This window comes from Triturus cristatus, chromosome 5_1 (assembly GCF_964204655.1).
Source record: "Triturus cristatus chromosome 5_1, aTriCri1.1, whole genome shotgun sequence".
In the NCBI taxonomy this organism is placed as follows: domain Eukaryota; kingdom Metazoa; phylum Chordata; class Amphibia; order Caudata; family Salamandridae; genus Triturus; species Triturus cristatus.
Genome location: NC_140587.1, coordinates 410,741,458 through 410,885,636, shown reverse-complemented (window position 1 = coordinate 410,885,636; position 144,179 = coordinate 410,741,458).

The following is a 144,179-nucleotide window of genomic DNA, read 5'->3' as shown; positions in this document are numbered from 1 at the left end:
TCCGCCCACCCATCACGGGGGGGCGTGTGAAGCATGTGGACTGGAGGTCCACGGATGGGAGGGGGGGACCCTCCCAACATTTGGTGTACACCAATTGGCGTTGCCATGGTGACTCTAGGCTTATCAGACGGGCAGGCGGCATGGGGCTGGCCTGCCCTGGGATCGCCCGTAAGATAACCCACCGTGTTTGCATATTTATTATGCTAATAAACCTGCAGCAATATTTCTCCACTTACATTCAGTGTCGTGCGTTTTATTTATGTACTTATGTGGGTTGTGATAACTGTTGCTGATATTGGCACTATGTAAGGCTGCCCGGGGGGGGGGTTGCGCAGCGGCCCGCCCCTTTGAGGGCGGCCGCCTTAGTGCCACAGGAAGGCACAGGGGTGGGAGGTCGTGTCCCTGGGTTTGACCAAGGGAGACCCCAGACAGGTAGCTGCTTCCGGCGGGGAGGAGCAAAGGGGGGGTACATATTCTGTCCCCGCCCCCTCCTCGCCCTCTTGTCCGCTCGTTCGCCTTGCCCGCCCATCCGCTTACCCGGCATCCGGAGGGACAAAGGGGGGGGCAGGTTTTTCTAACAATTTTCACTTTGTGTTGCAGGAGGAGTTACAGGGCGATCCAGGGTCTGCACATACCAAGGGGTATAGCATGCAGCAGCACCGTGTGGTGCTAAGCCAGGATACCCAGGGATCTTTAGCGTGTCCACTGGAAGACCTACGGCGCCCCGCTAACCGACAGGCGGTTGTGGGTCTGAGCAACCGGGGGCTGCCATGTATGCTCCGCCCACCCATCACGGGGGGGCGTGTGAAGCATGTGGACTGGAGGTCCACGGATGGGAGGGGGGGACCCTCCCAACATTTGGTGTACACCAATTGGCGTTGCCATGGTGACTCTAGGCTTATCAGACGGGCAGGCGGCATGGGGCTGGACTGCCCTGGGATCGCCCGTAAGACAACCCACCGTGTTTGCATATTTATTATGCTAATAAACCTGCAGCAATATTTCTCCACTTACATTCAGTGTCGTGCGTTTTATTTATGTACTTATGTGGGTTGTGATAACTGTTGCCGATATTGGCACTATGCGACCAACCATGGCTTAGGATCCTGGATGTTTTTTTATGTTATAAGTTAAAAACAGAAGGATGCATGAATACGGCGTTAAACATTCCGCTGTGCTACGCAGAGCAGGGTGGAGTGTGTGGAGAATCGTGAAAGTCAGACTCAGAGCCCAGTGAACTTTTTCAACTTTTTCCCCACCCATTCAGCAGTCACAACACTGGGATGCCCCAACAAACAGCATCGGTGCCCAGGGCTCAGCTGTCAGGGGTCTATGCTCCGAGTACTCGACCCCTGCATGCTGAGTCTCAGAAGCTTCTCTCACTTCTTAGCGCTGGGATGCCTACGGGTAGCCATGCGCTTTATAAATGTTACCTCATTCATGCTGAGGCGCATCACCAGGGCCGGACTGCCCAAGTATGCATGCGTGGATATGGTATTTCTTTGGCGCAAACCTATCCGAAATGCTGTCCATTGGGCATCTCCCCTGGGGGCTGGGCCAATGGGAGGCCCCGCTGTCACTTTCTCCTGCTCCCCAAGGTTCACTGCAACAGAGGGTAGGGGTCCTTCAGGAGAGAGAGAGAGACTTGTGCATTTTTTGTTGTGGATAATTAGCCAAGCTCACCACCAGTTGTGCTCTCTTGGGGAATCGCTGTGAGAGGGAAACTTCCGGCATCAACGGCACAGCCCAGGGCCTCTGCATTAGGAGCACAGCCTACGATACGTACATGACACACAGCAGCAGGAATAGTGGGAGGCCAAAGAGATACAAAACTGTACCAGTGGAAATGCAGGATTGTAGGCAGCTTTTTGGCGAACTTCTATAATGTAACTATGGAAATGTTAGAGCGCGAAGGTGAGAGTCCACAAATAACGGAAGAACCCAGGCTGCAGTGATATTCAATCGAGTGCCTGACAAGAGCTACTAAGTGTTGCCAGATGAGAGGCGCTCAGACGCTGCACTCAATCAATCTGTACAGAGCCCCCTGCTGGTGAAGTGGGGTGAGTGCAGCATCTCACGCTGCTCCGGCAGATGCCATCAGCTGGGAAGGAAGTCTCGTTTGGAATAATGTCCGTGACAACTCCTGCAGGAAAGGACACAAAAAGCACGCTCCGTTCTTTTTAAATGCATACAGTATTACATACTTGTCCTTGACAGCACAAGGTAGTCTGTTGGCTTTGCGAATGCGAGCTGACTTGGGCTGCATTATTTATTATGCATCGCATATGCAGCATACAAGCACATAGCAGTGCCAGAATCAAAGGCTTCTGCAATCCATACATTAATACAATTTATTATGTATGCGTTCTGCGTGGGCACCCACTTCCATCCACTTAGTCTGTGTAGAATGAAGCCATGTATGACAATCAGTGAGGGGAAGCCTTTGATAAATCCACGGCGCTGTATTTCTTTTGAGGCGCTGCTATCTTATGTAAACAGTAATGCAAATATCTTAAGCAAATTGACTCAAGGGGGCTATTTACTGCTGCCTTCCCGCCGCCATCACTGCAAGGGTCTGCTGTGTTCCTGGCTTTGATGTGATTTTATCAAATCTTCACAGTAAACTAATCGAGAAACGAATTCTGGGGGGCCAAAGAGACCGGTCACTGACTATTGTTTCTAAAAAGAAAAAACACGTATAGACCATTGGCTCATTATTGACATCTATAAAAACATTGTCATCAAGTATAATTTGACATTCTATGAGCCGTTTAAAAAAAAAATATTTTTCAAAGCTACAGGCCGTTTTGTTGGCAGAAAACACGAAGCTGACCTGCACTCCTACATAAATTACACATCACTTTAAAAAAAAAAATTAGGTGTGCTACTAGTGCACACAATAAAATGAAAAAAGGGGGAGCGAAACATTCAATCCACACACGGTAACTGCTCAACTTCGGGGATACCACCGGAGAAATTAGGGTGAACTGAGGTAAGTTGAGCGTCTACCCAATACATGCCCCGGCTGGAGAGGAAGTTGGTAACGATATCCAATGGGAAACAACTACTATTAAATACCGGGGGTGGAGGTGGCCTGGGGGCACATTTTACGAACAGAAGACACGCTATTAGAGCGAAATGTGGTGGTGGCCTTGAGCTCGCTGCGACACTTGAGCGAACCTTGCATAGTCCTTTGCCTCCCCATCATAAAGGGTGTTGAGGCAATAGATCAAAAACAGACTGGGTATCCATTTATACAGAGAGGGTATAATACCGAACCTCCCCATGAGGCGGGCAATACTGCTGGTTGATTCCGGAGCGAGAGCAGGGTGCACAGCCGCGGACTCCGGAACCTGGGTTCCTCTTCCTGTACCTACCACAGGTGACCCTCCTTTCATTTGTGCTTTTGTAATTGATAGATCACCCATGAATAAACTCTGCAGACGTCCACTCAATATTAGATACTCATAGGTATCTTGTGTTTTATCATGAAGATTGGATTGACCTGTACTAACATACCTGTAATTACTGACATGACTGCACCCACATAGAAAATCAACATATGTAACCAACCACAATATCAACGTTGTGGTACTATGATTAATACCCAAAAGTGTGTCGGACTCAAATGATTCAACCTGATCACATTGCAAGCAGGGATCTCTTCTGTACAAATGTCCCCTCTGAAGTTTGGCGCTTCCGTTGGCTCCATAGTATCTTTATCTGACCAATGGACCGGATGTTTAACACAGGTGTGCTCCTGTAACTTGCAATTCACTATTCCCTGCCCCACCTCGCAGATCACACGCTCCTCCTGTGGTGCGTCACGTGGCTATGAGGTATCACTTTATTTCTGAATACCTTGCTTGGCCATTTGATCTCTTAATCAATGTATGTCCTTTCCGAGTGCAGAACTCGGTTGACCACACCCAGCTCCAGATGGAAATGTTCACCACAACATAACTCAGCAAGCCGAATTACCTGATAGCTTGCAGTTTTCTTCTGGATGAGTGCTAATCGCTTAAAACTCTATGCTCAAGAATTGATTACTGTCTTAAATCACATATTTTTTTCATTCTGACCAACTTCTTAACTTGTTTTCTCATTCTGTCTCATTAACTGATTCCGCAGAGTCTCAGCTGCCCGTAGCTGCATTAAAAAGGCTAATATACAATAGTGGCCATATCAGCAGTATAGGTGTTAGGGATGAAGTGTTCTTAATCCCTCGTCAGAGGTCACTACATCCTCTTCCTGCGAGAGGTCCTGGGAATAAGAATCTCCCCCTCTTTCATGCTTTCCATTCCTATGATGGAGCTCAGTTGGGGCTGCGTTACGGAGAGTGTCCCAGGGCGCAACGGGCCTGTGTGCCTGCTTTGTTATTACATAAGGGACTGCAGACCCTGGAGTGGCTCCTTCTGTAATGCTGATGGCGCTGGCACAAATGTAGTGCCGGTGCTATCATGAGAGATCATTCCCTCGTTTGCATGGGGGCATGGTCCCATGCAAATGAGGGAATCAATTTGCCTCTGTGCCCGTGCCGTATTACATATGTGTATCTGAAACAAGGGGTACCCTTCTCACAAGGAACCAGGGTATCAATATTATAATAAGAAACAGCGCTTCCCGTGGCCTTATGTATTGGATACTTAATAGATAGGACGCCCAATGGCAAATATATTTTATTATTATATATTATATATTTTATATCCAATACATAGGCCACGGGAACCGCTGTTCCTTGTTATAGTATTACATATTTCTCTGAATGCACTGTCCCCAGGGCAGTGTGAGTTCATGGTTGCTGTGGGGGCAGTACATGAATTGTAATAGGGTGCACTGCCCCTGTTTGCATGTGGTGCACCTGTTTAAAGTTGTGCCATGGTGCAGACAAAGACAGCACGCCCTATTAATAATCGGGCCCGGAAGCTGAGGACAGGGAGTGATCGAAATCAATACTCATAGTTAGACAAGTGTAGGCAGGGGGGTTCCGGAATGCGCCCCCTTCTGCCAGGGACGCCGATGCTGGATGGCAGGAGTTTGATGCCCGAGACTTCAAGCAGGTAAGACCTGCAGATGAAGGATAGCTCGGCTGACCGGAAATACCTCAGAATGCCATCTGGAAGGCAGTTGTGGTGGCTGCAAAAAACGAAATTAACAATGCCGCAGGCAGATTTAAAATGTACAGTTCCTACCCTGAAAAAAGATTAGCTTTTTTGTGACCTAGAATAATCATTTGCACGAGGCTTAAACTCCATCAGGAAAAATATTTCTGCTTTCGCGGTCGGTTTTCTCACTCTATCAAAAGGTAACAAAGCTGAAAATATGTTTACGTTTCGATCTGTTTCTTATCAACAATTCAGTACATATCTAACATCAATGACTGAATAGGCACAACCCTGCCCCACTGAGCCCACCACAGTGTAAGAGTAGAAGCCTTTCGCTTTGCAGTCAGTTCTAATCCCCATCTCCACTGACCAGCCCTGCCTCCCACGGGTCGGGTAACTGCCCATCAGACGCACCAAGACTGGACCATCAAGGTCATGGGAGCCCAGCTACCCTTCTTAGCCACCTTCCCCCATTTAATCCTTTTTGAAAGCTCTTTACCGCCTCCCTCTATGAGACGAGGGGGCATATCATCAACGAGGCGATAAAAAATTATCACCATTTTTGCGTCGGCGATAATTTTAGCGCCCTATTAGCAAGGACACACTAACGTGTGAATCCATTCTTCTTCGCCCTTTCCCTTAACGCCCAGCTTTGCATCTCTAATGAGATGCAAAGTGGGCATTCCTCCCCAGGATAACGCGCTAAGCGACATTTCTCCTATTATCAAGCCTCACGCTAAGAAGCATAGCGGCAAGAAAAGTAGCAATAACCTCTGTTATCGCTACTTTCCTTACGCCTGCTTTGAAACTGACTTAGCCATAATATTCTATGGGAGGTGGATATCATGGCTAAGTATGCCTTGCCCTATCAGCAAGCTATCCCCAAACCCTGTGCGATTATCGCAGTATTTCCAGCGATAATCGCTCAGTTGGCAGCTTGCGGTCTGAATTTGATCGCTTTGGAGATAAGCGTTGCTGATAGCATGCTATCGCGGCGATAAAATTCAGAGTTGGCCAGCGATAATTATCCATGCGCTAAGAGCGCTGAGAGATAATTATCGCCTGGCCTTGATAATATGCCCCCACGTACTTCTCCTCACGAAGGCGGGAATCCTTCAAGGACTCTACATCTTGGCATTCAACTCTGTTTTACTTTTTAGGACTCGGCTAGCGAAGGCTGCACTTGCGAGATTTAATGACTTGGAGAAGAGGGGCTTGAACCCGCCCCTCTTCTCTCCTCTTCTCCATTGGCTGGCCTCTTAAATGCTGGCCTGCCATTGGAGAAGAGGCTTGTCTCGCAAAAGAAGCCCCATCCTTTTCGGATTTGGGGGCGTGTTTTTTCGTTACTTTTCACTGGGCGTGTTTTTCTCTCCTCCAGCCAATGGCAAGAGGAGAGAAAAAGAAAAACACGCCCCCGAATCCGAAAACGCCACTGCGTTTCTCCGAGGCATTTCTGCTTCACCTCGGAGAAAGGCGGTGGTGTTCAGGGCGATTCTGGTTTATTCGGATTCACTCTCCAGCCGTCCCCACAGTCTCAATCTCCTGTGTCTTCCCTTCTATCATCCCCGTACCTGGGTTTAGGATTTCACCTTTATGCTGCACACCAGACACCGCAGTCTTCATAGGCCCAACTCTCAGTTGTTTTCTAGGTCGCGCGGTGGCGCTAGTCGGCTCTCCGGCCCGGGCCGCGCTCAATCGTCTAGCCGATATTGCCCGGTGTGAGCCTGCAGCTTACTCGCTCTCTCCACCACCTGGGCCCCGAGCAATCATCACTTATTATGTCCCCCTTCACCCGGCACAGATGCGTGGGTCAGTCCTTGCTTCCCCGCTCCCGTCTCAGTGTGTCAGCCAGCCCTTCCTTTCTCGCGGAGCGGATCTGTCTTCCACTCCTAGTCATCACCCAAGGTCAGTCTCTTGTCCGCCTGGTCTGCGTTAGTCCACCGCTGTGGCCGCTGACGGTCCGATGCTGCCGGACCGCATGTAGAGCGTCGCTGACCGAGGGCTCTAGGGCCCTCCGCCCCAGTTCGATGTTCTTGCTGCCAGGCAGCAACTGCTCAATTTTTCCGGCCCGGGGAGTTACTAGGGGGGAAGCAGATGAGTTGGGCTGGTTGGTTTCAGCTCTCAGTTGCGGATATTGTTGCGGATGGTTACGATGCCGGGCGTGGGAGCCAGAGCCGCGTTGGAGTGTGGCCATCCATCTTCCTCGGCAGTTGGCCACGCCCCTGATTCTTGCACCTTATTGCTTATTACCCTACAGCACTTTCCAAATACTAATGTGTACTATTACTGCTGCTTTTGTGTGATTGTATATGGTTACACTCCCTCTAATGTGTGTCTCTCATTGAGAGGTTTTTTATTAGTAGTAATAGTGCACAGTATGTGTGATTTATGTCTGGCACATTTTGCACTATACAGTGGTAACCCTAAGGGTTATCCTGTTACTATGTATCGTACTATTGAGTTTTATTCTGTGGGTCATTATGCTGTCCTTATCATAGGGCTTTGATGTGTGTTGTGTTTCTTTTATTTGTTATTAGAGTTTATTGTAGGTACTTGTCTTTTGATGTTTTTTATGCAGTTTTTAAGGATCTCTGAATCCCAAATAAACTGATTTGACTGACTGACATGATTTTAGCTGACACGTTTTAAATCAGGTCCTAACTGCATAGGCCAAGCCTCTTAAAAATAATTCCTAGTTAGTCTTCATTGACCAAATCCGTTTTTAGAAAACTCCCACCTTTTGTATCCCACCTAAAGCACTGGATGCAAATGTTCTACTTCAACGTCCATTTTAAAATACGATAAGCGCTTCCAAACCAAAGGAGTCGTCCACTTGACCTACTTATAAAAAAAAAAATCCAAATTAAAATTGCACCTAGTGCAGTACTTTAGTGCAGCTAAAGAATCATTACTCGCAGTTATCCCAAAGGTGTGGAGAGGCGGTAGAGGAATGCATGTGCTTTTTTTGTACGGCTAACGTTTTCTACAGTGCTAGCAGGTTTTGGTATTTTTATTCTTTTTCCCATATTCATTGGGCGCACGCTATCAATGAAATTGACTCCGTTTCAGTCAGAATATTAAAGTACCCTAGGACCAAGTAACTGTGTGGGTGGCTTTGTGTGTGTGGCTCTGTGTGTGGGTGCAAATGCAATAGGTCTCGCATTTGAGAGAGATTAAGCTACTGACATTGTAAATAACAATGCCGTTTCTTTACATGTTTTAAAAACAAAAACATAAACAAAAATAATGTCATGAGCAATGCCAATAGCTCTAACTTTAACAATGCCGAGACCATTGCATTGTAAATGCTTGTTTTGTTTATTGCCAGGGAGCGGAAGCATGTGTCTTGGAAGGAGAGGTGGTGACTCCCCTCAGATGTGAGTGCTTTATTGTGCATTGTCTCTGGTAGAATCTCCCGTTAAGTCTCAGCCGAGTGTAAGTTCACCGTTAAAGCTTCGCCCACATTGGTCGTCTCCTACTGATGTTTCGCGGGCACCCTAGAGACTTTACTTATCAAGTGGGCGTCTTCTTCCTCCCCGGGCCCTAGCAACTACTTCATTACCTTCTTTATCTCTGCCATAGTTTAAGATGGCCGCCCCAGCAGTAGGCGCTGAGTATTCCTCTCAGCCATAGTTCAAGATGGACGCCCTAGCAGTCTGCTTGGGTAGTTCTCTCTGCTTGAGTTCAAGATGGACGCCCTAGCAGTCTGCCTGGGTATTCCTCTCTGCTTGAGTTCAAGATGGACGCCCTAGCAGTCTGCTTGGGTATTCCTCTCGGCTTGAGTTCAAGATGGATGCCCCAGCAGTCTGCGCTGGGTATTCCTCTCGGCCATAGTTCAAGATGGACACCCCAGCAGTCTGCGCTGGGTATCCTCTGAATGGTGTCCAGGGATCCGCCCATCCGCTTGGGATTACTATTTATTGTGTATTTTAAAAATACTTTAAGTCATGTAGTGCTGTCCTAGTCTCTCTGGGCTTTCTTTCCAAGTGTTGCACTTTATTGACAAGGTAAGTATATATAGAGATGCGTAGAATTGCTATTCTAGCACCAGATCAGTTTACTTTGGCGATACAGTGCAAGTAAAAATTGTGGAGTTGATATTTCTGGGGGTCGATATTAAAAACTTTGGGGCAGATTTACGTTTCCTGGCGCATCCCTGCAAATTAGGAAGGGATGCGCCCGGAAAGATGTGTGACGCAAGTTTACTCTTGCGCCACCACAGATGTGCCGCATTTACAATGCGGCGCATCATGGCGCAAGGATAAACAGATGCGTGTCGCATCGGCCGGCGTTAGGTTGGCGCAGTGCTGGAGTTGTGTCACGGGTGATACGCAACTCCAGCCCTGTGCCAACCCGGCCTATCTTCCACATGGTGCGTCACACCTTATGCCTGCTTCAAGCAGGTGCAAGGTTTTGACGCAGCGGGGTCGGAAAAGTGACTGAGTGAAATCTTGTAGATTTCACTCAGGCACTTTTCCGAGGCGTTCCTGCGCCGGAACGTTCACCCTGCGCCGGTACGCCCACATGAAACCTGACGCAGGTTTCATGTGGCACAGGGCTTTACAATCTGACACATCTTCCTAGATGCATCACGTTGTAAATCCCCTGCAGCATGGCGCTAGCTTTACGCCGCCCCTGCGTCACAGAGGTGATGCAACGGCATCGCAAAAGTGGCGCACGGGGCTTGTAAATCTGACCCTTTATATTGTGACTCCCCTTCAAGTGCGTAAGATACAGTCCTAGTTGTTCGATTTCAGTCCCAGGGTCCAGTGATAACTATTACGTTGTCTCCCTCTTTCTCATGTGGGTGTGTCTGGTGTGCACAAACCAACTGTGGCTTCTCGTATGAGGCTCCTAGTCCTTACACCTGTAAAATGGTTGATCATTCACTTACTGGCCTCTCTTATGAAAATTCTCTTTCCACTGACCTTTAAGTCCTATTATTCAGTTCAGCTTGCACACAATGTCGTTAACAATATTGGGAAGACAGACATTCCAGGGGTGAAAATGTAGTTTGTTTCTCAAAACAAAAGATTGTGTAAGGTACGGCTTGCTGCAGGCTGGAGGCTGGAACCAGAGCAACTAAGAATGTCGGAATCCTGCCTCGGGCGATGGGACTGTCACTCTGTGTGTAGGCTCCACCGAGTCTGAGAATTGTTATTGTGGTTTTGTTGAATGTATTATTGTTCTGGAAGCCTATGTTTTGTAATCATGGTTTGTTTGTGTGCATTGAGGCTACCTAGGTGTTTGACCTGAACTCTCCTCACGCCATTTCCAAGGTCGGAAACCGAGTACCATTGGAGGGGGTAATAGAAATGTAATTTACCGAGGATAGACAATTGCTGATGTTATGCTGCCACACACCACTAAATACCGGTGTTTCCCTTGCAGCCCTTATATACTGCGTCTGCTACAGACTGCCGCTGTGGTCCAAGCACTAGCCGACCAGTCAGGAAGGGGGCCTGATGGTGATGTTACTGGAAATGACATCATATCACCTTCGCCTCTGTTTTGTAATCTCCAGTCAAGGTTGAAATCTAGCGCTGGAGTTTAATCTGTCAGTTGATGAAGTAACACAACCAGTGGCGTAGCTAGGGGGATGCGGGTGTGTGTGTGTGTGGGGGGGGGGGGGGGGCAGTCCTCCCCGGGCAGCACGAGTTTTGGAGGTGGCGCTATCACCTGCAGTCTCAGGGCGGCAACAGTAATTCGTCGCCCCCGCACTCCCACCTCTCAATGCGTTTGCCGCGTGGGGCGGCAAACGGAGAAAATACACGCCAGCACCCCCGCTCATTACTGGCGGCGAACGCAGAGGCCACCACATGCGCCCATAGGGCTAGCTGCACCACTGAATACAACAGTTCAGGGCGGCCGTTGATAAACTGAAATCACAATTTCGGGGGTCCCTGCCACTCATGGGACTCACCGGAAACTACTGCTGAGCAATGGCGGCAAATAGGGGCTTATTTACAAGCCTCTTGCGCCACCTGTGTGTCACTTTTAATATAGTTCTTCAGGTCTGCGAGCAGAAAAGCGTAAATGGACTCGCATCAGCAACACCACTGCTCAGCCCTGCTTGTCCTGGTGCTTTTCCTGTGTTTGCAGTACCCAAGCACATACACGCCCTCAACCTTACCAAACCATTAAACATGTGAGTCAAATGTACAGATGGGAGAGATGTGCGATTTTAGGTAAATCTTCCTTTAGCTTCCACATTCGTTGGTACACCTTACAGAAGCTGCAATGTGTGTGTATATGTAATCAATGATGTTATTTGAGATGTCATCAGTGCTGCCATCACTGAGGTCATTAAAAATATCATGAGCGATGTAATATGAAAGGATCATAAGCAGTTCATGGGAGGGGCACAGGTTATAGTTAGCTTGGTAAGCTATATCTAGTGAATTTTAGTGGGTTTTTTAGTATTAAATTGCATTTTTTTAATTGACATTTTCATCTAACTTTAATGCCACTTGAACATTTGTATATATATATATATAGGCTTTGTAAGCAGTTGGTACCGAGTAAATATAAGATGAAGTTTTGCCAAGATCTACATTGAAGAAATTAAGAACTATATACACGAGAGAGGCATTCTGGGGATTGCAGTCATAACTTTTAGGGGCATAAGGATGAAAGCATTGAAATTGCACATATGAATCTTTTAATTAAGCCATCTCCCGAGAGACTTGTTATGAATGAAAAACAAGCAAAGTATTTTCCATATGTTTTGCAAAAATCGAAAATATAAATATGAGCTGCCTCTTTAAACAAACAAGTGGACACTGGTCCTTCTTCAATGTCTCAGTCACGTTTTAAATAAGCTAACGAACCCTCCCCTGCAATGTTGCATATGATTAAGAGGTTTGTTACCTCGAAACGCGTTATGCTGTCTCTGCCAGAAATAAAGGAATCTTAACAGCGCGATGGAGTGGCCTGTTTCATGCAGCTGAAGGGTGCGTGTGTTCTTTGCAATATATATATATATATATATATATATATTTAACAAGATTCGTCTCCAACTTCCACGTCTCCTCGGAAAGACGAACACAGACCCAAAATCAGTGCAGAAGTTTTTATTTCGTATCACCCAGCACTGCCGCCATTACGCGTTTCGGCCTGCAAAGAGGCCTTGATCATATATATATATCCTTTAGCACAGCGTCCAAGTGACAGTGGGAGCACCTTAGCCAGCTGGTGCCCGCGTCGAGACCAGGACAGGGTCTCGCAAAAATCTTGCTCAAAGATAAAGTACACGGCACACCTCTTGATGATTTAGAGTTGTTTATTCAGTTCGTAACTGTCTCCAGTTACGAACTGAATAAACAACTCTAAATCATCAAGAGGTGTGCCGTGTACTTTATCTTTGAGAAAGATATATATATATATATATATATATATATGGCTTATCATGTGATCAAGGCCTCTGCGAGGCTGAAACACGTAATGGCGGTGGTGCAGGGCGTTTGAAAATAAAATTCTAATTGGAACCGATATCTGGGTCTGTCTTTGTCCTTCCAGAGGATCGTGGTGGCGAAGTATTGTGGATATATATATGCATATATATATATACACATATATTTTTTTTATATATATATATATATACATTATATATATATATATATATACACACACATATATGTATATATTATCTACTGGCGGTCGCCAGTAGATAGTTATAGTTAGGACCTATTTTCCATAGGAAATCCGCAACATTCTATTGGGAATATCTTTGGCGCCGATTGACGAATCTTCGCGAAATTCTCCAAACTTTTGGCCAGCTCCGCTCCGCTCCTACCCTGAAAGTTTTGCGGTGATCCGTGAAGCGGGGGCCGAGAAAAAAGGGGGGTCCCAAAACACGTTTTCCCCATGCAATTTCCCATAGGATCTGTTGTTGCAGCTACAGCCCGAACCGCTGAACGGAATGACACCAAATTTGGCAAAGAGGTAGTCCTCAGTTTGGACTCGTGCCTTTCGCATATTTGGTGTGAATCTGTTCAGTAGTAGTTCCTGAGAAAATTAGGGTAAAAAAGTTAGTGATATCTATGGCCGCGGAGGATCCGCAGACCGTACCCGCACCGTAAGCGCACCCTCCCCGACCGGAGCACGCACCCTCCCGATTGCGCGCTGAATGCTAATTGGCTGTCGAGCGTCTCTCTACATTCGAAACCAGGAACTGTTGGCGGCCATTTTCTGCCTCGGTAGAAGCGAGGCTGAAGATGGAAGGGGAATAAGTGTGTAAAAGATATAAAGGGGGCAGAGTGGAAATACTCTGACCCTCTAGATCTGCTTAGGGGGTCCCAGAAGGACCCCCTGTGGCCCCCCTTTTTAAAAAAAATAAAAGCGGCGAAATGCGCGCACGGTGCGCGCATCCTATCGCATTGGATGCACGGATTCTCTCGCGGTGTGTGCGCGGATCCACGGCAACGTTTTTTGAAAAATGACAAGAAATCATTGGTTGTATAACAACTTTCTACACTGAAAGGTAGGGTGTATATTTTTGTTTTTTAAAGGTATGATTGTTATTGGTTAACAAAAACAGATTGTAAGGAACATTATATATGATAAGCTGATATGTTGAAAAGTCAAACACACTTCCTGTCTTGTGTAGGAACATTGTGTGCTGAACTTGTGACCTGTGAGCTCAGTGCAGTGTTCCATGACCTGTTTCTATGGTAACAGGCAGAAGGCAGATTGGGGGAAGGGTTGAAATATATTTCAGTTGGAAAGGGTTGAAATGTTTAACCAATAGAAATGTGTGTTTGCTTTTGAGTTTATGTGCGAAGGCTTGTGATTTGATGTTTACATGTATATGTGTGGAAAATGAAAGGGAAACTTTTTCATTCTTTGCTTTTGCTGAGAGGTGCACAGTGCTGAGATTCTGTAAAAGAAAATATGGTGAGTGATTGATATACTCCTTAATCTACAAAAGAACTTGAAAGATGAGTTATTTAATTGTGAGGGGATGTATGTAGACTATTTTGATTTTAATCAGACTAATGTATTTTTCCTGCTAAAGTGTAGGGAGTACTTTTTTTCTCTACAATGTGTGTGCATGTAGAAACCATTCTGTGATTGGCATTTGTGTTTTTCATGTGTTTGTAGACAGATAACTGTGCAGTTTTTATATTTTGGTAGAATTAGAAACCAGTCATTGTTTATGAATTTGTGAAATGAGTTATGTTATGTTTCTATACTAAAATGTAGTACTACTTCTAGATGAAGAAATGTGTTTTGATATAGTGCAAGGGATAATGTTGTTTGTCTAGAATCACACAGTGAGTCTGTGTGCATTTGGGAACCACTGTGAGAGAAGCATTTGGTAACATCGTGTATTTGCTGACAGATAACTGTTTTAAAACCAGTCAGGTTGTCAAGTTTTAGTAGCATTAGAAGACAGTTATGGCTTATGCTTTCATTAAATGAGTCAGGCATTGACAGTAAATTGCAGTCGTGAAATATGTAGATTGTGTGCAGTTCCCTTACCACTTGCACTGTAGTGAATGAGTTTTGGTAAACTCATAGGGATAGTGGTGCTTGTCTAGAATCACACTGTGAGTTAGTGTGTATTTGGGATCAGTGTGAGAGAATCATTTGGTAACATCATGTATTTGCTGACAGATAACTGTTTTAAAATATGTCATGTTGTGAAGTTTTAGTAGCATTAGAATCCAGTCTTTGCTTATATGTTGATTAAATGAGTCATGCTTTGACACTGATGTGCTGTACTTAAATATGTAGATTGTGTGCAGTTCCCTTACCCCTTCCACAGTAGTGAATGAGTTTTGGTAAAGTCCTAGGATAGTGTTGATTGTCTAAAATCACACTGTGAGTCTGTGTGCATTTGGGTAAGGATTGTGAGAGAAGCATTTGGTAACATCATGTATTTACTGACAGATAACTGTTTTAAAACCTGTCATGTTGTCAAGTTTTAGTAGCATTAGAAGCCAGTCTTTGCTTATGCGTTGATTAAATTAGTCAGGCATTGACATTAAAGTGTAGTCGTGAAATATGTAGATTGTGTGCAGTTCCTTTACCACTTCCACTGTAGTGAATGAGTTTTGGTAAACTCCTAGGGATAGTGTTGTTTGTCTAGAATCACACTGTGAGTCTGTGTGCATTTGGGAACCACTGTGAGAGAAGTGTTTGGTAACATTGTGTATTTGCTGACAGATAAGTGTTTTAAAACATGTCATGTTGTCAAGTTTTAGTAGCATTAGAAGACAGTTATGGCTTATGCTTTCATTATATGAGTCAGGCATTGACAGTAAATTGCAGTTGTGAAATATGTAGATTGTGTGCAGTTTCCTTACCACTTGCACTGTAGTGAATGAGTTTTGGTAAACTCATAGGGATAGTGGTGCTTGTCTAGAATCACACTGTGAGTTAGTGTGTATTTGGGATCACTGTGAGAGAAGCATTTGGTAACATCATGTATTTGCTGACAGATAACTGTTTTAAAACCTGTCATGTTGTGAAGTTTTAGTAGGATTAAAATCCAGTCTTTGCTTATGCGTTGATTAAATGAGTCATGCTTTGACACTGATGTGGTGTACTTAAATATGTAGATTGTGTGCAGTACCATTAACTCTTCCAGAGTAGTGAATGAGTTTTGGTAAACTCCTAGGATAGTGTTGCTTGTCTAAAATCACACTGTGAGTCTGTGTACATTTGGGTAAGGATTGTGAGAGAAGCATTTGGCAACAGCGTGTATTTGCTGACATATACCTGTTTTAAAACCGGTCATGTTGTGAAGTTTTAGTAGCATTAGAAGCCAGTCTTTGCTTATGCTTTGATTAAATGAGTCAGGCTTTGACACAAAAGTGCAGTCCTGAAATATGAAGATTGTATGCAGTTTGCTTACCACTTCCACAGTAGTGAATGATTTTTGGTAAACTCCTAGGTATAGTGGTTGTTGTCTAGAATTACATTGTGAGCCTGTGTGCATTTGAGAACCACTGTGAGAGAAGCATTTGGTAACATCGTGTATTTGCTGACAGATAACTAATTTAAAACCTCTCCTGTTGTCAAGTTTTAGTAGCATTAGAAGCTAGTCTTTGCTTATACATTGATAAAATGAGTCAGGGTTTGACACTAAGGTACAGTACCATGTACTATTCTGTTCACTGTGGCAGAACTGAAAATTTAAAAGTTTTACCTAAGCACTGTCCTAGAAGTAGTCTGATTATTTAGTCAGTTTCTAAGTACCAAATAGACTGCTTCAAATGTCTATGCAGTATGGATGTAGCGTTCTAACATACTATAGACTTGTCTTTTACACCTTCAATTCCCTAGTCAGTATCCATACACTTCCAGGAAACATCCTGTCACTTCCTTTGCAGTCCTCTAGAGACCCATTCAACAGTATGTACTAATCCATTCACTGTGCCAAAACCCAAACACTTATAAATTCAACAAGACACTCTCTTTCCAGTACTCTTATGATTCAGTCACTGCATAAGTATTCGTGCACTGAGCCAGGTCTTAGCACATGGACTTCTTCAAACCCCTATCCACTATGCATGCAGTCCTCTAAGCACCTACACACTTGCCTTTTACACCTTTAATTCCCCAGTCAGTATCCGTTCACTTCCAGCAAACACCCTGTCACTCCATCTGCACTCCTCTAGTGACCCATTCAGCATCATGTACTAATCCATTCACTGCGCCAAACCCTAATAAATTCACCCAGGCACTCTCCTTGCAGTACTCTAATCATTCAGTCAGTACACAAGTACTCATCCAGTGACCCAGGCCTTAGTATATGGACTGTTTCAAACCCTTATCCACTATGCATGAAGTCCTCTAACCACCAACACAATTGTCTTTCTCACCTGCAATTCCCTAGTCAGTATCCATACACTTCCAGGAAATACCCTGTCACTCCCTTTGCAGTCCTCTAGTGACCCATTCAGCACCATGTACTAATCCATTCACTGTGCTAAAACCCAAACACTTATAAATTCACCAAGATACTATCTTTGCAGTACTCTAATCATTCAGTCAGTGCCTAAGTGTTCATACACTGAGCCAGGCCTTAGCACATGGACTGCTTCAAACCCCTATGCACTATGCATGCAGTCTTCTAACCACCTAGACACTTGTCTTTCACACTTTCAATTTCCTAGTCAGTATCCATACAGTCCAGCACTTGTGACTGCCTTTGCACTCCTCTAGTGACCCATTCAGTACCAAGTACTAATCCATTCCCTGTGCGAAAAGCCTAGCACTTATAAATTCACCTCGACACTCTCCTTGATGTACTCTAATCATTCAGTCAGTACCCAAGTAGTCATGCAGTGAGCCAGGCCTTAGCACATGGACTGCTTTAAATGCCTATGCAGTATGGATGCAGTCCTCTAATCACCTACACAGTTGTGTTTCACACCTTCAATTCCCTAGTTAGTATTCATACTCTTCTAGCAAACACCCTGTCACTCACCCAGTGTGTCTCCTTATAGTACTGTAATCATTTAGTCAGTTAGCAAGTAGTCTTTTAGTGAGGTAGGCTTTAGGGCATGAACTGCTTCAAAGTAGTATGCACTATGCATGTAGTGTTTTAACGATCGTCACACTTGTGGTTCAGGGCTATAGTTTCTTAGTCAGTTTTTATATAAAATGTGTTTGTACAGTAATGGAATAGTATACATTTGAAAGTTATTTATATACATTTATTTGTGATTCTTTTTTACAGATACAGAACAGGAGTGTTTCTCATCTGTTTGCACTCTTCTCGTGCAAGATTGTTTGGATGAAGGGTTCTTAGGTGTTTCATCATACTTGCTGTGCCGCACAAGTATTTTTTGTTAGGATCCCCTCGTAACAGAACTCTTCGGCAAATCTTGCGAATGAAGAAGGTGGCATTGGTCTTTGTTTGCCCCTTGGAAAAAGTTAAAAATTTCTTCACCACTGAAGAAAAACGTTGTGGGCGTGGTGCCTTCTGCAAACATTTTTCCTCAGATTCGGTAAATATTTTAAAGCGGCAACATTTACAGTTTTTGTAAGTTAAACTTATAAAATTTTGTTAGCTGTATACATTTTATATATCTGTTATTTTTTTTCTTGTGGTATTTTGTTGAGAATACCATGTTGTTTTTTTTTTAACAATCTTTCTGATTTTCCAGGTCTGTCGTCGACATCCGTGGTTCCCACAGGAGTGTTCCGCCTTTTCGTTTTGTATTATTGTTGTTACATTTTGTTTATTAGTTTATTGTTTATATTTATGTTAATAAAAAAATAAAGTTTGAAAATAGTTTATCGTTTATATATTTATTATTATAAAAATTAAAGTTTGAAAAAAAAATTAATAATGTTTTTGGTTGTTCTCTTAACTGCTGTGTGACTCTTTCTTGTTCTTATTACTGTTATTTGATGGAGTCCACCATGGTGTTAAATTTTGGGGCACTTATCGCTGGAATACTGGTGATATCTGCAGTTTGCACCAACTTCTGAATAGTGTGTTAGATTTATCTCAACTTTACTTCAGTTAAAGTGCTGATAATGAAATGGAGAGTAGCCGTTCCCGTGCAAAAAGACACAAGGTGCACCTTTGCAATTTATTCTAAATACTAAAATCCTGTATTGTATTGCACTGAGGTATTGGCTGCACTTACAGTGTACACACAAAATCTATTAAGAAATCTCATTGTATTTATATTGATTGGGAATAATGTGTCAGGTGCTGGATCTTGACGAGATACACTGCTCAGTTCGTATATTGTTGTGCACACGAAAAAAATCACATCACAACTTTCACACCAATTGCAATGCGAAAAAAATTCCGGCGATAAGACACGTTAGCACCAGGGATTTTACACCTGCTTTCTGCTGGTGTTAAGCAGGACAACTACCTGCACCATGAAAGGGAACACAGCCAAGAGCCAACCCAGAACACCCACAGGTGCCATAGAGTCAATGAGCATGATACAGGGATACCCATGAGGGCCAGAAGACTCATCTCAAGAACTGCAGGACCGCCAATGCCCCTCAAACCCACATCTTAGTAAGTGTGTCCCTGTGGTCCTTGTCTTAGCATGATAGGCACGAGCCCTGCAAAATCACAGTGTGCTGTCACCTCAGCATTGGCAGTGAGCCTGGATGTGTAGCTACGTACGCATCCTCCTGCATGCACAACTGGCGTGTGCTGGTCAGTGCAGGGGTGTGCCTATCCGGCAAGGGGAACGGGGTGTCTCGGACATGTCCGTGTACAGGAAGTGCGGTAAGTGTGTCTCTGTGTTCTGGTGTGGCCTGTTACAAGAGCCGCAGCAGTCGATGTTGTAAAGTGGCATGCACCACCTCCAAACGGCACTGTGATGTTGTAGTTGGAATGTAGCAGGAGATGCACAAATAGGCATTACAATGGCGTGCCGTACGAGTGCACGAAATACAACAGCTCACCGTACAAAAGTGTGGGGGCTTGGGGGAGGGAGGAGCAGCCGTTTGGCAACATAACACACAGTGAACTCGACCATGTGCCACATGCTGGGCATCTCATCCATGATGACCACGGTCGCAGACATCCCACAACACCAACGACTGGCCTTTGTACACATCCTCTATGAATGCAGCGTGGTTTTCACTTCTATGCTCGTTCAGTGGTGTGATGTTGGCAGGTTGTGTGACTTGTGCTCCTTGTTGGTGTGTTTCATTTTGGCCATTGTTAGTCTATATGTGTGTTGTACTTAATTGTGCATGTGTGCCATTCTGCCCATCTCCCCTCCTCCCCCCACTCCCTGCTTCTTCCTTTTCATAGTGCTGTTGTGTCTATAATTTTGTTGCTGCACACATAAATACATGTAAAAAATAAATTAGAATAGTTCCTTGATTCTTTTAGGTTTCAAAACTTCTCTATTGGTTTCTTTTTAATTTTTCATATGAACCGTTTTTTAAAATATTCAACAACACACAGAAGTCAGAAGTGCAACGTATTCTATCAACACACTTTCTAGAACATTCTACAATACGTGCAGGTTAAAAGTTCATCAATTTTTTAAAACTTTACGATATTTTTTTGTAACATTTTCTTGAACATTTAACGACATGTGCAGGTTAAAAGTTGACGATTGTTTTAAGTTCGAACAGTGCCTTCCAAATGCAAGTAGCAGGTGTGGTTGAGCTGAGCAAATTTTATCCTATGATATGTACTCCACGTTGAAACTGCTTTTTCTTAACCAATCACAAAGATGCTTTTCCACAAAACTAATGTGCACCCTACTTTTAAAAAAGAATGCTTTTCATGATATCTTCAGAGATAAGTTATAGATAGGTATTAGCATTTAAAAAACCTTTGAAATTCACTGAAAAAAACATAGGTTTCATGCACGTTATAGTTAGGAATTGGCATTTAAAAAATCTTTGAAATTCACTGAAAAAACCAAAGGTTTCAGAGGCGTTATAGTTAGGAATTGGCATTTAAAAAACCTTAAAAATTCACTGAAAAAACCATAGGTTTCAGGGGCATTATAGCTAGCTGGACATTTCCCTCGTACAAAACCCTAGAAATTCCCCTGTTATAGTTAGTTTAGCTAACTATAACTCGCGCCCCCGCAATGCACTGCTGATGACGTCACATATTACATCACTCATGATATGGTCAGTGACATCACTGATGACATCACTGATGACATCTCAAATGACATCACTGATGACATCACTGATGACGTCATCCATTGAGTATGTGTTTCTGAACAGTTTTAATATGTTTAATATATATAGGGAAAGGCCTGTTGAAGAATAAGTGGGTGTAAAAGTGTGTGAATGGGTGATTTTCTAGGTGCGTAACTGACTCTATAAGTGAGTCATTAAATGTATCTTACTGCAGACTAGTGACTAAACTGTGTGAATGTCTGTATCTGTCTATCTGTTGGTGTATAAACGGCTGCATGGTTTTGTGAATAGCAATATGAGTGTCTCTATGGGTTATTGATTGGTTGTCTGAGTATCTGTATGGGTGCCAGAGTGTATGTGTGGGTGGGGTGTGTGTGACTCTGTGCATAGATGTGTGAGTGGGTGATTCTATGGGTGCATGGTTTTAAGAGTGCAACTGTGATGGACTGTATGGTTGGGTGAGTGTATGTAAGGGTGTGTTGGTGATTGAATGTATATCTCAGTTGTACATGTGACAGTAACTACATATGTGAAACACAGTGCATATGTGTATAAGAGTAAATAACTATCTATATGTGAGAGTGTGTGATTGCGGGACTGAGTGTATGGATGAGTGTGTGCTTGTACTAGTAATTGAATAAGAGTGTCAATTTCTTTTAGTGTTTTTATGAGTAAGTGAACTTGAGTGTGTTTAACTGTATAGGTGAGTCAATTGGACTGTGTTTAATTATTTGCACAACTGACTAGGTGTGTCAGTACCTCAATGGATGATTGGCAGTGTGTGAGTGTCTATATATCTGTATAAATGCATATGATAGTCTTGTATGGAGCGACTGTTAGTATGAGTGACTGTACAGGTGAGTGAGTGGAGGTGCATGTAGACCTAAGAGTCAATGAGTGGGTATGTAGTTATTGGTATTGGAGTATCTATGGTTTTCAAAATGCCCGTCTGAAATTTTGAGTTGGTGTATCAAAAGTTATATTAGGGTGTGAGAAGGTGTACTAATTTATCACATAGATGATGTCATCAGTGATGTCATCAGTGATGTCATTTGAGATGTCATCAGTGATGTCATCAGTGATGTCACTGACCATGTCATGAGTGATGTAATATGTGACGTCATCAGCAGTGCATTGCGGGGGCGCGAGTTATAGTTATCTGAACTAACTATAACAGGGGAATTTCTAGGGTTTTGTACGAGGGAAATGTCCAGCTAACTATAATGCCCCTGAAACCTATGGTTTTTTCAGTGAATTTCTAAGGTTTTTTAAATGCCAATTCCTAACTATAACGCCCCTGAAACCTTTGGTTTTTTCAGTGAATATATATATATATATATATATGCACACCCACATATCTATATATTGCAGTACACTGTTGCATAATAACGAACGATTTATCAATGACAGATTCTAAAACATTGTTAAACTTTTAGACAGTGTGTACAGATAATTTGGAGGAATGGGTTTGCTTGTCCTTGGCACACTTTAGATTTTTGTGTGGAAGTGAGGAGCACTCTTGTGGAAGGCTGTTACCAGAATTGTCTAAGGCAGGGGGGAAAGTAAAGCAGCACAGTGCACCCAACTCCAATGTAAGCAGTCAGTACACTTGACATCTGCTGGAACTTCATCTTGACATCCTCTCATTGACAGAGGAGGTAAGAAGTTGCAGGTGCTTAACTCACCAAAGAAACACGGGTTGGAAGATTGCCCCTTTATCAGGCCTTATTTAAGAACACAAGAGGCCTGATTCACACCTGAGAGCTCTAGGTCAGTTTTAAGCCAGGCTGGAAGGAGCACCAGGGACCCTGTTACAGTAAGGGATTATTGTCACTCTTTCTGCCACGGTGCACCTTTAGGTAGGTATACAGCCCAGAGACAGTGTATCCATTACTGATAAGGCACTGTACTGATGGCAGCCATGAACTCGCGTTGCCCTGGGAGCAGCGCATTAGTGACAAACGTACTAGCTGTTTAAAGCAGCTGCTCCTCTTTCCAGGCTGTAGCCAGAAGTATATTATTAGCGGACCATGGATCTCAGTTATGACCAAACATTAAAGCTGTGATCTGTAGGTGCATTCTCTCCCAAATACTGGTTGTTCTACTAAATAACAACCCCCAGAGTATCGTGTTACAAGAATATTGAGCGCAACATATTGAAAGGTAAGTGCATATAGGGAGGTACAGATTTACTATTCGTAATTTCACATACGCATAACTTGAAGATACATATATTGCGTAGGTGCCTATATGTGGGGTGAGGTATAGAAAAACAATACTTACTTTCCTGTCGATATTTTGGATCCGATATTCTGTCCTCATTATTCTGTGCAATCTATATTCTGGTTTCAATATCCAGGTGCACATCGCGTGTTGCTTTGTGAAGGAAAATATGGAGTTTTTAAAGTAAATATTAAAGCACACTCAATCAACTTTTCACAATCCATCTGTATATCCCATCAATTAGATTGGATTTATAGTAGAAGGGTGTAAAGTAGTAAAAGAGGCTGACTCACAACTTTGTGTATTTTCGAAACTGTTCAAGCTTTGTGCAATGCAAAGTTTATCAAGTTCTTTAAAAACATTTTTTTTAAAACTGGCCTCAGCTCAGAACCCTTTCTCCCACACCTTGTACCTCAGATGTTGGATGTCCAACCTCAACACTCGAAATGTATTTGCTGGAGGAATTACTATCTAGGATATTTTGCATCAGGAAATCATCAGTCTTGGAAGGCCGGAAAGGATAAGTCTTTCCTCACGTAAATTTAGGAAACTTCATCTGCTTCATTAAGTGTGGAGCTTCCAAATTTCGACAAACTTTGGAAGGGAAATTCTAATTTAACTCACCAGTAATTTAAAATAACTTTACAGAGAGATTGGAGCATCTCCAAAAAGAACATTTTGGGAAATTAGTGGCAATCAGTGTGTTTTAAACATTTTAGGGATGCTAAAATTGTGAAAACTAAATAGAATGTAAACATAATTTTACAGGGGAAGTTGGAAAGACCCCACAGTGAATTTCACTATAAAATGGTGACAAAAAATGATAGTTCAATTACCTTTCATTAAATGCACCAGTCAAATCTGCAGGCTTGACATTGGCATACACCCCATATAGTTACAGGCAGATTGTGTGAAAGTTATTGTACAAAAGGCGACCTTCGTTAGACATGAACCAGGAAGACAGGTAGGCATGGTAAAGTATAGGAGATTGAGTGAGCCCGGGATGGGTGCTTTGAGGCCCGTGGTCTGGAAAAGGACAGTAGTTACATCTCCAACTTGAAGTCATGGATGGGCAGGCCTCTAATTCTCTGAGTGGTGGTTTCACAGTTTGCATCTAGGATACTGCTCTGTGATAACATCCAACAAGCTGTAGAGCAGATACATCATCTCACCATGCTGTATTTAACAACAGGCCAGTGTTGTCTGGAGCAATGTCAGCCAACTGTATGTCGTACCTGACAGCACAATAGGCTAATCACAGCCCCATGTAATTTTGGAATCTGGAGTTTCTTGATTAGAAATTGTTTCTGAATCACTGGTAGGTTTAGGTAGTGACATCAACTTATGCATCAGGAATAGGGAATGTCATGAAAGTTGTTGGCTTAAGAACAACATGCTAAAATGTCCTGTGCAGATGTGCAATCTCTTCCCACAGCAGATTCTTGTCTGACATAAAATATGTGAAAGATGAGAAGGGAGTTCAGCTAATGCCCATTTAATTCTTGGCCTCTCAGCTGTGATAAAGAAATAGCGTCAAAGCCACCTTTCATATCAGCTTCCCGCACACACACAGTGGCATCCCACTGGGGTCCAGCATATCCCCTCTACTATTCAACAGCTACTTAACCTCTTTACCAAACATGATTAAATCATTCATCCTCACCTGTTACAACTATGTAGATGAGACATAGGTAATGCCCAGATCATTTAAAAAAAAAAATGGATGGTCTGGAAGACTTCTACAATTTAAAACTTATTGACTGCCTTTGGGCCATAAACACATAGATGATGCATAACAATCTAAAGCGAAATACCGCAAATACAGAGCTTATGGCCTGCGACATTGACAAAAACACCAGTCTACTGCAATATGGTTTAAAAAAACATGAGGCTCTATCCAACAAAATCAAGAAAAGTGAGAAACCTAGGGGCAACCAAGGATTCACAACTATATTTAATGCCAAATGTTAACAATGTAAAACAGAGTGCCTTCGAAACATACTATATTGCATTCTCCCATACCTCAGATACCAACAAAAACTGCAAGCCATCCTCACAGCCGTAATCTCCAAGCTTGACCATGCCAACAGCCTGTACCTTGGTGCTCCTGCATTCATCATACACAAAATACAGCTCATTCAAAATGCTGCTGCAAGACTTAACTCTGCCTTCACCCAAGAGAACATGACTCCAGTCTTGTAATCGGTCAACTGGCTACCTTCATCAAGAAGGGCAATGTTCAAGGCACTTTGCAGTCTTCACAGAACCTCCAAGAAAAGTACCTTTATACCTGCAAGCTAATTTTAAGCAATACAACCAGAATCAGGACACTGCACTCCAGGCTTGCTCCACTTATCATACCATTATCATGCCACCTTACCATCAGTGGTGGCTGCCTCTGAAAAGGGGTGGTGAGGCGGGGGGGTTTAAAAAAAAACCTACCTTCTCTGCCGTCGCAGCATGCACCTCCTCGTCCTCGCTCTTCTTCACCCAGGCTTCTGGACTCCGCCAACCAATTGTCGTGATTGGTCTGAGCGTCCTGTTTGGTCGCTCATGTAGTGCCTGGGGAGGCTGGGCATGTTCTCCAAGGGGGTGTGCAACACAGCCCAATGGAGAACATGACAAGTGAGCATGACGGTTTGGCCGACCCTAGAGGGCCGGTCTAAGCAGCATTGAGCACCTAGGACTGGGCAAACCACTCCTGCTCCATCTGATGCAGGGAGCCCAGCCCCGCCCCGCCTGACCTGGCTGGAGTTTAAAGAAAAATGAAATGCCAATAACTGCTTGTTATTATCATTTTATTTTTCTTTTGCACTGCTCAAACGAGCAGTGGGGCGACGCTCCTCCGCCTTAGCGGAGGTGCCGCCACTGCTTGCCATAAAAAATTCGTAGGAGGCACTTCTTTTGCAGTACAAACCGCAAAGCTCTTCAAAACACTCGAACACCAGCATTTGAAGCATCCAGGAGCATATACATTTCAGAAGACAGTTGAAAACATGACTATTTCAAGACAACTACACCCCTGCACATTTCAGCAACAGAACCTGAAAAAACAGTGGCACCCTCAAGTTCAGTCCTCAGCTTACAATCCGTAGATTGTAAACAACCCAACCAGCAAACGACTTTCGATAAGCACGTAAGTTAGAGAGATATGACCTATGATTTCCCAGGCTAATATATAGTTCTGTAAGTTCATACATAACATTTCTGGTCCACACTAATTCTAAAACCATAACACTCAGCGGTTGGCAGCCAACTGTAACTTACACCTCTTGCATCTAATTATGGCATATGTGCTACAAGCATTGTCCACTGGCAGCATTGTGAGCCAGTAAACGAGCCATCACTAAATGAAGAGGCATGCAATAACTGAAGAGATCTGTCAAACACAGCAAGTCAATAGAAGGACTTTCATCTAGTCCATGACTGTACGTCCCAAATATCTATGCACTATGGCTGCTTCTTTACATCTCACAATGGCTTTCAGATATGAGATGATAGTACCAATGCCCATCCCAGTAAATCTCTCCACTTCTCACTCCCTCCTACAATGCCAGCTCTGGCCCAGAACTATATACTTGAGTGCATATTTAGTAAGAGTTTGCATCAGGGTTGAGCACTTTTGTGATGCATCTCTGGAGCAATATAATTTTTGGTATTAAAAAAGCCATGAAAAGCCACTTTGTGTGGCTTTGTGTAGTTTGGTAAATACAAGTAACATTCAGCAGCACTTCTCACTGCCTTGTGTTACTTTGCATTGGGAAGGCGTTCCATAGGTGGGGCATGGGCGTTCCCATGCATCCATCCATGGATTTTGGCATATTCCTAGATTTACTGAAGCTAGTAAACTGGGAATGTGTCAAAATGCTACACCTTCCCCATTGAGGCGTAACAAGAAGAAATATATTTATTTCTCCTTATTACTTCCTCATTCTATGTGTGCAGAATTCTGCAGCACAGAGAAAGAGGAATATGCCTCTAAGGGTTCTTTTTGTGCATGAAGGTGTCCCTTCCAGTCCAAAAACAATCCTGCCTGTAACACAGGCACCCCTGCACCATGGGCTAGGCAGCACGCAGTGGGCCAGGCTATAAGACAGTAGAAATGCAATAAATCTTCATAAACATAGCGTATTTCTGCTGTGTGCCTTTCATGCAAAGCAGCGCAAGTTGCCTTGTTATGTTGAACAACCCAGTGTAAAATAACCAACTAAGCAGAAAATAATCATAAGAAATACCATTAAAGGACCTGCAGATCTGGCCAAAGCTGCCAGAGTACTGAACAAAACATAAATTGCACGTCTGTGTCTCTCACACCTTGTCATTCACCATACTGATGTGTGCTGTGTCTCATAACATGATAACCACACCTCAGTGGTCATCATACACATCATGGAAACACTTCCCACAAAGGATCACAAAACAAAGACAACCCTTCCAACCACACACCACCCTATATGATATAGCTTGCTGCCATGTAGGTAAGAGATTCAGTGCCACACATAGGGGTAGTAAGCACCATACAAATGTGCAGCAAAATACAATAATTATCATTTGCGCCTCACAAAGATTTGTTTTGATCCTGTTAAAATCTTTGTTTCCATCGCACGTTAGAATTATAAAACAAAATGTGCTTCATTTGTGCTTTAATTACTGCTGCTACATGTTGAAATATTTGTCCAGTTCATTTACAGGCATTTCATTTTTTTGTGAATAAGAAACAAATTGACATTCTACAGTATTTCTCTTTATATTCCCTGACTATACAAAAGAGACTTGATCACAGAATGAACTTTACAAAATCCTCTCACTTTGCAGTCAAAGAAAAAAAAAACTTCTCCAACTGACAACAGCTAACAGAATAGGCCTGCAAAGTGCAAGGCATATTAGAAACTTTTAGATAACTGCTCACCTGCATAAATGTTTACCATGCACAATGGGAGGAGAGATGACAGACCATCGGAAGACCCATTTTCATTGGACAAGCTGTGATGAATTTTGCAAATGTTTTATATTTTCATATATACATGTTCCTAGTTAGAGAGACTGTGGCATTCTTCCTTTCCATGCCACCTTACCCTAGATGATTTATGGATTATTTTCCCAGATTGCTGTGCGCTACTGCTAACAGCAATTTCCTTTTACCCTGATCTTTTTACGAGGAGACGTTCTCCTACAGTTGATCATAGCTACTGCTGTGATTAATTTTCCTTGATTTAAGTAACAGTTGCTACTGCAACTTGTTGAGGAACTCTGCTGAATTTCTGAAACTGCTCTTTATGGAGAGTTCATTCTTTCACTAACTAAAAGCTCCATAATCTTGCTCTTATTCGAAGAGAACTCTTTATTGGTTCGTTTTTAGGTTAGGTCTCTTAGACTAAGATAGGTACTATTTCCTTTATGGAAAACGCTGTCTATATTATGCTGACTCTAATGAAACCTTTTCTGGATATTTCTGTAACTTGACTAATCTGAATAAAAACATCGAAAACAATATTAACCTCTTAAAGAGAATTTAAACTTTAAAACTATTCCTGACCTCTCAACATTGACTGAACATTTAGTTTCTAAAAAGTTGATGATTATAATAGAAATGCAATTTATTACAGGTCCATTCTGCCATGGCGGCCAAGATCCATTGGCCAGAAAAAGGAGACACACCAAAAATAGGAGACCATTGTTGTAAGTGCTTTGGGTTTGCACTGGTCATCAAATTGCCCTCCCAAACTTTTCCTACCCTGGAAACTGTAGACCAAGGATTGGCATAAATCGGTCTCTAGGATGGAAAGAGAATGTATCACCCCCCACATTGGCTGGAGATGTAGAGGAAGGGCTTTCTCAAGGGAGAGAATAATGCCCTTAAAAAAAATCTATTTAGGGAGCAAGGGATCTCAATGGGCTCTTACATGACTTTCCCAGACATATGGAACCTTCACCTGGTACAGCTTCTCAAGCATACTTCTGTAAAAGTTTGCAAATTTCAGAACGTGGAATAATTATGTCTAGGCAGAAATCTTTGCCTGTAATGTCCCACTTTCTTTGTGAATCAGGGCTCATAATCTGATGATGTTTGCCCCAAATTCTCCATGACATGTCTGATCAGCTTCACAGGGGTAGAGGGTTTAGAATGGAGCCATAAGCAACATGGCCTCACCTGCCTTAGTTTCTCAGCCCTGTGCTGTATGTACATAAAATACATTCACACAGAAAAGGTGGAAAACGTTCTGGAACACATTCATAGTAGTTTGGGTGTCTCTTAAAGTATTCCATTTGAAGATAAAGCGGTTTTCTTTTTACAATGTGATAGACCTTCACATCTGTAATGCCTCTCCATTTTTATAATTAGAGACTTGATCTAGAGACAATGGAATGATCTGAAATATATTACTGTTCTACAATTTTTACAAAGATTTTCTTTTCTTGAGATGCTGGAGATAAATTGACACACTCATCGAAGATTGATGCTATGTTAGCAATGTTGAATGGACATACATCAGTGAATCTAGAAGGGTGCGCCTCCAAAAGATCCTGTAAATAAAATAACTGAGAAGTCTGTGTAAGAGTCATATAAAAGAAATAATATGGCATTGAGGGCAGGTACTTATATGCAGGGTCGGATTGATAAGGCAGGCACTCGGGCAATGGACGATGGGCCGGTATCGGAGTTGAAGCTGTAGGCCATGTTTTTGGGCAGCGTGGTGGCGGATTTGGGCTTTGTCTGTGCTGTTATAGATGCTTCCAGCAGCCCATTGGGGGCCTGAACAACCTTTCCAGAGTCAGAAGGGCATCTGTGACCTCCCTTTTACCAGCAAAGTGGAGGTGTCATTCCCAGTCTCTCGCTGGGCCGGCCCATTAATGTATGCAGATAGAGCAGGGGCAGGGGGCCTGAGCAGAAGTGGCCTCACTTATATTTAGCTGTGGCTCACCATTGTGAACTAATCCGTGCCTGGCAACATTTGCATTTTTTTAATGTCAGTGAGTTAAGAAAGCACACCACTTTTAGAGAAACTCCCATTCCATCTTTTAATAATACTTAAAACACCGAGGCAGCTTTTTGCGAAAATACACTATTTGCAAATATAGGCCTCTCCTTTTAGAGTGCCCGGGCCTATTTTTGATCTCAATCCAACACGGTTTATATGTCTTACACTACCCTATTAGTCAAAAATGTTTTTGAAAATTTGGCAGCGGCCATGTAGGCGGGAAATGATTGTTCAGACCTGTTGGTTAACAAGGAACAACAAGGCAGATTTCTTTCTGACATCTCTAGTAAATCATCTGTGTTTTCCACAGAAGCATCTATGTTGACAAAAAGACACCCATGTGTAAGAGATTGGAAGGCTAGCTCATCTGGAAAGGTAGTGTCGTTGAAGATTTCTGTTCAAGATTGAACATTAAATCCTTCAAAGGCAGAAAGCATGCACTTTATAATAAGGGGAACTCTTCCTTCTGGTTTGATAGTGTAGAATCCACTCTTTTATTTATGGGTACTGTTTATTTAATGTTTTCTCTCATAATTAAATTGTTTTCTCAATCTTAGTATCATCTGAGTATGCCCACTGAGTAAGGGCATTTTTTCCTGCTGCAGGGATCTGGAAAGTTTTGCAAATGGATTTTAACAGAGGCATACACCACAAAGAACTGTGGTGCCTTGTCTATTGCTCATAGGTGCTGGAAGTAGCAATGCAGGGTGCTGCAGCACTCCTAAAAAACACACATGCTGTAGCTCCAACATTGATAGAGATTAAAGATGACTTTAAAATGTGTTTTATCTTGTCACATTTACTGTACGTTCATAGAGAGAGGTCAAATGTCAGTCTTTTCTTGTGAAAAATTTCTGATTATTTTATTAACATAGAGGCTGGTTTTCACTTTTCTTTCCCTTACTAAAAAGTGTGAGGATTTTGTAAAGTGAACTATGTGACAATCTAGCTGGTGCGAAACGAAAGGCTGTAACATTTTGTTTTCTTCTAACACACAACAACATGTAAATACCTGTAAATGAACTGTGCACATATTTCAAAATAAGTAAACAGAGAAGAAAGCACAAATAAAGTGCTTTTTTCTAATTCTGAAGTGTGATGGAAGCCAAGAATTTAATAGGATCAAAACACATCAAGATGTTGTACTTGGTGATGCGTACATGACAAATATTCGCTGAAATTGTGTTGCTCTTGCACCATGCAACGTGGTGCAAGAGTAATGCAACTCAAAAATGAGATTTATGAAGCCACGCAAGGCCACCTTGCATGGCCCTGAGTGGCTTCATAAATCTCGAGTGAAGCAATGCAGTGCAAATTGCTGCACTGTCTTACTCTGCGCAAGGGAGGCATACCATGGGCTTTGTGTGGGTGTTCCCATGCAATTCCCATGGTTTTTGATGAATTCCCAGATTTACCAGAACTGGTAAACCTGGGAATGCGCCAGAAAGATACGCCTACCCAGGAGATGTCTAACAAGGAGAAATATCTTTATTTATCCCCATTATTTCCTCTTTCTATGTGTGCTGGATTGTGCAGCACACATAGATAAAGAAATATGCCTCCCAGGAATATTCTTGTGCAGGAAGGTGCCCCTACCTGCACAAAAACAATCCTACATGCAACACAGGCATCCTTCCACCATGGTGCAAGGGTGCCTGCGTTGGTGCTAGGCAGCCAAAACGGCACTGTGAAAAAAGCAGCAATGCACTGTATTCTTTTAAGTACGGTGCGTTCTTGCCCTTTCCCTGTCACGCAGCGCAGCCCAGCAAGGTGACTTGCTGCGCTATACTCTATGCCAAATCTCATAAATATGCCCCTCAATTTCCAAACATTATCTTTTGTGAGCTATATGGTTTTAGAAGTAAAACTACATGTCTCCAGTGATGCAACTACATGTACTCCATACTATATCTGTGCGACCCATTTAACCAAACCTATAGCCATTAACCCATTTAACCTGAGGCCACCCAGGTCCCCCGACCACTCCTTAATCAGTCCGAATATGACCCATCCCCTAGCTTAAATTAATACTCAGCCAGGCCTCTGACAAAACTGCCCCGATTTACAAGAACCCCAGACTCCCATCAATTGCCTCTCCATTTAACCAGGTTTCTCTTATATGGTCTCACCCCTCACATGGATCCCTATAGTGACTGCCCATTACACTTGGAACATGCCTTCCAGCCTACAGCGAAAACTTGTGCACACAACTATTGGGAGACGCGGTTTAACAAGATCTCTCATAGCTTGCACCATCCCAAGTAAGCTCCACATAGTCTCACATCCATCACTTCTGAGCTATGGCTCACTCATAGACCCAATAGTACCGCAATGACTTGGACCAACCCCCAAACTGATACGTCACTGTAGCACGTCACCCACACTCCCAATCTTTTTCTGAAAACTATACCTTTCCCCAACGCTGCCTCCCGACCTATGAGGTTGAACAAAGATCTATCTGACATGGATATATACAACCTCCTCCTCACCTACCCCACCAAGAAATATACCAACAAGGCCAATCTGGATCAAATCCAAACCATCCAGGCTAACTTTTTCCGAGAACCTAGCTACAAACAGAGAAAGGTAAACAAGCATAACCTCAAGTGCATCAACTTACTGCGGGAAGCCTCGCCACATACAAATAACTAACTGAAACGTTTGCTCCTCAATTGCAGATCAGCAAAGAAACATGCGGCCGATATTTACGATCTCATCCTTACACATACACACACTTGACATTGCTATCCTCACAGAAACTTGGTTAAACAGTTCTTCTCACCCTATCATAGACCTACTAGTCCCCCCTAGTCATGAGATCAATCGACTAGATAGACCTTAGAAATCTGGTGGGGGAATAGCTTGCATATGCTGCAACACTCTTGCAGTTTCTCAGGCAGAAACAATCATCCTGCCTGAATGTGAGTATCTGGGCATCAACATCACTAGCAATAATAAGCTCATTTGTAAGCTACACACCTTCTACCACCCTCCCGGTGATAATTTTCCATTCATCGAACAAATCATGAAGATCATCACAACCAATGATAACTCTCAAGTTTTCTAGATTTTCCTCGGAGACTTTAATCTGCACTGGAATGACCCAAAGGACCAGGCAGCGAACAGCTTGAAGTGTTTTATATCAGACCATGAGTTGACCTAAATCTGTGACAGCCCGACTCACATTAAAGGGCGAGACTCTGGATCTTATAATGTCAAAGACAGATAACATCACATTGGAATCCATTAGCCCCAGTGATTGGACCGACCATTACCGAATCCCTTTCCTGATCAATTTAAGGGTGACCCCAAAGAGAGCACAACCGAAGAAAATACAACAATGGAAAAGTAATCTATGAGACATACACCTTAATGACTTATCCAACCACTGTAACATCACCTTGATCCCTAAGGCTGACATGGATGATATCTATGACCTCACAGACTTCTACCACACTACTATAGTGGAAGCTCTTGACTCGTTTGCCCCCCTTCAAAAAAAGAATATATCCACTAAATTCTCCAAGCCCTGGTTCAATGACAACTTGAACTCAGAAAGACGCATTCTAAGATCAACTGAACGAGCTTGGAGATCCTCTCCCTCCTTGGAGCTACTAAACGCTTTCAAATCAGCAAGGAACACACACAACAGAAGGATAAGAAAAGCAAAAGTGAACTTTTTAAAAACTCAACTTGATCAAGCAAAAAACCGACCCAAAAAACTATTTGAAATCATCAAACAACAACCACACAATATATGAAATCCGCTTAACACGGGAGCCATCCCTCTCCCAAATTGTGAAGATATGGCTGCCTTCTTCCTGGAGAAAACTACAAATATCGAGAATGAACTTCAATCAGTAAAGGTACGACTCCCGGCAACACCATTCATCTTTCCACACTCCATCCAACCTGGTGAACGGAGTGATCCTCCCAGGTAGGTCCCCAAACACAAGGCCTCCTGGCACACTTTCACATCAATCAATGATAATGATATCTTCAACATCCTTTCATCCTTAAATCCATCTAATTACTTCATTGACCCTCTACCTCCGACTATCTTCAAAAAGATTAAAGCCATGATCCTCCCACTATGGTACAAGATTGTAAACGCTTCCCTACTTTAAGGCACCATACCTGACTGTTTAAAAGTAGGTCAGGTAATCCCCACCTTAAAATACCTAACGCTGATTGCTCAGACCCTAACAACTACCGTCCTATCTCCAACATCCCCACTCAGGCGAAACCCCTGGAAAAATGTGTACAGATCCAACTCTGTAACCACATAGACAGTTTCCAACTTCTCGACCAACACCAGTCAGACTTCTGTCATGGTCAGAGCACTGATTCCGCACTCACTCATGTAGTGGATGACAAACTAAAAATGTTGGATTCAAATGCCTTCTGATACTACTTGACCTATGATCTGCCTTTGACACTGTTAAACATGAGAGTTTATTGTTGCTACTTGAAAGAAGGATGCGCATATCAGGGGTCGTATTGCAATGGTTTGCCTCATTCCTTCACAACAGAACCCAAAGAGTCAAGATGAACCAATCACTACGGAAACCTTACGCAGTCACACTGAATGTTCCACAGGGATCTTCCCTCTCACCTATTCTCTTCAATTTATTCTAGGAATCACTAGTAGATTCCTTAAAATCTGCTAACATTCATTATCACATGTATGCTGATGATACGCAATTGTATCTCAAAATCTCTTCACCTGTTTCATTATATCCCTCAACTCTATTCTACAAAATACTCATCTTTGGCTCACTGACAATCATCTCATGCTCAATGCCGCCAAAACCGAATACCTACTCATATCTCCTCCAAATAACATTCCCAAAATTGATCCCTGGATAAAACATCTTACTGCACTCAACTGCTCTCCACACATCATAGATTCTGCTAGATCCTTGGGAATTACATTAGACAAACACTTGAATAAGCAGGATCACATCAGTACGGTCACCAAAGGAGCGAATTATCAGATGAGTATGCTATGGAAACTCAAACATTTCCTCCCACAGGAGGACTTCAAGCATGCAGTTCAAGCTCCTGTGTTGCCCAGATTGGACTACCGTAGTGCCACTCTATGTGTCTTACCTAGATACGAACTGGCCCCTCTAAGAGCCTCCCTCAAGGCGCCCACTAGATTTGTCTCCGGTACAAAACAAAACAAAACAAAACAAAACAAACACATCTCCCCCGCCCTAAAATCCCTGAACTGGCTCCTTTATGAGGGAAGAATTCAACTAAAGATAGCATGCATGACACACAAAGCCCTACATTTCAAAACCCCCCATATATTTGGCCCAAAAACTAGAATAGGGGTGTTGCAGACAATCGCGAAGTGCAAGATCCCTGCTACTGAAACCACAGCGGTTCCATAAAAAGAAAACTGGATACAGAGCTTTCTCGGATGTAGCACCAAAAATATGGAACTCTGCCAGCGGATGTTCGCCTAATTTCATCCACTGCATCATTAAAAAACGAAGTCAAATCATTTCTGATGAACACGTTTTTACCCTAAGCTATCTCTTTTACGTATAATGATTGTATCCATGCCTGTGACTCTTTTATGATTCCTGGCCTTTTCTTGATGACTATCTTTGAGAACAAGCGTAGTAAGTTATGTATGCGCATGGCTGTTTACTTCCATTTATATAGGTGGTCATGTTAGATGCTCAATTATACTCATGTAAAGCGCTCTGATGCCCAATAGGGTCACGTTCGCACTATACAAAACATTATGAATAAAAAATAAATAAATGTTTGTGCAAATTTAGTGGTCATTTCAATGGAAAATGTGCTGCCTGAAAATTAGTGTGCTACCACACCATGCTTTAGTAATATATTTGTGACAATTTGTTCCTAAATGCTACATCAGCTACATACTACACCATTACAAATCTGCTGCTGACACTTGTTATATGTGTGATGCTTGGATTTTTCAGAATCCCTATTTCAGTGATGTATATTGATGGCAGCACCCAAGGTCTTACTATAGTTCCAGCACCACATGCCTTTTGAAAGATCTGATTCAGCTGTTTGGGGTTCAAGAGGTCTCAGCTCGGACAACAAGATCTGCAATGCAAGGTTTCTGTAAAAGTTTGGGGGTGATGCAAAAAAGTTGCTGTACCTATCATCCACAAGCAAAGGTGGAGTGGAAAGTAGGAAGGATTTGGAATCACTATTGCTCTAACTTCATTGTCAGATACCGAAGGCCATTCTTGATTCACAAGAGATATCTTGCACCTTGAAGATCAAGTGTAGGTGAAGGCCCACACCAGACACCATTGCCTTCAACTTTGTTGAAGGGCCCATTCCAGTAACTCATAACAACTGACAATACAGTAAAGGGTGCCAGACCGAGTTCATCAGTGCATGGTTCCCAATTAACAAAGAAATTCAACTAGAGCAGCAGCAGAGCATTGTCTGCTCTAAGTAAGATCTACCTGCAACTTTCACTACAACAACAGGCTGTAGTGTAAGGTTGAGGACACCTACATGTTTGCAACTAACGGCCAAGTGAGACCACAAATAAGTGCACATGAAGTACTAATGACCTCTCAGTGTATAACAACTGCGGCCCCTGGACGATCACTAAAGAAGTAGCCTTGTTTCCAGGACCTGGGTTGTACCTTGTAGCGGCTATATTAGTGACTGTGTTGCTCATCGTTTTCAAGGAAAACACCACGGAGATTCAAGGAACGAAAGGAACTGTAATGATTAAAAGTGTATGACTGATGTCACTGCTACCATGACTACAGCAAAGGGATGGGCTAAATTAGAACATATATACAAAGGGTATTATTATGTTGCACAGTTGGAGAGATTTGTCTCAGTTCTAAATATATCAAGTTGTCATGTTTTCACATGTCTACCCGCCAGCACACAAGATAATATGCCTTTTTCAAAGGAAATGCTTTATGAGGTAGGATATTATAACATACAATTCCATGATTAAGGCGGGAATACCAAGAAGAAACAGTACACCTTCTTTATAGTCAGAGGCCTAAGGCAGGAAACATTGACTCCAACCACTCAGTATGATAGAGTTCCCATGAAAGGACTTAAGAACTATAGCTGACTGTAGTCAAAAGATGGCCAAGAGCTCCCCAGTTTGACAATAGAACAGCAAATTGGGGAATCATTATGCATAAGAGCGGTCCCGTTCACTGTGCATTTTCCTTGCTCATCAGTATGAACTATACCTTCCATACAATGGCATGCCATTTACATATATATACATGGGCGGGACTCCATATTGAATAAAATTAGTTGTTCTTACTCCTGGTGCCTGCCTCCATATTGCCAGTGATCAAGGGCTCGCAGGAGCTTGAAACGCGTTTGGCGCTTGGACTGCATGCGCTCTGTTAACCTCACTGCAACCTGCTGAGTGGTGTGCAGTAACCCCGCTGTGTGTGGCTTCTCTCCGGGGGCAACCTACTTTTTCTACATATATATATATATATATATATAGGGCTTTATACTTTTGGTATATGATGATAATGAGATGCCTCATCGAGAATGAATTGATGAATTGTTAAACATGCAATTTAAAGCTAAAGAATTGAATGAATTACGAGTTTAATTTGATTATAAGGAACGTGCAACATGAATGAAATGTAATTTTGCATGTTTAAAGATGGCGACCAAAGTTACATTGAATTGGTCCCTCGTTTATGTTTACAGAATAAGATATAAATCAATTTCCGTTTTTGAACGCGAGCCGACACTGACGAAAGCTACGGCTGAAACGCGTCTGTTTGCACCAATAAATCCGAATTGGGATTAAAATCTAACCGGAGTGCTGGTCCTTTGTTCATTTTGTGGAACTTGGAGCGTTATGTATTAACGGTTCGCCGCCGTTGGACCGGGCACCCGCCGAGACAGAGTGCGGGCTAATCGGGCGAAACAAACAGGAGCGGTGACAATTTGAGACAAGCCTGCACCGCCGCGAGAAACCGTTGTTCTCTCCGAAACGTGAAGCGACAAGCGACAGGTTCCGCTGCAGACAGCGAGCAGACTTCACGAAGCTCGAAGGTAGGAGACAACGACATTGCTAAGATTGCGGCATCGGCGAGTTAGAGGTGCCATAATAATTTGAAAAACACTGAAATGTTTAGTGAATCGGTTCGCCGGGAGGCGGCGATTGAGATGTTTAGAACCCGCTCTGCGGGGGATACGCAAAGTTCAACTCGAGCACAGGACACAGTGCAAAGTAATATCCGAGTGCAGTATCAACAATTTGAAAGGCTGCACGAAAGAGAGATAAGAAAATGGTGGGAGGCAACTTCGTTGCAACACTATGTCGATGCCAGAAGAGTTCCGCGAGGTCTTCGTATATACACGATACCATCCTATGAGAATCCGGACCCGGATTTATTGACTGAGTGGGCGGAATTCACAGCCCACACATCAGAAGGCATGTTGAAAATGTTAATAAAATATGCATGGAAGGACCGTGAGAAAGCATTGAGGGATATCGAGTCCTTGGAGAAAATAATCCTGGAGTCAACGGAACAAGTAAAACATGATGAAGAGAAGGAGCAGATGAAAAAAAGACTAGCCACCTATGAGAAAAAGATACAACTAAGGAAACAACAAAAATTTGACCGGGATGCCCAAGATTATGAAAAAGGAAGGATTTTAACCTTCGCCAGGAGGTTTGATGTACCCCGTCGAAACCTGAGAGCACAGGCGGGCAAACCGATCGAGGCCACAGTCACTTCGGAATCGGAGGTGACCAGCGCGGAACAATCGGAGGAAGAAGGCTCCGGTACCGCACCTCGACAAACCCAGCAACCTTCTTTTCACGAGGAGTTCGATCTCATCAGGCAATCCTGGCTAAGAGGGGGGAAAGGTCGTCCCCCGGAACAATCTGCAAACACAACCGCATCCAAAGGAGGGGCGGAAGAAAACACAAGGGCTGGAGCAAGAGGCGCCAGGAATCGAAGGGGACGATACAATCGGAAATAGAAGACAGTCTGAACATTATTAATCTTTCACCTAGGACCTTGAGTACGGAAGAAGAAAAGGTACTCAAACTTGGTTTAACTTTTTGTCCCACCAGCTGCTATGAGTTTACCCAAACGCGAATAGACTTATTCAAATTTGTACAAAAATTAAAACTAATGAAATTTTTCAAACAAAGAAATCCTGCGCAACAAAGCGAAACGATCCAAAAAGGGAGACGGCTTGTAATAACAGAGCCATGTGAAATGAGTGTTCGCGATTTGGAAACATTGGCAATTTTGGAGGAGCTGGGTGAAGAAAGCGGCTCCCAGTTACCACAAACAAAGGACAACCGACAACGTGCAACTGATATGGGAATAATCCAAGTTGGGGAAAAAACCCCCTTCAGACCACCTTCACGTTTCCTTCCACAACTACCTACGGATGCCATTGATATATTCTCAGAATCAGTAATTCAGGACCTCAAAGAACTCCGAAACAGAGAGGGAAGTTGCAAAAGCAAAAATCAACGACAATGGAACTTATCCTTGAACCAAAGAAAGGCAATACAGAATTTACAACAGGATGCTTCTATAATCATAAAACCTTCAGACAAGGGCGGTAATGTTGTCATACAGACTTACACAGGTTATTGTAAAGAAGCTCTCCGTCAATTACAGGATGAAGCTAACTATGCCCTAACAACTGAAAAAGAGTATAAGATCAGCATTCAGAACTATGCCAATTTGATTCAAAAGTGGTTCGAAAGAGGAACGTTGTCCAGGGAAGAATTATTGTTTTTACAAAACAAAAATCCAAAGATGCCTACATTTTATCACTTACCGAAGGTGCACAAAGACACTGTGAATCCAACTGGAAGGCCAATAGTGTCCTCTATTGGAGGTTTGACTGAGAACATGTCCAAATTTATCGATCATTTCTTAGCACCTTTGGTGGTTCAGACAAGTTCTTACACGAAGGACACTAAGGACTTTCTGAAACAGATGCAGGGCATTACATGGGAAAATGATTTTCTGATGATAACTATGGATGTTTGTAATTTATATACGAGCATAAAACATCAGGATGGCCTGATGGCTGTAAAATTCTTCTTAGGGCAACGACCAGCGAGGTTTCTAGATCACAATGAAATGTTACTGGAGTTTATTGATTTTTGCTTGAACAATAACATCTTTGTTTTCCAAGATCAGAGGTATCGACAGACAATGGGTACTGCAATGGGCACCTGCTTCGCCCCCAGCTATGCGAATCTTTTCGTAGGCTGGTGGGAGAAGCAGGTAGCCTGGGCAGATGACAATAGCAATTGGGTGGACCAAGTTGTCTGCTGGCGTCGTTACATTGACGACCTCTTCGTTATTTGGAAGGGGTCCAAACAATCAGCAGAAGAATATATTACTGCTCTCAATGTAAACAACCTTAACCTGCGATTCACCCATGAAATGAGTGATAAGGAAATACACTTTCTAGACATAAAAGTCTTTGTAAAAGCAGGTATGATTCAGACATCACTGTATAGAAAGACCACAGCAGGCAACTCTATTTTGCATGGCGGGAGTAGCCATCCGAGAAACCTGATAAGTAGCATTCCGTATGGCGAATTGCTACGAATAAAAAGGAATTGCTCAATGGATGAGGATTTTGACCAAGCAGCTAATGACAGCGTTAGACGCTTTAAAGCTAGAGGATATTCACAAAAGGTATTGAATGAAGCACAATTGAAAGTCAAGGAAGTGACAAGACTAACCTTGTTAAAAGACAGTCCCAAGAAGAAAGATGAGGCAGGAAGCCTTAGGTTAATTACCACTTATTCTTCATCAGCCATGAGGATAAGGTCGATATTACGAAGGCATTGGAGGATTCTCAAAACGGACACTACTATAGGTAGTTCTCTGACTAATTATCCTCAGATTACTTTTAGGAAATCAAGATCCCTAAAAGATCTACTAGTACAAAGTCACCTAAAAAAACCATCTGTTTCCACCTTGGGACTGAGGGACCTTCAAGGTTCATTTCCCTGTGGGAAATGTAAGGCGTGCCAGGCAAGTAGAAAGACCATCATGTACACTATTCCGGGATGTAAAATTCCAAAAAAGATTACTAAGTTCATAACTTGCACTACACCTTTTGTGGTATATTGCCTCGAATGCCCCTGCAACTACCGTTATATAGGTAGTACGGTAAATGCGGTTAAGATGCGCATCCTAGAACATCAAAGGGCAATTGCAAATAGAGATGTCAATTACCCTGTTGCACGACACTTTGCCTCTCACCACAATAGTGATAGAACTCTCCTCAGTTTTTTCAGTCTGGATTGCATACCTAAAGATATCAGAGGTGGAGAAAGGGAAAAAGCTCTGAGGCGCCTGGAATCCAGGTATATCATTGAACTCCAAACAAAAACACCTGAGGGACTGAATTCAGGGGAGGAACTAATTACCCATTTATGAGAAACTATCTTGTCACTGTGTTCCTACATTTGAGCTGAATAGAAATTAAGGAAAAACTGTAAAACTTATATAAATGTGATTAATGAAGTAATGAGATGTCTCGTTTAAAAGTGCACTAATGATATTGTGAACATACAATTTTGGGGTATGCCCATCCAGGGCTTTATACTTTTGGTATATGATGATAATGAGATGCCTCATCGAGAATGAATTGATGAATTGTTAAACATGCAATTTAAAGCTAAAGAATTGAATGAATTACGAGTTTAATTTGATTATAAGGAACGTGCAACATGAATGAAATGTAATTTTGCATGTTTAAAGATGGCGACCAAAGTTACATTGAATTGGTCCCTCGTTTATGTTTACAGAATAAGATATAAATCAATTTCCGTTTTTGAACGCGAGCCGACACTGACAAAAGCTACGGCTGAAACGCGTCTGTTTGCACCAATAAATCCGAATTGGGATTAAAATCTAACCGGAGTGCTGGTCCTTTGTTCATTTTGTGGAACTTGGAGCGTTATATATATATATATATATATATATATATATACAGCTGGGCCCTTCACTATTTGGGTGGGAGGAGCTCTTTGAACATTCAAAGGGGTTTCTTTTCAATGGACTGAGGCATTTGATAAAGGCTGTGCGCCGAAACCGGTCATGCCGAATTCTTGTGAATAAAGAGTCCAGACGAGCCCCGCTGTGTCCCTTTCTTCTTTCGTGCTTGGAGGAAGTTTTGGTGATATTTTGCGCACAGCCTGTGGTGCGCTTAAAGGGACCCTTCCTTGATGTGGTCATGGAATACACTGGCAAGTGGAAACTACGAGTGGAAGCTGAAGTTGTGTCCGAGGTATCGGAAAATCCATGACCCCCTACTCACCTGGTGTTACCGAATTGCTGCCACTGAATTGTGGTTCAACACTGTGTGGAGAGGCACATTCATGACAGTTGTGTCTCCAGCTGAGGTGCCGCTTGATGAGAAAGGCGGGAAGTAGGGGTTCCAAGGACTTTTATTCTCCCAGTATATCCGTTAAAGAACTCTGCTGCAGCTCGAAAGACTTCTATCAGGTGCATGATGGGACTGGTGGTTCGTGGCACGGGACTACAGAAAATCAGCACAACGAGTTACAGCTGGGCCCTTCACTATTTGGGTGGGAGGAGCTCTTTGAACATTCAAAGGGGTTTCTTTTCAATGGACTGAGGCATTTGATAAAGGCTGTGCGCCGAAACCGGTCATGCCGAATTCTTGTGAATAAAGAGTCCAGACGAGCCCCGCTGTGTCCCTTTCTTCTTTCGTGCTTGGAGGAAGTTTTGGTGATATTTTGCGCACAGCCTGTGGTGCGCTTAAAGGGACCCTTCCTTGATGTGGTCATGGAATACACTGGCAAGTGGAAACTACGAGTGGAAGCTGAAGTTGTGTCCGAGGTATCGGAAAATCCATGACCCCCTACTCACCTGGTGTTACCGAATTGCTGCCACTGAATTGTGGTTCAACACTGTGTGGAGAGGCACATTCATGACAGTTGTGTCTCCAGCTGAGGTGCCGCTTGATGAGAAAGGCGGGAAGTAGGGGTTCCAAGGAGTTTTATTCTCCCAGTATATCCGTTAAAGAACTCTGCTGCAGCTCGAAAGACTTCTATCAGGTGCATGATGGGACTGGTGGTTCGTGGCACGGGACTACAGAAAATCAGCACAACGAGTTACAGCTGGGCCCTTCACTATTTGGGTGGGAGGAGCTCTTTGAATATTCAAAGGGGGTTCTTTTCAATGGACTGAGGCAATTGATAAAGGCTGTGCGCCGAAACCGGTCATGCCGAATTCTTGTGAATAAAGAGTCCAGACGAGCCCCGCTGTGTCCCTTTCTTCTTTCGTGCTTGGAGGAAGTTTTGGTGATATTTTGCGCACAGCCTGTGGTGCGCTTAAAGGGACCCTTCCTTGATGTGGTCATGGAATACACTAGCAAGTGGAAACTACGAGCGGAAGCTGAAGTTGTGTCCGAGGTATCGGAAAATCCATGACCCCCTACTCACCTGGTGTTACCGAATTGCTGCCACTGAATTGTGGTTCAACACTGTGTGGAGAGGCACATTCATGACAGTTGTGTCTCCAGCTGAGGTGCCGCTTGATGAGAAAGGCGGGAAGTAGGGGTTCCAAGGACTTTTATTCTCCCAGTATATCCGTTAAAGAACTCTGCTGCAGCTCGAAAGACTTCTATCAGGTGCATGATGGGACTGGTGGTTCGTGGCACGGGACTACAGAAAATCAGCACAACGAGTTACAGCTGGGCCCTTCACTATTTGGGTGGGAGGAGCTCTTTGAACATTCAAAGGGGTTTCTTTTCAATGGACTGAGGCATTTGATAAAGGCTGTGCGCCGAAACCGGTCATGCCGAATTCTTGTGAATAAAGAGTCCAGACGAGCCCAGCTGTGTCCCTTTCTTCTTTCGTGCTTGGAGGAAGTTTTGGTGATATATATATATATATTCAATGAAAAAGCCAAAGGTTTCACACATGTTATAGTTAGCTGGACATTTCACTCGTAAAAAACCAATGAAATTCCCCCGTTATAGTTAGTTCAGCTAACTATAACTCGCGCGCCCGCAATGCACTACTGATGATGTCACATATTACATCACTCATGACATGGTCAGTGACATCACTCATGACATCACTGATGACATCTCAAATGACATCACTGATGACATCATCCAGTGAATGTGTGATTTTCTGAAAATTAAATATGTTTTATATATGTTTTTCTCAAGGTTGATGGAAGAATAAATGAGTATATAAGTGTCTAAATTTATGATTTGTTTCTGAAAAATTGATTGTATAACTGACTGATTAAGTGTATCTTTTTGAATACATGGCTTAGTGAGTAATGTTTAAATGTGTAAATACCTGTATCAGTCTCTCACTTTGTATATAAGTGGCTGCATGGGTTGGTGAGTAGCTACATGAGTGTCTATATAGGTTAATAGTTGGTTTTTTGAGTATCAGTATGAGTGTCTGAGTGTCTTCATGGTGCGGTGGGGGGTATTACGTAGTGCATAGATGCATGAATGAGTGACTCACTGTTTGTATGTGTTGAAGACAGCATGTGTGCAGGACTGTATGGGTGGATGAGTGTGTGCATGGGTGTGTTAGTGAGTGAATGACTGTCTCAATAGTGTCTTCATAAGTAACTACATATGTTTTAAACTAGTATATGTGACTATTGTTGTTTATAAGTGAGTATATGTGAGAGTGAGAGATTGGAAGAGTTCCTGTATGAATAAGTATGTGTTTCTATAAGTGATTGTTAAAAAGACTAAGTATGTGTAAGTTTCTGTTAAAGTAAGTGTGCTGGTGTGTGTATAACTGTATATGCAAGTAAATGGATGTTTGTTTCTTTATTAGCATGAGTGACTATGTGTGTGAGTAACTCTATGGATGAGTGGGATTGTGTTACAGGATGTTTAGGTGTATGAGTACATATGATGTGTGAGTACATGTATGAGTGACTGTATAGGATTGTTGGTGGATGAGTGGATGTGTATGTGGATCTTAGAATTACTGAATAGGTTGTTGTAACTGTTATTGGTATGTCCATTGTTTTGAAAATTTTAGTGTCTATTTTTGAATGTTTGTATCAAAGGTTATATTAGGGTGAGAGGAGGTCTACCACTCTGTCACAAGGATAATGTCATCAGTGATGTCATTTGCGATGTCATCAGTGATGTCATGAGTGATGTCACTGACCATGTCATGAGTGATGTAATATGTGACGTCATCAGTAGTGCATTGCGGGCGCGCGAGTTATAGTTAGCTGAACTAACTATAACGGGGGAATTTCATTGGTTTTTTACGAGTGAAATGTCCAGCTAACTATAACATGTGTGAAACCTTTGGTTTTTTCATTGAATTTCTAAGGTTTTTTAAATGCTAATTCCTAACTATAACGTGTGTGAAACCCATGGTTTTTTCAGTGAATTTGCAAGGTTTTTTAAATGCTAATTCCTAACTATAACGTGTGTGAAACCCACGGTTTTTTCAGTGAATTTGCAAGGTTTTTTAAATGCTAATTTTTTTTTTTCTTCTATTTTTTTTTACATATTTTTATTTTAATTTTCTATCCTTTTTTAAAGACTATGGTTAAATTTTTAAAATTCTATAATATGTTTTTTTTAATTTATTTTATAAAATAAACATGTAAAATTTATTAGCAATACATTTTTTCCTTTTTTTTTTATTTTTTTTTTAGTACTCGTACCGTAAGCTTACGGTAAGCGTACGGTTTACGCAATGTCCGTAATTTATCTACGCTGTTTGCGTATAGTTACGCAATTTGCGTAGCCGCGCGTACTCCGCGTGGGACGCGTACGCGTGTACGCTACACGCGCACGTTACGCGGAAGTGTCGGGGAGTGACTGTTATGTGCATGCGCGCAAGCGCGTGTCTTTTTTACGCGCATGCGTACTTTTGCCGTAAGCGTACCGTAAGCGTACGGTAGGTCATGTGATCATGAAACACAACTTTTGATTGGTTGAAACTACTTTCAGTTCTAGAACTCTCCTACACCACACCCATTCCCCTCATTTCTGCTTGTGATCCCTTAGGAGAAGGAGCTGGGTTGTCTTTGTGATACGATGGCAGAACAGCAGAGCTCTTCTGAGAGTGAGGCTAGCAGCACTACCTTGAGGCAGAGAGCGAGGAAACAAAAGACCTCTTACGTATGGGATTATTTTACTTTTCCAGAAGGCCAGCAAAAGGTAAATGCACCCTTAGTGACTTGCAAGCTGTGTAAGCGTGTACTTTCAAGAGGTAATCCTGACAGGAAGTATTCCTTTGGGAATCACACCATGATGAGACATTAAGGATGTACACAGAAGGACACATGCTCGACTTACTGAAGGTAACCCTTCAGTAAATCAACCAAGCACATCCACAGCAGCTCAGCCTGGACCATCATCTGCAGAGCCGAGTCCTTCTTCTGCAGGTCAGGTGAGCCCTTCATCTGTGGGGGGAGCATCTCCTTTTTCTGGTCCTCTGGAAATTAACCCTCGGTTTGCGAGGGTTGAAGTACGGTGCGCCCATTGTCACGATCTAATTACTTATAGGGAGACCAGTGTTTCCCTAGTGAACAGTAAAATAGATCAGCACACTTGTCGTACCGTCTAATATTCCCAATCTTTCTTTCCTCTGTCCCTGCATGAACACAACGGCTCTTTTAAGAGCCAACCTTACCTTTCATCTATTTTTTATATATTTTTTAAAAAACTTTTTTTTTTTTTTTTTACCGTACGCGTACGGTACGCGTAATTTTTTTTTTTTTTTTTAAAAACACTAAAAATCAATTATCACATTACAAGGTCCTTGAGAGACTACAATTAAAAACTGCAAATGTGATTGTAGAGAAGTGGAAAAAAGGGACCATGACATTATTGACTTACCATACCCACTCAAAAAAAGATTTATTCATTTAATTTATTTTTAATTGCTTTTTAAATGGTTATAGTTTTCGAAAATTTTCTATCTCAATCTGAAAAAAAAGAAAAAAGTATTAATATTTAATAAAACATTTAATAATACAGTACACATATTTACATATTTTTCAAAAAATATTTTTGCCTTTTTTTTGCTGTTTTCAGAAAATATTGCATTTCACTATAAATTGTGAAAGCAATTGCATTCATCATTTAACAGCAGGCAAAAAAAAATTAACAATCTCAAAGATTGTTTTTAAAAAAGCCCAGAATCTCTTTTTTCATAAACATAACTTTAAAGAAATGCATAATATTCTAAAAAAATATCATCTAATATCTATACTTATTTCTTTAAAATACCGTCTGATATTTTTGTTTCAGAAGTATAATCACAATAATATATGTCAAATAACTCCACAATACATCTGGTTCCATTTCCTTTAGGCCAAATAGTAATTTTAAAGTTCTTTTTTTGTTTAATTTCCAATGGTAATCCAATAAAAAACAAAAGTTTAAATTGTACAGATGTCACCGTTTCTCTGTAACATTTTGGTTTCCGAAAGATTAATTAATAATTAAATAAGTCCACAATAGAATTGTTTACTTTTCCGCATGGCCAAATAGTAATTTTAAAAATCTTTTTTGAAAAAATTTCCAATGGCAATCCAATAACATTCCAAACTTTAAATTGTGCAGATGTTACCGATTTTTTCTAAATTTTTGGTTTTCCAAAGTTTCCTTAAAAAATGGAAAAATTCCACATTACAATTGGTTACCTTTCCATTAGGCCAAATGATAATTTGTTAAGTCTTTTTATTTGTAAATTCCAAATGGTAATCCAATAAAATGGTAAAATTGTGTCAAATCTCTCTAAAATTTAGGTTTCAGGAAGATTAGATAGGAATTTGCTAAATCAAAAGGCAAACGTTGCTTAAAAATCAATTGGGAATAATTACACAGTGTCCAGCCTTTTTCACATTTAAGATAAACTGTGTAATGACCAGAAGTTACAGTAGGTCCATCATGGAAAATTATTGCAACTGTTACAAAAGTTTTTCCTGAAATTGATAATTGCTGTCCTGTAAACTTCTTTATTAAAGTATCCAATTTTGAACCATCAGCTCTACATCGTTGCATCATTAAAATTACATACTGTCTGTATTCCTTTAAAATTAATGTTGAAAACATGTCAGATTTACACTCACTGCATTGCATGCTATGATTAGCATCTTTAACTAATTTAGCAAAAGTGACTGTTTTACTCTCTGGCAATGTTAAATAAATAAACCTTTCAGAATCAACATTAGAGCCACATATATTATAACAGTTTTCACAACTATGTTCCCATTTATAAGAGAGACCAAACATATTTTGTATTTGTACCCCTTCCTCTTCCAGTACCTGAAGAAAATACATCAAGAATTCCTGTGCGTCTTGCTGTACATTTTGAGAAAACTGTGTTCGTCCTGAACATACATCTAAAACTTTTCTAATTTCAGTAGCACTTTCTATTTGAGTTTTATCATTACTCAGCTTTTCAAAAAGGAGACTCAGCACAGTACAGAATCTTTTTCCCTGATTTACTATTATCTGCTCTTGCAAACTTTCCAGATAAAATGCAACATTCAGCACTACATTAGCGTAGCAGTTGACACCAGAGCTATTTTCAAAATAACATCCTACAACCTGTTCTTCATTTTCCTTATTCTTTTTGCTTGCAATTACATCACTCCTCTTTTTTTTCCTCCTCTCTACATCTTCATTACAGATATTCTCATTTCTCCTTTTACGAGAAACTACACGTTTCTCCAACACAGGATACTGACCTAAATGAGGAGCATAGCTTCTTCTTAATCTATTATACTCCTTTACACAGTTTGTATCAGCACTAACTTTTGAATCATCAAAGTCTATCATGAATAAACCTGATAATGTTTTCACTCGTGACAAAGCAACATATGCCATACCTTCTTTGAACACAGTTGAACCAATGTTCACAAATGCACAATCTACAGTCAATCCTTGAGACTTGTGAATAGTTACAGCATATGCTAGAGAAAACGGAAACTGCTTCCTACGTACATATAAGTCTTTCACAAGCATGAAACGAACTGTACAACGACAAATATCTTTAACTTCTTCTATCTGATCAAATTTTATTTTTAAACATTCAATTCCATCTTTTTTCTGATAATTAATAAAACCCACAACTCTTCCCATAGCTCCATTAACTAAACCTTTTTCAACATCCAAATTTCTCCTTAAAAATACTCTACAGTTCATGCAAACATATAGATTTTTTTCTAATCCAGCTGTTTTGGAAATCTTCTTCTCTAGTGAATCCAATTTATTTTTCAGTGTGCCTGTTAATGTGACAGTAATTCTTCCATCCTCAATTTTGTCCACTGCTTCCAATTTCCTGATATCTTCCTTTTCCAATTTCAAAAGCTCCTCATTGAATATTGAGCATTCACGTAGAGTTGGCATTAAGCAGATGACACTTTTGTTTTCTGCAATGTTCTTGTATATCTTCTCTGCAACTATTTCTTCCTTTGGAAATAAATTATGTAGCAGCCGAGTCTGTAAAGCTTTTTTGCCAGCTTCTGTGAGTAGTCCAATCCTGATATCTTTCAGAATACTTCCATATTCTTCATCGTTTGCTTGCCTCATATTAGTTGTAAGTTCCTTGTACTCAAAGAAGGACCAAATATTTGCATTACCGATGCTTCCCAATGACTTCTTCGTGTCTTCATGTGTCACAGTATTAAACACTGGTTGTCCTTTAACTGGAGTAAGTTGCAAAAGATCTCCAAAAACTATGACGTGTTTTCCTCCAAATAACACGTCATAGTCTGACTTCAGAATTTGCTGCATTCTTAAATGCACAAAGGCAAGCATTAAGTTCGATACCATGCTCACCTCATCAATAATGAGAACTTGCATCTTCTTCAATACTCTTGAAACTTCCAAGCATGCTTCTCCAGTTAGCTTGTTGTATTGTATTTTGTTCTCATGCTCCACTGGTAACATTAGCAAACGATGTAAAGTGATTCCTTTTATGTTATATGCTGCTAACCCAGTTGGAGCAGTAACCACACAAGACAAAGTAGAATCCGTTTTTTGCTGTAGGTAGCTTCTGATGACTTTTATAAGGAAACTTTTTCCAGTTCCAGCTTGTCCGCTTACATACATCCTGATTGGATGAAATGATGTGCATGAGCACTCTTTTTTTTCATGTAGAAATCCGTGATCAATTTTGTTTCTGATCTCTTCATAAATTTGTTGCTGCTCTTGATTCAGTTGTCTTTCCAAATTTTGTAAGTCTATAAATTCTTCTTGAGCTTGATTCATAGCTGTTTCCACTTCATTCATGGCTATTGATGCTTCATTTTCAACGATTGGTTGTCCTAGGGGATCTTGACTGAGTGTTCCTGAACTTTGGCTGTCCTGAGAACTGTCTCTAGCTATTTCTGCTGCAATTGTAGTTTCCTGTTCAATTTCTTCATTTAACATTTGCAGATAAGTTGTGAATGTTCTGCATTGTATGCTGTCTTTGCAAGCATTAAATGAATCTTCATAGCTTTGAAATTCTCCCAGTAGTTCATCCTCTGTACGCCATGGTTTAAACAGCTGTAAAAGAGCCAAGTAGTAAAATTCCTTTTTGTCAGTAGTGTCGCAACTCAGCTTCCGGTGATTTATCAAACTTCCTTTTGTTTGCTTCACCAAACATCCTTCCTCACCAATAACTTTATATTTTCCATTGTTGATGTCTTCTGCGGCTTTCCGTGAATAAATGTAGTTCTGCAGCACTTCATAGAGACACATGTTCTCCAGATGATGACTTCTCTTTGGGTAATATGTATCCAACATGTTTGATTTCAAAATATCTGTACTTTCTGGGTCATTCTCGGCCAAATATTCAATTTCTCCAACAGATTTCAGTACCCGATTTCTCATTGCTGCAAGGCCTAAACTTGCCCAAATTATTCTTCTTGATTTCGAGTAGAGACTTGCAGAAGATAACCTATCTGAACATTTGTAGGATCCAATTTCTCGATGCGATAACATCTTCAAACTGAAACTGTACAGCTTCTTACTGACAGTTTTCTCGTGAGAAATCTCTTCCCACATTTCCTTCAATTCTGTTTTTTCTGATTTCGTAATGTAAGACGTTACATATCGAGCAACAGCAATGGAATTGTCAGCTACATACTGTATATCCATGTTAGCGTTCCACATGGATAAAATCCTGGGTTGTAGTCATTTATATTTTTTGATTCTTCTTTTCTTTTAAGGTTGTAGGTATTCTTAGGTGATTTTCTTGTGATAGTATGTCTCACAGCTGACATAAAACTGTTAACTCTTCCATTTGAAAGAACAGGTCTAGGAAATCCAAATCGACATTTAGTGTAGTATTTATCTTTGCTCTTGTATTTCCGTCGACAGTATTTTCCACACCGATGACTTTGGAAACGTAAAACTTGCTCCTTTAACTTTTTCTCTTCTGTGCTTTTTGGTATAGCACATGTTGCATATTCTTCAATGTAAGATAACACTGCTTCATCAGTATCTGTTCCAAACTTTGGGGCATCCTTGATCCACAACAGCATATGAATATGAGGAGCACCTCTTGCCTGGTACTCTTTTCTCCAAAAGAAATCCACTACTTCTCCTAGAGGTGGATTTTTTTTATTGCAGATGAAGGACATCATAGCCTCAAATCTATGATTGAAATATCTGCAAACATTAACCGGATCCAATGAGCACAGTTCTCCTGCTGTTTTGTATTCGATGTTTTTAATGTTTGAATTTGCCTCTCGTAGAAAATCCAGTAAATCATCCCAAGCGTACTCAGCACAGCTTAGGGTAAGGAACCATGTTGGTGTTCCTAAATTCCGTAACATGCATTTTAATTCACCATGGCGTCGGTACCAATATTCATTTGTCCCACGCTGACAAGCCATCAGATTGATCAGTTGTGTTTCCAAATGATCATCTCGGTGCTGCACTTTCTCCATAAAATCCTTAGCAGACACATTTTGTAAATGTACTCCACTTTTTAAAATGTGATTTACTGCATAAGATAGTGCAGACAAGTCGCTTTCAAATAAAAGATGGAACAAATAAGGAATACTTTGTCGAAATCTGGGATCTTCAGCATATAGTCTTGTAGTCCGATACTCAGAAGCTGGAATCTGTTCCGGACGTTCATCGTATCGTCCTCCTTTTCCTTTAGGAAACAGCTGGGGAAAACATCGAGCTTCCAAGCTCTCCTCCCATACACTCACGGGAGTTCCTTTTGCTTTCTTCATCTGAAATAGATCAATATTGTCTCCCATAACTTCTTTTGAATGAAGAGGATGTATGCTAAAATGTTCATAAATTTCTTCTTCCTTTGACTTGTCCACTTTTTCAATTTGTCCAGTTGGTGTTTCTGTGTCTTCTTGTAAATCTTCTTCTTCTTCTTCTTCTATATAAATTGATTCATACCATTTGTTATTCCTTTTCAAATACAAATTTGCTCTTTGTACTTTCCGTACATCTACCAGCTCCTGCCAAATCTTCTTATTCTTTGTAGGTACACCATGAACCAGAATAATTAATGGTTCAGTTTCCAAAGTATCCGCATCAATAGTTTCCATATTTTTCCAAGGGCAAATACACCACTCTACCTTTTAAACCTCTCAGTAAATCTGAAGGAGGTAATTTACCAGTTTTGGGCTCCATACGTACCATGGTCTGGAACGGATGAACACATTGAATGAGTATAGACTCATATGTATTTAATTCAGAAAGTTCAGCAGGAATAGCATCCAATTCTAAATTATTATGTACAGCTCTGGTCGGCATTCTATTTTCCTCTAACTTGTTGTAACAGTATTTACAAATACGCTGAACTTCACCCAATTCAAAACAATTTTCAAGAAATATATAGGTGGCAAAATCCTTCCACTTATAATTATCTTCATTTTCACTCTTTCTGTAGAGATCAACATACCTGGTTTGTTTTCTATAATGAGTTCTGCGGCAACAAATACAAGTTATATTTGGTCTTTTATTAGAGATTATTGCAAATTTTGTTATGTGATCATTAAATGTCTTACTTACAGAGGGTTCTACATTTTCTTCCACTTCTTCCTCATTTACTGTGTCCTTCTCTGCACTGTTTTGTTCAGGACCAAAGTAACAAAACTGAATTTCATCAACAACCTTCTCTACATCTGATACCGTTCCACGGAACAGAGCCCTATTCAATTCATCTAACTTTATTGCTGGACTTTTAGCAAAATACAACCGTCTCACAAACTTTCTCATTTCAGTATGATGAACAGCCAGCATCCTAAAATGATGGAAAACACTATTACACACTTTTCTAGATAGACAAGCCAGAGAATGACCCTGCAAACCAGTATTCTCTCTCACTCTGCATGGATCTAGACTTTGAAGCACCTTAATCTTCTGTTTCACACTTTTTTTGCTATATTCTCTTAGAAACTCACGAAATTTATCAATAGATTCCTGACGCACAGTGCAAATACTACTACAATTCCAAGTGTACACTGGGGCTTTAGGACGTCTCCCCATAGCCTCATCCGCCATCACTTGTACCTCATCTCTTGGAACCATTATCTCCTTCTCCATTATGCAACCATTTTTCACTTCATAAGCACGACCCCTGCTGTCAACTGCATGCAGCAAACTATTACTTTGAAAATAACTCTCTTCATTAAAAAAAGGTTCACTACTTGAACTATGCATCCATTTTCCTAAAAACACTTTACAAAAGTTTGTTCTGTTCACTACTCTTTTCCTTTTGCTATGTGATTTCAGTACATTAACCATTTTGTCTAATGTACGCATCCTATTCAAAATTAAAATGAATAGTTTCCTTTTTAATTCTAATGCCTTAGCTGCAATGGCTTCAATTTCTTTTTTTCTCTTAAAAAACTTTGGGGCTCATTTATGAGCCCCTGCGTCACTTTTGCGCCGCCGGTGCGTCACTTATTGTGACGCACCAGTGGCGTAAAACATGTGCCATGTTGCGCCATATTTACAAAGTGACGCATCTAGGTAGATGCGTCACTTTGTAAACCCCTGCGCCACATTATACCTGCGCCAGGTATAATGTATGCAAGGGGGGCGTTTTGACGCAACAAAGGGTCATAGAAGTGACGCAATGAAATCTACGAGATTTCACTGCGCCACTTCTAGGGTGCAAATGCGTCAATTTCTTGCGCCTGCCTCAAGGCAGGCGTAAGACTGACGCAGGCCCTTTCACACGGGGCTTGCCCCATGTGAAAGGACACATTGCTGGAGTTGCGTCACTTTTGTGACACACTCCAGCGATGCGTCACTTTTGCGCCTACAGATACGTCAGAAATACTGACGTATCTGTGACTCCTTGCGACATGATGCGTCATACTGTAAATATGACGCATCACTGGAGTCGCAGGGAGTGCGCAGTGAAAAGTGGCGCATCACTGTTTTCACGCAGTGATGCGTCACTTTTCATAAATGAGGCCCTTTGCCTTTTGCTTATATTTCTTCACATCCTTTATCAAATTGGACATAACTCTCCTCTGAAACATTTTTCTACGTATCTCTTTAAACGCTGTTTTTCTGTTTAAGTTTATCTTTTGAGTTGCAGAAGGTATATTTGCATTAACTAAATTCTCAATTTTTTCCTGTCCTTTTCGATTCAAATCATTCTTTCCAGTACAGACATTTTGTACATTTTTCCTTTTTTTGAATATGTTCCTTAGAAAATCTTTTTTTTGCTTACCAGAAGATTTTTTCTTCTTCCCAACATGAGCATCTTCAAATAACTTAGGTCCTCCAGTTGTCTTCAAATATAGGTTTTTATTCTGCTCTTTTTTTACTCTGGATTTTGAAGGCATCTTAAATTTTGTTCACTGCTCTTCAGCAATACCTGAAAAAAACTAAAAAAAAATTCCTTTATTTTATTTAAATATATTACTACATTTGTTTTCACATTTGTCAGAAAACGAAATTACTTTGCCAATTTGAAAGCACACTTACTGCTCTTTTTTTTGGCAAGTGATAAACACTTTTACAGACTGACACATTATGAATCCACTTTTCAGATTTTTTACAAAGCACATGTCCAAACTGCTTTTTCAGACCAGCATCATTTCTAACCTGGGTGTCTGCCTACACTCCAGCAAGGGCAACCAGCCTTAGTGATGCTGAATGTATTTGCATTACTGACTGAAACCTCAAACCCCACTCGCTTGTGAATACTGTGCATGATTCCACATGGTAAGCAGCTACCTGTGTGCTAAGAGTCTGCTTCTGCACCAAAAAATGTCTCCCCCTTTCCATCTAATGCAACCGTGAAATCACCAGAGCAATACGCAATAAATCTCTGCCTGTAATTCCTATTTGCACACAGAGTCATGTTTTCACATTAGTCACAAAACGAAATTTCTTTGCCAATTTGAAAGCACACTTACTGCTCTTTTTTTTGGCAAGTGATAAACACTTTTACAGACTGACACATTATGAATCCACTTTTCAGATTTTTTACAAAGCACATGTCCAAACTGCTTTTTCAGACCAGCATCATTTGTAACCTGGGTGTCTGCCTACACTCCAGCAAGGGCAACCAGCCTTAGTGATGCTGAATGTATTTGCATTACTGACTGAAACCTCAAACCCCACTCGCTTGTGAATACTGTGCATGATTCCACATGGTAAGCAGCTACCTGTGTGCTAAGAGTCTGCTTCTGCACCAAAAAATGTCTCCCCCTTTCTTTCTAATGCAACTGTGAAATCACCAGAGCAATACGCAATAAATCTCTGCCTGTAATTCCTATTTGCACACAGAGTCATGTTTTCACATTAGTCACAAAACGAAATTTCTTTGCCAATTGAAAGCACACTTACTGCTCTTTTTTTTGGCAAGTAATAAACACTTTTACAGACTGACACATTATGAATCCACTTTTCAGATTTTTTACAAAGCACATGTCCAAACTGCTTTTTCAGACCAGCATCATTTCTAACCTGGGTGTCTGCCTACACTCCAGCAAGGGCAACCAGCCTTAGTGATACTGAATGTATTTGCATTACTGACTGAAACCTCAAACCCCACTCGCTTGTGAATACTGTGCATGACTCCACATGGTAAGCAGCTACCTGTGTGCTAAGAGTCTGCTTCTGCACCAAAAAATGTCTCCCCCTTTCCATCTAATGCAACTGTGAAATCACCAGAGCAATACGCAATAAATCTCTGCCTGTAATTCCTATTTGCACACAGAGTCATGTTTTCACATTAGTCACAAAACGAAATTTCTTTGCCAATTTGAAAGCACACTTACTGCTCTTTTTTTTGGCAAGTAATAAACACTTTTACAGACTGACACATTATGAATCCACTTTTCAGATTTTTTACAAAGCACATGTCCAAACTGCTTTTTCAGACCAGCATCATTTCTAACCTGGGTGTCTGCCTACACTCCAGCAAGGGCAACCAGCCTTAGTGATGCTGAATGTATTTGCATTACTGACTGAAACCTCAAACCCCACTCGCTTGTGAATACTGTGCATGATTCCACATGGTAAGCAGCTACCTGTGTGCTAAGAGTCTGCTTCTGCACCAAAAAATGTCTCCCCCTTTCCATCTAATGCAACTGTGAAATCACCAGAGCAATACGCAATAAATCTCTGCCTGTAATTCCTATTTGCACACAGAGTCATGTTTTCACATTAGTCACAAACCGAAATTTCTTTGCCAATTTGAAAGCACACTTACTGCTCTTTTTTTTGGCAAGTGATAAACACTTTTACAGACTGACACATTATGAATCCACTTTTCAGATTTTTTACAAAGCACATGTCCAAACTGCTTTTTCAGACCAGCATCATTTCTAACCTGGGTGTCTGCCTACACTCCAGCAAGGGCAACCAGCCTTAGTGATGCTGAATGTATTTGCATTACTAACTGAAACCTCAAACCCCACTCGCTTGTGAATACTGTGCATGATTCCACATGGTAAGCAGCTACCTGTGTGCTAAGAGTCTGCTTCTGCACCAAAAAATGTCTCCCCCTTTCCATCTAATGCAACTGTGAAATCACCAGAGCAATACGCAATAAATCTCTGCCTGTAATTCCTATTTGCACACAGAGTCATGTTTTCACATTAGTCACAAAACGAAATTTCTTTGCCAATTTGAAAGCACACTTACTGCTCTTTTCTTTGGCAAGTGATAAACACTTTTACAGACTGACACATTATGAATCCACTTTTCAGATTTTTTACAAAGCACATGTCCAAACTGCTTTTTCAGACCAGCATCATTTGTAACCTGGGTGTCTGCCTACACTCCAGCAAGGGCAACCAGCCTTAGTGATGCTGAATGTATTTGCATTACTGACTGAAACCTCAAACCCCACTCGCTTGTGAATACTGTGCATGATTCCACATGGTAAGCAGCTACCTGTGTGCTAAGAGTCTGCTTCTGCACCAAAAAATGTCTCCCCCTTTCAATCTAATGCAACTGTGAAATCACCAGAGCAATACGCAATAAATCTCTGCCTGTAATTCCTATTTGCACACAGAGTCATGTTTTCACATTAGTCACAAAACGAAATTTCTTTGCCAATTTGAAAGCACACTTACTGCTCTTTTTTTTGGCAAGTAATAAACACTTTTACAGACTGACACATTATGAATCCACTTTTCAGATTTTTTACAAAGCACATGTCCAAACTGCTTTTTCAGACCAGCATCATTTCTAACCTGGGTGTCTGCCTACACTCCAGCAAGGGCAACCAGCCTTAGTGATGCTGAATGTATTTGCATTACTGACTGAAACCTCAAACCCCACTCGCTTGTGAATACTGTGCATGATTCCACATGGTAAGCAGCTACCTGTGTGCTAAGAGTCTGCTTCTGCACCAAAAAATGTCTCCCCCTTTCCATCTAATGCAACTGTGAAATCACCAGAGCAATACGCAATAAATCTCTGCCTGTAATTCCTATTTGCACACAGAGTCATGTTTTCACATTAGTCACAAAACGAAATTTCTTTGCCAATTTGAAAGCACACTTACTGCTCTTTTTTTTGGCAAGTGATAAACACTTTTACAGACTGACACATTATGAATCCACTTTTCAGATTTTTTACAAAGCACATGTCCAAACTGCTTTTTCAGACCAGCATCATTTCTAACCTGGGTGTCTGCCTACACTCCAGCAAGGGCAACCAGCCTTAGTGATGCTGAATGTATTTGCATTACTGACTGAAACCTCAAACCCCACTCGCTTGTGAATACTGTGCATGATTCCACATGGTAAGCAGCTACCTGTGTGCTAAGAGTCTGCTTCTGCACCAAAAAATGTCTCCCCCTTTCCATCTAATGCAACCGTGAAATCACCAGAGCAATACGCAATAAATCTCTGCCTGTAATTCCTATTTGCACACAGAGTCATGTTTTCACATTAGTCACAAAACGAAATTTCTTTGCCAATTTGAAAGCACACTTACTGCTCTTTTTTTTGGCAAGTGATAAACACTTTTACAGACTGACACATTATGAATCCACTTTTCAGATTTTTTACAAAGCACATGTCCAAACTGCTTTTTCAGACCAGCATCATTTCTAACCTGGGTGTCTGCCTACACTCCAGCAAGGGCAACCAGCCTTAGTGATGCTGAATGTATTTGCATTACTAACTGAAACCTCAAACCCCACTCGCTTGTGAATACTGTGCATGATTCCACATGGTAAGCAGCTACCTGTGTGCTAAGAGTCTGCTTCTGCACCAAAAAATGTCTCCCCCTTTCCATCTAATGCAACTGTGAAATCACCAGAGCAATACGCAATAAATCTCTGCCTGTAATTCCTATTTGCACACAGAGTCATGTTTTCACATTAGTCACAAAACGAAATTTCTTTGCCAATTTGAAAGCACACTTACTGCTCTTTTCTTTGGCAAGTGATAAACACTTTTACAGACTGACACATTATGAATCCACTTTTCAGATTTTTTACAAAGCACATGTCCAAACTGCTTTTTCAGACCAGCATCATTTGTAACCTGGGTGTCTGCCTACACTCCAGCAAGGGCAACCAGCCTTAGTGATGCTGAATGTATTTGCATTACTGACTGAAACCTCAAACCCCACTCGCTTGTGAATACTGTGCATGATTCCACATGGTAAGCAGCTACCTGTGTGCTAAGAGTCTGCTTCTGCACCAAAAAATGTCTACCCCTTTCAATCTAATGCAACTGTGAAATCACCAGAGCAATACGCAATAAATCTCTGCCTGTAATTCCTATTTGCACACAGAGTCATGTTTTCACATTAGTCACAAAACGAAATTTCTTTGCCAATTTGAAAGCACATTTACTGCTCTTTTTTTTGGCAAGTAATAAACACTTTTACAGACTGACACATTATGAATCCACTTTTCAGATTTTTTACAAAGCACATGTCCAAACTGCTTTTTCAGACCAGCATCATTTCTAACCTGGGTGTCTGCCTACACTCCAGCAAGGGCAACCAGCCTTAGTGATGCTGAATGTATTTGCATTACTGACTGAAACCTCAAACCCCACTCGCTTGTGAATACTGTGCATGATTCCACATGGTAAGCAGCTACCTGTGTGCTAAGAGTCTGCTTCTGCACCAAAAAATGTCTCCCCCTTTCCATCTAATGCAACTGTGAAATCACCAGAGCAATACGCAATAAATCTCTGCCTGTAATTCCTATTTGCACACAGAGTCATGTTTTCACATTAGTCACAAAACGAAATTTCTTTGCCAATTTGAAAGCACACTTACTGCTCTTTTTTTTGGCAAGTGATAAACACTTTTACAGACTGACACATTATGAATCCACTTTTCAGATTTTTTACAAAGCACATGTCCAAACTGCTTTTTCAGACCAGCATCATTTCTAACCTGGGTGTCTGCCTACACTCCAGCAAGGGCAACCAGCCTTAGTGATGCTGAATGTATTTGCATTACTGACTGAAACCTCAAACCCTACTCGCTTGTGAATACTGTGCATGATTCCACATGGTAAGCAGCTACCTGTGTGCTAAGAGTCTGCTTCTGCACCAAAAAATGTCTCCCCCTTTCCATCTAATGCAACCGTGAAATCACCAGAGCAATACGCAATAAATCTCTGCCTGTAATTCCTATTTGCACACAGAGTCATGTTTTCACATTAGTCACAAAACGAAATTTCTTTGCCAATTTGAAAGCACACTTACTGCTCTTTTTTTTGGCAAGTGATAAACACTTTTACAGACTGCACATTATGAATCCACTTTTCAGATTTTTTACAAAGCACATGTCCAAACTGCTTTTTCAGACCAGCATCATTTCTAACCTGGGTGTCTGCCTACACTCCAGCAAGGGCAACCAGCCTTAGTGATACTGAATGTATTTGCATTACTGACTGAAACCTCAAACCCCACTCGCTTGTGAATACTGTGCATGACTCCACATGGTAAGCAGCTACCTGTGTGCTAAGAGTCTGCTTCTGCACCAAAAAATGTCTCCCCCTTTCCATCTAATGCAACTGTGAAATCACCAGAGCAATACGCAATAAATCTCTGCCTGTAATTCCTATTTGCACACAGAGTCATGTTTTCACATTAGTCACAAAACGAAATTTCTTTGCCAATTTGAAAGCACACTTACTGCTCTTTTTTTTGGCAAGTGATAAACACTTTTACAGACTGACACATTATGAATCCACTTTTCAGATTTTTTACAAAGCACATGTCCAAACTGCTTTTTCAGACCAGCATCATTTGTAACCTGGGTGTCTGCCTACACTCCAGCAAGGGCAACCAGCCTTAGTGATGCTGAATGTATTTGCATTACTGACTGAAACCTCAAACCCCACTCGCTTGTGAATACTGTGCATGATTCCACATGGTAAGCAGCTACCTGTGTGCTAAGAGTCTGCTTCTGCACCAAAAAATGTCTCCCCCTTTCCATCTAATGCAACTGTGAAATCACCAGAGCAATACGCAATAAATCTCTGCCTGTAATTCCTATTTGCACACAGAGTCATGTTTTCACATTAGTCACAAAACGAAATTTCTTTGCCAATTTGAAAGCACACTTACTGCTCTTTTTTTTGGCAAGTGATAAACACTTTTACAGACTGACACATTATGAATCCACTTTTCAGATTTTTTACAAAGCACATGTCCAAACTGCTTTTTCAGACCAGCATCATTTCTAACCTGGGTGTCTGCCTACACTCCAGCAAGGGCAACCAGCCTTAGTGATGCTGAATGTATTTGCATTACTAACTGAAACCTCAAACCCCACTCGCTTGTGAATACTGTGCATGATTCCACATGGTAAGCAGCTACCTGTGTGCTAAGAGTCTGCTTCTGCACCAAAAAATGTCTCCCCCTTTCCATCTAATGCAACCGTGAAATCACCAGAGCAATACGCAATAAATCTCTGCCTGTAATTCCTATTTGCACACAGAGTCATGTTTTCACATTAGTCACAAAACGAAATTTCTTTGCCAATTTGAAAGCACACTTACTGCTCTTTTTTTTGGCAAGTGATAAACACTTTTACAGACTGACACATTATGAATCCACTTTTCAGATTTTTTACAAAGCACATGTCCAAACTGCTTTTTCAGACCAGCATCATTTGTAACCTGGGTGTCTGCCTACACTCCAGCAAGGGCAACCAGCCTTAGTGATGCTGAATGTATTTGCATTACTGACTGAAACCTCAAACCCCACTCGCTTGTGAATACTGTGCATGATTCCACATAGTAAGCAGCTACCTGTGTGCTAAGAGTCTGCTTCTGCACCAAAAAATGTCTCCCCCTTTCCATCTAATGAAACTGTGAAATTACCAGAGCAATACGCAATAAATCTCTGCCTGTAATTCCTATTTGCACACAGAGTCATGTTTTCACATTAGTCACAAAACGAAATTTCTTTGCCAATTTGAAAGCACACTTACTGCTCTTTTTTTTGGCAAGTAATAAACACTTTTACAGACTGACACATTATGAATCCACTTTTCAGATTTTTTACAAAGCACATGTCCAAACTGCTTTTTCAGACCAGCATCATTTCTAACCTGGGTGTCTGCCTACACTCCAGCAAGGGCAACCAGCCTTAGTGATACTGAATGTATTTGCATTACTGACTGAAACCTCAAACCCCACTCGCTTGTGAATACTGTGCATGATTCCACATGGTAAGCAGCTACCTGTGTGCTAAGAGTCTGCTTCTGCACCAAAAAATGTCTCCCCCTTTCCATCTAATGCAACTGTGAAATCACCAGAGCAATACGCAATAAATCTCTGCCTGTAATTCCTATTTGCACACAGAGTCATGTTTTCACATTAGTCACAAAACGAAATTTCTTTGCCAATTTGAAAGCACACTTACTGCTCTTTTTTTTGGCAAGTGATAAACACTTTTACAGACTGACACATTATGAATCCACTTTTCAGATTTTTTACAAAGCACATGTCCAAACTGCTTTTTCAGACCAGCATCATTTCTAACCTGGGTGTCTGCCTACACTCCAGCAAGGGCAACCAGCCTTAGTGATGCTGAATGTATTTGCATTACTAACTGAAACCTCAAACCCCACTCGCTTGTGAATACTGTGCATGATTCCACATGGTAAGCAGCTACCTGTGTGCTAAGAGTCTGCTTCTGCACCAAAAAATGTCTCCCCCTTTCCATCTAATGCAACCGTGAAATCTCCAGAGGAATACGCAATAAATCTCTGCCTGTAATTCCTATTTGCACACAGAGTCATGTTTTCACATTAGTCACAAAACGAAATTTCTTTGCCAATTTGAAAGCACACTTACTGCTCTTTTTTTTGGCAAGTGATAAACACTTTTACAGACTGACACATTATGAATCCACTTTTCAGATTTTTTACAAAGCACATGTCCAAACTGCTTTTTCAGACCAGCATCATTTGTAACCTGGGTGTCTGCCTACACTCCAGCAAGGGCAACCAGCCTTAGTGATGCTGAATGTATTTGCATTACTGACTGAAACCTCAAACCCCACTCGCTTGTGAATACTGTGCATGATTCCACATGGTAAGCAGCTACCTGTGTGCTAAGAGTCTGCTTCTGCACCAAAAAATGTCTCCCCCTTTCCATCTAATGCAACTGTGAAATCACCAGAGAAATACGCAATACATCTCTGCCTGTAATTCCTATTTGCACACAGAGTCATGTTTTCACATTAGTCACAAAACGAAATTTCTTTGCCAATTTGAAAGCACACTTACTGCTCTTTTTTTTGGCAAGTGATAAACACTTTTACAGACTGACACATTATGAATCCACTTTTCAGATTTTTTACAAAGCACATGTCCAAACTGCTTTTTCAGACCAGCATCATTTGTAACCTGGGTGTCTGCCTACACTCCAGCAAGGGCAACCAGCCTTAGTGATGCTGAATGTATTTGCATTACTGAGTCCAACCTCAAACCCTTAAACTATTCTTTTATTATACCAGTACACCTTAATTTATTGTGAAAACATAGTCCATATTATTTTACATGTTCCTCACATTTAAATTTCTCCCAAAACAGAAAATAATAAACACAACTTCAACAAAAAGAATTGCATTTCTATTATTCATTTCTTCATTTACCATATACATCCCCTCTCAGACTCTAAACTCACCTTTAAAATTAGTTAGTTGTGAAAGAAATGTGGCACTCAAACAGCAGATTATCAGAGCCAGGATCTCTGTTCTCTACACCTCTCTCCTCTCAGCAGAACCAGATAATGGCAAACTTTCCCTCTCTTTTTCCACACATATACATGTTAGTTTCAAATCTCAGTGCTTGCCCCTTTTTTTCAAATGTAATCACACATTTCTATTGGTTGAAAACCCAACCCTTTTCCAAAAGTACCCTTCCCCCAACTTGACTTCTGCCTAGTACCCTTCCCCCAACTTGACTTCTGCCTGCTACCATAGCAACAGCTCATGGAACACTGCTGTGTGGAGTCAGGTCAGAAGTTCGCCAAACAATGTTTCAATTCCAAAGAGCAAGAGTGCTTGACTTTTCAAACCTAACAGCAAATCCATAGTACTGTTCTTTGGTAACACATTTTTCTGTACCAATACAAAACATGCTTCTATTAATTTACACATACAGCCTAGTTTTTATTCTAGAATGGTATGAAACAGCCAATCAGTTCTTTTTTTTTTGAAAAAAATATGTATGCCTCCATTTCCAAACTGTCTTTCTTTTCATATTGCCATTCTACTGAAAGACACCTCCTGAGTGCATCCAGTTCTCCTTTGAAGATGTTCACAGTGTGGATTGTAGGGCACAGCTATGTCTTCTGGAGTGAAAAGTATGCAGAGAAAACAGATATGGTGAGAGACCTTGCTTTGCCAAATGTAGACATTAAATGGATTGGTCAGAGAGGGTTAAAGTGGCACCAATTGATGCCATTGGTGAAATCCTTCATGCACATCCAACACCCTGACCTCATAATAGTGCACTGTGGTGGCAATGACCTAGGCACTTTGACTGGGGTAGGTCTGGAAATGCTTATGAAGGAGACCTTTGCACAACTGTTTTCACTTTTCCCTAAAACTGCCTTTGTGTTTTCTAACATATGCCAAAGGCAAAAATGGAACTGGTCCAATCATTTCTGTCCGCAGATTGACAAAGCAAGAAAGCACGTCAACAAATCTGTTTCTGCTTTCCTCCGTGACTATGGTATGGGTTCCATTTACCACAACAACTTGCGTTTTGACATGCAAGACATTTATAGAGGAGATGGTGTACACTTCAATGATGAAGGGAACAGAGTCTTCCTCTTGAACCTTAGACTCTGCATCGGTACTTACTTGTAGGTACCACTAAAAAATAACTTAATAAACACAACGGCTCTTTTTAGAGCCCCCTAATATCTAAACACTTAAATCTGATTTTCATTTCTTTTTTTCTTTTTTTTTTCTACCGTACGCTTACCGTACGCGTACCCGTGATTTTTTTTAAAATCAATAAATGTTTTCTTTGTACTTTTCTGTCCTTCTTTGACCCCCTTACAAATGTTAGGGGGTCTGTAACTCTCCTCCTTGCCCCCTTTTCTTGTTATCACTCTTTTTTTTTCTGAGTGAAACACACGAAATGGCGGCCGCCGCTTCCTGGTTTCGACCGATTCGAATGTTTACTAAGATCTAAGAGCCAATCAGAATCGCGCTCGCGCACGCCACCGTACGCGTACGGTAAGCGTACCGTAAGCGCACCGTAAGCTGGCTCAGATATATATATTGATTTAAAGGCTATTTTCTCAGAATCTACTGAACACATTTACACCAAACCTACAAAAGGCACTTCCTTGACCTGAGGACTACCTCTCTGCCAAATTTCTAGTAATTCTGTTCAGCCGTTCGGGCTGTAGCTGTGTCTAAAGGTCCTATGGAAAAATGCATGGGAAAAACGCGTTTTGGGACCCCCCTTTTATCTCAGCCCCCGCTTGACGAATCCCCCCGAGACTTTCAGGGTAGGAGCGGAGCGGAGTTCCCCATATATATATATATATATATATATATATATATATATATATATATATATACATACATACATCACTGATGACATCTCAAATGACATCATTGATGACATCATCCACGTGAACATCTGATGAACCTCCTCACAGTCTAATATTACCTTTGATACACCCACTGTAAAATACAGACTACCATTCACGAAGCCATCGACACACCAATACCAGTTACTACATACACACTCACTGATTCCTAGGTCTACACACACATCCACTCATTCACCCATACAATCACTTATACATGCAGTCACTCATCAATACAACACTATCATATGCACTCATACACCTATCCAGACACTCACACACCCCCACTCATCCATGGAGTTACTCACACACCTAGTCAGTGATGCAAATAATCAATCACACTCCCTTTTACTCACCTATACAGTTATACACACACCACCTCACTTATTCATACAGATACTAACACATACTTACTCTTTTATATAATCACTGATACAAGTACACACTCATCCATACAGCCACTCTCAGAATTACTCACTCTCACATACAGTTATTTATATACACCATCACTCACATATACTGCCTTTTACATATGTAGTTACTCACACATGTACCACTGAGACATCCATTCACTCACTAACACACCCATACAGACACTCACCCACCCATACAGCTGTTTCTACATGCCCTCTTGAACCCATACACCCAGTGAATCAACCCCTCACACATCTAAGCACAGAGTCACACACCTCCAACCCACCCACACACACACTCAGTCTCCCATGCAAATACACAGGCAAACAATCAATAACCCATATAGACACTCATGTAGCTACCGACCAACCCATGTAGCAGCTTACACAACAACAGACAGACTGATACATACATTCACACAGTTTAGTCACTAACCCATGCATTCAGTAAGACTATGCACATTTCTAACTATAACGTTTTTAAAACCTATGGTTTTTTAAGTGAATTTCAAAGGTTTTATAAATGCTAATTTCTAACTACTAGTCCCTGAAAGCTATATTGTTTTTATGTAAATTTTAAAAAGACGTGCATACTTTTTGTAGTGAAAAACTAACTGTAACAGTAGTGTATTATAAGTTATAATTTAACAATGTTTAAAACTTAATTAGCACTAATTAACAACTCAGTGTAAAAAAAGTGTGACGCAGCAGCTATGATACCTGACTTCGAACAACAGCGTTCACAGTTCGATTCCCGGCTCCGGCGGCACGTTAGCCCACCACTATGTCACTGTGGGCAATACCTTACTTAATCTTCCCGACGCCCCCGAACGGGACTCTGGAGGTAGCTGTACGCTTTACAAGTGCTGCCATTTTTTTAAATTCAAAAGCATAGTGATGATAAATATTAGCACGTATTTTATTTTTCTCCTATTCTGAACGTTAATTTTTTTATGTTTTCTATTTAGAATTATGGCAATAAATAGATATTTTTAGTCATGAGAAAGGAAATGAAACGGTTTGCTGGGTAACAGTTTTTAAGCTCTGCAACGTATGTACATATACGTGTGAGGATCGAAATCGAAAACTTTATGGCTTCACATTTTGCAACTTTACCCAACACATGCACAAGTTAAAGAGTGAAAACGTGAGCACGTGTCAACTTTAAAACGTGACTTCTAAATGGGCGGAGCCGCATCTTCCTTCCATAGATTACTTAATAACTAAAAAGTATATAAACCACACCTGTTGATTGATTAGTTTCGTTTTTGTGAGTTATTTACGCGTGTCCATTCTGTGATGCAGGTTCCGTTTTCTAGTGTCAGATTCTTGTTTTGCGACAACAAAAGATATAACAGAGTTGTAAGTTGTTTGATTATGGCATAGTAGATATTTATAATACGTAGCTATTTGTGAATATTTAAAGATTTGTATTTAGAAAAAAGTGTTATTGTTTGTTTTTGCCATTTATATGTAACATCAGCAGCTTGTATTCAGAAACAGACAGAATAGAGGAAACACTGTTCCTTTTCTGGTTCCTTTGAGCTCATATAGTGTGACTTCGTATATTATAATTTTGACACTATACTTGACCACAGAGGTGTTGGTGACCCGTGGGCGCGAAGACTAAAGATTTATATGTAACGTCAACAGCTTCTGGTTCTAACTTTGTTTCCCCCCCTGGGATTATATAGTGTGAGTATGTATATTGCAATATTCACAGTCATTATGATCTCAGAGGACTTCATGACCAGTCAGCACGAAGACGAAAGATTTCAAAGTCCCGGAGAAAAGAAGCTTTGAACATATTCACCGCTGGAAAATATTTCGTTATTGATCTTGTTTTGTGTTCATGACTTTAGGCATCAGTGACACTGTGTATATTCTAGTACACAGTCATATTTCCAGGCAACAGGAGTTGGAGATTTGTCGCTGCCTGGGGTAAACCATCTGAAATACAGCTTACTGACCTTTATAACTTACTTGATGAGATAATTTTACAGTGAGAATATTTTTCGAAATTGCAGTTTTAAAAAAGATTGTTTCCATAGATACTTTCTTACTGAATGCCTTTGATAAACCCTACATTTCTGAATGATATTTTCGTATTTCTCTTTTTATCTGTTGTGGTTCCTATTCTCCTTCTCCTAATAGAATATATTGGGATAGTAATGTATATTATTATACTACTATCCTATATGTTCTTAAAGGAGTACGTGATCTATCAGCGGAGCAGTGAGCGACCTCTAAGCACTACGACAGAACTTTCCCCGAGTTCTACAGAATAGAAATTGTAAAAAAAATTTTTTTTTTGTTGTGATCCTTATTCTTCTTCTCCTGTGGAATACTATAAACTCACCCTGTATATTTTAATTCTGTGAGTTTATGGTACTTCAAAAGGGGTTGGAGATCTATCTGTGCGACAAATTTACAACATATACTACAGTTATTTCCGTTGATAACTTAGTACCTCACAGTTTGTAACATGGCTAATGTTTGATAAAATAGTAGTTCCTAAAAAAAAAATTGTATACATAGTGCTTCATGTAATGTTTTGATGAAGCGTAAATTTCTATGTAATATGACGTCATTTGTGTTTAACTGTTTTTTACTGGTTATTGTTGTTGTGATCTGAGATGATGTAGTGCGGGAGTGTTTCTTGTAGCACTTCTTTTCTACTTTATCTACAAGTAATTGATGCCCTTTTATATTAACAAGAATATGGGGCAACACTTTTACAAACTATAGGCGACAAAAAAAAGGGAGGGTGTGGCCACGATTAAGGGACATTTTATGAATTGCGTTTTTATTTGTCACCCCTCTGATTGATACAGCTTCACTTTCCTAAGAAAGTATATTTGTGATCGCTTAATAAAAACTGTTTCAAACCTAGACTGAAATGTTTGCAGCACAACCACACCTCCCCGTCAGAAAAGTAAACACCACATTCTAAGTAAATAGTGCTCCTGGGAAGTATCTCACCCGCGGACTTAATAAAAAGAAGACCGCCACACTCTGTTATTTTCCCGCCCTGATTTGTAAGGCCCACACAAATTATATAATTGGCCCTTAAAATATATAAAAATCAATTTTTACCTTCACAGTCCCTGTCCACCACCTTGTGACCACTGTACAGAGATAATAGTGTTGCTACCCTCCCCTACTTTTTTTTCCCGTACTCCTTTGAAGTGCGTCACAAAATGGCTGGCAACAGTGAACCGTTCCCAGCCAATAAAGAGCAAACTTGTACTCGGAACACTTAAGCCAATAAAATGTCCATGGTGTTCCCCAGAGGGGGAGGGAATGGCTGCCAACACCTCTACTTTTGATGCTTCACAGCCAATGAACATTAAGCTTGGGAAGGTCCTGCTTGGAACACGTCAGCCAATCAGATGTCCCTGCTACTCCACGGATGGGGAGGAAATGGCAGACAACACTTCTACTTTCGCAGCCAATGAACATTAACCTCTGGAAGGTACTGCTTGGAACATGTGAGCCAATCAGATGACCTTGCTACTCCGTGCAGGGGGAAGGAATGGCTGGCAACACTTCTACTTTTACTTTTAATGGTTGGCAGCCAATGAACATTGAGCTCGTTGTTGGAACACCTCAGCCAATTAAACGTTAATTTTGTTCCACGCACAGGATCAGAACACAACCTCCCACATAAAATTAAATTTCGTCTAACAAAGTGACACTGTCCGTGATAAAAGTGAACACTGCATTATAAGTAAACATTACTGCACATTATATTAAAGGAAGGCTGCAATACGGCGCATTGTTATTTTTCCGATATGATTTCCACAGCCTACTGAACATTGCCGCAATACCCCCCTTTTTTCTCAGCCCCCCTTGACGAATCACCCCCAAACTTTCAACATAGGATCCGATCTCAAAAGAGAAGTTTTTAGGACAATTTCGTTAATGCTCGTCAAACGACACCAAAGTAATAAGCAAATCAAAAAACGCTTTTCCTATGGAACTATAACTATCTACTGGTGACCACCAGTAGATAATATATATATAAGTTTTCCTAACCATAACTAAGCTTTAACTTTTGTTTTTTCATTGAAGATAAATTATATATATATATATATATATATATATATATATATATGTGTGTGTGTTTGTGTGCATATACACACACACATATATCCATATATATCTTCAATGAAAAAAACAAAAGGTTAGTTATGGTTAGGAAAACTTATTTTCCCCATACAAACCAAGTTTAAACTACACAAACCTAAACAATTCTAAAGTCATTTACAATGTATCCACCACCGTCAAATTATTATAAGTAGCATACTTCGTTACATACTCTTTTCAGCTTGGAAACCACTAACTCTAACTCGCCACTCTACCATGCACTGTGTTGTGACAAATAATGTAATTTGAGAAGTTATAAGTGTTGTTATGAGTGTTGTGATTTCACATGCTATAAGTGATGTAGTATGCAAGGATCTAAACTAGGGGTGGGTGAAGAATTCCGCTCCGCCAGTTTTGCCCACTCCACGTGGAATTCCCCAAAACTCCACAAAGTGACACAGAGTGGATTTTTTTCTCTCAAACAGCTAGCCAGCGTTAAATTGGGAAGCGCTCGCGAGAAAAAATCATGCACTAGTCCTCCTCCCGGCCAAATTACTCAATGGGGGCAGTCACAGCAGCTTGTGACCACTCACGTTGAGAAATCTGGCACTCGCGTTGAGGAAGCTGGCGCCCGAGTATAATGTCTACTCAAGCGGCAGAAAGCAGCAGTGCCATTCACGCTGATTTCACAGCACAGAAGAAACTCCCAGCGCTAAAAATCAGTGTGAGCAGCGCAACTTAAGAGACTCCGCCTCTGGCGGAACTTCGTGGAGTGTGGCTTAGGGGCATATTATCAAGAACGGCGTTAAAATTATCGCCGCTTTAGCGGCAGGAAACTGCCGCTAAAGCGGCGATAAGGGGCTTGATAATATGCCCTTGAGAATTCCAATAGAAGCCCATGTTCACACCAGAACATGGGCTTCTATTGGAATTCTCAAAGCATATTATCAAGCCCATTATCGCCGCTTTAGCGGCAGTTTCCTGCCGCTAAAGTGGCCATAATTTTAACGCCGGTTCTTGATAACATGCTCCTTAGTTTTTCCAGCACTTTGTGGAGTTCCCTGGAGTAAAACTCCATGAACCCCACCCAGGCCTAGTATAAACAGAACATGGAAATGTTATTGTTAATGTAATGTGGCAAGTGAGGTGACAAGACTGTGTTTGGAGGTGCGCGATTTATAATAATTTGAAAGTGTGCGTAAATTACAAATTGAAGTTATAATTAGCAATTTTTAATTTTTGTGTATTTTAATTTGGGTTTGTACAGAAAGAATACATACGGTATTTCTAACTATAAATTATACTTAACCTTTGTGTTTTTTCATTGTACAGTAAAGGTTTTTGTTTCTTAATAAAAATGTGTATCAAATTGCTATGAGGAGTGTCATTGCCGTAAAGCGGAGTATATTACAGTACAGGAGAGTGTCGTAGAGTCTACAGTCGTAGAGTGGAGTATTGTAGAGTAGAATAAAGTGGAGCTGAGTGGAGTGAAGTAGCGTATAGTGGAGTAAAGTGTTATACAGTGGAGAGGCGTGGTGTGTCGCATCGTGGGGTGAGGTATCGTAGAGTGGAGTGACGTATTGCATAGAGTAGTGACTTGTCAAACAGTAGAGCTGAGTGTTGTTCAGTGGTGTATTGTTGACTTGAGTGTCATGAAATGGAGTGTGGTGGAGTGGAGTGTCATCAAGTAGAGTGTAGCAGAGTGTTTTAGAGTGTAGTAGCATAGAGTGGAGTTCAGTGGAGTAGAGTGTTGTATAGTTCAATGTTGTTGGCTGTAATGTTGTAAATGAAAGTTATAGCTATAACTCGAGTTTTTTTTAAGTTTGTATAGTTTAAACTTGGCTTGTGTAGGGAAAGTATGTTTTCCTAACTATAGCTAGGTTTTAACCTTTGTTTTTTTCATTGGAATTTCAATGGTTTTTAAAAACGTTTTTTAATAAACGTGTTTCAAATTATATTGTCCGGTATCCGAAGTGGAGAGTTTTTATGTGGGGCCTCATACAGTACAGTGGAAGAGAGTGTTGTAAAGTCTATTGTCATAGACTGAAGTACTGTAGATTGGAATTTAGTGAAGTAGAATACAGTGTAGTAGCATATTGTACAGAGTATGTAAAGTGTTATATAGTGTAGTGATATGGTATCTCATATAGTGGAGTCAATTATCATAGGCTGGAGCAGCGAGTTGTACAGTGGAATGGCATGTCGAACAGTAGAGTAGGGTGTTGTAGACTGTCATAGAGTGGAGCATCGTCAAGTGGAGTGACATAGAGTGCAGTGGAGGAGAGTGTTGCAGAGTGGATTGCTGTGTCATATAGTGGAGTGGCATATCGTGGAGAAAAGTTGAGTGGTGTGTCGTTGGGTGTCATACAGTGTAGTACAGTGGTGTAGACTAGATGGGGATAGAATGGAGTGAGGTGGCATAGAGTGTAGCACAGTGTAGGAGAGTGGAGTATAGTGACGTGGAGTACACAGGAGTGGGGTAGTGTAAAGTGGAGTAAAGTGTCATAGAGTGGAGTGGGATGCCATAGACTATAGTGGCATCAACTGCAGTAGAGTGGAGTGGCGTACTATACAGTTGATTAAAGTGTTATAAAATGGAGTACTGTTTTGTACAGTAGAGTATAGTGGGGTGTTGTACAGTATTGGAAAGTGATATAGACTACAGTAGAGTAGAGTGGGATACAGTTGAGTTGATTTTTTTAAAGTGGAGTGGAGTACATTACAGTACAACGCTGTAGAGTGTGATACAGTGGATTGGAATGCAGTGTTATAGAGTAAAATGGCATTGAGTGGCACAGAGTGGAGTGGCGTACAGCGAAGTTGTGGAGTAGAGTGGAGTACTGTGTCGGAGTAGAGTGGAGTAAAGTGGGGCGCAGTGGCATACAGAGAGTTGCATACATTGTTGTATAGGGGATTAGAGTATTGGAGAGGAAAGTGGAGGAGTGTGTTGTACAGTGGCATACAAGTATAGTACAGTGCTGTACAGTGGAGTTAAGGGGTATAGACAGGAGTAAAGTGCCGGAGAGTGGCATACAGTGTACTAGAGATTTATAAAGTGGAGTTACATAGAATAGTTTGTCAACCAGTGGAGATGCCTAGAGTGGATTGTTGTATACTAGCGTAGAGTGAGGTAATGCCTCGCACAGTGGAGTTGTGTAATGTAGTGTTGAGTAAATTACAATAGTGTATTGGTGTGTCGTAGAGTAGAGTAGAGTGGTATGGAGTGGAGTATACTGGTGTAGTATAGGTTTTAAACTGTTATAAATTGGAGTGGGGTCATGTAAAGTAGAGTGGAGTGCTGTCTTATGTAGAAGTGTTGTATTATTGAATAGAGTGTTGTACATTGGAGTGTACAGGCATAGAGTGGAGCATAGAGTTGGACAGTGAAGTTTGCGGTATAGAGTGGACTAAAATGTCATAGAGTGCCATGAAGTGTGGTGAACTTTTATAGAGTGGAGTTCTATAGAGTGGAATCGAGTGTCATACAATGGAGCAGCGTAGAGTGGAGGACCTTACGCTGTAGTGGCATAGAGTGGATTGCCGTGAAGTGGATTGCATACAGTGGAATAGCATACAAGTGGAAAACTGTACAGGGGAATGTAGAAGAGTAGAGTGACCTAGAGTGTCATAGAGTATAGTGGAGTGGTGCAGAGTGGGGTAGGGTACAATGGATTAGTGTAGAGTGGGGTGCCATATATTGAAATGGCACAGCATACAGTCGAAGAAACTGTTATAAAGTGGAGTGGCGTCTCATCTAGTTGAGTGCAGTGCTGCATTGTACAGTGTTGGAAACTGTCATAGAGTGTTGTATAATGGAGTTTACGGGCATAGAGTTGAGTGCAAATTTGGACAGTGGAGTGTATGAGGATAGAGTGGAATATAGTCTAGTAGAGAGGCATATAGTGTAGTTGAGTTTTGTAGAGTAGTGATATATAGAGTGGAGGAGAGGGCACTAGAGTGGCGTGGAGTGGAATAGTCTATAGTGGAGTGGCCTACAGCGGAATATCATGGACTAGTGGCGTAGAGTGTAGTAGTATATATTCTCATAGCATACAGTGGAGTAGCGTATAGTGTAATAGCATACAGTGGAGTGGTGTACAGTGGAGTGGCGTTCAATGGAATAGTGCAGAATGGAGTGGAGTAGAGTTGAGTGGCATACAGTGGAGTGGCATACAGTGGAGTGGCATACAGTGGAATAGCATAGAGTGGAGTGGCATACAGTGGAATGGCATAGAGTGCAATAGCATACATTGGAGTAGCATATAGCAGAGTGGTAAACAGTTGAGTGGTGTATACTGAAGAGACATTGACTGTAGTTGGATACAGTGTAAAAGTGGAGACTGGACTGGCGTAGAGTGGAGTTGTGTACGGTGTAATGGCATAGAGTAGAGTGGCATAGAGCAGAGTTTTGTGGAGTGGCTTAGAATGTAATAGTGTATAGTGGAGTAGTGTACAGTGGAGTGCCATATAATGGAGTGGTGTAGACTAGAGTGGTGCACAGTGGCATGGGGTAGAGTGCTATAGCATTTGGTGGAATGGCGTACATTGGAGTGGGCTTCAAAAGAATAGCAAAGAATGAAGTGGAGTAAGTGGAGTACCATACACTGGAGTGAAGTGGAGTAGAGTTCAGTAGCGTACAGTGGAGTGGCATACAATGGAATAGCTTACAGTGGAGTGTTGTAGGGTGGAGTGGCATACAGTGGAATAGAGTAGAGTGGAGTGGTGTAAAGCAGAATGGCATAGGGTGGAATAGCAACAGTGGAGTAGTGTCCAGTGAAGTTGAATACATTAAAGTGTCGTAGATTGGAGTGGTGTTTGTGGCATGGCATACAGTGGAATAGCGTAGAGTGGAGTGGTGCAGAGTAGAGTCTTGTACAGTGGAGAGGCATAGAGTGTAGTGCCATAGAGTGGGATAACATATAAAGGAGTGTCTACAGTGGCGTAGCATACAGATATATGTGAAATGTGTCAGCAATGTAGATCATGGTGTGCAGAGTATCGCAAAATAGCGAATTTCGCTGCCTTTGCGTTTTTCCAGATTTACTAACCAATGCAGGGCCACGCATGGTGGCCTTGCGTTCCTTTGTAAATCTGACTGAAGTATTGTATTGCCCATGCGACACCACAAATGACGCCCGAATACCGCAATCCAATCATACAGCAAGGCCTTAGTTATATTTTCTGCCATGTGATACCATGATAACTTTGCAGTATACTATGGTACATGACGATGACGAGACAGTATATAATTGGGTAATGCCTGTCTTATAAAATTAAAAGGCAGCCATATTGTTTTTGCTACACTTTGTCTGTGTTCTGTGTAAGTTCCTTACATAGAGGTAAGTAGAAGTAGTACTTTATTAAAGTGGTAATAGGTAGGGGCATTTGTTTAAATGTTTTAATCTATTTGTAAATATGTTTACGGCCATTCACCACGGTAGTCTCATAAAATTTTGTGAAATTACGCAAAAGTACAGCGTTGACAGATATCACTACGTTTAAATGCCCTATAACGTAAAAAAAATACATACCCTACTTAACTGCAGTACCCAAAAAGCATAATCCTTGCACCATAATGTACAATTCTGCCAAGTTTTATATAAATCCATTCAGCGTTTTTTGCGCTACGTTAAATACAATAGTCTATGAATAATGCATTGGTGGAAAAACAAGTTTTGGGACCCCCTGTTATCTTTGCTCTCCACTAATGATTCACCACAAACATTTCAAAGTGTAGAAAATGCTATAGGTCTGGAAAGTTTTGTGGTGATTCGTCAAACCGGTGGAAAGTTATTAGGGATCTAATATCCGAGGAATTCCTATATTTGGGAATACTAACTATAACTACAAGGTGGCAATCAGATTTAATGTGATTTCTTTCTTTTTATCTATTGTATTTGTTATGTATTTCTTTATTGGTTTTCATAATCATGTGACCATAAGTCCATAGTTGTTCATTTAGTAATTCTGAAAATTTACATACAGTCTAGTTTATTTTTTAGGCTTTTTTGCTACTTTTAGCAGGATTGTGCTACAAATGAAGCCCAAATGAATGAAAGCCAATCATTGTTGTTATACTTAGTAAGATTATTTTTTTTCCTAATGGTCAATTATTATGTCCTCCAGTTAGTAGTTTGTGTTGCACAGGAGTACATAAGGAAGATGTTTTTTGTTTGGCTTGTTGGGAGGTTTATTTTGGAAGCATGAGAGCATGCAAAGAAAACATGCAGATTAAGATGCATTCTCTGCACTATGTATTTGTTTATATATTTCCAAAAGCATGTGACTATAAATGGGTCTTTCAGTTGTTCTTGTAGTAAAACTGAAACATTGCACATGCAGTCTAGTTTATTTTTTGGGCTCCATTGCTACTTTTAGTAGGATTGTGCTACATATGAAGGACAAAGTGAATAAAAGGCAATCATTGTTATTGTTATAAAAGTTAAGTTAATTCTTTTTTTTTAGTGGCCAATTATCATGTCCACCAAAAAGTAGTTTGTGTGGTCCACTAGAAGGTCATTTCTTTTTTTTTATTGTACAGGGGTTCATAAGAAAGATGGTTTTAGTTTGTCTTCTTGGGCCAGTTTTATTTTGTGAGCCAGAGAGCACATAAAAAAACCTTATGTAGATTGAGATGTATTCTATTCGTTATGTATTTGTTTATAGGTTTCCATTAGCATTTGACCATAAACTGGTTTTTAAAGTTTTTCCAGTAGTAGTTCCGGTTAATTTTTGGGCTTCCTTGCTCCTTTTAGTAGTATTGTGCTACGAGATATCACTAAGTTGAAAAACCTTCTAATTAAAAAATACTTACTCTACTTACCAGCACTACCCCACAAAAGCATCTTCACGCTCTGATATGTAATACTGCCAAATTTCATAAAAATCAAACTGACGGTTTTTGCTCTACGCGAAATACAAAAGTCTATAGAAAATGCATTGGATTTTAACCCCTTTTCGGGCTCCCCCTTTTTATCGCACCTCCTTGACCAAATACTGTGAAGCTTTAATTCCTCCTAAAATCAAACGGAGGCAGTGGGTCTGCAAAGTTGCATGCACATTCATCAAAGGTTTGCAAAGTTATTAACGGACTAAATTCCCAAAAATCTCTTTCTCTGGTCACCCTAACTATAACTAGAGAGTGGCTACTCTGCGAGATACATATCTATATATCACAGAGTGAGAGTAGTATAGATGGATGGATGGATAGATAGATGGATGGATGGATAGATGGATAGATGGATAGATAGATAGATGGATAGAGATGGATAGATATAGATATATATATAAGCTATATATAAGCTATAGATATAGATACATATAGCAATAGGTAGATAGGTAGATAGGTAGATAGATAGATAGATAGATAGATAGATAGATAGATAGATAGATAGATAGATAGATAGATAGATAGATAGATAGATAGATAGATAGATAGATAGATAGATAGATAGATAGATAGATAGATAGATAGATAGATAGATAGATAGATAGATAGATAGATAGATAGATAGATAGATAGATAGATAGATAGATAGATAGATAGATAGATATACAGTGGCGGCTGTTGACATTTAAAAGTGGTAAGGCATACAAGTTCAGGATGAGTGGTATGTCGCGAGTGGCACGGCATCACTTCTAATTACACTTCCACCACGCAGAACAGAGAGATGCTCTTTCCCTTCTTCTGTCATTGGCATACCACACAGAAGAGTGGCACGACATCCCTGCTAATTACACTTTCACCACGCACAAGAGAGAGATGCTCTATCCCTTCTTCTGTCATTGGTACCGCACGGAAAAGTGGCACGGCATCCCTTCTAATGACACTTTCACCACGCACAAGAGAGAGATGCTCTATCCCTTCTTCTGTCATTGGTACCTCACACGGAAGAGTGGCATGGCATCTCTTCTAATTACACTTTCACCACGCAGAACAGAGAGATGCTCAATCCCTTCCTGTGTCATTGGTACCACACACAGAAGAGTGGCACGGCATCCCTTTTAATTACACTTCCACCACGCAGAACAGACAGATGCTCTAGCCCTTCTTCTGTCATTGGTACCACACACAGAAGAGTGGCACGGCATCCCTTCTAATTACACTTCCACAACGCAAAACAGAGAGGTGCTCTATCCCTTCCTGTGTCATTGGTACCACACACAGAAGAGTTGCACGGTATCCCTTCTAATTACACTTCCACGACGCACAACAAAGAGATGCTCTATCCCTTCTTCTGTCATTGGTGCCACACGGAAGAGTGGAACGGCATCTTTTCTAATTACACTTCCACCACGCACAACAAAGATATTCTCTATCCCTTCTTCTGTCATTGGTGCTACACACAGAAGAGTGGCACGGCATCACTTCTAATTACACTTCCACCACGAACAACAGAGAGATGCTCTATCCCTTCCTGTGTCATTGGTACCACACAGAAGAGTGGTACAGCATCCCTTCTAATTACACTTCCACCACGCCCAACAGAGAGATGCTCTATCACTTCTTCTGTCATTGGTACCACACAGAAGAGTGGCACGGCATCCCTGCTAATTACACTTCCACCACGCACAACAGCGAGATACTCTGTCCCTTCTTCTGTCATTGGTACCACACACAGAAGAGTGGCACGGCATCCTTTCTAATTACACCTCCACCACGCACAACAGAGAGATGGTCTATCCCTTCTTCTGTCATTGATGCCACACAGAAGAATGGCACAGCATCCCTTCTAATTAAACTTCCACCACGCACAACAGAGAGATGGTCTATCCCTTCTTCTGCCATTGGTAAGACACGGAAGAGTGGCAAGGCATCCCTTCTAATTACACTTCCACCACACAAAACAGAGAGATGCTGTATCCCTTCTTCTGTCATTGGTACCACACAGAAGAGTGACATGGCATCCCTTCTAATTACACTTCCACCACATACAACAGAGAGATGCTGTATCCCTTTTCTGTCATTGGTACCACACAGAAGAGTAGCACGGCATCCCTTCTAATTACACTTCCACCACACACAACAAAGAGATTCTCTATCCCTTCTTCTGTCATTGGTACCACACACAGAAGAGTGGCACAGTGTTAGATCTGGGGGTCTCTAGTTGGCAGGGTAGGTACCACTGTCCAAGTAGGGACCCTTGCTTCTAGTCAGGGAAAGGGGGATACACTGTTAAGATAACCCCTGCTCACCCTCTAGGTAGCTTGGCCTGAGCAGTCTAGGCTATCAAAGGCAATGTGTAAAGTATTTGTACCAACACTCACAGTAACACAGTGAAAACACCACAGATTTACTCCACACCAGTTTTAGAAAAATAAAGTATCTTTACTAAAAACTTCACAAGACCAAATACTACAGACAAACCAACATATAATTCAAAAAGGTTACTTTAAAGATAGTTCAAGAGTTTGCAGAAAGTATTCCAGGATGTAAAAGTCAGTGTCTTGCACAATGCGTCTCTCAATGCACAAAATGCGACACTTTCGTGCCCAACAGTACCTGTAGTTGCGATAAGGTTCCCAAAAGCTATAACAAGGAAGCTTGCAAAGGCGATGCGATACTCCTGAGATCCTGGGGAGGCTTTGCAGCAGCCCTGCTTCACGCAGCAGAGGTGGATGCGCCGGCTCCGATCTGTAAGGGGAGGATGCGATGACTTTGGCCTTCGTTGCGTAGGTTTCTTAGGGGGAAGCTTCAGTTCACGCACAGGTTCGATGCGACACTCTTTGATGTGGTGCGATGCGTGGCGCAGCGTTGCCTTCCGGCGCCGCAACTCTCGATGCGCCACGGAACGGGACTCTGCGTCGACGCACGCAGCGACTGGAGACTTTCACGCACCGGCAGTGGTGCGGTTCGCAAACTGGTTCTGCGACGACCCTCGCAATGCCAGGAATCTTCACGCTTCGGGACGATGCTCGACGCACTCGGTGATGCGGGGACCCTGCGTGTTGCGATGGTGCCGCGATGAAATTTTCCTCGCACTCTCGTTCTTGCGACACGCAATCGGATGATGCGTTGGGTACCAGTCACTCTTGTTCACGCTTCTGCTTCCCAGCTCCCAAACACAGCAAAACGACCTCCTGAGGCCCCAAGACTGGGCAAGCACTCCAAGGCAGGTCAGAACTCTCTCAGCAGAGTTCCAGGGGAGCTGGTGGTGAAGTCCTTTTGTTCCTGGGACTTCTTAACAGGGAGCCAGCTCTTCTCAGGCCCTTGGAGATCAGAATCAAAAGAAGGGGACACAGCAAAGTCCTTCCCCTCTCCTTGGCAGCAAAGCAAAACAGCAAGCAGGCAGTCTTCTCCTCTTCAGTCCTTTTCAGCTTTCTCCTTGGCAGAGGTTTCTTCTTAGTTCCAAAGTGATCTAAAGTTTTAGGTGTCTGGGGTCCTCTTCTTATACCCCTCCAAGTCTTTGTCTCTCTTTGTTCCAGTGGGGGGATTCCCTTGCTCAAACCGGTTCCTGGGTGTGCTCTGCTCTGGAGCACCTGGTTCCTTTCAGAGTGAGGAGCAGGGTCGTTAGACGCTCAGCAGGAGGTGGAGCCTTCTTTGTGCCAGCAGAGGCAGAGTCCTCAGCCTGGCCAGCAGGGGGTGAAGCCAGTATTGTGTTTGTCAGGGGCAGCCCTATTCAAACCCAGGGACTACTCCTCCCACCCATCTAAAGCAGATCTCCCTATTCACCCTGCTGCTGACTCATCCAGGCTCCTGGAGCCACCTAGCCCATCACATGACACCAGTCAGCCAACCAGCACACAGGCACACAGGAAGGTTAAACAGGAGAATAGCTACTTTCTAAAAAGTGCTATTCTCACACAGTGAATTTAAAAGCCATCTTGCTAAAAAGATGTATAATTAAATTCTGAACACAGAGATACCAAACTTGGATTTTCTATCTTGCCCTTATGGGAAGATAGGCATGTAAACAGCCTTCCCCATTCTATCCTATGGGCAAGATTGCCTCTCAGCAGTGAAAAACGAAAATGGCTGTAATTCACTACCAGGGCATGTTACACACCTCAGTACATGCCCTACCTTTCAGATACACTGCACCCAGCCCAGGGGGGTACCTAGGGCCACCATAGGGATGCCTTACATGTACAGAAAGGGAAGGATAAGGCCTGGTCAGTGGGTGCACTGGCCAGGTCGACATGGCAGTCCTGGAATGCACATAGGCACTGCAAGCAGGCCTAAGACATCATTTTAGCGCTACTCCTGTGGGTGGCACAATCAGTGCTGCAGCCCACTAGTAGCATTTGAATCACCAGCCCTGGCACATGCAGTGCACTTTACTAGGGGCTAACAGGTGAAACAAATATACCAATCATGGATAACCAATCAATACAACAATTTACCAAGGGAGCACTTGCACTTTGACACTGATCAGCAGTGGCAAAGTGCCCAAAGCATCTAAACCAGCAAAAACGAAATCCAGCATAGCATCAAAAAACACAGGAGGTAGAGGCAAAAAGTCAGAGGTAACCACGCCAAAGATGCCAGGTCTAACACGTGTCCCCTCCAGCTGAAAGTGGGGAGAACTACCCACCCTCTTGGGAGTTCTCATCGCTAAGGCGGAAAAACCTGGACAGACCATCAGCGTTGGCGTGTTCTGTACCGGGGCGGTGTTCCACCGTAAAGTCCATCCCCTGTAGGGAAATGGACCACCTCAACAGCTTAGGATTCTCACCCCTCATCTGCATCAACCATCTGAGGGGCCTGTGGTCCGTCTGAACCCGGAAGTGAGTCCCAAACAAGTAGGGTCTCAGCTTCTTCAGCGCCCAGACCACAGCAAAAGCTTCCCTTTCAATCGCACTCCACCTCTGTTCCCTGGGAAGTAGCCTCCTACTAATGAAAGCTACAGGTTGATCCAAGTCCTCATCATTTAGTTGTGAGAGCACCGCTCCCACTCCATGCTCAGAAGCGTCTGTCTGCACTATGAATTCCTTGGAGAAGTCAGGCGCCTTGAGTACAGGTGCTGTACACATGGCCTCCTTCAGGGCATCAAAAGCTTCTTGGCAGGCACTGGTCCAAATCACTTTCTTCGGTAACTTCTAGGAAGTTAGTTCTGTCAAGGGAGCCACAATGGTGCCATACCCCTTGACAAAACGGCGATAGTACCCGGTGAGTCCCAAGAAGGCTCTCACCGCTGTCTGGGTTTTGGGGGGTTCCCAAGCCCGGATGGTATCTATCTTGGCTTGTAGAGGCGCCACCTGGCCGCTTCCTACCTGGTGTCCCAAATACACCACCGAACACTGCCCTATCTGGCACTTACTGGCCTTGATAGTGAGGCTTGCACTATGCAGAGCCTTCAACACTGCGCAGAGGTGTTGCAAGTGTTCTTCCCAAGTGGAGCTGAACACAGCGATGTCATCCAGATATGCGGCGCTGAATTGCTCCAGCCCGGACAGTACCTGGTTGACCAGTCTCTGGAATGTGGCTGGGGCGTTCTTCAACCCAAAGGGCATGACACGGAACTGGAAGTGCCCCTCTGGCGTTGAAAACGCAGACCTCTCCTTGACCCCATCAGTTAAGGCAATCTGCCAGTACCCAGAAGTTAAATCAAACGTACTGAGGTAGTTGGCAGCTCCCAACCGATCCACGAGCTCATCAGCTCTGGGGATGGGGTGTGCGTCAGTCTTCGTGACAGCATTGAGCCCACGGTAGTCCACACAAAACCTAAGTTCTGGAGTGGCACCTGGCGCAGCAGCTTTCGGTACGAGTACCACTGGGCTAGCCCAGGGGCTGCTGGAGGGCTCAATCACCCCTAGCTCCAACATCTTAGAAACCTCCTTCTTGATGCTGGCCCTGACCTTGTCAGCCACCCGATAAAACTTCTGTTTCACAGGCATGCTATCTCCCGTGTCCACGTCATGGACACACCAGTTGGTGATACCGGGGGTCAGGGAGAACAGAGATGCAAACTGACCCAGCACATGGCGACAGTCCCTCTGCTGTTCTGGGGTCAGGGTGGGCGAGAGGACCACTCCATCCACTGACCCATCTTGCTCCTTAGCTTCCAGGAGGTCAGGAAGAGGATCGCTATCCTCCTCCATCCCTGCATCTGTAGCAAGTAGCATTGTTATTTCAGACCTCTCAAAATGGGGTTTGAGGCGGTTCACGTGGAGGACCCTCATGGGGTTCCTGGGAGATCGCAAGTTGACCAGGTAGGTCACCTCACTCTTGCGCTCCACCACCTCATATGGCCCAGTCCACTTGTCTTGGAGCGCGCAAGGCTCCACTGGCGCCATCACCCACACCATCTGCCCAGGGTGAAATTCCATCAGAGTGGTATGCTGGTCATACCACCTCTTCATCTCATCCTGGCTGGCTTCCAGGTTCGCCTGAGCGAGGGCCCGGAAGCGCTGTGTCTGGTTGCGGATGGCCAGCACATAGCTGAACACATCCTGGGGGGTTTTCCCAGGGGATTTCTCCCAACCCTCCTTCACCAGACTGAGAGGTCCTCTAACAGGGTGCCCGTACAAAAGCTCAAAGGGACTGAACCCCAGAGACTTTTGTGGTACCTCCCTGTAGGCAAATAACAGGCATGGCAAAAAGACGTCCCACTTCCGTCTCATGGGCTCCGTCAGCCCCATGATCATGCCCTTCAGGGTCCGGTTGAACCTTTCAACCAACCCATTTCCTTGAGGGTGGTAAGGAGTGGTGAACTTATAAGTTACCCCACACTCCTCCCACAGAGACTTCATATACCTGGAGATGAAGTTGGTACCCCGGTCAGATACCACCTCTTTGGGGAAACCCACACGGGAAAAGATCCCCATCAACGCACGGCCCACCACCGGGGCTGTGGTTGTCCTGAGAGGGATAGCCTCCGGGTACCGGGTGGCATGATCCACCAGGACCAGGATGAACCTGTTGCCTAAGGCTATCCTGGGGTCCAGTGGCCCCACAATATCTATTCCCACCCGCTCGAAAGGGGTGCTCACTACCGGAAAAGGCTGGAGAGGGCCTTTGCATTTTCCTCCAGCCTTGCCACTTGCCTGGCAAGTCTGGCATGATTTACAAAAGGAAGCGACGTCCGTCTTCATCCCGGGCCAGTAAAAGTGGGTGGCAAGCCTTTGTCGGGTCTTGTCCTGCCCGAGATGTCCTGCAAGCGGCACGTCGTGAGCCAGACCCAGTAGGAAGTCTCTGAACCCTGCGGGTACCACCAGGGTACGTGATCCACTGGGCTCAGCAAACCTAGGCTCACTGTACAACAAGTCATTCTCCCAGTAGAGAAAAAAGTTCTTTGGATCAGCACCTGCTGCCTGGTCTGCAGCCTGGTGCCGCAGACCTTCAAGTGTAGGGCAAGTCTTCTGCGCACGGCAGAACTCCTCTCTGGAGGGACCACCCTCTTGCTGCCAATGGGTCAGCTCAGGTATGTCTCCCAGCTCAGCTACCTGTTCCCTTGTAGGCTCCAGGGCATCCCCCGTAGGTTCTGCTCCTTCCTGGACCGTGGGAACAGTGGGGGTGGACGCACCACGCCCCTTGCCCTTCCTCTTTCTGGCAGGGACCTGGGCCACTGTTTCAGGCTCCAGGTCTGCTTCACAACCCTGTCTGGCTGCCATGGACCGGGTGGTCACACAGACCCACTCAGGCAAACCCAACATCTCCAAATGAGCCTGGCGTTCCACCTCCCTCCATGGGGAACTCTCCAGGTCATTACCTAGCAGACAGTCTACCGGCATGGATGGACTCACAACAACTCTGAGAGGACCCGAGACCCACCCCCACTCAAAGGGAACATGTGCCACCTTGCAAAGGCGCACAGAGTTGTCAGCTGACACTACTGGGTGAAGTACGTCTGGAATGATCAGCTCCTCAGGGACCCACTGACACCTGACCATAGTCACACTGGCTCCAGTGTCCCTGAGAGCCTCCACCCTCCTCCCATTGATGGTCACCCACTGCCTGTACTTCTTAGTGTTATCAGGGACAGGGGTTTCCTGGACCATCTCTGTGTCTCCTAAAGAGACAAGGGACATAACTGCTAAACCCTCCAAATCACTAGAAATTAAATCCCCCCCAAAAGCTACACTAGCTATACCCGGTGTTGGAGCACCAGTGGGTGCCTGGGATTTCTTGGGACACACAGGAGACTTGTGACCCAATTCTTGACAGTGATAACACCTAATGGGACCCTTGTTATCCGACCTGCCCTTAGGGGGCCAGGTTGGTTTGGGTTTTGACTTGGGGGGCTGGGACTGGTTACCCTGGGAACTATTTTGGGGCCCTTGTGAGAACTCCTTTTGGTTACCCTTGTCCCCCCCACTCTTCTGCTGGGGACCCTGCCCACCTTTGGCAATGGTACCCACAATTCCTCTGTGGACCCTGGTACTGGTCCAGCGGTCCGCCTCCTTAGCAAGCTCAATGGGGTCTGTCAACTTGCTATCTAAAAGATGCTGGCGCAGCTCTGGAACACATAAACTACTCAAGTGATCCCAACTAATTAAATGTAACAACCCCTTATAATCAGTTACCTTGCTGCCCTTCATCCAACCTTCCAGTGCCCGCGAGTACAGATTCACACACTCCATCCAAGTCTCAGACTCTTTCTTCTTGGAGTTCCTAAACTGCAGTCTATACTGCTCTGGAGTAAGTCCATACCTGAGACATAGGGCCTCCTTCATATTGGGATAGGTCATGGTACCTGCTAATTCTAAGGGCTCTAGAGCACTCCTCCCAGAAGCCTCAAAATGTTTCCACAGGCCCGCCCCCCAATGCTGTTCAGGCACACCATTCATCCTCAATGCAATGTCATACGATGTGAACCAGGCATAGATATCCTCACTCCTGTTATAATTCTGCACTAAATCTTTGGGGATATATACTTTACCCCCCTGCACTGGCTGTGCACTGCCACCATTTGAACCGGACTCCACCTGCTTGGCCTTGATGTCCAGCTCCTTCATGCTCAACTCATGAGCCAAAAGCAATTTTCTTTCCTCAAAAGCAAGGGCATTTTTCTTCTCCTCCAAGGCACGGGCATTCTTGCTCTCCTCCGCCGCCTTGTCTACTTCCATTTGCTGCATTTTCATTCTCATTATTTCCAATTCATGGTCTCTCACCCTTTGGTTCTCCTCCAACTCCTCTGGAGTGAGCCCCCTACTGGAATGGGAGCTGCCAGCCCTTGAGACTGTTCTGCCCACGGGCAGATCTTGGGGAGAAAAACCATCTTCTTCATCTGCATCATCCTCCTCTTGGGCCTCCCACCAGGCCTTCAAGACTTTTTGGAGCTCATGCTTTCTAGCTCCGCTTTTAAAGGGGCAACCACGGTCTTTGCAGAATTGCTTGAGTGCTACCACTCCGTACGAATACAACTCCGTAATGGAAAACTCCACTTCTGCCTTCTCACTTGTTGCCACCTGAGACATGATGCTCTTGAAGAGTTACTCAAAAATAGAATCAAGAAAAAAAATATAGTATGTGGTTGTCTATTGGTCTGCCCTTAAACTAGTGATGTACACCAATTACTGTGGGTCAAGTACAAATACAAGTTCAATCCTCACCGCTGACCACCAATGTTAGATCTGGGGGTCTCTAGTTGGCAGGGTAGGTACCACTGTCCAAGTAGGGACCCTTGCTTCTAGTCAGGGAAAGGGGGATACACTGTTAAGATAACCCCTGCTCACCCTCTAGGTAGCTTGGCCTGAGCAGTCTAGGCTATCAAAGGCAATGTGTAAAGTATTTGTACCAACACTCACAGTAACACAGTGAAAACACCACAGATTTACTCCACACCAGTTTTAGAAAAATAAAGTATCTTTACTAAAAACTTCACAAGACCAAATACTACAGACAAACCAACATATAATTCAAAAAGGTTACTTTAAAGATAGTTCAAGAGTTTGCAGAAAGTACTCCAGGATGTAAAAGTCAGTGTCTTGCACAATGCGTCTCTCAATGCACAAAATGCGACACTTTCGTGCCCAACAGTACCTGTAGTTGCGATAAGGTTCCCAAAAGCTATAACAAGGAAGCTTGCAAAGGCGATGCGATACTCCTGAGATCCTGGGGAGGCTTTGCAGCAGCCCTGCTTCACGCAGCAGAGATGGATGCGCCGGCTCCGATCTGTAAGGGGAGGATGCGATGACTTTGGTCTTCGTTGCGTAGGTTTCTTAGGGGGAAGCTTCACGCACAGGTTCGATGCGACACTCTTCGATGTGGTGCGATGCGTGGCGCAGCGTTGCCTTCCGGCGCCGCAACTCTCGATGCGCCACGGAACGGGACTCTGCGTCGACGCACGCAGCGACTGGAGACTTTCACGCACCGGCAGTGGTGCGGTTCGCAAACTGGTTCTGCGACGACCCTCGCAATGCCAGGAATCTTCACGCTTCGGGACGATGCTCGACGCACTCGGCGATGCGGGGACCCTGCGTGTTGCGATGGTGCCGTGATGAAATTTTCCTCGCACTCTCGTTCTTGCGACACGCAATCGGATGATGCGTTGGGTACCAGTCACTCTTGTTCACGCTTCTGCTTCCCAGCTCCCAAACACAGCAAAACGACCTCCTGAGGCCCCAAGACTGGGCAAGCACTCCAAGGCAGGTCAGAACTCTCTCAGCAGAGTTCCAGGGGAGCTGGTGGTGAAGTCCTTTTTGTTCCTGGGACTTCTTAACAGGGAGCCAGCTCTTCTCAGTCCCTTGGAGATCAGAATCAAAAGAAGGGGACACAGCAAAGTCCTTCCCCTCTCCTTGGCAGCAAAGCAAAACAGCAAGCAGGCAGTCTTCTCCTCTTCAGTCCTTTTCAGCTTTCTCCTTGGCAGAGGTTTCTTCTTAGTTCCAAAGTGATCTAAAGTTTTAGGTGTCTGGGGTCCTCTTCTTATACCCCTCCAAGTCTCTCTTTGTTCCAGTGGGGGGATTCCCCTGCTCAAACCGGTTCCTGGGTGTGCTCTGCTCTGGAGCACCTGGTTCCTTTCAGAGTGAGGGGCAGGGTCGTTAGACGCTCAGCAGGAGGTGGAGCCTTCTTTGTGCCAGCAGAGGCAGAGTCCTCAGCCTGGCCAGCAGGGGGTGGAGCCAGTATTGTGTTTGTCAGGGGCAGCCCTATTCAAACCCAGGGACTACTCCTCCCACCCATCTAAAGCAGATCTCCCTATTCACCCTGCTGCTGACTCATCCAGGCTCCTGGAGCCACCTAGCCCATCACATGACACCAGTCAGCCAACCAGCACACAGGCACACAGGAAGGTTAAACAGGAGAATAGCTACTTTCTAAAAAGTGCTATTCTCACACAGTGAATTTAAAAGCCATCTTGCTAAAAAGATGTATAATTAAATTCTGAACACAGAGATACCAAACTTGGATTTTCTATCTTGCCCTTATGGGAAGATAGGCATGTAAACAGCCTTCCCCATTCTATCCTATGGGCAAGATTGCCTCTCAGCAGTGAAAAACGAAAATGGCTGTAATTCACTACCAGGGCATGTTACACACCTCAGTACATGCCCTACCTTTCAGATACACTGCACCCAGCCCAGGGGGGTACCTAGGGCCACCATAGGGATGCCTTACATGTACAGAAAGGGAAGGATAAGGCCTGGTCAGTGGGTGCACTGGCCAGGTCAACATTGCAGTCCTGGACTGCACATAGGCACTGCAAGCAGGCCTAAGACATCATTTTAGCGCTACTCCTGTGGGTGGCACAATCAGTGCTGCAGCCCACTAGTAGCATTTGAATCACCAGCCCTGGCACACGCAGTGCACTTTACTAGGGGCTAACAGGTGAAACAAATATACCAATCATGGATAACCAATCAATACAACAATTTACCAAGGGAGCACTTGCACTTTGACACTGATCAGCAGTGGCAAAGTGCCCAAAGCATCTAAACCAGCAAAAACGAAATCCAGCATAGCATCAAAAAACACAGGAGGTAGAGGCAAAACGTCAGGGGTAACCACGCCAAAGATGCCAGGTCTAACACACAGTATCCCTTCTATTTACACTTCCACCACGCACAACAGAGAGATGCTCTATCCCTTCCTGTGTCATTGGTACCACACAGAAGACTGGCACGGCATCCCTTCTAATTACACTTCCACCACGCACAACAGAGAGATGCTCCATCCCTTCTTCTGCCATCGGTACCACACAGAAGAGTGGCACGGCATCCCTGCTAATTACACTTCCACCATGCACAACAGAGAGATGCTCTGTCCCTTCTTCTGTCATTGCTACCACACACAGAAGAGTGGCACGGCATCCCTTCTAATTACACTTCCACCACGCAGAACAGAGAGATGCTCTTTCCCTTCCTGTGTCATTGGTACCACACAGAAGAGTGGCACGGCATCCCTTCTAATTACACTTCCACCATGCACAACAGAGAGATGGTCTATCCCTTCTTCTGTCATTGGTAACACATGGAAGAGTGGCACGGCATCCCTTCTAATTACACTTCCACCACACAGAACAGAGAGATGCTGTATCCCTTCTTCTGTCATTGGTACCACACGGAAGAGTGGCACGGCATCCCTTCTAATTACACTTCCACCACGCACAACAGAGAGATGCTGTATCCTTTCTTCTGTCATTGGTACCACACTGAAGAGTGGCACGGCATCCCTTCTAATTACACTTACACCACGCACAACAGAGAGATGCTGTATCCCTTCTTCTGTCATTGGTACCACACAGAAGAGTGGCAAGGCATCCCTTCTAATTACACTTCCACCATGCACAACAGAGAGATGCTCTATCCCTTCTTCTGTCATCGGTACTACACAGAAGAGTGGCAAAGCATCCGTTCTAATTACACTTCCACCACGCACAATAGAGAGATTCTGTATCCCTTCTTCTGTCATTGGTACCACACGGAAGAGTGGCACAGCATCCCTTCTAATTACACTTCCACCACGTACAACAGAGAGATGCGGTACCCCTTCTTCTGTTATTGGTACCACACAGAAGAGTGGCACGGCATCCCTTCTAATTACACTTCCACCACGCACAACAGAGAGATGCTCTATCCCTTCTTCTGTCATTGGTAGCACACACAGAAGAGTGGCACGGCATCCCTTCCAATTACACTTCCACCACGCACAACAGAGAGTTGCTGCATCCCTTCCTGTGTCATTGGTACCACACAGAAGAGTGGCACGGCATCCCTTCTAATTACACTTCCACCACGCACAACAGAGAGATGGTCCATCCCTTCTTCTGTCATTGGTACCACACACAGAAGAGTGGCACGGCATCCCTTCTAATTACACTTCCACCAGGCATAACAGAGAGATGGTCTGTCCCTTCTTCTGTCATTGGTACCACACAGAAGAGTGGCACAACATCCCTTCTAATTACACTTCCACCACGCAGAACAGAGAGATGGTCTATCCCTTCTTCTATCATTGGCACCACACACAGAAGAGTGGCACAGCATCCCTTCAAATTACATTTCCACCAAACACAACAGAGAGATGGTCTATTCCTTCCTCTGTCATTGGTACCACATGGAAGAGTGGCACTGCATCCCTTCTAATTACACTTCCACCACGCACAACATAGAGATGCTCTATACCTTTCTCTGTCATTGGTACCACACGGAAGAGTGGCACGGCATCCCTTCCAATTACACTTCCACCACGCACAACAGAGAGATGCCCTATCCCTTCTTCTGTCATTGGTACCACAAACAGAAGAGTGGCATGGCATCCCTTCTAATTACACTTCCACCACGCATAACAGAGAGATGCTATATCCCTTCCTGTGTCATTGGTACCACACAGAAGAGTGGCACGGCATCCCTTCTAATGACACTTCCACCACGCACAACAGAGAGATGCTCTATCCCTTCTTCTGTCATTGGTACCACACACAGGAGAGTGGTACGGCATCCCTGCTATTTGCACTTGACCTCAGACATTCGAGGCATACAGCATCCTTTTTCCATTTCTGTCTTACACAGAAGTAAAGTACTACAATTGCACTTCGACCTCACACAGTTGAGTCACACTGCATCTTTTCTATTTCCATTTCTACCTCACACAGAAGGGTGGCACTGCAACCATTTTAATTGCACCTTACCCTCACACAGCCGTGCAGTTCTGCACCCTATTTCCAGTAGCCACTCACTTCTACCTCGCACAGTAGGGAGGCACTGCATGATTATGACTTGTCATCCTCACACAACCAGCAGTTCACACTTCTTCGTCTCCCTCATAGAAAGCCCTCCCTGCTGACCCCGCAATACCTTCCAGATTGTGCCCTTATCTGAATTACTTGTATTATGCAAAAATTATAACTGAATAAATACTCATTTTTTTAAAATAAAATAAATGGAAAAGACATTCCTGAGGCTTTCAACCAAAACATTCCAAAATGAGTTTTCCTAAACTTGGAATTCGTCCATTTAGCGTCCCTCTGCTCTACAAGAACGCCTTACAGTATTTCTCACCCAATAGGCCGTGGTGATATGACATCGTTTATAAAGGTCTTTAAAAAAACCTTCAAGCTTTAATCTTTGCTCAAAGAGGTTCTTCGGGGAGCTCCTCTAAGGCTGCCATGTTTTGCAATAATACAGCTTTGAAACTCTCCAGAATCTCTTGCGGATTCCTTGCCCCAGCCCTTGGGATGGCCAATTCGCATGGCGCTCCACAGTTTCCACTGATGCACTCCTGTTTTGTCATCACGCCATGATATCAGTAAGGAGATATTTGACTTTGAATGGAAGCCGGCTATTTGCATTGCACATGTGGTGTCTATTAAAGGGTACCAAGCTTACTACAAGGAGAAAAATAGCCCGAGAGAAAATCACATAGTTCCTGACCAAGTGAGCTTCTGGTACACCGAGCAGTGGCGGCTGCCTCGGACCGGGGTAGGGGGATAACGGGGGGAGAGAGGGCGGTTGAAAACAATTAGGTAAATAAACTTATCTTTGCCGCCACCGCACGCCTCTCCTCCGTCCTCACTCTGCTGGCAGTTGGCGGTGTACAAACAGCTTACATCATCACTACACTGTGCTTACCTCTCGTCCCTCAGTTGATGGGGTAGCGACATTCCTGGATTAAGATCGTCCAAGACTAGAGTGCAGCAGGCCCAGTACGGTCCAGTAGAGCCCAGTAGAGCCCAGTGCAGCATAAAAAAGCCTAGTAAATTTCAGCAAGGCAACATGCTCCACTGTAGCCAACAGACGACTTTACTACCCAGCAAGGCTGAATACTGTGCAGATGAGCACGCCACGCAGTGATGACCAGAGAACCCAGTATAGTTTTTAGGCGTTCCTGGGTCAGTCTAATAAGTCCTGGTGCAGTCCCACAGAGTTCAGTGCCATTCCACAGTCCGCATTGAAGGCCAGCGAGCACCGGAAGCACCCAGGCTCCCAGACTCTGACAGCCAATCATGACGCTGCATCAGCATCTTCGTGATTGATCTGAGCGGCCTGTTTGGCTGCTCAGGCAGTGCCTGCGAGCCTGGGCATGTTTGCCACCAGGCTCTACAACGCAGCCAGGTAGAGAACATGCTAAGTGCGCATGACTGTTAGGCTTGCCCAAGAGGGTTGGCCAAGCAGTTGATTATGCCAAATTGCACCCCTATCTTCCTCCTCGCAATTAGCACCCAGGATCTTTTATTTACCCACTAAACAGTGGTGGAGGGGAAAAACATTTCATAACACGATGACAACATCATACCTGAAAGTACCACAGACTCCGACTTTAGGTGTGTCAATTTATTATAAGGCCAAGAATAATAAGATGTACACGTAAGTGACCTTGGTTCTCAGAGCAGCCAGACACGAAAGATACCCTCCCTTCTCGCTTCCAACTGTCTTCAAAGCATTCCTTGTATCTTCTCCAATCTGAAAATAACGAGTTGGCATTCCAATACCTGCAGTAGGATGAGAACACTGCTATTTCTTGACAACAACATGCATTTCATTATTTATTTCTCGAGAAGCCAAGGAGGTGCAAAAATAAATACAGTCTTGGGCCTAGAAAGTCGGGCAATTTAACAAAATGATTACATTATTTGGCTATAAATTGTCCTGCTTTATATATAAGCACACATGATGATACATACATGATCATATTATAATATGGCACTACAGTGAATATATGCAAAAATCTACTGAGTACATTTTCAGTGATTATAAAACGCTGCACACTATATATTTGTACCTAGGTGCATGACATCTATGACTATAATGCATCCATACAAAATAGAGTGCTGAAAGCGCTCTATCAGTTCCCCCCTCTTATGACTAGTGTCATAACACCAAATTTCATTCTTTCAGTATTTCCTCCTGGTAGAAGAGACTGACCTAAACAGAATATGTAGCTTGCTGTCCATGTCTAAATCTCTCTAACCCTTTCAAATGCTGGTAATGACCGTCCTGCAGTCTTTCCATTTGCTGTTCTCGTCTTTTCAGGACATTTTCCTGATGTCTGGCTCTTTGCCATTTGCACGCTTTTATGACTCCCAATAATTAATTATGCAAATGACGGGTATGATAATGGCTTTCAAGATATAACCCATAATTCCCTGTCCCGAACTGCCAAACCAACTGCCAATTTGTCCGAAACCCTTGCCAAACCCTTGCCAATGTGATCCCAGAGTCCCTCAGCAGCTAAATTTCTCAGTTCTTGGTGGATATCTGAAATATTGGCAATATATTTTCTTATATCCCGACTATTGTCTGGAATATAAGTGCAGCACTGTTGTACTCTCAAAAGTTTACAGACTCCTCCAGCTTTTGCTAGTAGGACGTCTAATGCAAGACAATTTTGAAGAACCATAGCCCTAATCGAGACCATCTCACCATTCACTAATAACAGGATTTGTGCTGTATTCACGGAGAGTTTATCCACTATCGTTGCCAGCTTTCGAATTTTTACATCATTCAAAACCACCCCTAAACTAGGTATCGTTGCTCCAAATACATCACCAATGATTTCTCCAGCACTAACACCACGTTTTCCCCTATGAGAACCTTAGCCTTCTAATGGCCATTAATCATCCACATGGAATATCTTGGGAAAGACTATGGCTAAATAGCATGTCCCATACAAATTCTTGGGCAGTTTCACATAGACTCTTCAATCAGAAAAATGTGTTCACAATCACTTTCACCCACGAATATCTTGTCGTAATATGTGGACGGATGTCTAATGCACAACTTTCCTTTTTGCTGAAAGTCTAAGGCTATGGGTCCTGAACTCCCCTTTGCCTTGTGATCTAATTCTTCCTTGGTCCATGGCAATACCTTATGCTTCGGATCTGGACGAAACAAAGTTTGACTATGTAGATCTTCTATCTGATCTACAAATTTCTTTTTGATGTCAGTCAGTATGCAAGTTAAATTGTGTCTGTGTGCATAGGACGTATCTAGAGTGATGATAGGCATGAAGTATTTGGACATACGCTTTACTTCCTTGTAATAATCATATTTGTTCATGTATTTTAGCACTACCACATCGTAATTCGAGAAATAATATTCAAAGTGGGATTTGCTGTAAAACATACTTAACAATACACTGCATGTGATGCCATAAGTCACAGGTAAGTGATGGTATCGTATGCCATCCTCCACTGAATCTGGTAATTGCATGCATACATAGCAGTCTTTCGCTTCCATCATTTCCACGTATTCATACAACAAGCGTGCATATGCATTCAGCGTGAAATCACCCTTTGATAGATCGACATGCAATTTACGACTTGTTTCCTTGATCATTTCCTTACCTTTCATAGATGGACCATCTTCTATATCAACATTTGAACCAGTTGGGGTAAGGGTAGGTCATTCCCCATTTGTTTCCTCATTGGAAGACCCACTCAAAGATGTGACAATGACCAATATTATGACAAGCAGTACTACTGCAATGAGCGTTCTAATAATAAATTTTTGTTTTCGATTAGATGTTTTGGACGCCATGCTTTCACTGTCGTATTTGATACACCAAAGAAACGATCAAAGTCTCTGTTTTCTTGTCTGTGTTTTTAAGTTTCGAATTACAATGTCCTTATTGATTTCTTCACCTGATTATTGCCGAATTTAGTCCATCAATACTAAGCCTATTGTAGAGAAGTAGTCAGCCCTAATCCTGAATTCTTCTCTCTATGGGAAGGACCCTAATTTGAAATCTTCTTTCACTGGGGGCTAGGTTATCTTCTTTCTAAGGCCTAATGAGTTCTTTGATCAGATTACAGTTCAAGCTTCATCTCTAATGAGGTTAGAGCCAAGTATTTGGAGAACTGTTTGCAGGATTTCAGCACAAATTTCTCCCAATTCCAAGGCAGTAAGCTGTCGACCAAAAGAAGGGAAAACAACTTAATTAAGAATCGCAGTCCACTCAACCTGGGTGGATTCGGAACTTGCAGTGTCAGGGATCCAAAGGCTTCAACTCCCGGGACTAACAGCTGAATATCAATTGAGAGGGTGTCCCCTCCGTAGCTCACTGTTCCAGGACCCAGTCTCCTGGAATTCCTTGGTCTCTGCATCTGCAACCAGATATGTCCACTCAGGAGACACGTATTTTTGAGACAGTGTTCTTTTTCTTCTTGAGCGTCTTAGATCCTCCGGATTATCTTCTTGTTCACTTTGTTTGGATTCAGATGTTTCAGGAATCGAAGCAAGATTTTTCTCAGATGCAAGTCTTATGTTCAGCCTTTCTTTTCTTGCTGGCCACTTTTCTGATCTATCACTTGCTCCCTGCTCTTACTATTTATCTGTTCCTTCTTTGTCAGGCCGTTCACCCTGGTCTGGTTCACAGGACACTTCGTCAATGTCGTTGATTTCAGGCTCTGGAGTCAGTTCTTCTGCAGGCAGTTCTCTTTCCCCTAGTGCTGTTTCTCTTTGTACGTCTTCAGAATCAGCTGTCCTTCAGGCAACTTGGGGAATGGGTGATTCCTCAACAGGTTCCGGAACTTTGCGGGTATGCGAAGCATGTATCCAATGCGGCAGTCCTCCACACTTCACCACTGTATTCATGACCAATATCACCTGATATGGTCCTCGCCAGCGAACATCCAGACAGCATGTGCTTGAGTACCAGAACCCAAGCTCTGGGATTCATATCATGCAGCAGCTCTCTCGAGGTAGATGCTGTGGCAGCCTCAACCTGGTGAGAAACAGAATTAACCACATCAGCCAGTCCTCTACAATAGTCCAACACTATATCATCAGTGATATTTATCAAGGCTGTGGCTGGTACCATAGGCAATCTCATAGCTCTCCCTGTCAATATTTCATGCGGCGATAGCCCTGTTCTCCTATCAGGAGTACTGCGCAAACTCATTAAAACCAGTGGCAAAGCATCTGGCCACTTCAATGTAGTCGATGAACACACCTTACCCACTCTCATTTTGATCGTGCCATTCACTTTTTCCACCAGACCAGAAGCTTCCGGTCTGTAGCTGCAATGCAATCTCTGGTCTATGTTTAAAGCAGCACAGAACAGTTTCATGAGTTCACTATGGAAGTGAGTTCCTCTATCTGTTTCCACTGAGGTCGGAAATCCGTATCTTGGTATAAGTTCTCACAACAGCAGCTTTCCCACAGTGAGGCTATCACATCGTTGAGTTTGATAAGCCTCAACCCAACGTGAAAAGATACACACCACCACCAATACATATCTCAGCCTATTGCATCTTGGCATCTCAATAAAATCCAATTGTATTCTGTTTAAGGGACCTCCTGATCTCCCAATGTTACTCATGGTAACCACAGTTCTTTTCCCTGAATTCATTTGCTGACATGTAACACATCTATGACACACTTCCTCAGCAATCACACGAAAGCGTGGATAAAACCACGTCTGCGTGAACATTCGCACCACGGCATCTCGTCCCAGATGAACTACTCCGTGAATCTGCCTTGCCATTGGGCTCAACAAACAATTAGGAAGTATCACTCTATTATCAGCTGACACCCAAATGCCATCATCTCTCTTTTGTCAGTTGCACCAAAATGCATTGAGGATTATATTTTCTCGGGAACCTTTAACCATTTGAATTTTGAAAAAGGATAATCTCACGAATACAATGAAGATTATAATACGGATGGTTTATCATCAATAAATTGTTTAGTTTCAAATTACAACCTTCATTTTGATTACATCATTGCAACATCGTTGCCTTCATAGGCTGTGCTATAAGAGGGACACCACTCAAGTCTGATTGGTGCAACTGACATCAGTAATCTCATGTCTTGGTTTAGAGGACGACTCCTCTTCAGCGCGCCTAAAATAATATTAACTTTTCAAACTATTGGATCTATTTTTGGTGTGCGTGGTATTCCACATTGAATCATCTCTCTTTTCACAGCCTGCTCTGACCCATGAAGCAGTATCTTCCTCTGAGACTTCGTCTTGCAACCGTTTCACCTCATCCCATGTATCAGCTATAGCTAACATCATGCTGGACTCGGTCTCCTCTGTGCTTTCTCCTGTATATTGCCCATTAAAAATACATGCATGTATGGCACAAAAACGAGCTACTTCATCTGCGTAATTATTGCCTTTTGTGACAAAGTCGTCTCCCTTTCCGTGAGCAGTGCATCTTACAACTGCTATGGCCTTAGGCTTTTGTAATCATGTCCAATAGTTGCCGCACATATTCACCATTTCAAATCGGAGATCCTGAGGATGTGAAGAATCCCCTTTGAGACCATAGCTGGCCAAAATCATGAACTACACCAAACCCGTATTGGCTGTCCGTATAGATCGTCACTCGGACTCCATGTGAAATAGTGCAGGCACGTGTTAATGCAATGATTTCCGCTACCTGAGCAGAGAATACTCTATTCAAACAGGCAGCTTCTACTACTCCGGTGATGGTACATACAGCAAATGTTGCTCTTAGGTACCCTTCATTGTCTCTTAGACATGAACCATCAACAAAAAGGATCAAATCAGAGTCAGGTAACGGTTCATTGACAATGTCAGGTCTGGGTTTGGTAGATAGTTCAGTGACATCCAGACAGTCATGTTCTTCACAATTGTCATCTCCATCTTCTTGGGGAACAGGCAACAACGTGGCGGGGTTCAGAGTAGTGCAACGTCTCAATGTAACATTTTCAGATACTAAAATAACTTGTTCATACTTAGTTAACCTGTTGTTCGTAAGGTGTTGCGTTTTTGTACGGGTCATCAACAATTCAACAGAATGGGGTACATACATTATTAGTGGATGACCCATTACGATGCTCTCGCATCTTTCAATGCTGACATCAGTTGCAGCAACGGATTTCAGACATGCGGGCAACACAGAAGCTACTGGATCTAATGTAGCTGAAAAATAGGCTACTGGTCTACGGGCACCCCCTTGTGTCTGTACAAGGATCGCTAATGTACATCCCTCCTTCTCACAGTAGAAGAGCGAAAATGCTTTATTATAGTCTGGCATTCCAAGAGCTGGAGCACGACATATGCTTTCTCGCAACTCATGGAAGGCTCTCAAGTATTCTTCATCCCATGGTACCGGATCACTGATGTCTTTTTCATGTCAATCTTAACAAAGGCTTTGCTTGTTAGGAAAAGTTTGGGATCCACTGTCGACAATAGCCGACCATACCCAAAAACATGCAAACTTCTTTTTGTGTTTTTGGAGTTCCCATTTGCAAGATCGCCTCTATGCGATCTGGTGACACTCTTCACTTCCCTTTCTCAATGCGATGTCCTAGATACTGGACTTCAAGTAGACAGTACTGTAATTTGTTTAGAGACACCTTGTGTCCATTCTCTGCTAAATGGTTTAACAAAGCCACTGTATCGATCCTGCACGCATCCTCCTTTTCTGAGGCGACCAGAAGGTCGTCTATATACTGAACCAGGACTGATTTCTGGGGCATCACCAGTCCTTCGAGATTCTTTTTCAGGCACTGGCTAAAAATGGAGGGGCTTTCTGTATACCCTTGTGGGATTCTACACCATGTTAAGACACGGTCGCCCATCCGAATGCAAATTAAATACTGGCTATCCTCATGTAACGATATAGAAAAGAATGCCTGACACAAATCTATGACAGTAAACCACTCCGCTTTACATGGTATTTGAAAGAGAATCATGGCTGGATTCGGTACCACAGGACAACAGGGAATCACAATTTTATTAATCCTGTGCAGATCTTGTACTATCCTATACTTGCCGCTAGGCTTCTGCAGTCCCATAATCGGTGAATTACAGGGACTTCCTCGTACTCTTTTAGAATGCCTTGGGCAATCATTGACTCAATGACAGGAGTTATTCCAGCCACTGTCTCTGCAGACAGTTTGTATCGCGGTGTTCTTGGAACTTCAGCATTCGGTCGCACCTGTATCTTCACAGGTTCCACACCTCGGATTAAACCTATCTCTTCACCGGTGAAATCGCACACTTGCGGGTCAACTGAGTTTCTCAAATCATGCGGCAATTCGGCCTTTGTAAGAACCACAAACAGTTCTGCACACATGCTCATATTAGCCATTTTGAAACCAGCATCGTCATCATAGGTCTACAACTCCACACCTCTCGGAGTGCAGGAGATGTTACAATTTAATTTACACAACAAATCACGGCACAAGGGACAGACCGGACTTGTATTCCATACCACAAACTGGTGCTTATCCTTGTACGGCCCTATTCTAACAGGTAATGCATTTGTCAGTGGGTTGGTCATTCTCTGATTGCTGACACCTACTACTTGTATCGTTTGACCTGAAAGAGATAAATTGGGGACCACATTTGTTCTTACTGTGGAACGCGCAGCTCCAGTATCTAATAGAAAGGTGACAGGATATCCATTCACATCTGCATCTACGAACGGTCCACTCTGATCTACTTCCAATAATGTATCGAGAGGGCATTCTTCCTGCACCCCCCTCTGGTACTCTAGAGGGCCCTGAGATTGATCATATCTATCTCGGATTTCAAAATAAGGCATCTTTTGATATGTCTGATTGTACATAGGTATTCTAGGAGGCTGTGGCACCTGTACTTGTGGCTTGCAACCTCCGTACATGGACCTAGGTCTAGTCACTGTCAGTAGCAGAGTTATTCAAACTGTGGGGCGTGCCCCCCTGGGGGGGCATGACACCATCCTAGGGGGGGCGCGCACTCCACTCTAAATTACATTTGTTCCCTGTCAGGTCTTCTTAGATAACTCCGGTATGGGAGGAGGGAGGGGAAATCGACGGGGCACGAAGTGCCCATGCTTTTATTATGTTCACCGTCCCAGGAGGGGGTTAATTCATTCAGCTTCAGCTGCAGTGAGGAGGCAGGAAGTCTCCTCTGCTAAAACCGAAGGTAAACAAACAGACAGCTAAATGCTGTAGTACAACAAATGAATTTATATTATTTGTTTTTATTTCTCATTATTTATATTTCTTAATATTGGTCCTTCCTGATTTTTTCAATTATTCAATCATTAAATAGTATTCCAATCAACTAATACATTGGTTTTCATCTAAACCTATACATGTACAACTGTTACATTAATTCCAACTAACAATATTCAAAATTTCAAACAATATAATAAATCCGTTGAGTGAATATTGCTCCATGTACATAGCCATACAGCCGACGCGTTTCGTCCTGTCTAGGACATCATCAGGGCTGTAATGAAGGAGAAAAGAAAAAAGAATATCGTATCACTCTCCATTATTCCATGATTGATTCTTACTAAGTACCTATACAAGGAAGAAATGTATCCCTAGTATACAAAATATACCTATTGAACAATACAATCATTAAAATAAAAATCAAAAATATCCATTTATGATCGAACAGTGTTAACAATTATTTTCCATTCTAGTGATGAGCAAATCGCTACTTTGACCCCTGATTTTCCAGTTGTGCCCTTGGTCCCACCCATGGCTGTATTATTCCTTTCACGTATTCCATTACAGAGAGGATAACCCATAACATCCTGCCTAGAATATTACTGTTTACAAAATCAACATTCATTTAAGAACTCACAATTTATTATCAAACTTAAAGATATAAGCTCCAATTCAATTTTATATTTTCCAAAAATTGACCCTTTTGTCATAAAACCACTCTACCTCTCCCCTCCTGCTAATAATACCCAAAAGCTTGCATTTCTCTAATAATCTAATCCTTGCACAACTATGCTTTCCTTTACTTTGATTCACCTCTTAGTTTTCCGTTGCTTTGTTTATTGTCACCAAAAATTTTTTTCATCCCATCAATCCTTCTATATACGATAGATTAATCTAAAATATATAACAAAAGATACATTAGTAATAACAATCCTTTCCATCCTTCCATTAGTAAGTTGACACGTCCAATTTCCTTATCGTACCTATAATCTTATGTCCTCACAACTCCCACATCTGATCCAATGATCCCGCTCTGTGGCTTTTAATCGCCATTATCCGTTTGAAACCTCCAAGCTTCCATCAATCTTATTGCAAATTCAACTTGTTTGTTATCCTCCTGTTCGCTGACTATTTAACTGTAAATGTAACGAAAAGACACCACATTAATATCACTACTATCAATCCTCCAAAATAAAAAAATAAAAAAAAAAACGCCCTATTACAAACACGTACCTTGCAACAGAAAACCCTCGTGACTTGCAGCCGGTCCGATAGCCTACCTCTGTAGCCTGATACCGCTAACTCTCCTTTTGAAGGATTCAAGCACCAATCATTTTCTCCGATTTCCAAACCTCATTACCATATCTCTCCGGGTGTTTCCATTCTGGTCCACCCGTTTGAACCTCCAATCAAATCACGTTTAACTACATCAAATTCCAAGCAATGTCTGAATGTCTTTCAAACATTGCCGCCCAATCATTTTCTCAGTTTTTCCAAACCACGTAACCAGGGTGTTTCCATTCTGGTCCACCAATGTGAACTTCCAATCAAATCACGTTAACTACATCAAATTTCAAGCCATGTCTAAGTATCGTTCCAAACATTACCGACCAATCATTATCTCCAATTTCTAAGTCTCGTTACCATGTCCCATTCGGGTGTTGCCATTCTAGTCCACCAGTTTAAACCTCCAATCAAATCACGTTTAACCACATCAAATTTCTAGCAATATCTGCATATCTTTCTAAACGTTACCGATCAATTATTATTTCTGGTTTCAAAGCCTCATTTACACAAGGGCTCAAGTAACTCTCTCTCTGGTCCGATTACCCTCACCCAACATCCGTGAAGAACAAAAATAAAAATAAATAAAAATAAAAATATATAAGGACGCCTATTCCTGTTCGCTAATGCCGTTATTGACAATGTCAAGCTAATTATTGTTCCTAGTTACTACGCCTCATTCACATTTGGGCTCAGATAGTTCCCTATCCGACCCATTTAGCCTCACCCAACATCCATGAAGGACAAAGATAAGGGAACACCTATTCAATACATCAACAGACCAGTATCTAAAAAGGATCCTTACAACAATTAGTATTGTGTATTCCTGGACAGATCCCTAATTTTACAAGATTGGTTAATACTGAAGAATCAAACCTGGCAAACGCCCTCTGTCACCAATACCGGCCGCATTCTATTGCGTTTCCTGCTAGAAATTCCACCTCATAATCCAATCACAACCCATCTACATTAGCAATGCTGCAGAGGATACCACTGGAATTATTTTATTCCAAAAAATAGTGGAGCTCAGAATCGCTGTTTAAACCCAGCTCCACTGTTCTACACCTACTAATCCATCGTGCCTCCTCCTGTCTGATCTTTAGTTCCCAGTTACCTCCTCTACGTCCTTGTTCTATTTTCCGTATACCATGGAATCTTACATCTTTACTCAGTGGATGTACCTCCTTAATATGCTGAAACAGTGGTGACCTGATATCCTCATTATTAATTGACCATTTATGTTCCTGTATTCGCAATTTTAAATTGCGCTTTGTACTGCCAATATACACTTTTCCGCATGCACAAATTATAACATAAATGACCCCCGTACTGTTACAGTTTATAAATTCCCTGATGGGATATTTCCTCTTTGTGTTATATGAAAACTCCTTAATCTTATTAATACCCATATTGCATACATTGCAGGTGCCACAAGTGTAGAAACCATTCGGAGATGGTGGTAGCCACGTCCTACCCCCACCTGTAATTGGTTCTATATAATTTCTAATCACCATTTCCTTAATGGTAGGACTGCGTTTAAATACAATCCCCGGCTTGTCTCCAATTACATTCATCAAGCCTGTCACTCCTTTTAAGAGACCCCAATTCTTTCTTAGAGCCCTGTAAATTTGATTTTGTTGGGAACAGTACGTGGTCACAAATGCAATTTTCCCAGTAGACTGAATTTTCTTTTTCTGTTTCAAAGTATTCATTCTGTCTACCCTCAAAATTCTCTGTCTAGCCTTTACCAAATTCTTTTGCTGATATCCTCTGTTTATTAGGCGTTTCTCAAGATTCTCTAATTTCTTAATAAAGTCCACTTCAGTGCTACAATTCCTCCGAATCCTTACCATTTCACCATAAGGAATTCCCCTTGTCACTGAGCCCGCATGTGCACTTTCTGCTCTCAATATCGAATTAGTAGCTGTATTTTTTCTAAATAATCTGCTGTTAATGGTGTCCCCATCAACAAAAAGTTCCACATCCAAGAACTCTAATTTTTCAAAATCATGTTTCATAGTGAAATTAATATTGAAATTGTTCGAGTTCAATACTGCAACTATTCATTCAATTCACCTGAATTACCTCTCCAAATCATTAAAACGTCATCAATAAAACGAACCCAGAATAAAATATGATCTGTCCATTGTGCCGCATTCCTACCCCAGGCATGCTCCCTCTCATACCATCTCATAAATAGATTGGCATAAGAGGGAGCAAACCTGGAGCCCATCGCGGGCCCCCTGATCTGATGGAACCACGTATCCTCAAAAAGAAAAAAATTGTTCTTCAAAATCAATTGACTCATTTCTACTAACATCTTGGAATGTTCTCTCAAACTTGCACTGCGACTACTCAAAAAATGATTCAATGCCTGCACACCCTTATCATGTTCAATACATGTATATAAGCCTACCACATCTAGTGTTACTAAACTCATATTTGATTCCCATTTCAAGTCCTGTAGTTTATTGAGTACATCCATGGTGTCTCTTATGTAAGAAGGCAAATTAGTGACTAAGGGTTTCGACCCACCTGGGAGACCAATAGTCTCTGGTATAGGCAGTATGACAGAACATTTGTCAGAATTTGTTGATATATTTCTGAAACCCTTAGTCACTAATTGTTTGGAACGATACTTAGACATGGCTTGAAATTTGATGTAGTTAACGTGATTGGATTGGAAGTTCACACTGGTGGACCAGAATGGAAACACTCTGGTTACGTGGTTTGGAAAAACGGAGAAAATGATTGGTGGGCAATGTTTGAAAGACATTCAGACATTGCTTGGAATTTTATGTAGTTAAACGTGATTTGATTGGAGGTTCAAACGGGTGGACCAGAATGGAAACACCCGGAGAGATATGGTAATGAGGTTTGGAAATCGGAGAAAATGATTGGTGCTTGAATCCTTCAAAAGGAGAGTTAGCGGTATCAGGCTACAGAGCTAGGCTATCGGACCGGCTGCAAGTCACGAGGGTTTTCTGTTGCAAGGTACGTGTTTGTAATAGAGCGGTTTGTTTTAATTTTTGAGGATTGATAGTAGTGATATTAATGTGGTGCCTTTTGGTTACATTTACAGTTAAATAGTCAGCGAACAGGAGGATAACATACAAGTTGAATTTGCAATAATATTGATGGAAGCTTGGAGGTTTCAAACAGATAATGGCGATTAAAAGCCACTGAGCGGGATCATTGGATCAGATGTGGGAGTTGTGAGGACATAAGATTATAGGTACGATAAGGAAATTGGACGTGTCAACTTACTAATGGAAGGATGGAAAGGATTGTTATTACTAATGTATCTTTTGTTATATATTTTAGATTAATCAATCGTATACAGAAGGATTGATGGGATGAAAAAAATTTTTGGTGACAATAAACAAAGCAACGGAAAACTAAGAGGTGAATTAAAGTAAAGGAAAGCATAGTTGTGCAAGGATTAGATTATTAGAGAAATGCAAGCTTTTGGATATTATTAGCAGGAGGGGAGAGGTAGAGTGGTTTTATGACAAAAGGGTCAATTTTTGGAAAATATAAAATTGAATTGGAGCTTATATCTTTAAGTTTGATAATAAATTGTGAGTTCTTAAATGAATGTTGATTTTGTAAACAGTAATATTATAGGCAGGATGTTATGGGTTATCCTCTCTGTAATGGAACACGTGAAAGGAATAATACGGCCATGGGTGGGACCAAGGGCACAACTGCAAAATCAGGGGTCAAAGTAGCGATTGGCTCATCACTAGAATGGAAAATAATTGTTAACACTGTTCGATCATAAATGGATATTTTTGATTTTTATTTTAATGATTGTATTGTTCAATAGGCATATTCTGTATACTAGGGATACATTTCTTCCTTGTATAGGTACTTAGTAAGAATCATACATGGAATAATGGAGAGTGATACGATATTCTTTTTTCTTTTCTCCTTCATTACAGCCCTGATGATGTCCTAGACAGGACGAAACGCGTCGGCTGTATGGCTATGTACATTGAGCAATATTCACTCAACGGATTTAATATATTGTTTGAAATTTTGAATATTGTTAGTTGGAATTAATGTAACAGTTTTACATGTATATGTTTAGATGAAAAGCAATGTATTAGTTGATTGGAATACTATTTAATGATTGAATAATTGAAAAAATCAGGAAGGAACAATATTAAGAAATATAAATAATGAGAAATAAAAACAAATAATATAAATTAATTTGTTGTACCACAACATTTATTTGTTTATATTATGTAATATTACTCCACTCCTTTCAATTATAATTCAAAAGTTTTGTATTCAGGTGGCTTTAACGGTGGGCCACTAGGAAGTGAGCAGGAGACTATTAATTGCAAGTTGTAACCCTCATCGTTACATTCATTATATCAAACAAACAGACAGCCTTCACATTCGATGTTATAGTAGAGGAGACTCCTAGCCTTGCACTGCAGCTGAAATGCCTGTCTGTTCGTTTGCTTTCAGTTTAAGCAGTGGAGACATCCTGCCTCTCACTGCAGCTGAAGCATTTCAGCTCTATGAATTAACCCCCTCCTGGGAGGGTTAGCGCTTCCCAGAAAGGAGACAAAGTTTCTTTTAAAACTACACAGGCAGGCGCGCAAAATGCCAGCCAGCCATGTGTTCTTTTAAACAGACTGGAAATTGCTTGTCTATAAATAAAGAAGCATGTTCCCTTTTATCAGCCATAGATTATTCAGGCAGCCCTAGAACACAAGTAAAAGTTATTTTTATTTATATTTGCTGTTCAAAGTATGCATGGACAAGTACTGACAAAACAGCTTTAGGAGACTGCTTAATTTTGTACCACCTGGGACATCAAAATAATGAGCTGGCAACCCTAATCATAAGACTGGGAGTTTGTTGCGCGATCACCACATTATTTATTTCCTCCACCCTGATCCCTGGTTACTGCCATATTAGCAATAGTTTAACACATTTGAAACCCTATGCTGCCGTCAATAACATTCTGAGTTACTTCAAGTGTCTGGGAATGCACCTTGCATTCAGACAACTCGCTTCTCATTATCGACCTTCACTTTCACTTTCACGCTCACCCTGCACTCACACTGATCCCCATGCACTTACACCATTTACCCACTTACCCTGCACTCACAGTGATCACTCTGCACTCACAATGCATTTGCACTGTTCACCCTATACCGCACCCTGCAGTCACAGGAGCACACTACTCAACCTGCGCTCAAGTGACACTTCACTCACCTGTCGCCCTCACTGCTCAATCTGCAATCTCACTCAAATAAGCCCACCACTAACCATACATTCATTTGTCCCACTCTGCACTTATATCTGCAACCAAATTCATATGGTCACCTCGCTCACCCTGCAGTCACTCCTCTTACCCTACTCGCAAACTGTTGCATGGCTCACCGTGCACTCACATGAGCACTCCTGCCACCCACACAGCACAGAGGGTTAATGTGCCTGCTCCATAGAATGTGTACCATGCAGATCACAGAACTGAGTGTGAGTAAACAATGAGTAGCGCTATAACAAAATAAAGAGAGATGAGGTGCATCGTTGGTGAGTGGTAGTGAGGGAATTCATGGAGAAGGAGGAAATGTGGGAGGGGGCACCAAAAAAGACTGTTGCACTGTGTGCAACAAGTGCTTGGGCCAGCTCTGGCTGGGAGTGTTAGCCCCCACCCGAAGTTCGGATCTAGTTGCGCCCCTGTACACGAGTATGGGCATGTCGTCCTAAATTACAAAATGACTCCTTTACATGCACTGTAATCCAGCCTTCCAGGGGTCCCCTTGATAGAGGCAGCTCTGTTTTTGCCCTGATGGCTTGGAATAATTCCAAAACAGATTTTTGTAAATACCGTTTTGTTTCATTTCTTTTTAATGTGATTGATGTAAGGAGTCTATTACTATGTGCAGAGAAATGTGTTTGTTTCAAGCAACAACCATAAAAAAGTTTATTTTAGATCCAAGAGGGGTCCTCACACATGAGAAATTGGAGGATATCACAGATATTATCCGCTGTAAAATTATTGGGCTGCTACTTTGTTACAACAGTGAAAACACACATCACTATCTAAGAATATCAGATGTAAACGCTTTTAGAATTTCAACCAAAGTGCCTGTGCACCGGTAGTAGCCTGGCTAAAGAGGGTATGGCAGAGCTGAAAGTAAATCATTTAGACTCAAAGCTGTACTGAACAGGGGCCCCCAAAATAGTTTTGGCCCAGGGCACCCAAAGTCCTTAACATGTCCCTGCCACCACAAAGTCTGTCAGACAACATTGCTCTGAAGTAAAACAGACACCATCATTCATTTATTATTAGTTCTATTTTTTTTTAAACATAAGCCCGACGTGTCCTTAACCCCAACTGCTTCAGGAAAGCAACTTATCGTACTACTAAGGAATTCTCAATTAGGTGTTCGTTCAACGCCCTCTCTGTGGACTTTCAGCTTTGTCTTCAGGTCCATAGCAGGCTGGTGGGCAATTATCCCATTATAATGCTGCCTAAAACGGTTGTTAATGATTTCTAGAGAAGATTTGTTTCTTGTGTACCAGCTCTGAGCTAGGGAGTGCTTGAAAAATCTGACAACACTGTCTCCCTTACAGTCCCTGTTTTGGCTGAAAATGTCTGCAGAATATTCAGCTTTGAGAGAAACTGCTATCAAAACTCTCTTGCTTTTCAGCTCGTCCTATTTATGTGAGATTAGTTCTCAGCACTTGCTGTATTAAAGACTAGGGGGCAGATTTACAAGCGCCCTGCACCACCAGTACGTCACTTTTCGTGACGAACTGGTGGCGCAGGGGGGCGCCTCTATATTTACAAGGACGGGAAAAGCCACCCTGCGTGACTTTTCCCGTCCTTGTAAATACGGCCCCTTCAAATGCAGCACTTTGTGTTGAAGAGTTGTTCCATGAGTATTGCTGTGGGTGTTTCCACGCAACACCCATGGAACAAGACACATCTCCAGATTTATGAGGAATCGTAAATCTGGAAATGCGCCTGAATGCTACGCCACCCTAGAGGTGGCTTAGCGAGGTGCAACGAGGAGAAATGTCTTCATTTCTCCTCGTTTTTCCCTCTTTCAATGCATGCTGCATTCTACAGCATGCATTGAAAGAGGGAAATGCCTGTAGTGATTGTTTATGTGCAGGAAGGTGCTCCTTCCTGCACAAAAACAATCTCCCCACGACGCAGGCATCCTTGCACCATGGTGCAAGGATGCCTACACCAGCGCCAGCGCATGGCTGCAGTTTGTGCGCCAGCGCAGGGGGAAGCACAGAGATGCGTCATATTGTAAATATGTCACATCCCTGTGCTTCAGAAGTGCCGCAGCATGGCGCAGCCAAAGGGCTTGCGGTGCCACACTGCGGCACTTCCTTGTAAATCTGCCCCTGGATGTAGAGCACTACCTGAGGATGGCAGTAGCAAAAATCCATCCACAGATTGACCGTCTGTGGCAAAAAACAGGCACACCCGTCACATTTATGTTGGTGGTGATATCAATCAATGTCATGTGTAAAACAAAGCATCCTAGTAAAAACCATTTGCGCACATTTTATCTAGGAAAATGGTGGTTTGAGCTATGTAATAATCTGTCATTTCAGCACACCCACTCACAAACCTGCACTTTACTAAACACTCTTATTATGTTGAACATTATTTGCTGGATATGGCCCAGGATATGCGCGCGGCGGTCAATTATGTAGTGTACCAGATTCCAGAAATTTCTGTCAGGTGTTGGGGGGGCCCAACAGCTAAAAAAATTGAGCGGGGGGGCTCAACCTACAAAAGTTTGAAGACCGTCTGTAGAGTCTCACTCATGTGTCCCTCTCTCTCATATGGAATATGATTAGCAGGATTCAAGCGACACTCGCGCTTCCAATGTCCCGTCTTGTGACAATAATGGCAGGCAGTCACTTTTTTATGCTGTGCCACCCACTCACTTGTTCTCATTTCTGTACCTCTTCCTCGTCCCTGATCTGGTTGGGTTGCTATTGGCTGACACATACCTCAGCCGCTTCCTCTGCCTCGAGCTATACCTCCTCCAACCCCCTGCATATAGTCCGCACTTCTCAACTGTGCCAACATCACCTTGTCTTTCAATTTCTTTAGTGGTGATTCTCCTTGATCACTACAATATTTAGCATACCGTAGTATTTCGTCCACCGACTTATTCTGCCAACAAATCAGGTGGTGCTGTATCATCAGACTAATATCAGATCTAAAACCCAACACAAACTTAGAGACAAACTGTCCCATATCCTTCTGATCAAGAGTGTCCAATCCACTATGCTGTTTGTAAGCCAATAGCAATCGTTCATAGTAATCATGCACTGATTCCTTAGGCTCTTGAGTTGTACGATCGATTTTAAGCCAATCCACAATCTGCGGCGCTACCTTAGACTGCAACCAAGTAATTACTTCCTCATATTTCCTCATAACATCAGGGGAAGGACCATGCGTTACAGAATATCTAGGTGGTTCTGCTGTTGGCCACTCAATAGCAATTTTGCATGCAGCCCACAAATCTGCCGGGACCACTATGTCGAACAGAGTGTTCAAATCAATCCACAATACCTTCGAGATCTTAACAAACCGATCTATCTGCTTATATCAGTCCGCAGATTTTTCCCTCAGCCGAGGAAAATTGTTCGTAAAAGCAGCCAAATCACCTCTGCTCCATGGCACGTGTACATATCCTCCATTTTGCACTTCTCTGAAAGGGAAATTTCCAGTGGCTTCCGTCCTTCCCCCTGGGGTGAGGAGGTACCTATTCCAGTCTTAGCGCTTTTCTTTTTGGCCCACCTCTCTTCCCATCTGTCTAACGCTTTCCAAGCTCACATGCCTATTACCAGTTCTCTAATCTGAGCTCTCAACCCAACAGTTTGCTTTTCCTCCAACTCCTTGTCTGTGTAATTTAATCTGCAAGAACCCTGCAGCATCTTGGTCTTTGCCAAATCAACATCATACTTTCATGCTAACTGCCACAGGGCATCATAAGCCCGCTTTGCCTTTCTTGTGGTATCCTTGGCTACAAACAACAATTAATTTAGGTCTTATGTCTCAATTCGTTCCAGAGGCAAATTCCCTTCCACCACTTCATCTATTTCTACCTTCAATCGAACTACATCCAACATTGGCGCTTTTATTGCACTCTGCAACACTTTCTGATTTATTTCCCTTTCTACATCTTCTCTGTCGCAACTCTGTGTTCTCCTCGGTATTGCTCCTTCTACCCTCTTTGCTTCTGAACGATCTTCTCTATCCCAGCTCCTACTCCTCCAGTGATGACCCGCACATGCACCTTGAGGCCTACATAATATCCTGGAAGGTTCTGCTGTCGTTCTTTCTTCTCTTGGCAACATTGACTCTCTCACTGGTTGTACCCACATCTGGAGGTCTGACCTAGAATTTGTCAAGATTCCTATTGGTCTCCTTTCTAACCCACTCTCCATTCGTGATGGATCTGTAGTAGCAGGTAATGGAGTACTATAAGCCACCGGTACCTGTCCTAAGCCTGCTCCTGTTTGCGTAAGGCTTCCCCCAGATATTGTCTCTTCCCTGTCACCAGTGTATTGCTGACTGTCGTTCTGTCTCTCATCAGGAGTATATATGGGGACTACTGGTCCAATAGCAACTGGCACTGACAAAGCATCTGGCAACTGCGTATTCCCTGTAGACTGGGCTGGTTCGTAATTGGGGTATCTCATTCCCCCTGACCCTCCAGGGATCCGTACCATGGCTATTTGTCTTCTAACTCCTGTTGGCTGTTCTTCCAATCCCACCTGCCCTGCTCCCACTGTCTCCTCTAGTGGTTGCGACCTCTCTATTTCTGTCTTGGAGTCACAAGGTGGAGGTCGTTCTGCTAAGAGCCTGTCCAGAAAACTATCATCTGTGTCACTGTCCTCATCTTTCTTACTTTTTCCCTCTGATTCTCCTGCTAACATTCGAAAGGGATACAAGCGCTCTCCTTCTATCGTGTCTACTGTCCATCGTTTCAGCTGTGCATCCCATCTGGCATCTTGGTATGCCTTCATTGCTATCCTCATTCATCCCTGTGATGTCTCTTGTTTCTTTGCCAACGCAGCTCTCATCCAAACATCTAAAGCCTCAAACTGTGTGGGTCGAGGTGGAGGTTTAAGGGCAGCCATCACCCCCCTCAGCTGGTACAAAACCTCCATACGAAATGACCCATAACGAGGGAAAGCCAATTCCCCTTCCTTCTCTGTGATTTTATGCCATTTCTGAAGCCAACCAATTGTATGCGAACCCACATTCGTTGCCATATAATGTGCAGGGGTATCCTACAGTGGAGCTTCCTCTCCAACCCGAGTTACCACCCCTCTGTCACCTCTTCACAAATCTCTCAACACCTGGAAACAACGCATCAAGGCAATCAATCGATTTGCAACCCACAATCCAATAGTCGACTACAAACGCAAAGCAACCTATCCCAGCGCGGCGTTACACCAACCGATCAATCCCAGCGCTGCGCACCCTGACGTCACTACTCACTCCTTGCAGCGGCTCACCCGCCTTTACAATTTTGCTTCGTACATTCGCTCACACATTCACTTCTACAAGTAACTGTATAACCCAAAGTTATTAACCAAGTGACCAGGCCTACCACAGTCACAATAACTTACAGTTACAATAACAAATAATTGTCTGTCTGCTAAAAGATCGATAGAACACAGACACAAGAACACTCGTCTACTGTGACCTACCGGCCTGCGTTGGTCACTTCACTTACTCATTGCGATCCACCCCCAGTACCTGAGGTGTCTCACAACAAGTGATTCCCGCACTCACACAAAGTTCCCTGACACAAGTGAACAGTCGATAGCGCTTCACGACGCCCACAATTTCTCAGACATTTACATTACAATACTATCCCGGGATCTTGGACTTCTCTTGAGCCCGTTCACCAAATTTTCTGATCTGCACGTCTTCGAACCAGTACTAATAACCACACTCACACAACATGCATCCGAACTCCGCAAAATATCATGCAAATAAAACACACCGCAAACTAACACTTTTCACAAAACCTTTCATACTCACGCATCCCTTCTAGGTACGCCCCACCGTCAACGTCTGCCAGGTTCCGCCACTCTTCGCCGATGTTCAGTCTGCCGCATCCAGACCTTGATTCCTCCTACTCTGCCCTATATTTCTCCCTTCCACTCACCATTTAGGGGCAAACCATCCTCTGCTACCATTTGATTATACCAAATTGCACCCCTATCTTTCTCCTCGCAATTAGCGCCCAGGATCTTTTATTTACCCACTAAACAGTGGTGGAGGGGAAAAACATTTCATAACACGATGACAATATCATACCTGAAAGTACCACAGACGCCGACTTTAGGTGTGTCAATTTATTATAAGGCCAAGAATAATAAGATGTACACACATCGTAAGACCATCATATATAGGTACAGATAAATCAGTAGAGAGCCGATCCTCGAATATAAGTGATTCGGCAAAAAAGAAATAAAATGGTGAACTCTAAGAGCATGATTCAGCTTAAAATAGTAACAGAGTCCAACTCTCTCTTCATGAGACACTAAAGCAAATCTGTCCCTGCACTCTGCTAAAAGGATTCCCATCTGATGCCCTTCTATCAGATCCCAAAGGGTTCAGCACGTTTTGACTGCCTAAGAAGTACTCACGTCAACTGGGTTGGGATGCTTAAGGCAAGGAGCGAGGTCTGAGATGCACCTTTCTCTCCGAAAGCTAGCAGAAGTCTGGGGTCTCTGTCCCTGTGCATCATATAATAAAGAATTCGATTCCTTGCTTCATTCTGGTAAAATTTACCATTGCAACTTTTTCTAAATGGGGAGGTTCACACTTTCTAATTAAGTCTTCTTTGTTCGGCGAAGTGACCTTGGTTCTCAGAGCAGCCAGACACGAAAGATACTCTCCCTTCTCGCTTCCAACTGTCTTCAAAGCATTCTTTGTATCTTCTCCAATCTGAAAATAACGAGTTGGCATTACAATACCTGCAGTAGGATCAGAACACTGCTATTTCTTGAAAACAACATGCATTTCATTATTTATTTCTCGAGAAGCCAAGGAGGTGCAAAAACAAATACAGTCTTTGGCCTAGAAAGTCGGGCAATTTAACAAAACGATTACATTATATGGCTATAAATTGTCCTGCTTTCTATATACGCAGGCATGATGATACATGATCATATTATAATATGGCACTACAGTGAATATATGCATAAATCTACTGAGTACATTTTCAGTGATTATAAAACTCTGCACACTATATATTTGTACCTAGGTGCATGACATCTAGGACTATAATGCACCCATACAAAATAGAGTGCTGAAAGTGCTCTATCACAGTCATGCACACTAGGGTGACCAACCGTCCGTAAATTTCACGGACCGCCTGTAATTTGGGCCTCTTGTCCATTGTCCGTGAGACTTTCTTTGACGGATGCCTTTTGTCCGTAATTTCAGACATAGGAGCGAGCTGGCCCCTGCAGTGAGTGTTCTGTAACTCTCACTGCAGGGGCCAGCTCGCGCTCCTGCTGTGAATTCAATGGCCTGCAGAAGTCAGTCCCCAACCCAACACAGTCTGCTATTAGCCCATTATCATTCTGTATGTCGGCCTAATTATCACATACAGAATGATAATGGGCTTCCTTGTGCAGTGACCTGATAACCTCTAAGGGCATCACAATAGCCAAAGCATACTTGAGCACCCTCTCACCTCCTACTCCCCCCCCCTCCAGTGTCACACTCTCGAGACTATAATATGCGCTACAACATCAGCAACAACTGTGCTGATACCTGGAAGAGACAGAAATGCATGTGAGGAGCAAAAACAGATGCTTAGTATCCGTTTTCCATATAGACTCTGACCACACAACAGCAATACAAATGGGCACTAACAAGATGACTGAACTAGCCTCCCCAGTGGTGCAACTTGGGCATCTCAGCAGATCTGACAAGTGAACGGGCGCCGTGGCACTTGATAACATCAGCAATGTAAAAAAAAAGTGCACAGTTAAACTGTAAAATGTTACAGTGCAAAGGTGCGTTTTAGCAAAATCATTGCAACGACTTAGAAATTGCAGCAGTGCCCTAAAACAAAACAGCGACTACAAAAACTGCAGCTTTGTAACATCCCGTCCAATAAGTGATTTAACTGGAGGTTACCTGTCATGTATGAGCTTACAAATGCTTATCTGCTTATAAAACAGGTCCAACTAAGCATACAGGGCACTAGTAATGTGTGTGTGTTCCTTCTTGAAGTGTGAACCATCAGTCGCATTTGTGAACCATAAAACACCCACTTCCAACTCCCACACTCTCCTGCCAACATGTGTTTGTATCTCAGTCAGTGGAGTTAGCAGAGTGGAGAGGGTGTGGTGGGACTCAAGCTGCTTCCATCAGTCATAAACCAGGTCAGTGAATAACTAGGTCTAATCATAAACCAGGTAAGTGACTAACCATGCATTACAGGTATCAGCAAGACTAGACAAATCACAGAAGTTTAAGCACTAGACAGCAAGAAACCTATCAGGTTACTCGGATCTTATTTCTGGTGCAAGGTTCACAGAGGGAATCCATCCTTATGGGTACACATTTAACAGTCTCCGAGAGTAACCCCTCAGGTTGGGAAGGTCTTATGGGCTTTGGCTTCAGAGCTGTTCATCGGGTTATCAGTCCTGTCAGAAGCTCTTGCGATAGCTGTATTACAAACACCATGCTGAGTCCCATTTTGATTTGAATACAAAATATTTGCTGTAAAATTAGTTGGATGTATAACATCCTCTGAACTATATACAAGCAATAAAAGACAATATTGCTGGAAGCTTGGATGGAGGAGTTTACAAGGAGTTGGCAAGCATGTCAGAAGCTTTTGTAGGGCTGGGGCCAAAACCCACCACAGTTTGTATGGTACATTTGGGACTGCCTTTAAGTTTGTAATCCAAGAAGCAGCTCGTAATTTGGATGACAAGTACTCTAAGGAAAGTGAAAATACAGAATTTCGTATCATTTAGAGCTGTTGCGGTATCTGCAGTAAGAAGGAACAGGTGAGGTCTTGTTTTATTATTATTATTTTTTTTAATTATTTCAAAACAGGTTGTAACAGGAGAGTGGGGCCCTAAAATGAGTGGGTCCAAGGTCAAATAATTCCAATGGTCCTCCTCTTGTGAAGAGATCAAGGGGTTGGGGATTCTTCCCCAAGGGTGTTTGGGAAATTAGTGGTAAATGTTTTCAAGTGTACTGGGCCAGTATAATTTGACAGGCTTGGAATACTATATTGGAAAGTTTACATTTTTCTGAAAGGTTCTTTCTTTAAAATATATGGAGAATTTTGCTTAATGGATTTGAAAGCTTGTGAATTAACAGAACTGTGAAAGCTGGTTGAAGCAGCAAGCATTAAGCCTCTCTAGGCTCCCTTTCCTAGCACTTTCTGCGATTTTTGATAGAGCTTGGAGCTCAAGAAGTTCAATTACGTCACAGGCCCATGTTTCCTGTAAGCAGATTATATTGACAACCATAAGAAACTCCGTTGCATCAGTGTACGAGGTTGCACAAGTGCATTATATGCTACATGACAAACATGCAAGTGAGTTTACTAGAAGAAAACTAGGTGGTGAGTTATTATTTGTCTATGGAGTTTTAGGAAAAGGACTTAGGGCTGATTACGAACTTGGAGGATGGGATACTCCATCCGCTATATAACAAGTTACAAAGGATATGATAGAATTATAATTTGGCGGACGGGATATCCATCACGTTTGTGACCTAGTAACCCTGTCCGCCATAATCGTAATCAGGCCCTTAGACTTGAAATTCAAGATGGTGACAAGCCAAGCCTAATCTCAAGCCTTTCCCTCAGTATTTGCTTATTGACATCAGAGGTTCAGGTGAGTAATCAGAAATGATCGGGTCCTCAAGGCCTACAACTCTCCCCTCCCCATCCTACATAAAAGTCAATCTGCCTCAATTCCATAAACTTTTATTTCCAATTCCTTCATGCAGGCACTTGATTCTTCAACAGCATTCACAATTGCTATAGTTTTGTTCAAATATAATTGTTTTCGCCCATAGTCTCTTCTGCAGAATGTCAAGTATATTTTTCTAGCAGTTTATAAACGAAACACACAATGGCATTGTGATGAGTGGTTTTAGTCAAATGTTTGCTTCCAGATTTGATAAACTAGAGGAATTACATTGGGGTCACCATACACACTAGTGATGTTAGTGTGAAGTCACGCATGTGCACTAATCAGGGAACGCGTTGCTACCAGATTTGTCAAGCAGGAAGAACTTCATTCAGTATGAAATTGATGCAAGTCACACTTGTGCACTTGAGTGAGACATGTGCACATCGATGGCAGTGATGAAAGGTTGCGGGTGTGCACTGAGCGAGGCACAGGGACAAACAGTCACTGTGGTTGCTTAGCAATGTTACAGTTTTATATGGTGAGTTCTGTGCAGTGTGTTAGTTGCACGTGATGGCCTGATCAAAAATAAACAAAAACAGATGCTTAGTCAATTATTAAAAATCCATACAGGTGTTTCTTTCAGAATCACTATGCCAAAAATGAAAAGTGCCTTACTTAGTTCAGACGCAACAATAGGTCGATTCCCTTCCTCATTCGCAAGGTGTGGAGTGGTTTCTTCTATCTCTTCACCTTGGTGTTGGTCCAGATGTTGCTGGTGGCACTCATTGCCAAATTGAAGTAGTGGCACACACTGGTTTGAGTTTCAACAAATGTTTTAATTTTTTTATCCTAAGACTAGGGAGGTAAAGGTCCTTCCTGCCAGCCAGCAGCAGCCAACTTACTGGTTGGAACCTCACTGTGTGATCTGACTGGAACAGGTGACTAGTCATCCTGCAAGTGTAAAGATTTACAACCAGTCACTTCTCAGACTGCTTGCATTCTGTAAATTCATTTCTACAAGCACCCACGTGCATCCCCTTTTCACAAAGGCAGTTATTCACAGTTCCTTTATGCCAGCGTTTTCCCATCTGCATTCTCATCTTTAGCTAGTTGGCAATCCTAGAAGGACATTTGGAGACACCAAGCACCTCTCTCTAATGAATATTCACAGATTTCCCCTTGCTTCATTCCAGACAAAAAGAAGAGACAGGTTAGGCCTGACTTGAACAGTAAGAAAGTAGCTGATCAGGACAAAGTAGAAGGTAGCTATCGAATTTCAAACAAGTATTGGCAAAGACAAAAGGTCCAGGTTCAATGTGTTTATTGATTGCTGCATTAGCATATTAGAGCGAGATCCACGAAACACAGCCAACAGCATCAGCAAAAGAGGGTAATAGCTGTACAGCAGTCCCTCATGAATTTCATTGCAAGCACGCAAGTGGAGGTGGAAGGATACACCTAACTAGCCAGTAGCATTAGCTGAGAGGTGATAACTCCACTGGGCTGAAGCAAAACGTAATTGTCAAAGACACAAGACGTGTCCTCTATGGATCTTATCCATCACTCAGTACTGCTACAACCCATAAATCCATGATTTGTAAAGCGCAGCGGATCACCTGTGAGGGTCTCAAGGCGCTGCATTATAGGCATGGGGAGAGTAAGTGATTTCCCAAAATGACAGGAGATTGCCATCGAGACTCGAACCTGGGTCTCACCGGCCCCGAAGTCGGCAGCTCAGGCCGTTACACCACAACCAGTCATCACCAACTAAACAGAAATGGAATACCTGAAGCGATCTGACACATAAAGCAGGCAGGCCACTCGGAGAACTCCACTCTAGTCCAGCACTGCAGGTCCCAATTAGCTACATTCTATATGTGCTGCTTTACATCTCACAATGGCACTCAAATAAGAGATGCTAGTTACAAAGTCCATCCGGGCAGATCTTCCCGACCACTTCTCTCACCAAACATGCCTGCTCAGTACCATGAACTGTAAACAAAATATCAAATTGGGCAACCCAGTGCAGTAACCATATAAATAAATTAAGATCATATGAAATACCATAAAAATACCTGCAAAGATGCTCAAAGCTGCATGCATACAGAGAACACTGTGAAGTCCATGATTATCACAACTTAATATGAACTTATTTTGACTTGTCCTTATGTTGGTTGTCTATTTATGTACTTATGTACTATTGAGCGACCTCCTCTAATGTGCCTGTAAAACTTACCTTTTGTCTCAAATTTCTGTCCTGAATTTTGACCTTCTGTCCTGAATTTGGACCCTTTGTCCAGAATTTGTACACTCACCGTCCTGAATTTGTACCCATGCCAGTTAGTCACCCTAATGCACACTTAGGGAGTACAAACCACTTCTACTTCCTCTCTGAAGGCGGCGAGCACAACCACCCCAACATGGTTTTGAGTAGCACAGAAAAATAAAATGATAATAACGTCTTGTTATTATTTTCTTTTTATGCACTGCTCAAAGAGCAGTGGGGCGTCGCTAATCCGCCTTAGCAGAGGAGCCGCCACTGTATGTAAAGTTATGCTTCATATAGGGCCAGCCAGGTTTCAATTGATCAAATCCAAGTCTGATTACTACATAAAATACACCTAATCTAAGATTTAAAAGAATAGGTTAATAGAGTATTGCTTCATAAATGCACGTTACATGTTGCAGAAGTAAGCACTACATATAATTAAGATAAAAAGGACTAATAGGGTCACTGAATATCACACACTGTAGACACAGATGGAAGAGATACCAGTGTAGTCCATATAAATACTGTTCAACGATGACCAATACATAACTATAAAGACGTAGCAAGTATTCTTTACAAGGCAACTGTGAATAGCTTTAGAAAAATCCGTGTGAAACAGAGTGTACTTGAAACAACAACAGACATTTTAGTTACTTTTTTAAGCTATCCTATGAAGAAGCTGTCCTGATGATTGTCGGAACTGATTTCTAGACCCTGGGGGTAATACATGAGAATATTTGCTTTTCATGTCATCTTCATGAAGGGTAGGATTTCAAGAAGGACGCTGTGTAAGCTCTAAAGTTGGCACTGGCCACCTGAGATAGGCTCTGGAGAAGATAGTTTGGGGTTCCAGAGTGGCGAGACTTATGGTAATACAAGTTAGCTTATAGATATTTATTTGTTTTAACTGGAAGCCATTTCAGTGTGATCACAATTCGAGAAACAAACAAGTGCGCAAGGGACTCGCTGCGTATAGGGCCATTTTCAGAGGGACTAGGTGTTGTCTGGGAATTCCAATGAGTAGGGAGTTTCCACAGTCCACCATTAATAGAATAAGGAATCTATCACTTGTTTGATATCTTCTTCTAGGCTATACATTTTAATGCCTCATTGGAGTCTGAGTGGATATCACGTCCCTTAACCGAGGTTCCGATTCTTGCGTTATTGCTCAGAAGGGTCATATGGGAGGAGTAGATGAGCTGGCTCTGATGCCAATCCACGCTCTACGGTGCTGCAATAGCGGCGCACAGTACAAAAGCTCAGTGCATCACACTTGCATCGCCTTCCCCTCTACCCCCCAGGGGCTGGTCCTACAAAATCGCCAGGGATGCTTTGGGTTCAGAGTTCAGCCCTGCTCACACTCTCTCTCGCTCTATTACTCAGGAGATGTAGAATAATAGTCATAATGCACATGTCAGATGGACACCGACAAGCACACACAGTGTGAGTATGAAAATAAGTGTGAACATGTAACAATACTGAGCAGCCCAATCTCCATATGAGTCACTTAATGCTGCAATAGGTAGTAGTGATAACAAACCCAGGAAGTGCCAGGAGGCCTTCCACGGCTCAGAAGCACCAGGAGATGCTGTCAATGAGGGCAACTTCCGGTTAGGTTTAGGTGTAAACAGGCATTCACAGGCAACGCAGGTAAGCAGACAGAAACGTCAAGGAAAGGCAAGGAAAACAAAACAAAGGTGCAGGGACTGCAAACACAGTGCGCATGCTGAGTGTATAGAAACCATGCCACAATGTAGGTGCAGGGTAACTTGTTCCCTCTATAATGCTGCTTCAATTGTCCTGGCTGCAGTATTTCAGAGTTCTGATTAGTCTTTCTTCTCTGACTGACCTAGAAAGGACAGCCCCTATATCTCACCTACCATCCAGTCTTTTACAGACTCCAGATCTCTGATCTTGATGTTTTCTTGTGTATCCATGTTGTTCTTGTTTCTTGTCTGGTCTCACATTTCGTGCTGCCTCCTGGCCTTGTGGATCCATGACAACTTGTCCAGATGAAACATGTGAATATGGAGCATCCCACAAGGCAAGGGTGTCTTATTTCGGATACACAGATCCTTAAAACACGACAATAAAAAGATAAAACAGTGAGTTAAAACAATAAACACAGCACACAAGTAAAATAATGTCTCAGTCACTTGCACAGTAAAATGGGAAGAGGGAAACCCCAACAGAAATATAACAGCAGGTAGACAGAAAAAAAATACATTTATAAACTATTAAAAGTTAGCACTTACACATTTGCACAGGGCGCATACAGATAAACCAAGCTGCATGGTGAGTGTATCAGAGCGTGAGATGCGTAGTGCATAGACACAATAACAAAAATCAAAAAGTTTTCACACTGGCCTAATCCATGATCTACTTGGTCTTGTATTGGCAGGGCGAAAAAAGACAAAATGGTGAGGGGTTTCCACTGCTCGATTATAGGAAGGACATGTGTTAGACCTGCAGTACTGGGTACTCCATTTAATACAGAAACTATTCAACAGCAAACCCTGTACCTACATTTTAAAAAAGGTTGTAGGGGGATATAGGAACTAGAAGAGTATTAAAGAACACTTTGTAATAAGGAGCAAGCTTTATATCTAAAAATGATTAGTTAGACTGCCTTCTTTAACAGATTTGAGTTCCCTCCACCACATTTGATCTTTTAAACACTCTAACAAGCGAGCGAGGTACTCTTGTGGCTGTAGCAGGTGTATCCCAGAGCGAAGAAAGGCCTACCTCATATAATGTTGCCTTTTTATGAGCAAACCATGCAATCCTTTCACATCCTGGAGATTTTAAAAGTGCCATGATCGCAATTCTATATGATTCTAGTTCATCATTGGACCACAGTCTATGCCAAGAAAAAATGGCATGAGCCTTAATTAAATGATTTATGGGGAGAATCCAAAAATTGAGGGAGGCGCGGGGCACCCTGTGGGAGATTGAGAATACTCCTTACAAACCTATTCTCAGTTTTACTAAGATCATCACACTTGGCAGGGCCCCACAATTCCACGCCATACTGAGCAGTGCTCTCAGCTTTACCATTATGTGTCTCAACTGCAGGTTCCAAAGAGCACATCTGGGCCTGCTTGCGCAATCTAGCTATTGCCCCAGCTTTTGGAGTTTTAAAAACATCTCCTAGTCTGCGTGGTCCAGCTCATTTACTATTCAAACAGACCCCCAAATGCACACACTCATTTGCTTTTTCTAAGGCAACACCTTGGGCCATAATGTTTGCTCTAAAGGATTTATAAGGGTTAAAAGACATACATTTAGTTTCATTGACATGTAGTTCCAGGCCATGGTCACTACAAAAAGTTAGAAAACGGTCAAGAAGAGCCTGCAGACCACGCAGGGTTTTGGAGTTTAGAAGCATATTGTCTGCAAAAAGCAGTGTTGCTATTGTTTCAGGGCCAAAATTAGGTGCATCGTTCCCGGGAAAATCAAGTGCATGAACTAGGCCATTATTATAAAGAGTAAACAGTGCTGGTGCTAGCATACAACCCTGCCAGACACCGGTTTCGATGTTAAAAGGGCCAGTAAGCTCACAATTGTTGCCATACCTGACTCTGGCTGAGTTGTATGCAGGCAATCTAATGAGAACAGACAAGATATTAATGGGGACACCCAATTCAATTCAATTCAATAAGCTTTATTCGGTTAAAATGTGGCAACCATAAAAGCAAATGTACAGATACAGATACAATATCCAAATTCATTAAGAACAGCTGGCAATCAATTAGAGTTTCAAAATAACGTACAATTCCCAGCAAATTGAACTTAAAATAGATATCACAACATAAAAAACTAATCTCAACTCTTTTTGTGTAAACAATAGACTCATAGCAGCATTTCATAAACGATTGTTTAAAATAGACGATTCTAAAATTCAAGAACAAGTCACATGGAGGTAGAAAGTGCAAAGTGCTCTATTACTATGCCCGTCCCATGGTCATGGGGGGACTGGTCACAATTCCAAAAACATGAAAACATGAAAAACGGAGAGAAAAAAAAAGAAATCCAAATACAGTACAAAATTTCATTACAATTTCATTAAAACCACATACTTTTCCTGGCATTAATTGAACTTAAAATAAATGTCGCAGCATAGCAACAAATCTCAGGTTCTCTTAACGTGAACAGTAGGCTCATAGCAGCATTAGAGGTTGTGGTGTTATATTTCTTGAACAGTGGTTTAAGATAGGCGATTCTAAAATTCAGGTACAGATTACATAAAAGTAAAAAGTGCAAGGTGCTCTGTTTAGTATGCCCATCACATGGGCACGGGGAGGCTGGTCGCTGTTTCATTGTGGGGAACGCTACTAAATGGTGGAAAAAGCCTAGCCTCATTCTTGTTAAAACATATCGGTGGGAGGGTCTCGTGACCAGTGTTAGATAGCTTTGAAAGCCAACGGTGTCTATATGTAGATGGTAAAGCTGGTACGTGGTTTGCTTTCCTACTGTTCTCAGCCTGCATTCTTTCCTTTTGTGGAAATTTAGCGTGCAAACTGAACATTATCTGCGCCATCTTGCCTCTCCCCAGCGCCACGCACAGCGAATGCACGGCCGCCATTTTAGGCACCCCACTCTCTCCCCGCTCATTCTCGATCACCAGCGCTTCCCCCTGGCGCTGCGAACATCCCCCCGTGCGCCGGCCACCCCCGCTCTCTCATACACGGGCCATAAACCCTCTCCTTCTGCGCGACCCTGCTACGGAACCACATCCGACCGACATCCCATACATGGTCATGCCTCTCCTTTGATAACCCCCTTCCCCTGCGCCCCATTGTCCGAACTGGTCCCAGGCCATCACCTAGCCCTGCGGATGCAGTTTATTGCCCCTACTGTAAGGGAAACACCCCGCATCAAAGGGATTACAGTAGATCAAAGCCCCTACCCCCTGAGACCCGGCCGGTTGCACACACCCCCGGGAATTAGCGGAATTCCCTGCTGCGCGATAGCCATCTCCCACTGCGGGTAGGGTGGGAACCTCTACTGTAACTATGTGTGGGATCGGATCTGAGCCGGGGCTTCAGGGGATGTTCTTTCATGCATCAAGAGAATCTCAAGAATGTACTATGTGTAATAAAGCAATAAACCGGTGTATAAGAGACCAGGTCTCAGAGATGCGGTTAGAGCACCTCGTGACGATACCTTGCTGTCTGATCTGATGTGTTCTGCTCCGACGGAATAAAACTTTGTTTCCTGCCTTCCAGTCTCCGGCGCCTGCCTCTTTCATTGGTAAATTATCGAGTGGTATGAGAGGCGATTACCGCCGGGCAAATACTTGAAAGATTATCGACTGAAACTGCCGCTACCATTTAACAATTGGCGTCCCAAACGTGGGGCCCATCAGCGACACGTGGATCCAGTGGGAGAGGTCCCGATGACAGAGTGAACGACTGCAACGATCGGGAGAGCTCCTGCCCAATAGACCCTCGTCTGGCAGCCGATCATCCGAACTTCACTGGTTCCGAGCAGACCTCTCTCGAGTGATCTACGGTCCTGACTGGGAACCATCAGGAGTGCCGCGGCAAATACGGAGAGTAGAGGACGATCGGGCGCTGGAGGCGGAAGACGAGAAACTGTCCACGCGGTCCGGGTAAGGTCGTGATACACGACAAAATGCGAAATAATTGATTGATTGTTTAAAGCTTTGGAAATACTAGTATTGCTCATTGATTGTTCTTTTTGAGATATTCGCTGTCTACAAACGGGGAGGAGTAGAAATACTCTCTCTCTCTCCCTTTGCAGATAGTGAAGGGTAGGTAACGCAGACTTTTGTCCCCGTTGAAACCCGTCGTGCCTATCTTTATCTCCCCATTGATTGATTGTCCGAACATTGATTGTTTTGGAGAATAGTGCTTTTTGAGATATTCTCTGTTTGCAAATAACGTAGAATAGGAATATTCTGTCTAGTCTTTGCAAATAGTGAAGGGTAGGTAATGCTGACTTTTGTCCCCGTTGAAACCCGTCATGCCTATCTTTATCTCCCATTGATTGATTGATTGATTGATTGTCCGAACACTAGTTGTTCGATATTGGTTCTTTGGAGGTATTCTCTGCTTACAAATAACGAAGAATAGAGATATTCTGTCTAGTCTTTGCAAGCAGTGAAAAGATAGGTAGTGCTGACTTTTGTCCCCGTTGAAACCCGTCATGCCTATCTTCTCCCCACTGATTGGTAGTTGGTTCTGCCCGGACCGCTTATTAGAGGTGAACCATCCGGCTCCACTGGAGGGCACCCCTAATAAGGACATGTTCACTAAATATGGACTAGTCGCCGTAGCTTATACCAAGCTATGGCATAAATATACAAAGAAGGACCCCGAGAGTCAGTGGCCACTGATGGGATCCTTCGACGACCATAAGATAGAAGCGCTAGAAGTAGCTCTGCGTAGCAATAAGACGACGCCTACTATGCTTGACAGTATCGGCATGTGGCGCAAAGAAGCAACGCAACGGAAAAAGAGGGAAGAAGTAAAAGCAGAAAAGGAATTACGAAAAGCAGCTCACCTTGCCGCTAGAAGGTTAGAAGAAGACATAAAGGAGAGAAGGGAAACTAAACTAAGACAGGAGCCCGAAACCTCAGGCCAGTACGCTGTTAGGACCCCTTCTTTGCTCTACCCTGAGTTGTCCTCCAAGCAGCGAACGAATGATGAATTACTGTTAGGTCCCCCGATCATTTACATGCCCCCTCCATATGCACCCTCCCAGTCAGTAGTGCAACACCCACAACCCCCGAACACGAGCGAAAGCAGTACAGGGGCCTCGGTCCTCACGGCCTCTGCGCCGGCCGAGCCTCCTGTGCTGAACACAACGTCGGCTATAACGTTAGACGACCCAGAGATGAGAAAGAAAGAGTCCACCAGAATGAATCGGCTAGCGAAGGATGAACGAACAGGAATCGACAAGATAGTAAAGGCACTGGTAGGATCCTTTTTGACCTTACAAAAACTAAAGTAACGCTAGGAGTTAGCCCTTTGTGGGACATATGAAACCAAGGGAAGGAGTCAAGCTCACGGTCGAGACGGCCACGAGGTAGCCCGACTCCATTACTCTCGCTACCTAAACCTGTCTGCCCTACTGCCCACCCCGCCCAATAAGCATGACAAGATCCCGCACAAACGGAAGCCTGCTGACACCCACCACCGACGTCACCAAACTAGGGCTAGAATCGCGCGCAATTGGTCTCTGTTATTTTTCCGATTGCACAGTAACCTCCTTGTGCTCGTCATCAAATTGCAAATAGGTACAAACACTCCAACGAAGTAGTATAGTTATAACATTTTAATAACTTATAAGATATAACGAACACACCAACAGGGTAACCAGGTTAAAACACGTTTTAAAACAACTATTTACATGACAGTCTGCTGCAACCTCCATCCCAAAGCCTTAACGTCCACGTGACACCGTCCTCGCCTCTCCTTCCTCGAAATTGCAACATTGGCCTGTTTTGGGCGGTTCTTTTAGTCGGCTTTGGGCTATAAAAGCCATGCAAAAATCCATTGACATCAGTGGCGGACGACTGTGCGAATAGGCCGGAGGCTATACGAAGCGCCGAAGTTCTGGCAACCCCAAGGCGGAGCCTGCCACGCTGTGCGGGCCTTTCCGTTTTCTCTTCTTCTTTCTTTAATGAGGGCTGATACCCTGGCGGGGGGGAGGCGACGCAGACGGGCCTCCCCCACCTCCCCAGGTGGAGGCTCACCAGCAGATGAGGACGCCCCAGCCATCTTTTTCATCGGCCTGCTGAATTTCACCCTGGCACGCTGTGCGGATCTTCCCGCTTTCTCTCTTCTTTCTTCAATAAGGGCTGATGCCCTGGCGGGGGGAAGCGACGCGGACGGGTCTCCCCGCCTCCCCAGGTGGAGGCTCGCCAGCAGATGAGGGCACCCCAACCGCATCTTTCACACGTCAGCCAGCTGAGTTGCGCCCTGCCACTTCATTCGCCGTTCGGCTGAGCCGGCGCCCCTGCACGCGGCCGCCAGGCAACCACCCAAGCACCGGGTTCACCAGGACTGCCGCTAGCACCCGACGCGAGGAGTGGGCCCCCGCAGCCAGGTAATCGGGGACCCACCCCGGTGGTGATACCATCCAAACTGCTGTCGTCACTGCTACTGGAATCACCCCGGTGGCAGTACCATCCGAACTGCCGCTGTTACTGCTGCTGGCTCCTCTCCGGTGACTGTACCGAAGAGCTGCTGCTACTGCTGCCCTTGAACTCCGGCGGTCGACTCCTCCGGATCCAGGCCTAAAGCCCACCGTGAGACAATTCTGGACTCGAAAGCTTGTCTGCTTGGGCGTGGGCCCCACCCTTGACAAAATGCTCCCCTCAGCCTTGCAGAATCGGCTGGAGTCATTTGACACTCGACTCCCGCGGACTTCCGGTAAGGACAAAACCGCCGCCATTGCTCTTTGCCCCGGACGGCAGCCACCTTGCCTCCGCTTGGTGCAGTGAGAAAGACTGGTTCGAAGCGTCGGCGGAAGAACCCGCCTCCTGCCCCGCCCCAAGAACGAACCATGGCATTTCTACGGGGTCGCAGTGACGCCATGCTGACGCAAAATTGACGCTAACGAAAGTTCTCGAACTACTGAAAGGGATTCTGGTCCAACAGCTAATTCATGGAAAGACTTAGACTGTACTCTGGCCCGACCTCGCCCCAAGATGGCGCCGATGTAGGAGAGGCCTACACACCCTTGTGGCGTCCCAGTCACGTAACATTTGTGTTAAAAAGATATATATATATATATGCGATGCTTCCACACATGATGGTCGGGGAGGGGCAGGAAGGGAACCGAATTTATGCCATAGTAGCGTTGCTCATGACACTCGACGCCTCCCACCACGTGGCCGGCCTGAACGGTTGTAGGCCCGTATCTTGTATGCTGACATTGTTTTAAATAAAGGGTCTCTTGAAGAAAAAAAAATTACGGAATCAGTGCCATGACTAATCACATAGGTTGATAAAGATTTCTTCATTTGAATAAACGATTGTTACTCCCAAGCAATAGAAAACAGATAATGCAGTCCCCACTTGCCTGAATCTTTTTGATTAACGGAATTTGTACCCACCACATCTAACTTTTCCAAGAGTTGTTAAACAATGGTCAACCATAGCCCAGGGTATATGCCGAACGCAAGGTATGGTATCTTGCACCTTAATACACGATCGATTGAGAAATGCATGTATGACAAGGGAACGCGAATTTAGGAAACGAAAATAAATTAGAGCATCTTTGTCTCAAAAAAAAAATATAATAAAAAATAATAGGTCTGTGGTATCACCCATTCCTGCGACTAGCCTGGTACGTGGTAAGTAGAACTTTTTCGTGTCTGCGCGCGCTGGGGTACTTTGAATGCTGCACATCCCCTCCCCTCTTTTTCCCCTCTATAGGTCACGGCGAAGATCCGACTGAAGAATGAAGCGGACATGGACCGTACCGAGTTCAATATCAGAGAAAATTTAGACAAACGTTGTGAGATAGTGCGTGAAGGGCAGACCACCATTGAGAACATAAGAAACTGTATGGCATGATTGTGCGTGTGTGCTATGATTACACGGTATGAATATGTGTGCATCTCATGCGTAGGTCACTTGAAGAAGGCGTCACTGTATGATTGAAGTGCTCGCCCGTCGATCAAAGGGAGGAGAATAAAAGGGTCCGACACCCCCTAGGACAAACTACAAAATACTGAAAGTACGCAGCATGCATAGGAAAGGAGGGCAGGAAAGGAGAAGTCCCGATGCTCAACGTAGCCCTGAGTCTCCATCTTAAGTTTCTGCGCTTGATGCATGTACTGTCACACCCGATCTAGCATTTGTGTGTACGTGATCACCGAATTTATGTCTTTTCCCCGCTTGTGTTTTCTTGCATGGAACAGACCCATACTACTCCATGTTGTGTGTGCACCAAGTAGCCTATTATCTTCATATGTATGCCAAATAGCCTACTTGATGCACACCTATCTCTCTCTCTCTCTCTCTCTCTCTCTCTCTCTCTCTCTCTCTCTCTCTCTTTCTCTCTCTCTCTCACTCCCTCCCTCACTAAAAAGCCTTCTTACCCTCTTTTCTGTTTGAATAAATTAACGACACATACCTCCTCGGTAAGTGTATAATTGGCTTGGAGCACGGTGGTGTTCGAACAAACTGACTGAAACAAAACGACCGTACTTTGCCACTTTACTACCTCTCCTATCAACAAATATTGAGCTTAATTGGCTGAGAAAAGAAAGGACAGGTAAGACGACTGATGTCTCCCAATTTGGCCCTCATCACGGGGACTATATGTCAGTGGTTTCCGTCTTTCAGAGCTTTAACAACACCATCTCCACCGCCCAGAATTACCCCCGCCCAATTGCCCCGGAATAGAATGTCTAAAACACCCCGTTCTCCCAAGATAACCCCAGCCCTATACTAGCCGCCTTCGAACGAAACAGCAGATAACCTCATTCACTAATAATGCATCGCCTAAACTGATAAAGGGTTATCTATTGTCGCCCGCAAAAATAATGCTTGGCTTATGTTCCTCCCCGAAATGGATACTCGTGAACACGTGACAGTAGCACATCGCACTTTCTTTTTATAAACTTAGCAATCCTCGGAAGGAAATGTGTAATAACAAAACTTGTGTTGAGATGAACGAGCCTCTGCCGGAGAAGCCGGTTCGAATTTTTAATAGACTAGAAGGTTGACAGATGTCAGGCTTCCTGCAACCAGTATCGGGCACAGGAATCGGCACCTAGGGGGCCAGACGATGGACAGGGACACCCACAGAAACTTGCACCACAACAATAATTAATAGATTAGTAACGCACACACTAACATCAGAGTTAAAAGACACCAATCATGCAGCAACCGATAAAAACATGTCCGCAACTACTCGGTGGTTGGGAGAGAGGATGAAGTATGTAAATGTCTTCCCTGCCAACTCTCTAAGACTTTTGTTTCTTGTACCCATTTAAAGATAACGTGCTGCCATCGGAAGGGAGGGGTCGGACGTGACGCACAGCCTGGCTGCAGACCTTGGAACATCTATGACATCGACCAAGGGGGAGGCTACGAAGCAAAAAGGGCGTGGGGCGAGACACCATTTTCAGGATGATAAGCGCGAAGGGCTACATCGAGGCCCCCTGCTCACCGACCAGCGTGCCTGAAGTCTCAACCCGTCGGGCCCGATTGATGGGCCCAGTGCTGGAAGATTCTGCTCCCCTTGGTCCACATTTTTGATCTGATCCCACTCCACCCCCTCTTCCCTCGGCGTCCCGAAGCACGTCACACCCTTCTCTCTCTCACCATCTTTTATATGGATTATGAATCTGACCTACCCACAGAAGAACAAAAGGCAGGTACCCTGTCTCAAAGTACCTATGGTGAACTGTGTTAAGGAACAGGGCTGTGATCGGAGAACAATGAATGATCACACCCTGCAACGTGAGAAATTGGATTTGAGCTGGACCTTAGCTCCACCGCCGGTGCTCAACAGTGCCAACGAAAGAAGAACAACAATGAGAGCTTACCAGTGATAGCTCTTTATAAAAAGGACACTGGAAAGAAGAACCCATGTCAAAGTCGAAAAACCTCTCCCAACCACCTTTTTATACTAACTATCTTCATTATCAAGTTTTCATGATGTTGCATCAATCACTTCCGACTGTACACTGAGAAGTTAAGAAAATGTAACTTTGTATAGTAACATCCATACAACACCAGCCATGTACACAACTATACTGTAACTCTGTATGTACTACCTCCTCGCCTACTTTATCACCTGTAAGTAACTATAAGCAAATGTGTCAGATTACTCCTGCATGCCCTAAAAACTCTGTATCTTTAAGGAATGTACGAAAGACATTAACGATATTATAGCTGAAGGTTAACGAAGATAAATGACGGCCAGGCAAGCTGGCGAGATATGTTAAAAGGGAGGACTGTGGAAATTTAGCGTGCAAACTGAACATTATCTGCGCCATCTTGCCTCTCCCCAGCGCCACGCACAGCGAATGCACGGCCGCCATTTTAGGCACCCCACTCTCTCCCCGCTCATTCTCGATCACCAGCGCTTCCCCCTGGCGCTGCGAACATCCCCCCGCGCGCCGGCCACCCCCGCTCTCTCATACACGGGCCATAAACCCTCTCCTTCTGCGCGACCCTGCTACGGAACCACATCCGACCGACATCCCATACATGGTCATGCCTCTCCTTTGATAACCCCCTTCCCCTGCGCCCCATTGTCCGAACTGGTCCCAGGCCATCACCTAGCCCTGCGGATGCAGTTTATTGCCCCTACTGTAAGGGAAACACCCCGCATCAAAGGGATTACAGTAGATCAAAGCCCCTACCCCCTGAGACCCGGCCGGTTGCACACACCCCCGGGAATTAGCGGAATTCCCTGCTGCGCGATAGCCATCTCCCACTGCGGGTAGGGTGGGAACCTCTACTGTAACTATGTGTGGGATCGGATCTGAGCCGGGGCTTCAGGGGATGTTCTTTCATGCATCAAGAGAATCTCAAGAATGTACTATGTGTAATAAAGCAATAAACCGGTGTATAAGAGACCAGGTCTCAGAGATGCGGTTAGAGCACCTCGTGACGATACCTTGCTGTCTGATCTGATGTGTTCTGCTCCGACGGAATAAAACTTTGTTTCCTGCCTTCCAGTCTCCGGCGCCTGCCTCTTTCATTGGTAAATTATCGAGTGGTATGAGAGGCGATTACCGCCGGGCAAATACTTGAAAGATTATCGACTGAAACTGCCGCTACCATTTAACACTTTGGTACAGGAAAATATTTTTTATCTCCTGTTTAGACAATCCACAATATCATTTGGGTTTTCCAGGATCATCAGATTGAATAAGTCTCTATAGTTACTAACTAAATATTTAAGCCAGTGAATCTTAAAACAGTTATCCAATCGCAGGCAGTCATTGATGGTAGATTTAGTGAATATGGTCTCCTCTTTTGACCATATTGATCTCCACAACAGTAGGGGTCTCAGTGCAATCAAGTCTGACAAATAATTGAGCCCCACTTCGCAGTGGATTAGTTCAGAGGAAGCAGAGGCCGGCAGACATAAAAGCTTTTTAAAAAAAGAGTTTTCCTCAGTATGCAATTCTTGATTTGGGTGGTGGCCCCACACACCTGCCCCATATAATGCAACAGAGGTACATCTAGCTTTACAACAGAGGTACATTTAGCTTTAAAGATATAGGCCATGTCTTTAACGCGGCGATCACCCAGTTTAGAAGCAAACTTGAAGACCCCGTACACACTTTTGGTCATTTTAGCCCGAACATTAGACATTTCGCGATTCCATTTCCTGTCACAGGAAAAAGATATCCCTAGATAACAAAAATGATCTACATTTTGCACTTTATTGCCATCAATAAAAAAGGATTTCATATTCCTGGGTTTCGAACCACAGATCATTGTGTATGTTTTGGCCTCGTTAATCAACAGCTTCCTCCCGCTAATAAAATGTGCGAACCCATCAATTAACCTCTGAAGGCCTACCAATGTTCTGGATAGGAGCACAGCGTCGTCTGCATAAAGCAGGACTGGAACATCCGGGCCCTTGGCTTGGGGGGAGTCCACCTGAAGTACTGCGTCTACTTCATTAATAAATAAGGTAAAAAGCAATGGTACTAGGATGCAGCCTTGGCGGATACCACGTTTTACATAAAAATTTGGGGTGCAGTCGCCCATTTGGCCATACCGTACTTTAGCTGATAGTTTCTCGTACAGCCTGGCTAAAAAGTAAATGATGGGCTCCGGGGCACCAAGAATAAGTAAAAGTGGCCATAAAATACCGTGGTCCACTAAATAAAAAGCGCTGCTAAGATCAGCAAAACATAAAAAGAGCCGTCCCTGTTTAGCACATGTCCATTTTCCAATTAAAAGCTCTAAATTAATACACTGTTCTATCGTGCCCAGCCCTTTTCTAAAACCGCATTGGGCCTGTGACAATATACCATTATCCGCAACCCACTCTTCCAGTCTTATTAGTAAAACCCTACTCATGATCTTAACTGAAGAGTCAAGTAGGGAAATTGGCCGATAGTTCTTAGCCTCTGATTTGTTACCCTTTTTATAGATAGAAAACGGCCAAGAAGAGCCTGAAGACCACACAGGGTTTTGGAGTTTAGAAGCATATTTTCTGCAAAAAGCAGTGTTGCTATTGTTTCAGGGCTAAAATTAGGTGCATCGTTCCCGGGAAAATCAAGTGCATGAACTAGGCCATTATTATAAAGAGTAAACAGTGCTGGTGCCAGACACCGGTTCGAAGTTAAAAGGGCCAGTAAGCTCACAATTGTTGCCATACCTGACTCTGGCTGAGTTGTATGCAGGCAATCTAATGAGAACAGACAAGATATTAAAGGGGACACCCATCTTTTCCAGAACTTTACATAATTTTGCCCCTGGTATAGAATCAAAGGCGGTCTTTATTCTCTATCACATCCCTTGCCTGGAATGATAAGCAGTGCTGGGGTGAAAGCCACTTCCGTGAGCCGTTCACGGAGCCCCGGGATTGGATTTCTAACCATATGGTTACAACATCAAACTATGAATTGTAACCATACAGAATGAAAAAATAAATGTAGCAATGTATGACATGGCCAGTTAAAAAAATATGTACATTCCTAACATGGTTATCAAGTTCCTAGCATCCGAATACCCTATTTCTACTTGTAAACACTATGCTAAATTTTAACAGAAGCAGAAAATAGCAAGCTATGAATCAAATTTCTTGAGATGGGTTGCACCACATGCCTGGTCTCAGTAAAAATAATGGTTTAGCTATTCTCCATCACAGCACTTGCATGGGAGTGGTAAGCAGTGCCAGGCTGAAGGCCATCTCCCTGTGCTGCTCTCTGAGCCCCAGAGCAACTCCCAACTGGGGCAGGTTTGTTCCAGCAAACCAGCATGATTTCTGACATGATGGATCCATCATGAAGGCTCTCTGCATAGAAATATTCTTGCACAGAAATGTTCCTGTGCATAAAGATTCTTTTTTTTTACCTATCATTAGTATGGGCCCATAATACAGATGACTCACTTGATACCAGCTGTACATGATTTGTGACAAATATGGTGCTGTTTTTATGACATACATGTGGTGATAGGTCCACTGTTCATATCTCTGTTCTCACTATAGCATTGGGGATTAAATATGTCAAACTCGCAAAAGATGATGGAAGGAATGCTTGCAAATAGTTTAATCACTGGCAATCTCTCAGTGTAGCATTTCAACTCATCATTTTTGCCCACTATTCCATCGCATATTAAACCCAGCCACATGCTTCGACCAGGCCACTGCTCCAATAGTAACAGTCCACCCTGAACAGTGAAGCCAGGTTCTCTTTGAACAGGAACAAAAACAACCCGAAACCTGTTTCGGCTTAGTTGGGCCTCTTCAGACGGGTTGAGCTTGGATCCAGGAGAACAGTGAGTAGGGGACCCATGTTTGGGCATGCCCTTGACAAGTCTATGTGTAACACCACAAATACGGCACAAATAGGTCCCGATTTCTCAGGCACTGTGATTCTCTTATTGTAAACAAAAAAGGGTACAAAGTTCCTCTGGTATATAGAAGAGTTAGTTCAGGACGTGAATGCCCTCAAACAAAACGGCCTAGTAGTAACTTGGGAAATTCCCTTGGTTTGAACTAGAGCTCTCACACACCCAGCAAGCTGGGTGTCATGCTTCATCATATGAGCTCTGCCCCTCGTCAAGGCGGCGCTGCAATCCTTGACGGGCACCCGAACCGGGGCTCTTTATCGGGGATCTTCTGTTCCTGCCGGTTGGTGCATGGGGGTAAGGGGGCCTAAAGTGTGTAGATGTGTGATGTAGTGAGGTTAAAAAGGGGTAAGTTAGTCCTTATCAATAATTTATTCGGAAGGTAAACTCCCCGGTTAAAATTGGTGTAGAGTGGCTGATGTGCTAGAGAAGGTGTCTAATCATGAAGCTCTACTCTATGGATCGACATGTTTCGTGCCTCGTGTGTCAGGAGGATCTAGGCACTTCTTCAGGATCATGAGCTACTATCTACACTGCGTGGAGAGGTGTGTTCTACCTACCACGTCTTCAGGTGCATTGCCTGCGGATAAGGGTGAAAAAAACAAATGATTCCAGATGACATTCTGAACAGTACTCTTCTAATTAGCAACAAGGATAAACACCAAGTTAAAAACCACGGAGTTGAGGTTTGAATATATAAGCTTCTAGCAATTGCTTAATCATTATAGCATAAGGTGTATATTAACACCCAGTGTATAGTTCAAAGAAAGAAGGAGCGTGCTGTAAAAACATTTTGGTTAAAAATTGGTATTCAAAGTGAAAACTAATAAAGTACTCATGGACAAGGGATAGTAGCTACGGACTCACCTAGTGAGTTACTAGAAATTGCTAGCAACAGTCCTGGCGGTGACTAGAGGACACCGGTCGGGTCCTGTAGGAATGAACAGCGTCAAAAAGGCGGGGTGGGGGAAGGGGACAAGACGCAAGAGAGACAAACAATCAGTAAACTGAAAGTTGTAAACTAAATCAAGTCACACAGATGTGATACGGTAGTTAGTGGCACTGACGGGGTACCGGGTGGGAACTCAACCGTGTTTGGCGCGGCCCAATGGCACCAGAAAAGAACCGCAAGAAAAGGAGTGTGTGGGGGCGGTCTGATCGGGGCCGAGGGTACGGCCGAAGTACAGGCGGAGGAGAAACTCACCAGACGGGCCCAGAGTAGCTCGAGGGAGCAGTACGAAGTCACAGTAGTGTCGAACAAGGTATACTCACCCGCGTCAATTCACGCTATGCTGTAACACCTACCCAATACCGCCAGGAACCGGGGTGGTAACTGCGAGTGAATTACCCGGAGAGATATACTCTCGGTGTTCTGCTTCGTAACGTCAAAGGGGGTGTGGTGTGGGCGTGGCGCATCACCGTAACATCAGACGTAAGGACACGTGGTAACCCCATAGACTATGACGGACATGTGGGATAGGGGCGTGTCGCGTCACTGTAGCGAACACGTAGAGCGTCAGGTCACGTAATGTCGCCAAAATAATGGCGGACATGTTGGATAGGGGAGAAGATCTATTCTACATGTACCGACTAAAAAACAACCAAGGTTAGAAGGCGTCATCTGACGACCAGTTGCTGTTCAATTATCGTGAGGTATGACGGTACAGAGGGTTAATAGTGTCAGAGACTAAAAATTATTAAAAATTAATGACACATTGGTAATTGGTCATTAATAGGGTCAGTACCAAGATTACAAAACCACACAGGATAGGAAGAATGGTCTGAGGGGGATATCCCAATGTTGTAAATAGTGTGGTACGTATTAGTATTAAAAGGGTCAGTACCATGTAATAATACCAAACTATATGCAAACTAATGTTAGATAGCCTATAATACATATAGTGCGGTAATAGTGGGACTATTGGACAGAATAATTAAGAGATGGAGCTCCATGGAATATCATCATTCAAACCCTCAGTGTGGCTCGCTAGTCTGTAAACCCATCTTTGTTCAATCCTAAAAAGGGATTGTTTGGAAATATGTTGGTGGGCTTCCAATACAATCCAGTGTAAGGAATCTGGGGAATGTTGAGTCTCTGTAAAGTGTCTGTACATCCTCGTGGTGGCCCGTTGGCAACGAATGTTACTTCTGTGTTCGGTAATGCGAACTTTGACCGGACGCATGGTCATCCCTATATATTGTAGACCACAAGGGCAGGTGATCAAATAGATACACTGTCTAGTGTTGCAGTTGGTGTGTGTCTGGATACACCATTTGAAGTTAGATCGTAATGTCACTGCTTTGGTTAGTGTTGTGTACTTACAAACTGTGCAGGTACCGCAGGGATAATGTCCCTTGACAGGTGGTAAACCCCATAGAGTGGTTTGTGTCATATCAGTATGACGCCTGGGTCTTGTGTTGATCAAAATGTCTCGTAGACTGCGGGTTCTAGTGTAGGCAAATCTGGGTTTAGATATCCTTAAGTCTCCTGTGTTCAAGATGTTCCAATGTTTCAAAATGATCTTCTTAGTTGGAACTGAGGTAGCTGTATAGGAGGTGACACATGTAATTGAGTCTACTGGTGGTTTAGAGTGGACTTCTAGTAGTGCTTCCCTAGGGTTATTTCTAGCTCTCTTCATGGAGTCTTTGATCACTTTAATTGGATAACCTCTAGTCATGAGATTAGTAGCTAGAATAGTGGACTCTTTCTTATAGTCAGTGGTGGATGTGCAGTTGCGTCTGATACGCAAAAACTGTCCAAAAGGCAGGTTGTCTTTAAGGGCCTTAGGATGGTGGCTCTGGTATAGGAGTAAACTGTTGCGATCGGTGGGTTTCCTATATAGACTCGTGGAGAGTTCCCCCTCAGATAGTCTAATGTTAAGGTCAAGAAAGGCGACATTGGTTTCTGAAATGGTGTGAGAAAAATTCAGAAAGATGTTTTGTTGATTGATCCAACCTATAAAGGCCATACATGTGTCAATGGTACCATGCCAAAAGATCAAAATATCATCGATAAAACGTTTCCACAGTTTCAGGTGGTGGACATATGGATTGTTGGTATTATTGATGACAGTCGTTTCAAAGGCCGCCATGTATAGACAGGCCAGACTGGGAGCAAAAGTGCTCCCCATCGAAGTTCCCTGGCTTTGATGATATAATTGACCTTTAAACTCAAAAAAGTTTTCAGTCAAAGCCAGGGATGCACACTCCATGATGAACGAGATTGGAGTAGGTGAGTCCCAATCTAGGGAATTAAGGGCCGCTTCTACAACTGTCAGGGTCTCCCCCTGGGGAATGTTTGTGTAGAGGGCCTCTACGTCTAGGGTAATCAAAAAATCAATGTCTCCTGGGTCCTCTAAAGATTCAATGATTCTGAGGATGTCTGTCGTGTCTCTTACGAAAGATGGTGTATTCCTGACTAGGGGCTGCAGAAAATGGTCAACAAATTTGGACAAGGGTTCCAGTAAAGAGCCAATTCCAGAGACAATAGGACGTCCTGGAACCGGAACTGTGCCCTTGTGTATCTTGGGTAAAGTATAGAAGTACGGTATTTTAGGTTCTTTCGCAATCAGAAAGGCTGATTCACGTTGACTGATCCAACCATTAGTAACAGCCTCATGTACTAATGTAGAGATGGCACTCGCGAGGCGTGGGGTTGGGTCAAGTTGAATAGGAGCGTAGTATCTGTCATTGTTGAGTTGACGTATACATTCTGTATCATAGTCAACTGTAGATTGTATTACAGTTGCCCCACCCTTGTCTGCCTGTTTGATGGTTATCGATTGATCTGTAGCAAGTGTATTCGCAGTTTGTATTTCGATGTTAGAGAGGTTATGGAAGGGAGAAGGAAGAGGTATCAAGGCTAGATCTTTTAATACTGCCTTCTCAAAAGTTAAAACTTCCACTGGGACCATGGCATTGAGAGGGGTAAAGGTAGAGGGATTCCTCAACCCAGAGTCATCCTCTGTGCTTTTAGGTTTGTCCTGAAAGAAGGACTGAAGTCGTATCTTGCGAAACAATTTCTGTACTTCACAAAGGTCTCGAAATTTGTCTACTTTAGGGGTGGGGACAAAGCCTAACCCCTTTTGCAGTATTGAGGTCTCAGATTCAGTGAGAATGCGAGGTGACAGATTCACCACTAGTTTCTCTTGTTCACCGTTTTGCTGCGTGTGTCCATCCCTGTGGTTGGTTGATCCTGCCATTGCACCCGTTTTTGAGAGCCTCTTCTGTTGCGCCCTCTTCCTCTGCCCCAACCTCTGTCTAAAAAAAGGGGGCCATTATTGAAGAACTGAGATGGTCCAGGTTGGAATGGCGGATACTGCCAATAGGGTGGTGGTGGAGGATGGCCTGGAAACAGGGGGGGACCCTGGAAAGTCTGGGCATTATAATGGTAGTTAGAGTGTTGATTTCTTCGTGCGTTATTACTGCCCCAGCTCCCTGTGCTGGAGTTGCTGTCAGAGGAGTCTCTTCTATCAGAGTTCTCATCAGATGAGTAACTATTCTTGACCGAGGTGTAGTCGGCCTTCAAATAAGGGAACACTTTCTCTTTATCAAATTTTAGGATATCTTTCTGAAGCTTCGCTATTTTTTGTTTCATCAGATATTCCTTGTTGTCAGTAATCTCTGCATTGATCTCAGCAAGTCTACTCTTGTAGGCAGTAATCTGGATGGTGGTTTTGAGCGCTCCCTCAGCAATTTGTATTCTGACTAGGAGGGCTTCAGCTAAGCGTCTAGCTGTATTAATGATCAGCACTAGTAAATCCCTGGTGCATTTCCACGCAACCAGGGACCATTCCTTTTTGAAGGTTGCATCATCTAGAAATAATCTAGGAAAGTTGTTAATGATGAGCCCAGTAGGTGCGATGTTAGCACGTAAGTATTCCGTCATTAGCGCACCATGGAGAGTTATTTTTAACCACTCTCTTTTAAGTTGCATCAATGCATTCCAATCATCAGATTGTGAGCCAGAGGCCATATTGCCATCATTTAGTAGGAGGGATGGTGTTCTCTCAAGTATATCTGAGATGGCATCATCACCGAAGCTAAGCCCCTGGGTATCCATGAGAATAAAAATAATAAATGGTCAGTAAGTCAGACTGGAAGAAAGGATAGAGGGTCCAGTCTGGATTAATTGAAATCTGCTGGTAACCTATAGATAATGTCCCACGGGTGGAACCCGTGCTGATACAATAATGCAAGAAGAGGGACAAGGCAAATGGGCTTCTTTAATGAGGTCCAGTGTACAAGCCCCAATAATCATGAACAAAAAAGGGTACAAAGTTCCTCTGGTATATAGAAGAGTTAGTTCAGGACGTGAATGCCCTCAAACAAAACGGCCTAGTAGTAACTTGGGAAATTCCCTTGGTTTGAACTAGAGCTCTCACACACCCAGCAAGCTGGGTGTCATGCTTCATCATATGAGCTCTGCCCCTCGTCAAGGCGGCGCTGCAATCCTTGACGGGCACCCGAACCGGGGCTCTTTATCGGGGATCTTCTGTTCCTGCCGGTTGGTGCATGGGGGTAAGGGGGCCTAAAGTGTGTAGATGTGTGATGTAGTGAGGTTAAAAAGGGGTAAGTTAGTCCTTATCAATAATTTATTCGGAAGGTAAACTCCCCGGTTAAAATTGGTGTAGAGTGGCTGATGTGCTAGAGAAGGTGTCTAATCATGAAGCTCTACTCTATGGATCGACATGTTTCGTGCCTCGTGTGTCAGGAGGATCTAGGCACTTCTTCAGGATCATGAGCTACTATCTACACTGCGTGGAGAGGTGTGTTCTACCTACCACGTCTTCAGGTGCATTGCCTGCGGATAAGGGTGAAAAAAACAAATGATTCCAGATGACATTCTGAACAGTACTCTTCTAATTAGCAACAAGGATAAACACCAAGTTAAAAACCACGGAGTTGAGGTTTGAATATATAAGCTTCTAGCAATTGCTTAATCATTATAGCATAAGGTGTATATTAACACCCAGTGTATAGTTCAAAGAAAGAAGGAGCGTGCTGTAAAAACATTTTGGTTAAAAATTGGTATTCAAAGTGAAAACTAATAAAGTACTCATGGACAAGGGATAGTAGCTACGGACTCACCTAGTGGGTTACTAGAAATTGCTAGCAACAGTCCTGGCGGTGACTAGAGGACACCGGTCGGGTCCTGTAGGAATGAACAGCGTCAAAAAGGCGGGGTGGGGGAAGGGGACAAGACGCAAGAGAGACAAACAATCAGTAAACTGAAAGTTGTAAACTAAATCAAGTCACACAGATGTGATACGGTAGTTAGTGGCACTGACGGGGTACCGGGTGGGAACTCAACCGTGTTTGGCGCGGCCCAATGGCACCAGAAAAGAACCGCAAGAAAAGGAGTGTGTGGGGGCGGTCTGATCGGGGCCGAGGGTACGGCCGAAGTACAGGCGGAGGAGAAACTCACCAGACGGGCCCAGAGTAGCTCGAGGGAGCAGTACGAAGTCACAGTAGTGTCGAACAAGGTATACTCACCCGCGTCAATTCACGCTATGCTGTAACACCTACCCAATACCGCCAGGAACCGGGGTGGTAACTGCGAGTGAATTACCCGGAGAGATATACTCGCGGTGTTCTGCTTCGTAACGTCAAAGGGGGTGTGGTGTGGGCGTGGCGCATCACCGTAACATCAGACGTAAGGACACGTGGTAACCCCATAGACTATGACGGACATGTGGGATAGGGGCGTGTCGCGTCACTGTAGCGAACACGTAGAGCGTCAGGTCACGTAATGTCGCCAAAATAATGGCGGACATGTTGGATAGGGGAGAAGATCTATTCTACATGTACCGACTAAAAAACAACCAAGGTTAGAAGGCGTCATCTGACGACCAGTTGCTGTTCAATTATCGTGAGGTATGACGGTACAGAGGGTTAATAGTGTCAGAGACTAAAAATTATTAAAAATTAATGACACATTGGTAATTGGTCATTAATAGGGTCAGTACCAAGATTACAAAACCACACAGGATAGGAAGAATGGTCTGAGGGGGATATCCCAATGTTGTAAATAGTGTGGTACGTATTAGTATTAAAAGGGTCAGTACCATGTAATAATACCAAACTATATGCAAACTAATGTTAGATAGCCTATAATACATATAGTGCGGTAATAGTGGGACTATTGGACAGAATAATTAAGAGATGGAGCTCCATGGAATATCATCATTCAAACCCTCAGTGTGGCTCGCTAGTCTGTAAACCCATCTTTGTTCAATCCTAAAAAGGGATTGTTTGGAAATATGTTGGTGGGCTTCCAATACAATCCAGTGTAAGGAATCTGGGGAATGTTGAGTCTCTGTAAAGTGTCTGTACATCCTCGTGGTGGCCCGTTGGCAACGAATGTTACTTCTGTGTTCGGTAATGCGAACTTTGACCGGACGCATGGTCATCCCTATATATTGTAGACCACAAGGGCAGGTGATCAAATAGATACACTGTCTAGTGTTGCAGTTGGTGTGTGTCTGGATACACCATTTGAAGTTAGATCGTAATGTCACTGCTTTGGTTAGTGTTGTGTACTTACAAACTGTGCAGGTACCGCAGGGATAATGTCCCTTGACAGGTGGTAAACCCCATAGAGTGGTTTGTGTCATATCAGTATGACGCCTGGGTCTTGTGTTGATCAAAATGTCTCGTAGACTGCGGGTTCTAGTGTAGGCAAATCTGGGTTTAGATATCCTTAAGTCTCCTGTGTTCAAGATGTTCCAATGTTTCAAAATGATCTTCTTAGTTGGAACTGAGGTAGCTGTATAGGAGGTGACACATGTAATTGAGTCTACTGGTGGTTTAGAGTGGACTTCTAGTAGTGCTTCCCTAGGGTTATTTCTAGCTCTCTTCATGGAGTCTTTGATCACTTTAATTGGATAACCTCTAGTCATGAGATTAGTAGCTAGAATAGTGGACTCTTTCTTATAGTCAGTGGTGGATGTGCAGTTGCGTCTGATACGCAAAAACTGTCCAAAAGGCAGGTTGTCTTTAAGGGCCTTAGGATGGTGGCTCTGGTATAGGAGTAAACTGTTGCGATCGGTGGGTTTCCTATATAGACTCGTGGAGAGTTCCCCCTCAGATAGTCTAATGTTAAGGTCAAGAAAGGCGACATTGGTTTCTGAAATGGTGTGAGAAAAATTCAGAAAGATGTTTTGTTGATTGATCCAACCTATAAAGGCCATACATGTGTCAATGGTACCATGCCAAAAGATCAAAATATCATCGATAAAACGTTTCCACAGTTTCAGGTGGTGGACATATGGATTGTTGGTATTATTGATGACAGTCGTTTCAAAGGCCGCCATGTATAGACAGGCCAGACTGGGAGCAAAAGTGCTCCCCATCGAAGTTCCCTGGCTTTGATGATATAATTGACCTTTAAACTCAAAAAAGTTTTCAGTCAAAGCCAGGGATGCACACTCCATGATGAACGAGATTGGAGTAGGTGAGTCCCAATCTAGGGAATTAAGGGCCGCTTCTACAACTGTCAGGGTCTCCCCCTGGGGAATGTTTGTGTAGAGGGCCTCTACGTCTAGGGTAATCAAAAAATCAATGTCTCCTGGGTCCTCTAAAGATTCAATGATTCTGAGGATGTCTGTCGTGTCTCTTACGAAAGATGGTGTATTCCTGACTAGGGGCTGCAGAAAATGGTCAACAAATTTGGACAAGGGTTCCAGTAAAGAGCCAATTCCAGAGACAATAGGACGTCCTGGAACCGGAACTGTGCCCTTGTGTATCTTGGGTAAAGTATAGAAGTACGGTATTTTAGGTTCTTTCGCAATCAGAAAGGCTGATTCACGTTGACTGATCCAACCATTAGTAACAGCCTCATGTACTAATGTAGAGATGGCACTCGCGAGGCGTGGGGTTGGGTCAAGTTGAATAGGAGCGTAGTATCTGTCATTGTTGAGTTGACGTATACATTCTGTATCATAGTCAACTGTAGATTGTATTACAGTTGCCCCACCCTTGTCTGCCTGTTTGATGGTTATCGATTGATCTGTAGCAAGTGTATTCGCAGTTTGTATTTCGATGTTAGAGAGGTTATGGAAGGGAGAAGGAAGAGGTATCAAGGCTAGATCTTTTAATACTGCCTTCTCAAAAGTTAAAACTTCCACTGGGACCATGGCATTGAGAGGGGTAAAGGTAGAGGGATTCCTCAACCCAGAGTCATCCTCTGTGCTTTTAGGTTTGTCCTGAAAGAAGGACTGAAGTCGTATCTTGCGAAACAATTTCTGTACTTCACAAAGGTCTCGAAATTTGTCTACTTTAGGGGTGGGGACAAAGCCTAACCCCTTTTGCAGTATTGAGGTCTCAGATTCAGTGAGAATGCGAGGTGACAGATTCACCACTAGTTTCTCTTGTTCACCGTTTTGCTGCGTGTGTCCATCCCTGTGGTTGGTTGATCCTGCCATTGCACCCGTTTTTGAGAGCCTCTTCTGTTGCGCCCTCTTCCTCTGCCCCAACCTCTGTCTAAAAAAGGGGGGCCATTATTGAAGAACTGAGATGGTCCAGGTTGGAATGGCGGATACTGCCAATAGGGTGGTGGTGGAGGATGGCCTGGAAACAGGGGGGGACCCTGGAAAGTCTGGGCATTATAATGGTAGTTAGAGTGTTGATTTCTTCGTGCGTTATTACTGCCCCAGCTCCCTGTGCTGGAGTTGCTGTCAGAGGAGTCTCTTCTATCAGAGTTCTCATCAGATGAGTAACTATTCTTGACCGAGGTGTAGTCGGCCTTCAAATAAGGGAACACTTTCTCTTTATCAAATTTTAGGATATCTTTCTGAAGCTTCGCTATTTTTTGTTTCATCAGATATTCCTTGTTGTCAGTAATCTCTGCATTGATCTCAGCAAGTCTACTCTTGTAGGCAGTAATCTGGATGGTGGTTTTGAGCGCTCCCTCAGCAATTTGTATTCTGACTAGGAGGGCTTCAGCTAAGCGTCTAGCTGTATTAATGATCAGCACTAGTAAATCCCTGGTGCATTTCCACGCAACCAGGGACCA